This window comes from Spermophilus citellus, assembly GCF_964194105.1.
Source record: "Spermophilus citellus genome assembly, chromosome: 14".
NCBI lineage: Eukaryota > Metazoa > Chordata > Mammalia > Rodentia > Sciuridae > Spermophilus > Spermophilus citellus.
This window is the reverse complement of record NC_138194.1, coordinates 71181392-71325570: the sequence shown is the minus strand read 5'-3', so window position 1 is coordinate 71325570 and position 144179 is coordinate 71181392. Positions and strand designations below refer to the sequence as shown.

General features: G+C 41.3%; 1 protein-coding gene across 1 annotated transcript; it reads right to left on the bottom strand.

Moving 5' to 3' along the window:
- Positions 1-45516: 45516 nt before the first annotated feature.
- On the bottom strand, positions 45517-113709 carry BAALC (BAALC binder of MAP3K1 and KLF4). The gene is made up of 3 exons (XM_081266661.1): positions 113395-113709; positions 58467-58633; positions 45517-47774 (listed from the first exon to the last, which is right to left on the bottom strand). Exons 1-3 carry the CDS (start codon positions 113552-113554, stop codon positions 47664-47666), a joined length of 438 nt encoding a protein of 145 aa, XP_081122787.1. The 5' UTR covers positions 113555-113709; the 3' UTR covers positions 45517-47663.
- Between the last annotated feature and the right edge of the window lie 30470 nt (positions 113710-144179).

Genomic DNA, 144179 nt, shown 5'->3' with positions numbered 1-144179 from the left:
GTGCCTGACTTGTAGTGGGCACTCAGTTAATGTTATTATTATTATTGTTATTATTAAGAGGTAGATACTACCCACTGTCTCCTGGAATCCCAAATTATTCTCTATGTCTTGGTGATACTTTAGAGTGAGTAATATTTAGCATAGACAAGATTGCATAGTGTAGGAGTTTTAATAAATGGCCTTTGTATGTCAACATATCTAGTATTGAATCCTGGCTCAGCCATTTACTACCTCTGTGAATTAAGCTCTGTGATTTAAGCCTCTGATTATAAATCTGCAAAATGAGAAGAATTCATAGATTTAGCACAAGGGTTCTATGAAGTAATGCACATAAAATCCTTAGCATGTTTCCTTTATTGCCCACTTAGCACCAAATGGAAGCTGTGAATTTTATCCAAAGCACTTTCATTATGTGTAGTATGGTTTCATGGGAAGAATCAGAAGAAAACTGGGGTCAAGTCACTCTAGCTCTTGGAGTTTTTTTTTTTTTTTTAACACAGTGTTCAAGGAAGGGGACAGACTCTATAGTTTCTATGTGTCTCAGTCAAGTTTGCATCACTGTGACCAAAATACCTGACAAGAACAACTTAGGGGGAGCTGGGGTTGTGGCTCAGCTGTAGAGCATTTACCTAGCATGTGTGAGTCCTGGGTTCAATCCTCAGTACCACATATAAATAAATAAATAAAGGTATTGTGTCAACTACAACTAAAAAATATTTTTAAAAAGGAACAACTTAGGGGAGGGAAAATTTATTTTGTTTTATGGTTTCAGAGTTTCAATCCATGGTAGTCCAACTCCATTGCTCTGGGCCCAAGTGAGGCAGAACATCATGGTGGAAGGGCATGGGAGAAGAGTGCTGCTCCATTGTTCATGGCAGCCAGAAAGGAGAGAAAGGGGAGAGGCCTCTGGGAAGATGATCCCTTCCAGGGCACATTGCCAGTGACCTACCTCCTCTCATCACACCACACCTGCCTATAGTTACTACTCAGTCAGTTCATTTAAACTAGGATGGATTGATTAGGTTACAGCTCTCACAATCCAATCATTTTAACTCTGAACATTCTTGCATCAACACAGGAGCTTTGGGGGGATACTTGATATCCAAACATCAGGGTACCTTTCGGCTCTAATAGCCCATGGTTCACTTCACCATGTTGCTTCCTTATTCCTTTTGTCAGAAAAATAATTATATGAGTGTGTTGAGGTGACTTTAAAAAGTGCACAAAAATAGAAATTCAAAACTCTTCCAGATTAGGTAATCCCATAATTGAGACTGTCTCAATTGTCCTTCATGATCTAGCATAACTATCTGGAAAGTCAAAGCTGGAGAAGAATTGCCCTTCTTTGTTTATGCATTATGCCAGAGCTTTACGTGGCATTAAACAGAACATGAGACTTCATAGTAATAAGTGAAAGGACATGCAACTTGGTGGTCTGTTTTAAAAAGCATGAACTAATGACCAGGGGCTAATTTCCCTTCACTGGTTTAAATCTTGTTGAGGTAGAAAAGAAAATTGTAGCTTTACTTCCATGTTCTAATGCCTTATAATGCTTAGAAAACAATAATCCAAGTCTTAGCAAATGATTCTTCTCAAAATAACTCCCACATACATGACAAGTAGATGTAATATAGAAAGGAAAGGGCTGCATAATTATAGGCCTTGTGGGTATTTTTAATTTTTGTTTTTTTACTTAATGCAAAGAGCTCCCACTAGCGTTAATGTCATACCCACAGAAAAATGACAGAGAAATACATGACCTTGCCTGTCTTTGGTGAAAGGCCTAATTTGCCTCTGGACATGTCAGCACATATTACTAAAGCAGTCCACTATAGCTGCATGCAAGCTATTATTGGGTTAGCTTCCATTTAAGACTCAACTCATAAAAGCTCCCTCATAAGTTATCTGAGAAATGTACCATGTCTTACAATGAGGTTGAGTAATGAAAATATTTTTTTCCCCCTACCCTCATGGGAGAATCACTTCAACCCTCAGGTGTGTCTCATTAACACTGTTTCTGACTTGGACCAAGATAAGATGCTCTTTCAAAAACAATTGCAAGGATGGTTCTGTCTTGTGAAATTTCTAACATTTCAATGGGAATGTTGTTCTCTAAGCAGCTGATGACATCTAGGCCATATCAACATTGTTTGCATAAGAGATAAGCCTCCAGAACCTACTCTGTTCTCTGAAACCATTGAAAGAGCAGAAGAAATTGTGAGAGACATGGCTAGGTTTGGCACAAAATATTGCATGTTATAATAACTTAAGCCCCTATAATGTATTAGAACTACTAGTAAAAAATTGCAAGCATTTATATATCTCTTATCTTTAAGAACATGATAAAGTCAGACATAAACATGTAGTGCAATGTGTTATGGTTAAAGACTCTTAGAATGTCATAGTGGTGTTCAAAAAATCACCCCTGGGAATAAAGCAAAAGACAGCAAGAAAACTTACGTCATCGTGTCAGGTTCAACAAGCATTATTTTAACATTGTTGTGAACTTCCATAGCACATGATAATTAGGTCAGCCTTCTATAATAGTATGGCTACAATAGCATGATAGTTAAGCCAAGTGAAAAATACAGTTCATACTATAAGAAAAATGAAGAGATGCTGAAATCACTTTCGAGATAAGAAACAATAATGTAGAAAAGAGAAGGCAAGAAAATATGTAGCAAATACTTTCACAGGGTTATAACTAAAAGGGCATTGGGAGACAAATTGGATTACCATTTCTCTGTATATTTTCTGCATTTTACCCCATCTCTCATGATCAAAGTTTTAGAAATGTTTATTTTGATGATAATTATTTTTTTTTAAGAGAGAGTGAGAGAGGAAAGAGAGAGAGAGATTTTTTAATATTTATTTATTTTTTTTAGTTCTCAGCGGACACAACATCTTTGTTGGTATGTGGTGCTGAGGATCGAACCCGGGCCGCACGCATTCCAGGCGAGCGCGCTACCGCCTGAGCCACATCCCCAGCTCTTTGATGATAATTATAATGAACATTTATTGGGCACTGATGGTGAGTCAGGCATTTGCTGAATGGTTACATAATTTTTTTCATTCTGCCAATAACTCTATAATCCTAGGAGGTAAATTTTATGGTCATTGACATTTTACAGATGACTTTCATAAGCTGAGTAACTTGCCCAAGATTACATGGCTAGTGCACGACACAGCTAGGGTAGGAGGCAGATCTGTATGAGCATTGAGCCTCCTCAAGTCATTTGCCTGCTTGCTCTGTGCTCCAATCTAGTCCTTTCATGCTCTGTTCTGCATTGTTGGTGCTAAATCTGTGCTGTCCAATATGGAAACCTCTAGCCCCATGTGGCTCTTCAAATTAAACTAATTTAAAATTAAATAAATTTCAGTTGCAATTCCTCAGTCATGCTGGCCACATTTTAAGCACTCAGTCATCCCTATGTGGCCAGGATGATTGTAACACATAGCACAGGTTTTCTCCTGGTCACTTAGGCACACTCCATGTCATGCAGTGTGGGTTTGACAGGCCTATATTCTGGGCCAAACTGGGGTTTGCCAGGGCTCACCCAGCTGCCAGCCCTCTGTCCTCCCCACAACGCCAAGAGATGCCACTTCTTTCCCACAAGGATATTGTGCAGCACCTTTCAGTTGAGTTGGCAGTGTCTTTGATCTCTAAAGTCTCCATACCCAGACATGCCTCAGGCATCCTAAAAATGCGGCTTCCTTGAATTCCCTATGGCTTCACTGTGTTTGCAGAGGGGCCATTCTGGCTGTGCCTCCAGCAGGGGCAGCGGCTGTGGCACTGGGGATTTCTTCCTTATTTTATTATATCCTCCTGAGTCCCCAATCTGCTTTAAATGTCTAGTATTAAATTCCAGTAAAGCCCCCGCCCCCTTTTTTCACCCACTTTGCAGAGAAGCTGCCTATCTGCTCTCTAGGTTTTACACCATGGAGCCACCAGTAAGTGACCTTCTCTGTTCTGCCATTTTGAACCCCCGCCCAGCACAGGTTGTAGATCAGGAAGTTCTATTGGACAGAATTAAATTGTACTGGATAGAATTAAATTCTAGACCCTGAACACAACACTTCCTTTTAATAAACTTCCCAGTGCCAATGAAATGCAGTCAAGGGAGTTGGGAGATGCCATTGTTCTTCCTCAAACCTCTGAAGGCTATAAACTCCAGGGTCCTCTGGCAGTTTTAGCAGCAGCGGCAGTTTTAAGCCCTGGAATGTCTCAGTGGTTGCAGGAGCACGGAGGAGTTTCGGTAGTAATCGTGATGAATGTTTGATGCACCTGTTTTTTTTTTTGTTTTTGATACCAGGGATTGAACGCAGGGGCACTCAACCACTGAGCCACATCCCCAGCCCTATTTTGTATTTCACTTAGAGACAGGGCTCACTGAGTTACTTAATGCCTCGCTTTTGCTGAGGCTGGCTTTAAACTTTTGATCCTCTTGCCTCAGTTTCCTGAGCCACTGAGATTATAGGCATGCACCACCATGCCTGGCTTGATGCATTTGTTAACGTCACTTTCTTCCTTTCTACTCTTGCAGCGTGGTAGCAGATTCCCCAGTTATTAATCTCTAAATTATCTTAGTCACCGGTCCTTCAGCCCTTCCAGCACTTTTATAACTATGGCTTCTATTAAATTCCCTATTTGAAATACCTAGAACCATTAAGCTGTGGTGAAAGGAAATAAAGAGTCAGGATTTAATCAAAATAGAGTGACTGGGGCTGGGGTTGTAGCTCAGCGGTAGAGTGCTCGCCTAGCACGTTCGAGGTCCTGGGTTCGATCCACAGCACCACATAAAAAAACAAGAAAATAAAATAAAGGTGTTGTGTCTAACTACACTTAAGAAATAAATATTAAAACAAAAATAGTGTTATCTAGACCAAAACTAGAGTGATTATTAACTAGAATGACTGCCTAAACAATTAAAATACTCTGGCAAGGAAAGATATAGCCTTTTTTTTCCTATGACAAACACTTACTACTTACATAATTCAAAGACATTTTTTTAGCAGGGTGTGGTGGTACATGCCTACAATCCCAGTGGCTCTGGAGGCTGAGACAGGAGGATCACAAGTTGGAGATCAGCCTTAGCAATTAACAAGGCTCCAAGCAACTTAGTGAAACCCTGTCTCAAAAATATATAAATAAATAAGGATTGGGGATGTGCTCATTGGTTAAGTGCCCTGGGTTCAATTCCTGGTACCAAAACAAACAAAAACTTCCCCCAAATAAAGAAAAACAAAAGATTTTTTTCAATGTCTGAAGTCATAAATCTGCTGTTGAATTTTATCTTTATGGTGAATTTTTGTATGTCAACCTAAAATAGATTTCTTAGGTATGCTAAAATAATTAATTAGCCTAATTCCATGATTATCAGCTGATGTTAGCTCCAATAAAAATTACAACCTATACCTGCTGTTCTTTACATATTCAACATTAATGCCACCTATTAATGGTTAAAGCGGTTGAGCATTCAGAGGATGGGACGATCCTAGAATCTTTCCATAAAGGGAAGACATTTTATCATTGTCTTCCTACCTACTCATGATCCTCCTACCACCCACTGATCAAGGAAAGAAAAACAGAGATGAGGCAGGACTTCCAAAATGATGGAGCAAGGAGTTCATTCAATTGATTCTCTCACCAGCAAAACAGCTATATAACAGTAAAAACACTTTAAAAATCAAAGTCTCTAGAAATTGCCTGAAGAGCTTATAATAATGGAGAAACATTATTTCAAGAAAATCTACTAAATTTTGTTAAGAACAGTGCCAATTTGTGGCATTTGAGCTACAACCAGCTGCATTGAGCTTTTGTAACCAACTCTGTGTTCCCAAAGGCTCTACCCCAGGTGCCTGCAATGAGCTTGGAACTACCTTAATCCATAGTGTTCTTGAGAGAAATAGAATTAATTTACTGTAGAAGAGTCTACCACCTGCAAAAAGAGTGCTAAAATAGGGAGTCCAAAATATGTTGTTATAGAAAACAATACAGCATGAAGGAATGCCTGTGGGACTGAGTCAGAGCAAGCATGATGGAGAGTCTGTTGTGTCCAAGCCATGAGCTCAGCAGATTGTGAGGCTTAGTTCTCTAGAACTATAAAAACACATCTCTATAAAAACTGCTTCAATACGAACAATGAAAGATTCAACTAATCAAAGTTAGGACTGATTTTTTTTAAAAAAAAACAAATGCCTATATTAGAATACTAGATGGATTATCTTCTCCAAGTCATCTCCTTGACAAGCTCCATCCTCACTCTAGATTTGTTGCCTGTGGTAGATGCTATTGATTACCCACTCACAGCAACTCATACTCATTTATTGTTCTTTTGCATACTGATGGCATCTTACTGCGAGCACCTGAGACTCTCAGGGCTTTCTCTTGACCCAGCATCAAGAGGCTAGCAGTGCTGGGAAGTTTATAGTCTGGAAGCAGCCCCCGGCCAATGACAAGTGGGACATGTAAGATAAAGCTGCCTTTATCTTTATCATCCTTGCTCCTTGGATGGAGTCAACTCTGGCTGCTTCTGCAGTCCCTATGGTTTTGAATCCTAGTTGCTCAGGCAATAATCTGATCACCAATGCATTTCATATTGGTTAATTTTATATGGAGAATACTCAAGATATAATGCTAAAAGAAAAAAATCTGATACAAAAATTATTTATACAAAATATTTTCAATCATATGCACACATATCAAAAGAGAGATGTCAAATGTTTCCAGTGGATATTTCAGGGTATTGAGATTTACAGTGATTTATATTTTCTGCTTTATGATTGTCTCCATTCTTCAATGTACCCCTGCATTACTTTTTTAAATCAAACCATTTTAAGTTATTTTAAAGTGCTTATAAAAACTGATAAATATTTTGTCTTTGTTTTCTTTAAGTTTATGGTGTCATAGTGTAAAGCACTGGTTCACAGGTGTGGTTCCTGGACCACCATCAGCAGCATCACCTGGGAACTTGAGAAAAATGCATATTCTCAGACCCTGTTTAGGACCTTTTAAATGACAAAGTGAGACCCAGCAATCTGTATTATAGGAAGCACTCCAGGTGATTCTGATGCACGCTAAAGTTTAGAACCACTGATCTAAAGATAACTTCATTCCACGTACCTGGAAATCCCCAGTAACCTGCCATAGATGGGGTCCAAAATTTTCAGTCACATAAAATGCAGAGGTGCATTATTGTGGGTTAAGAGAACTGATTGGGGTGAGCCTGCTGAGAAGGAGAAAAGTTCATCACAGTTATATGTCTGAATTAATTGGGGACAAACTCTGTTGAGTTTATGATAAATATGTTGGTCTGCAGGGCTTACGCACTCTATTGAAATCCAAGGTGCATTTATAGACCCAAGACTGAACTAATTTAAATCTTATCAAGAGCACTTAACATCATGATGTTTGACAGGATTGAAGAAATTGTGGATTATTTTCATTCCTGCCTCTAGTTGCTTGTAGGCTTTACTTCCTCAAGTTGGATTTTTCTTCAGTAATTTTCTCCTTTCTCCCTCTTTTGCAAAGATGGTAGATTTCAGTATTTTGTGGAGAAGACCACCACCCACTGAACTTGGGAGCCCATCCTAAGTTTCCCCCAAGGAATTTTCACCTATTCTAATTTATTGCACTTAGTTCTTCATGGGTATTTTCATTAAATGGAGGACCCAAATGCCTTGTAAGCAAATCAGTAACTCATACCTCTTTACCTGCCTGGTTCTTAGCACAGGGCTTGGCAGATAGCAAGAGCCCAAGACACATTGCTGAATGAAGAATTAAGTGCTATATTTCATAAAACACATTCATTTTCTTCAGCTTCAAAATGTTTGACATAGCCAATTTGAATACCAAAAAATGCATGCCAGGAACTTTACCTACATTTATTTTAATATGCAAAGAATCCATATACCTAAAATAGCAATGTGCTGTGCTGTTTATCATTCTATTCATCTTACCTCATCAATTTTTCAGAAACTTCCAGCAGATGGCACCAATAAATACTGTCATGGGACTGAATTAGAAATTGGTTGGTATTTTTTAACATGAAATTCGAAGTCAAAATAAATAAATCTTCTTTGGTCAACTAATAATAACAACTGGCACTTATTTGGCATTTTCCCATTTGCAAAGTGCTTTTAAGCTTTTGTCTCAATTATGCCTCAAATTCTGTTAATGTTTGAGAAAGTTTCATAATGCAGTTAAGACTTCTGTTGACATGTTATTTAGTCATAGTAGCAGTGTATGCTAGTTAATGAGAATGCTGTCATTTTATATTACTTCTATGCCAATTTTCAAAGGCCAAAATTCTGTATGAACAATTTAGGCATGATCCTACGTGTGAGGACATGAAACAGAAACTCAGACCACTAATCATTTTCTGAACTATTTCTCTGGTTCATCAAGTAATAAGGATTCCTCTCACTTGTTTGGTGTAGATACAAAGCCTTTACTCAGACATGTCATACTTTGATCCTTGCAGCAATACTGTGATGTGGGCCAAACAAGTATTGGGTTCTGGACAAACACACATTCCTCACCCCATCATTGCCCTCCTCAGCTCAGGTGACTAAGGCTCACTAGCTCATAAACTTAACAACATTCAAATGATGTCAGAATGGTAATTAATATTCATTTCACTTAGCAAATTACAAGGAAATACTTAGAAAATTTATATCTTGTTTCTAAAGGCACAAAATTATCTGATAATAGGGTCTCAGATAGAAATGTTCCTTTTCCCCTCTCCTCCCAGCTAAACAGTCATGTACCAGGAAAAGTTGATGTCCTCGTCATTGCCTATTTTCTGGAGACTTAAAATCCACTCACAGAGGAGTTAGAAACTTTGTGTGGCAATTACTCTTAAAGCAATTGATGTATGTTTTTATAAATGACCCAGGGTCATGACAATATCTCAAAAAAAATGTAAATTGGTCATGGAGCAGCTTCAGGCATCTTGAAGGATATGTGATACATTTCTAGATCATTCACAAGTGAAAATAGCTGAAGGATTAAGACACAAATTATTAACTCCCAACCTAATATGATTTATTAATTGCAACTTAATTCTTATACCTTAAGATGCAACCCTTCAAAGTGTATGGTTCAGTTGATTTTAGTATGTTTGAAATGCTGTGCCAGTATCACCACATGTCAGAACATTTTTATCAACCCCCCAAAAGAATACCCATTAGCAGTCACTATTTTCCTCTCCTCACAGCTGTTAGAAGGCACTAGTGTACTTTCTGTGTCTATGGATTTGCCTATTCTGGACAACTTATATAAATGAAATCATACAGTGTGACTTTTTGTGACTAACTCAATTCACTCAGCGTAGAGTTTTCAAGGTTCATTCGTGTCTTGGGTCTAGCCTTATTGTGGTGTTGAATAGTATTTTGTGGGGAGGCCGTAGGTTTGGACTGGGCACCTGCCCTGGGCCCAACAGACAAATTCAATGTAGAGTTTAATTACAGTAACTGAGCTTTGATTAGTCACAGAAGGCCCTGTAGTCAATTAACTAACAAAGCTGGGAACAATTGACTAGTTAATGAGTCTGAGGCCAATTAAGTTGTTTTCCATTTCGTGCCTTCGTTTTTCTATAAATGCTCTCTGACCACGTTGGCTGGTGTTCTCAGAACTCTCTCTCGTTCTAGTAGCTGCTCATCTCGCAAATCGTCGTTTGTTCTGTTCAAATGTTACAAAGTTTATCTGATCGAAGGAATTTACCTCAACATATTAGAAGTAGTCACAGGAGAGGAAGCAGAGCTCCAGTGTCTCCCCAGAGCAACAAGTAACCAGAGGTAAGTACTCCGGAGCCCATTGGCTCAGTGTTTTCTTGAGACAACTGGGGATGATAAATTCTCTTTATTCTGGAGCTCCATGGATTTGTGCTTTAAGTGGAATTTGAACAAACTTCTTGGTCCAGGTTGGGCTTGGAAAATGTGATAGAGACAGGACTGAGTCCTGAAGGGAGGTGTCAGGTGCCTGACGGAATCAATCAGAAATGGAACTAAAATGGTTTTAGTAGAAACAGGATTGGGTCCTGTAGGGAGGCCTTAAGGTCTGACTGGGTCAGCCAAAACAAACGAATTGAGCTGGGTTGAGTGCTTGGATAAAGTTGCTGGAAGACTGGGAATTATGGGTTCTACTGGATGCTGGGAGTCTAGAGCCACACTTTCTGGATCTCTAGCCACTTTGTGAGAGGGCATAACCTTGGGATGATACCAAAGGTTAGTCTGTGCTATGGGAGGGCATATAACCTGTTGGGGTTGTGGTGACTGTTTAGATAAGAACTGGACTAGGTCTAGGGTGGTGCACTCTGAACTAAGTAATTTGGTTAAAAGAACACAGGCCTGGTTGCCTGTTTCTGTTGTTTTGAGATCTATGTCTAGTGAAGGAAACTCACATCGTGAAGGTAATCTCCATTTGTAAGGATGGTACCCTCTCTGCACATGGAGAAAGACGATTAAATCCAGGCAACTTTATAGTGAAGAAGGTAGAGTCTCTGGGTAATGAGCCTTCCTTTGATTTCTTAAGTAGGCTTACTACTTGTGCTTTTCTTGGCAGGTAATGGTGTTTAGAACAATAATTTGGCAGGCCCTTCAAGAAAAGGGTGAGGGCCCCTTGACTAACCCCTGGCTGAAATGGGTAAACTCATCAGGAGACCAAGAACATACATCTCTCAAATGGTTGGGGGGTGGGGAGAGATGGGTGACCCTTCAGGGGAACTGATGGTTGGAACTGAGGTCTGTCTGGGTGAGGTGAAAACTTCTGTGAGAGTTGATCTTTGGAGGATCTGTTTCTAAGTTAGTGGAGGGGCCCAGAAAGCCTTGCATTCTGCTGTTTTGAAAGGTGCCTTCTACATATGTTTTGAGGTGTTGCTTAACTCCTTAAATGACTAGCTTTATTAATTGAATTTAAGTATAATAAAGTCAATTAGGGGGTTGGGATATGACTCAGTGGTAGAGTGCTTTTCTAGCCTATATGAGGCCCTCTGTTGGATTCCTAGCACCACCACCCCCTACACATAATTATCAAAGATTCTGTTTCAAGAATCTTTTTCAGTAATTGAGGTTTTGAATTATGTTGGATTAAGTGGGTAGATAATTTAAAAAATGACTCAAACATCTTATAAATATTTTAAAATACTGAAGCTTGTTATAGGATTGACTAGCAGGAGATTTTTCCACTTACCTTTATTGATTGGAGTAGACTTGTAGAAATTATTCTGAAAAGAAAATGGCTGTTTATGGCTTTTTTCGAACGTGAACTGTTTTGACTGATTGGAAAACAATGGGTAATGTAATGCGTCCATTTCACATATTTGACCATCTATGTGTGACAGATTGTACTAGGATCACAGATAAAATGACAAGGTAGATGTAGTTTTCCTCCTATAAAATATCATAGGAGAAATAGGTGTATGCACACCATGTAGGAGTTATGATTTGGATATGAAGTATCCCCCAAAGCTCCTATTAACACAGGATTTTCAGAAATGATTAGATTATAGCTCTCATTCTAATCAGTCCATCCTAGTTTGAATGGACTGAATGATAACTGGTCGGGTGGGGTATAACTGGAGGAAGTGGGTCACTGGGGGTGTGCCCTGGAAGATTTAATCTTCCTTGAGACCACATTGACCTCCCAATACCCTCTCTCCCTACCTCACCTGCCAGGCACTCTGACAAGCTTTCCTCCACTGGGCCCTTCCCCCATGATGTGGTGACTTAAATGGAGTTGGCTCTCTATGAACTGGGACCTCTGAAACCATGAGCCCCAAATAAACTCTTCCTCTAAATTCTTGTTGGGTATTTTGGTCCCAGCAATTAAAAAAAAAAAAACTAAAATAATAGCTTTTCTAAAAAATAGAGAAAGTTAGTGTTAAACACAATGAAGAAAAGAATCATCCACTCTTGTTAGCTCTGTTCGTTTCTGCAAATAGATAGTTAAATTGAACTTCTTAGGTCAGATATATGTTGCCACCTATTCAATAGCAAAAATAGTACTGACCTCAGTTTGTTTTGATACAACTGAATTCTGCTAGTGGAACATCTTTTCAAAGTGTAGAGAAGATAGGTGGTGGTGTTAGACCAGGACGCAAGAAAAGACCACTAACTCCAATTAAATTAAAGCAAGCTTATTATTTCGACCTGCCGGGCTGCCTCTCCCACCCAAAACCGCGGAAACAAGACAGCAGCCGAATCTTTCCTGCAGCCCATCTTTATAGCCCAGAAAGTTACACAAAGGGGGGTTACAGATAACAGAACTCTAGAGAGCATAACACTAATGGTAGTTTATATTTTTGCTGACCCGACATCAGAATTTATGAAGGTCATTAGAGCCTCAGAGAGGGTCGTTATCTGGCCAGGGAAGGCCAAGATTTGTGAGGCGTCACTAAAGTTTCAGAGAGGGCTGCTATCTGGTCAGAGAGCCAGGCAAGGGTGAGTTCAAGGCATGGGCAGGCATTCCAAGCAGGTTCAGAATTTGCAGTAATTAATAGTAAAGCCGAAATTATCTTTTCATGGCTTTGTGGTGAGATGGCTCCCAATTTTAAGAGAAAAATCAGGTTGGGTCTATCATTGTCTACAAAATGCCAACATAAAACAATTCAAAATGGTTTCCTAGGTTATCGATAGAAATTAAGGTTGTAAGGTGTTAAGAATCCTAATATATGGTATTTTTAACAAAAAATAATTACTCCTTATGCACTTCGAGTTGGTGAAGCTATAGGGTAAGAAAGATGCGGGTTTTGGGGGATGGGGTGGGGAGAATAAGTTTTATAGTCTTAAAGTATGACTGCTCTAAAAGGAAAAAATATAGGACAAATCACTGAATGGATAAAGATTGTGGAAGGTGGTTGACCCTTGTGAAAAGAATCTTATGTGATCAAACAGGCTAAAATTTGAAGGAAATTAAGGTTTTTTCCCCCCAAGAATGAAGCATTAATATCAAAAGTATAACTAAGAAAAAATTAGAATTTGGTTCCTTAAGTTGTAGAATTTTGTTCCTTAAGTTAAACAGTGTTTTCTTGGAGAATTGATCTACTCTTAATTTCCTATTAAGAGTATGTCTTTACTTGCCTTCCTGAAGGAAGGACTAAAGAGAATTGAGTCCTCTATGGAAAATCTGGAATTTTTCCTATGATTCTGTGGCTTTTTATGTTTATACTTTTAAAGTCTTGCCACTTCGGTTAGATAAGTGACTATTTTTATGGTGACCTGTGATTTTATTTTGATCAAAAGGTTTTTTTAATCTTTATTTTTTTATAAACTTCAAGTCAAGTTCTGGGATGGTCTTTTGACTTCAAACTAGCTTGGAGCAGGTGAAAGAGACAAGTAGACAACATCTTAGATGGGAACAGCTTCTCCAAAGATGGTGAAACAGGACTCCCTGTCATGATACTTGGAACACTCTTAATTTTTGCTTGTCTAAATCTTATTAACTTGATAGAACTACACTAGCAACAACTGAAATTGTAGAAACTTGTCCGAGTCTTGCACAGAACCTGCTGTTTTAAGGACTGGAGAGGTACTAGAATAGAAATGAGTCATCACATTTTCAACCACCCTTTTACTGTTGTCCCTGTAACTCAAAGCCTTGTGTATTGAATGCCTTCCAATAAGTGGATGAAATTATGAAAGTTCATACAAAGTGCTACAGGAGAGAGAAGTTGAAGTGAAAATGTAAGAACTGTAACATGTAATTTTCACCCATACACCTATAATATAAGGTACAAAAGTTTCAAGTTTTGAGAAGAAAGCTTGTGCTGACTCTGTGGCCTTAGAAGAGTGGGATCTTACAGAATAGTAATCAAGTTTACACTCCAAGCATCAGCTGCAATTTTGCAAGTCAGCTGATCCTTTTTAAAAAAATTTAAATTGACAAATAAGTGTAATTAGAGAATTTTAAAATTGGATGGTGTAAGTTACCTACAGTGGCATAAGAGAATGAGGTTAATGCATTGAGGTACTTCCCTGAGTGTGTGGGTGCACTTCTCTTGGATGGGGCTGAATACTAGTGGAAGCACAGTTGAACATTAACCTTAGTATTTAAAACTGGTTCCTCCTGCATGCATAATCCAGTTTCAAGAATTTAATTGGCTTTTTTGAGTTAAAATCAAGGGTTGTCTACATTGAGATTCCATGCCTCACTTTTTTCCCCTTCCATGCTTGATCTAGCAAATTGGTGACCTTTTAGTGGAGAATGTCTGCCATCTTTTTCCTTTCTACATGGTAAGTGGATTCTCAAGGCTTAAGTAAAAATTCAAAAAGGAATGACTTTGAAATTGATATCTTTGGAGATATAGGAGAATTTGGGGATTCCTAGACTGTACTTAACTAACCCTCTTAGTATGCCAGGATCTGCACCTCTGGTCTTCACTTGGCTCAGGGTTTTTAATTGTGGCTGGTTCACACTTGTTATTCTCTAGGGTAAGATATTTGTACTGGGGAAGATTCCTTAGAACACCATTCTGGGATCCCCATCCATTTCAAGCCTGTTCATTTCTGTGTGTTAGAGAAGCATGTTTTCTCTTTTGTTTGGAGTTAGGCAGGCTTATTGTTGAAGGGGGATGAGGTCATCTCTCCCTGACTATAGTAATTGTTGAGGAGTGAATTGATATGATTTTTTACAGCTGGGTTTGTTTTCCCTGTAAATGGTGAGGTGGGCAGGGGCATCTTTGTTTAGACATGCCTTACACTCACAGGAAACCTGAGTTTCCTCCACTAGTACTGAAATGTGTCCTAACTTCTTTCTCTTTCCTTTACCATTTCTCAGACCCTGTGGTACATTGTCCCATGATGCGTCAGTCAGGATTTAGTTACAGGTAACAGAACACTTTTTGATAGTTCTAGCAGAAAGGGATTTAATGGTTTAGAAAACTTAGATGCTCACAGAACTTCTGGAAGGGTTGGAGAGGAAGGTTCTAGGCTTAGTCTCCCAGAGATGAGCAGTTCCACCAACCTGTCTTGTCTAGGGAACTACTGAGAGGAGGAAGAAAAAATGACCAAAGCTTTTTCTATGACTATATATAAATATATATATTCACATAAATATGTTGCTATGATTATATATATTTCACTGATTAAATATCATGATCAATATAATTGCTTTTATGTTAATGTTTGGAAAAGACACATTAGTCTTTGGCTAGTTCAGGGGGCTATAGTACTATATCTCTGGGGAACTTGTTACAAATGCAAAAGTCTCAATGCCCCCACCTTTATTGAATTAGACAGTCTAGGGGTGGAGTCCATAAATCTTTTTTTTTTTTTAATCCTCCAGGTGGTTCTACTGTAGTCGGGGTGACTATTAATCAACTTTTCCTTACTATGACTAAATACTTGAGTTGCATTGCTTTGTAAAGAGGTTTGTTTGGGCTAATGGGGCTGAGGGTTTCATCTGGTGATGACTCTTTTAATGGTAGAGTCCCAAGGTGGTCCAGAGCATAACATGGCAAGAGACAGAATACATGGTGTGTGCCTCTTCAGGTCTTTCTTATAAAGCCACTAGGATTCAGTCATGGGTGTTCCACCCTATTGACCTTGACCTTATCTAATCACTCTCCAAAAGTCCCACTTCTAAACACCATGTTCAGATTAAGTTTCCATCCTTTTAATACCTCAAGGGGGATTACATTTTAATACAGGAGGTCTTGGAACACTCGAACCATATCCAAACCATAGCAGTGACCATACATACTGGTTTTTCCAGGACTGTTGAAAAGGATTCTGGGATACTGACCTTTTTATTGCTGAAAACAGAGAAGTCCTGAGCAAGCTAGGACAAAGTAGTCACTTTAGATATAACTTGTTTGGGAAATATTCTTAGACCATCTGTGTAGGTACCCACTAGCAGGGCTGGAGAGATTATTTGTGAGTCATAGATATGAGGTACAATATTATCGAAGCAATGTGACAAGGGCTATTCACTCAAAATAACTTCAGTTGAAACAGCAAAATGCTCATTTGTCACTGCTGCTCATATACCATTGAGGAAAGTTCTGAGCTGAATGACTTTCCAAAAGTGAGATCTGACAATTGAGAAAGTAAGGGTTGCAGATGAGTTTTTGCAAGTCATACCCAATTTCACACAAAAAATTTTCTATTATAATTCTTCACTCTCCCCCAAATTCTGCCTGGTGATATTCAATCCTGAGCATTTTAAAGCCGAGACATATTAAAATTTTCTCAAATCAAGATTTTATTTTTCAAGTGAAATAGGGTTTTCACCTCTACCATTTCCTGGATTGGGCAATTCTGGGGATCTTTCACAAAGCCAGTGTTGAGAGGGGGAGATATCTGTTCCCGCTGGCATCTACAATGATGCACATCATCCCGGCAGGAAACTTCTGGGACATATGGTTTCTCCATCTGGTCTCCAGTAGTTGGTCCAAGAAGGTCACCCTGAATCTCCTTCGCAACTGGCAGACCTCTTGGCCTCTCTCAGCCACTTTTGAGTCCGTCCTAGTGGAGAGTGAAGAGTTAGGACACTTCTGATTCTCTTCCACACTATTGTGGGGTCACAGGAAATCTCACGACTTGTCCTGGGCTCTGCCTAGCCAGACCTGCTGTATACCATCTCCATTTTGGACATTTCCCCAGATAGGTCTGGAGAAATGACACAAGGCTTGTTACTTCCTGGGTCTTCACCAGGGAGCAAGGCATATGAGTTCTCTGCTTTTGTATTTTCACAGTCCATTGAGGTTTCTGGTAACCCTCTGGAGGATCTGTTGGTAAATCTTGGGTCTAATTCCTGTACCTGGGTACCTAAAACATCACCTTCTTTCCACTTCCTTTCTTTTCCTCCCCTTATCCCTCAGTCCAAAGAACTTTTATCTGCAGTAAGGACTGCTCCTCTATAAGCAAGGATTATTCTCAATTTGTACTTAGGGTATCGACTTTACACCTTGGGTTCTTTAGGGGTGCAGTTGAGAACTATATTCAATTCTACATACATCCTCCCTTTCTACTTCACTAACGGAATGCTGATTTTTAAATCTAGATCAGCTGTATGTACTACTAAAAGATTATATTTTCCAGGTTCCTTTGATGCTAGACATGGCCATGTGACTACATTCTGGCAAATGAAATATTAAGCATTAAGTGCTGTGTGGGACTTCTGAGATGGCTGATTAAGCAAGAAGGGATGGGTAGTCCTTGTTTTATTTCTTATTACCTCAGATATGGATGTAATAGTTAGTGCTCTAGCAACCATCTTATACCAAGAGGTCATCTTGTGGGTGCAAGTCAGCCTAGGATGAAACTGAAATAAAGATGGAGTCTGAATCTCTGACCCCATCAGCTCTATCCTACCAGACCTTTTGCAAGACAGAAATCTTGTATTCAAGCTTTACATTTTCAGTTTTATGTAACCTCCTAACTCTAACCATGGATTTGGCTTTAATTTTCTCTCAATGTATTTGCTGTCCTGAGTTGCAAAGGTCTGCACAGAAACTCAAAAGCTCCTTTTATTTCTTTGCATTGGTATCATAACAATCCTTTCCTGAGAGCCACAGGAAGGACAGCTTCTTGGTCCCTGAAAGAATAGAAAGAAGCAAATTGCTAATAGTTCAAAATGTTCTATCCTCATATACGAAATGGATCCAAGAAGTCACTGTGCCTGGGATTAAAGTCAAATTTAGGGCTATAAAGATGAAAGCTTTTCATTTCTGTGTGGCCTCTATCAGTAAATTTGATATCTGAAAGCTCTATAGGAGTTTAAAATGGCAGCCGCAAATAACATTCTGAACTGCTTTTCCCAGCTCCTACTCAATACCTGAGCACCCTACTTCAACAGATGCAGCAGCAATTCATTTTTTCAAGGAGGAAATGAAAGTTCATCTATCTCCTCCGGATTTCATGGTATATTACATGCCCCCCACCACCAGCCCTGCCCCTGACTGGGGATTGAACCCTGAGCTTTGTGCATGGTAGGCAAGCACTGAGCCATGTCCCCAGTACTTCACAGTATGCTCTTAGTTATATTTGCTTATTGCTCTAGGGTTCATTGGCCTGACCCTTCAGTGAAAGGTTCAAGTCACCAATTTATGCATATCTCATCATTTCTCTGTGTTGACAATTATACAAAACTCTGTTCTTAATCATGGTGATAATTAGCACTTAACTGAATTGTTCTGAAGTAGGCACATATCACAGGGCATGTCTTCTTTTATTCATTTATTATTTTTGGTAAGGATGTGATTAATTTATTGAATTTGATAGTATACATATTGACTTAGCTTTGTAATCTATAGAAGTGGAATTGATTCCAGTAGAAGTTCAGCAAAGGCATTGATGTTCCATCTATAAGAATATATCTCTGGCTTGGGAGGCTGAGGCTGGAAGATCTCAAGTTCAAAGCCAGCTTCAGCAACTTAATGAGTTCTCTAAATAAAATATAAAACGGGGATTGGGGATATGGCTTAGTGGTTAAGTGCCCCTGGGTTCAATCCCCAGTACTAAAAATATATCTCCCTATTTAGATCTATTCTTTTATTAGATATTCTGAAGCTGTAATTCTAAAGTTTTATAGTATCAATTTTTTGTAGTATCAATTTTAAAAAGTCAATTCTTTGATTAGATACCATAGGCTCATACCATATTGGCAGAGGCCATATGACTATCTTTCAGGTCAGTTTTGATTTGTTTAATTTGTTTCTACTCTATTCCACAAATATAACATCATTTATAATAACATAAAGGATAACTTCAAATAAAACTCAAATACAGCCAGTCTTGGTGGTGCATGCCTATAGCCCTAGGGGCTCAGAAAGAAAGCTGAAGCAGGAGGATTGCAAGTTTAAAGCCACTGAATGAGACCTTGTCTCAACATGAAAAGGGCTGGAGATGTAGTTTAGGGGTAAAGCACCCCTGGGTTTAATCCCCAGTATCATCAAGAACAACAATAACAACAAAATACACCCAAACTCCCTCAAATACAGAATTGAAACAAGGAAAATTAGGGCCAGAGTTTAAAAAAAAAATGCATAAATCCCAGGAACCTGTATGGCACTTATTCCCCATTTGACTTTGAACTTCAGAAAGCCTAAACAGAATAGGAGGCACACCAAGTCACAAAATTCTCATTAGTAAACAGCTTCCTTAGAAGGTGTATATTTGTCCTGGCACCAAATTCTCATCACTTGAGACTTTATAGGGGTCCCCAAGTGGACCAAATTATGACTTGCTTTTATTTTAAACCAAAGCTGAGGAAATAATACTTGAAATTCAGTGAGTAATCTTTCAAATTGGTGTTCTAGGGAACAATGTTCTGAAAAAGATTAATAGGAATGTCTTCTTTTTTTTTTTTTGTATTCCATGTCCAAAGAAGTTGGGGAACACTGAGCCAGTTAAAATCAAACAGGTTTCTTTGGAGGATTTTTCAGAAACTTTATTTGATATGCACTATGGTTCTCTACAAAAAGGAAATACAGGGCTGGGGATGTAGCTCAGTAGTGGAGCACTTGCCTTGCATGTACAAGGCCCTAAATTCAATCCCCAGTACGGGTGCAGAAAATAAAACAACACAACTTGATGTTTCTGGAATTGATTTTTTTTTTAATCTTTAATTAAAAAAAAATTTTTTTAAAGAGAGGAGAGAGAGAATTTTTTTTTCTTAATGTTTTTTAGTTCTCGGCGGACACAACATCTTTGTTGGTATGTGGTGCTGAGGATCGAACCCGGGCCGCACGCATGCCAGGCGAGCGCGCTACCGCTTGAGCCACATCCCCAGCCCCAAATTTTTTAAAAAAATTTTTAACTGTGGAGGCCTTTCTTGTGAGGTTCAGCTATTAATTACCTCTGAGTTCTGCAAAAGGTATGGAAAGGATGAGACCAAGGTAAACTGATGCAAATATTATGAGAAAACAATCCAGCTAGCTGCGTTTTCAGTTGAACAGAGTTGATGTTGGGCAGATTTGGGTATAAATTCTACCTTTAGCTGGTAGAATACCATTACTGGTCACATAATGGTGGAAAAGTTACTCAAGTTCTGAACTTTCATTTCCTTGATAAAATGAAATGCATTAACTACAAAGCGTTTTTTGTCTCCAGAAACAACAACAAATCTACCAATCACCTTGAGGTTGAGCTGTCCCTAGCCAATGCATCTGTTCAGGGATATTGTCTGGGCCCAGGCTCCCCATTTCTGCTTTGACATGCTCAGCATGGAGGCCTCTGTCTTCAGGCTTGTTGCCTCCTGGTTGCAATGTGACTGCTGTACCCTTCTCTGCATCTCAATCACTAAATAGAAAGGGAGAGACGTAACTTTATTTTGAGTAGCCAATCTACAGCATTAGCCCTAGGGGAATGATAGTTATTTTGAGGGTGAAGTGAAATAATGAAAGTAGAGTTTCACTTATTGCCTAGCACTAGCCAGTGCTCAATAAATGGTTATAATGCATAGATAATCTTGAATTCAGTGATACAAATCTAGCATTTTGAGTACCTAAAAGTGGCTAAGAACTGTACATTCTTCAGTCCATGATCAATAAATATCTTCACAGTGAGGCTTTTGAAAGGAGTAGAAGATCAGATTGTTTGCTACCTTCTCTTGCAATGCAGGTAGATAGAGCTGCTATTTAAAAGCAGCTGTTATGGAAACCAGATAAGCAGGAGGAAGGCTGGCATCCTGGCATCCTATTGTACCAATGGTCAACCTTCCAGGACTCTTCCCCCAGGAAAAGGCCCATCCCATCTAGACATGGAGGCATGCTACAGGGTTCCTAGGCCAGAATTTGGTTATAAAGCAGTTTTGATGGCAAGGTTCAATCAATCCCAGTAAGTTTCTATGTCATAGAATCTAGAATACACACGATATTTGAGAAGTCTTAATTCGAAAGGTTCTGTTATATTGTCAGACTATGAATATAAGGAAATATCTTGACTTTTGGTTTACAAAATACAGTAGCTGTATGGTATTGAGATAATATTTTGAAATATCCATTAGTACATACGTATTAATCATTTCAATATTGTCTTGTGGTCACACGGACCAGATGAGTATTTTTATTAAGTAACTTTAGGAAATATTGGGATAAACATCACTCATCTTAGGAGGCATTTTGGCAATTAAAAGGGAAAGAAAGTTATCACAAGATAACTTGTACTTAACCTCATCATAGTTGAAATCCAGGCCAGTTTGCTGTTGAGGAGGAGCTAAGACTCAATCAGCACTTACTGTGAGCCAGACACCATCCTAAGTGCTTTCACACCAAGCCATCAATTCTAAATACGCGCCTCTCTCCATATTTTAAACATCAATAGCTCACTTGTGATTTGTGTCCAGCACCAACACTTCATCCTCACATCAAATCTAGGGCATAAGCACTACTCTTATCAAGCCTCAGCTTCCTCATCCATAAGGTAAGAGCTCTAGCTATGTAGGTAGGCATTAAGAGCTGGCATTTGAATAGACATCTGTCCTGCTCCTGAATCCAAGCTCTTAGACCATACTGGGTAACATAAACACTTATAACTTGTATAAGAAAACTTTAACCCATTTTCTTTTAAAATATGAGTTGAGGATTTAGAAATTGAGCATTGCTCTGCTGACTGAATGACCAAGGTTTGCTTCTCACTGCATGATTTTTTTTTTTCTGTTTATTATAGTATCTATATCCTTAAAAGGGGGAGAACACAGCACGAGGGTGAGTCATTCCCTGTGGGAAGCTAGTTCCTTATTCCTCAGTACTAAGAGGAAAAAAGACCTGACCCAGAATCGCCAAACTGTTACACTCTCAGCTCAACTGATCTCCAACACAGTTCCTGTAAGATTATTACAAAGCAATCGACTGTGACATGTTCCATGTGACCTGGTTTATCTTAAGCCTTGGATCACTTTCTTTCCTTCATGCCCTTCAAACTTGCTCTTCTCACTCCTCTGCCCTTTTGAATTCTTTGTTCCCACTGTCCTCAGCCTGCCCTGGGGTTTTTTTCTGGCTTTGAATTTATTACCAGAGCAGGTCACATTGAGCCCTTTAAGAAATAACATGGAGCATGAATCACATTCTCACGCACAGGGTTTTGTTTCTAAATGGCACCATTTTCCTTCACAGCTTTCATTGCAAGACACTTCGCACAATCCCAGGGCTATTTCTAGACAGGTGGACAATACCTATCTAGTTTCTTTCTAGAACTTAGAAAGAATAAGTGAAGTATCTTGGATAAATTATCTTTTCTAAAATAAAAGAATTCATGTTGTCTTGTTCACCTGGATATCTTCAAATGCATCATAAATTACCTGCTGATAGCCACCATTGACAAGCATATCAAGTGCATGGAGCATTGCATCCAAATAATTTATAATATCTAGAAATACCTCAACTTTCTAGATGTTTGGTTTAATATGTAGATTCTATAGTTTGGTGCCACAGGTTTAATTAAACCATGGCACAGTGTCCTGGGAGTTATTTATAACCCTTACAATTACCCATCACAGGAAATTGCAATTTGACCTCATCTCCTTTCCTATCTACTCTGATCAATTCTAAATCTTTACCTCAATTCTGAAGAGGCCTATATAGAATTTGTGCCCCCTGCCCTTTCTTGTAGAGGATTCCATTGAACCTTAAAATTAAAACAAATATATATGAAAAGGGAGGACAGGCCTGAATATAGCATACCTATTCTGTGCCTGGCAATTTTATGTTTTGTATATGCTGATTGCCTCATTTATTCTGTAATATGAGTCCCTTCCTTGTGACAGAGGGGGATTCAGGCTTAAGACCATTACATAATTCACCCCCAAATCACACACAGAATTTGTTGGAACCAAGGTTTGAGCCAGTCTGCCCAAATCCAGTGCCTGCTGTTTCCTCACATCCTGGTTTCATATTGGGATCCCCCAGAGCTTTCCCTCTAATTTTATGTGCTGCTGCTAGATAATGTAGCCAACATTGCTCTCTTCAACTTGAATCCAAAGTAGGAAATTGAGCAGAGACTTGAACTGTTTTCTCCAAGTTGCCTCAATAGTAAATGGAGAACTTGGTAGGTGAATAAGAGAATTTTAAGCTGGGCTACAACTTAAATAATGGTGTTCACTTCCCAACTTCATGTCAAAACTTAACCTGCAATACAACAGGGTGAAGAGGTGTAGCCTTTGGGAAGCAGGATCTTCTAATCTATGCCTTCTAACCTAAGGTAATAACACAAAAATGTCCCCAAGGGAAGGGACAATTGCACACTGGTGGAGATGTCTGGAGCAGATGGGGCCTTTTACTGCCCTCGAATGGTATAAATGGCATCACATATTCTGCTTTGTTGTACAGCCAGGTCTGTTATATCTGTCGTGATGCTGCTGTGCATTCTCATGGGAGGCAAGATGTCAGAGCCTCGGGCAAGAAAGGAATGTTGTCAAGTTTGCAAGTGAGATTATAGCACTCTTGGAGTGTAAGGAGAATGTGCCCTGCCAGCTTGTGTGCCCATATGGTAAATTGCCCCTCTCCCCAACACCTTAACATAAATGTCTTAATGACTCGAGGTCAGTACTTGATTCCCTAAAGAGAGAAATTAATATTTGTAACTCAGAAATGATAGATCATAAAGGATAAATGAATTAGTATGTGGACATTTTAAAATGTCTCTAATTTTAATTTTCTTCTGTGGAAGAAGTGGTCATTTAGAATCAACAAGCAGAAACTAACAAGTGCCATTTGAGGGCAAAACCTACCTACTTGCCTTCCCCAGAGTTTTCTGCTACCCTTTGACCTCGCCTCCCTTTTGATCACATGGTATCTTCCAGTCTCAAAAGGGAGAGGGATAAGAGAACTCAAAGATAAATTTGTGGAATCGGGATAAGATAGTAAGGGGTCTCCAGGTGAGCCCTTAGAAGTGAGGGAGCAGCAATGGAGAACAGGTGGTATGCTCTGTCTGGGCAGAAGGTCCCAAACAGCTCCCCAGAAGCATCTGTAGCCTAATATACAACAGAGTAATAGTGTGACCTCAGGGGCCCCCACATTGCATAGCAGCACAGAGTTGCTCTCCTGGGCCCAGTGGGTCTTAGAAACCATAAATTATTTCTGTGTACCATGAGATAAGAAGCCCACAGGATAGGAAAGGACCTTGCAGACATCTCATAGACCAAAGTCCTGAGGAAGTGATACACACCTCAGTAGATTTCAATGTGGGTAGAAAAGAACAGAGGTCCAAATGCTGTGTCACAGCCCACCCCACCCAACCTTTGGGCACTTCCTGAGAAGAACATATGGGAACCCTGAGTAGATTGTTTCTTTCACTTGGAAGAAGGAAGACTAGACTAGAACTTACATCACCAAACTCCAAACAATTTGGTTATGTACACCTGTCTATAGTCTACTGTTGGTACCAATTGCAAAAATAAGCCCTGTCCTCGCCACTTTTCCATTTGAACTCAGAACAAGCCCCATCCAGTCGCAGCTCTGCCATCTCTACAATAGAAAACATACCTTTACTAGAATGTAAAGTGTTTGGGTAAAGATAGAACACTACATCACTCTTCTAGAAGTTAAAAAAAAAATTGAAGACATTCTTACATCATGTAATTTGTTTCTACTTTATGGCAAAAACATTTTGTTGGATTTTTATTTCTAGAAAGCTATCTTCATAATCTCTCCACCAAGTCAGTGTTTAGCTTCCTTTTTTTTCTAGATTCTTGGAAGTCATAGCATGGCATGTGGTCTTCGCAGAACTCACAACACCATCATCTTAAGTTTAGTCTCTCTGAATTCCATGGCTCTCATAAGATGGTTGAATGGCCCAGTGGCTCAGGAGGCTGAGGCAGTACAATCTTGAGTTCAAAGCTAGCCTCAGCAACAGCAAGGTGCTAAGTGAGACCCTGTCTCTAAATAAAATACAAAATAGGACTGAGGATGGGGCTCAATAGTTGAGTGCCTCTGAATTCAATCCCCAGTACAAAAAAAAAGTTTGAAATGGAAGCTTAATTCGTAATTTCTAGATAAAATTTAGGCTTCTTCTGCAGGTCCCTGGGTGGAACTTTAGAAGCAGTGGCATTTTCAAAGGCAGGACTTCAGGCAGGGAACTTCATGTTAAGGCTTCAAAATGGACAATTTTTTCCTGAGTTGTCACCTCGAATATGCTACTACATTTGCTGGTTGTAGGATCTTCTACCTCTTATCCTCTCCAGGCCATATATCACTGGTTGAGAGACAAATCCCTGTGGCTCCAGACTATAACCTGGTTTCCTACACTAGGCCCAAGCTATCCATATCCTCAGGTTGCTGTCCCATTCTCCAGGAAGCTGATAGCAGTGTCCTGGGTTTAGTAACTGCTCATAACTTCTAAATGCATGACATTATGCAGATTATATGAATGAAGTCAGTATATATATATTGCTTGGCACATAGTAGGCATAATATAGGTAATATTTCCTTGTTCCCTGTTCTTAAGCTAATATGACTGGGTTCATGTATCTAGGCAGGAGAATTTTCCGAGAGACTAAAATGGACTCTCTGGAGGCATTTCACTATAGCCAGTAATAATAAAGTATTTGTACTCATGCTTATCAACTGATTTCCTATTATTTCTTTATCACTTTGTATTTCTGCTGTCTGTTATGAGACCTTTCAGGGTTGGAACTCTAAAATTCTCTATATAATCTTCAGCACCCTCCCCCCAAAAAATTCAGTAAATGTCTGATAAATGAACAAATGAGTTAATAAATTCCGAATTAAGAATTTAGGTCATGGACTTTGCTGGTGTCAAATGTCCCATGAGTATTTTCAATTTAATAAGCATATTTGAGCTATATAATAACATTGTGGAGTTAAGGTCCTTATGATTAAGTGAAGCATATTTATCCCTTACTAAGATGAACACAAGAACTTCCATCACATGTATACATTAGCACCATAAGCTATATATAGAGAGGGGTGGCACATTCAGTGGAGGAAGAGGTCATATTTGGTTAAGAGAATTAAAAGCTTCATGAGGATTGAGGTAAAACTAGAACTGATTCTCGGAAGAATAAGGTTCCAGCAGTGATGGAGAGAGGGCTGCATTCCTGTGGACATGTGCCAAAGATATTCAGAGGGCTCTGAGTAGCACTGAAGCAGGCTATTTGCATCATAAAATAAGTGCAGGCTGGTGAGAGCTATGGAGACCGGGTGGGTTTTGAAAACCAACCACACTGACCAATGAGAACTACTGAAATTTAGAGCATAGAAATTTCACATTTAATGTTTATTGAGTGCCTCTCCTTTACAGATTAGGCAAAGGAGATTCAGGTTAGATGACGTGTTGAAGGTCTGGAAGGTCTCGCACAGATTGAGAGTGGCAGAGATGAAGTTCCACTGATATCTCTTGGCTCCAAGATCCATACTCCAGCCACACCCACACATTCTTTGGCCAACTTCCTGTAGCAGGGTAGATGGGGCTGCAGGGACAGGGGCTGTGCTTGGACCCCACAGAGAGAAAGGAAATGAGGGCTGTCTCTTTTAGTCACCCACTGACACACTGCCACCAATAAAGCAAACCCAAACATAAGGTGAGTTCCCATTTTCCAATGAGAAGATCTGCTCTGAATATAGGACTGACTGAAGTTGACAGAAGGAGCCAGATTTTGATGTAGGCATTTAGGAAGCCAGTCTTATTCGAGTCCAAATCGAACAGCCAGTGCTTGAACAGATTTGCATTTTAAGAAAATTTGTCAGCAATGTGGTACCTGGATTACAGACAGGTGAGACTTCTGCAGAAATTCAGGAGATTTTTGACCACCTGAGTTGAGGGGGAAAAGACAGATGTGAGCATTTTGGAAGTGTATGAGACAGGACTCTATAATAGAAGGGAGAGTCATGGGTGACCCTAGAGTTTTGAGCAGTTTGGGCAGTGGGCCACTGCCCAATCAGGTGCATTGATAGAGTTAGGGAATTAGAACAGTTTCAGGAAGTGGGGAGGGGAAGAGAGGTAAGAAGATGGGAGAAAGATATAATGGTAATATACACTGAAGAGTGTGGAGTGTGGCTGAGTTGGGGTGATGCTGAGCTCAATTTGGGACACCTTATTCTCTCCTGCCCGTTTCCTACCAATTTGGATTTGAACTTTGTCTTGAGAGTTAATCGTGTATCACTTTCAGAAAGATTTTCTTTCTTGCTCTAATTATTCCAAACAAGCAAGAAAACATGGTGACTAGTGCTCTGTGATTTCCTCTTGAAAAGCTCAATCTTCAAAGTGAACATATTTCATGGACATAGAAAAAAGAACAGAATTAAAACTCTTTGAAGACAAGAATAAACAGTCACTCATTATAATCACTTTCATCTCAGCTGCTGTCACCAAAGGAGAACATGGGTAGGTGATTGCTGGTATAGGTATAGGGTAAACAAATTGCCCGTGGCTGGGACTCTCATGATCTTAGCAATAGAAGTTCCCCATCTAGAATTCCTCATGTATCTAAATGTTAGCTTTAGGTTTTAATCCAAATTCTATTATTTGCTATGTAAATTTGGGACATGGCATGTCTAAGCGGTTTTCTCATCCATAGACAAAATCCCACAGAGCCTTCCTAGGCACATACCCACCCTGCTGAGTTGTTTGTCTGCAAATAACAGGAGAAATCTGCAGCGCCAGGTGTCCCTGACTCAGTTAGGCTAGGTGAGGACCTATAGCAACCCCTTAGCAACCACTAATCAGTATGAGACGGGAAAAATACCTGGAATGCCAGATGACCCCCCCAGTAGTTTATGGTGGTTGATAACATGTTGGGAAACCATGTAGTTTAGTTTAGCACATACACCCCTCGTGGCTTAAACCAATCAGTTGAAAGGAATCCCCCTCTTGTACTAACCAATCACCCCTACCCAACTTGTTCCCGCCAGTGACTGTTAATCAATGTTAAGAGTTATAGTTTGATTTCCCCCCCCCCCGCGGTGTGAAATGATTTTCTGTGTGATATGACGCAGAGAGTATTCCCCCAAACCTATAAAACTTCACTGAACAAAGTACTGGGACTCGCTCCCTGGGACTGCTGCGTCGGAAACGGTTGTGAGTCCAGGTTCGAGCTTGCAATAAAGACTCTTGTGTGATTGCATTGGATTCGGCTCCTGGAGGTCTATTGGGGTCCCACGAATCGGGCATTATACCATCTATTACTCAGTGAGACTTTTTAAAAATAAAAGCCTACAGCAAACACACACACACACACACACACACACACACAAATACACAAATCCTACCTCTTTGCCATGTCCCATGAGACCCTTCTGACTGTCTCTATCTTGCTCTCCTATCACTCTTGTCTCTCCCTCTGTCCCAGCAATGCTCAGTCTTTGCACTTGTCCTTCATTCTGCCTTGACTTTATTGTGCTTAGGTCTTTGTGCAGCTGGCTCGTTCTGGTCACTTGGGTCTCAAATGTCCCGTCTGCATAGGTCTGCTCTGACTTCCAACCCCACATTGGGGCAGATATTACCCAGGGGTACAAGAGCTGGCCTGGGGCCATTTGTACTCCTACCCTGAGGACAGATTAGGAGGGTCATGAGCTGCAACAGTGAATCTGTATGGAGTGGACCACTAAAACCCACAGGCAAAGAGGGTAATGGTGGCTATGTCATCTCCATCACAGGAATTAGTCAGAGGTATTGTAGGGGAGCTTATGAGGATCCTGAAGAAAACCCAGGTCAAACAATTCTAAAGGGGAAAAAAATGTTAAACACTAGAGGACGCTGAGATCTGGCGGTAAGCTTCTAACTGTCAAGGAGGAACTCTGGATTCCCTTTCCTGCCATCCTTTGGCAAAATTCGAAAGGGAGGAAGGGGAGGAAGTGAGCAAAGCAGGTGTAGGAGCTGATCAGTCTTCCCTAGGGCAGGATGGCCAACTGCAGGCCTGGAGAAGGGGGAGGAAAGATCTTAATCTTTGAGCAAAAGTTGACAGCTAATGAATTTCTAGGACTTGCTATTCTAATTGCAGAGTTGAGACCATGTTCGCTACTTACAGTGACTGTAAGGTTTTCTGTTATCTAAGAACGTCCAGAAAAGTCCTAGGCCTGCTGGAGATGGAATAAATAACCTTCCCTTTGTAGAATATATCTTAAAGGGACAGTTAGAGTCAAATCTATATTGTGATCATGTCCCGTGAGCAAAGTATACAAGTAGCCTAGCTTAGAGCTGAGCCTGGATCTATCCAAATCCTGGGCCTATGGCCTGAGGCTGGCAAGTGTGATCTAGGCAGCTATAGGTGCTGAGGGCCATTGCCAAGTAGGAATGAGGCATCGAAATTTCCTTGCCAGCGTACCCCATGTTGCTTAGAGGACATTCGCTGTGACATTGCATGTATGCTTTAGTAAGGTGACCTTGCTCAAGGACCAGGGTGGATCCGGGTTTAGAGCTGATCAGGTTTTAGGGAGTATCCCGTCCTTGGGTTTAGGGAAGTTCCAGGTTTAAGGTGTACCCTGCGGGGGGAATAGGGCATATCCTGCTGCCTCAGGCATGCCCGATCCTTGAGTTCCCGTTGAGTTCTCGTGAGATTCAGAAAGTATTGGGAAAAAAAGCCTCGTGGAGTAGGTGAATTGGGCGGCAGCAGAACTTGGATTTCCCCAGAACGTGTGTGTGGAGGCTGGTGTGAGTTCGGGAATAAAGAATTGCTGTTTGAATCTACAAGGTGTGTGGTGGCTCGTGATTCTGTGCCCAGCCAAGACTGCTGCATATAGGAGGGGTGAGGTCACCAGAGTCTAATTCATCTTGTTTTTGTCCAGAGGATTTCTCGTATCTCAAAAAGGAACCTCAGCTTTGCTTAAGTGAATCATCCTATTGCTCTTTAGGGATCTTGAAGCTATTTGAGACAGGTAACTTTCTTAAAGGATTTAATTTTCTATGCCTGTTCAAGTGTTGTATTTGAATATACATATTCACTTGGGTCTTTTCTGGACCTGCAGGAGGTACTGCCAGCCCTGTCACATGACTGGGACTGGGTATTCTGGTTTCCTAGAGAACAGCATTACTTCTTTGAAGTCAAGTTCTGGACAACTCATTGGTTCAAAGAGAAAAATGTGAAAAGCCCAAATTCAAGTCTCTACAATTCCTTACATGAAATTTCTTTATATCCAAACTCTTTTCTCACTTGCTAGTTACCAATTTGGAGAACACTATCCTGCAGTTTTTCTGAATAAAATATCAAGTTAAAATGGACAACATTAAGAGTCTCCAAGTTTGAGGTTGTAGCTTACTGGTAGAGTGCTTGCCCAGCATGTGTGAGGCACTGGCTCAATCCTCAGCACCACATATGAATAAATAAAATAAAAATTTCCAGAATCCAAAACCAACTAGAGAGTTCTCACTGTTATCCTGAGCTAGTGTTTCCTAAGAAACGTTAGGAAGGTTTCTTAAAGATGTCTATTGTCCCCATTCCAAGGAACACTTTCTATTGAAAAAGAAGTGCTTATCTTGAAAAACAGCACATTTTGTGGAACAGGAGAACAAAGTACCTAAAAATCCAGCCCTCTGTATGTTCACCCTTAAGAGCTGATTATCATTATCATTATTTTACTTTTTGTGGCCTTGATGATTGAACTCATGGCTTTGTGCATGTGAGACAAGCACTCTACCAACTGAGCTATATTCCCAGCCCTTGAGAGCTGAATTTTAAATGTTTGGTTCTGGAACTTTCATTGTGGGATCACAGTTTAATAATTAGCAGCCTTCTGTCTACCTTCATATGCAAGGGACTGGGCTAAGCACTTTCCCTACACCCTTACTAAGCCCTCCTGATGCCGTGAGTACTAAGAGTCCCCATTATATACATAGGCAAAAAGCTTAGTGAGATCAAATGATAGGTACAGGTCACAAAGCCAGTAAGTGATGCTCCTGCACATCCAGGGAGTCTGATTGACATTCTCAGAGAATTTTTGAGATGCCACTTGTGTCAGTGATTTGCTAAGCCATTGGTTCTCAACCTTGGCTGTATGTTAGAACCTTCTGGGGAGTTTCTAAACACCTTGATGTCCAGGTCTCACACCAGACCAATTAAATCAGAATCTAGTTTATGGAGACACAGGCATCCATAGTTTTTTAAATCTCCCCAGGTGATTCAAATGTGCAATCCTTTCTAACTGACCAGTCTGTGATTGTAATTCTTTCTATGGGTGATTTTTTTTCTTTAAAGAAAACAATCCTGTTTCATACAGTCCACAGTGAATGATTGAGAGGCTACCATGCAGAAGACACAGTGCTATCCACCAGCTCTGACATTTCATTCATTTTTCTTTTTTTTTGAAATGGAGTCTCACTGTGTCACCTATGTTGGTCTTGATACCTTGGGCTCAAGCAAGCCTCCTGTCTCAGCCTCTGCAATAGCTGAGCCTGCAGGCTGGCATTTCATTCTCCTTGGGATCCAGCCAGTTCAGAGCTTCATTTATTTGGGAACAAAGAGGAAGAAGCAGTTATTCCTTAATGTTTAGATTTTAAGAGATCCTGAATGTTTAGATTTACTATGCATCTTAAAGACCCTCAAAATTTATTAGTAATTTTAATACTGTGGTACAAGACTGCTTCTGCTTTATTGCAGTTGAGAAAAAAGTTAAAGGTGCAATTTTGCAATTTTGCAGCTAGGGTGCTATAATTTATCCTCAATTGGCACTGACAACTTGAAGTGCTGAGATACTGGTGCTATAAAAAAAAAAAAAAGGTGTGAGGCTACTTTATTCCCTCATGACAAGAAGGAAATGAACATTTACTGAGGATTTATTCATGGCACAAGGGACAAAGCATAAGTATTTATACATAGGCAAACAAGTTCAAACCCCAGCTTTGCCACTTCCTAGCTGTCTGGCCTTGAACTTTTGTTTCCTCATCTGTAAAGTGAAGTGGCAGAGCTATTTGATGAATCAGAGATGGTGGACCTAAGTGCCTAGAATGGTACTTGACATAAAGTAATGATTATCATGTGTAGACTCCATGCTATCTACATGTTATCTTAGTTAATCCTCACTGATAAGCTCTCAAAAAGATGTGATTTCCACTGAAGGAAGTGAGTCTCCAGAGACTCCACAATGTGCCCCAGGGCACAGTTGGAAGATGTCAAGTTAGGATTTGTCTCCTGCACCTGAAGCCTGTGCTATCTGTTTTTCTAAGCCCTCTGGCTCTCACCCCTTGCTTTTCAGGTCATACATGGCTATTTTGTACTATTAGAACACAAGCTGGATAATGCAATAAAATTTAAAAGGCAAACAAAATGTCAAGGGTAATCTTTACTTTTTCCTTTAAAAGAAGAATTTTACCTGAACGCCTAAGAAATGAAAACTGCAAAACTCAATCTAGCAATAGATAACTAGACTTTGCTGAGTTAAATCTGGACAGTCCATTGTCTGAACATGTCACATCCTTTAATAGTTCCATATTCCCAAGAGAATTAAGCTTAAATTCTTCTGATGCTGGCCTTTATTATCTCCCATGGGAGATGGCTTGTGGGAACAATTTGAAATAATTTCAAGTTAACTATTGCTGAAGTGATTTAAGGCCTCACCTCAAAGGGGACTGAGTAAGATAGCCCAGCTTGGTGCCCAAGAATAAAGATGTTTAGAGGACAGATAATAAAACCCTGCTACATAGGCCATCCAAGTGAAGGTGTACAGTGATCACTTGATGTATGGTGCAGGATCTTGGGACAGAGAATGGACCTGGGATGTAAATCATTGAGGCCACAGGTTCAATCAGATGAAGTTGTCAAGGGGTTTAAAAATAATGGTAGAACCTATTAAGGTTGAAAAGGAGACCTTAAGAAATATTAACACTTAAGGAGCAGGTGGAACAAAAATTGGGAGATTGACAAGTCTAGAATCATAAAGGTAACATCACAAAGACTGATAGAACTTTCTTTTTTTGACACCAGGGATTGAACCCAGGGACCCTCTACTGCTGCGTTACATCCCCAACCCATTATTATTTATTACTAATTTTGAGACAAAGTCTCACTAAGTTGCTGAGGCTGGCATCAAACTTGTGATCCTCCTGCCTCAGCCTCGAAAGTTACTGGGATTGCAGACATGTACCAACCACCTGGTTTGATAGAAATTTTATGAGGGATATTAACAAACTGACACAGAAAGGTCAAACAGGATGAGGATTGAATTTGGCGGTTAAAGTATGGGTGGCCCTAGAAAATAGCTTCAGTGGAATAGAATTGGTGAGATGGTAGAGGCCTGAGAAGGAAAAGTGAAACGAAGAACTTGAACTGGAGAACATAGCCCGCTCCCTGACAACTGAAGACTTTTCTGGCATTCCAAGCAACTACTAATTGTAGATTCTTAATTAGTAAACATGCTGGACATAATATTTCCTGGATGCTGTCTTAGATTCTGAGTTGGGTTAACTAATGCAAATACCTTTTTCATCAGGGAAAATGAAGCAGGACACTTGACCAACACAAGGTATGGTGCAATTACTTTCCCTGGAATCCTCTCCTTACCCTTGTTTGCTATGGGCTCTTCAGAGAAGCGATGGATTCAGGGATGGGCACAAGCACTCAAGTAGAAGTGTATCATGGGCAGAAGTAGTCAAACAGCAAAAGCATTTTGGTAAAACCAATTGTAAGCAGGTATCAAATACTATCAGTTGGGGATTTGGAAAAAGAATTCCTTGAATAAAAATAACTCTGAGCCCATCACATGGATTGTAAAATCTTGTGAAATTATGGTAGCGATTTTTTTTCTTTTTCTTTTTTTTAATGCAAGTACTCTTAAGTGTGGAATGCATTTCCTTCTCATCTCAGGTTCCACTACCCCCCAGTGGTCATCTACAATGTTCATTTCTATTGCTTGCCTGCCCCTGAAACTACGTAGTGTGACTTCTGCTAAGGTGCCTTTTGGGGGCTCCTTTCCAAGTTACTTTTTACACCTAGGATATGTCAGAGGTTACTTCTGAAGCAAAACAGACCATTTATCTATTTTTATTTTAAAGCCTATTATTGTACAACATATATAAAAAGAACATTTATAGATCCATGGAAGCAGGATATAGATCCCCTGCTAGGAAGGAGGATTATCTACTGGCAGAAATCAGGTCTTAGTATCATGGTCTAATATTTTTTTCTAACAAAGAGGAGAGGATGCTGTTCACATCAATGCCTGCGACCACAGCAATGCATCTACCCTGGAGATTAATGAGAGAAATATTCAATAAAGGAGAATGTTCTTCAGCCAGCTACCTGCTGGGTAACTGGAGCTTAGTACAGCTGGGAACGCCCTAGGAGCTAGTTTAAAACACAGATTAGCATCACCCCACCCAAGGTCAAGGGAGCTCCCATCAGTCACTGACTGGGGCATGCTGGGATAGGGAAGGAAGCACCATAACACCAGTGCCCTGGCAGCTCCTTCGCAGATGTGATAGAAGCCCACAGGCCAAGGAGAGTAGGTGGCTTCGCTGGAAGTCCCCAGGGGTGTGCTAAAGGAGTTGAGGGGAAGGGAATTGTGGGGGGGAGGTTTGCTGCAGAACTGTGTTCTTCTATCCTGTTGTTCCATTCCTTGGAAACCAAGTTACAAAAGACCGAGGACTGGTCCACACATACCCGATTATAAAAACATGTGGGTATTTTTCTGGGGGCATTGTATTCATTCTCTAGGGCTGCCATAACAAAGCACCACAGACTGGCCTAGCCAACAGACTTGACTTTACCACAATCTGGAGTCTTGAAATCTGAGATCAAGGTCAGTTTTTTTGTTTGTGTCCCCCCCCCCCCCCAGGCTTCTCTCCTTGGCTTGTAAATGACCATCTTCCTCTGATGTCTCCCAGCGTCTTCTCTCTCTGTCTGTCCTAATTTCTCCTTTGTAGAAGGTTACCAATTAGATTAGGGCCTACTCAAATGACTTCATTTTATCTTAATTACCTCTTTACAGACCCTGTCCCCAAGTAGTCATACTGGGGGTATGAATGGGAGGGGGGTGTTGGGATATGATTCAGTCCATAAGAGATGCCCTGCTTGAAAATGGAAATTTTTTGGTCAAAGAATATGTACATTTTAAATTTGAATAAATTGGTCAAACTGCCATTCAAAGAGTGGCAGAACCATAAAATGCCACTTTGGCTCTAAGTATGATTTTGAGCTAAAGGCACTTATTAAAAAACAACAATGCAACAGCAGGTCCAAAAAGAACGTTCAAGTCTTCCCTTTTCTTTCTGTAAGCAAGGGATAATTCTCACTTATAAAAGATGTCCTCCGTACTAGGATGAATAGAACATGCTTATCAGCAGAGACAGGGACTTGAGGCTGAGAGAGTTCTGTACAAAAAAAATTTGCTAAAATTACTCTTCCTTTGGTCTTCCCATATATTTTGGCTACTTTCCACCATTGCATTTCTTTGGTTGGCCTCCTATAAAAGCACTTTTTTCACCACCCTGTGGCTCATTTCTTCATGAGGGCTCCTGTGTCATATAAAACTTGTATCAAATATATCTGCATGCTTTTCTCTTATTTATCTGTCTGATGTCAATTTAATTCTCAGGCCCTGTTGGGGACCCTAGGAGGTCACCTATGACATCCTAGGTGGTATCACAGATTTCTTTGAACGAGAGATGTTTGAGATTCTTTCTCATACCCTTTGCAATGTGCATATTATCAATTTTAAAAAATTTTGCTAATCAGGTGAAAAGGTAGCAGCATCTTTTTCAATTTGCTTAATTGCTGATGAGACTGAAGATCTTCTGGTGTATAATTGGACACTTAAGTTTCTTTCTTTTCTTTTTTATTATTAGTTATTCAAAACATTACAAAGCTCTTGACATATTTCATACATTTGATTCAAGCAGATTATGAACTCCCATTTGTACCCCGTATACATATTGCAGATTCACATCGGTTCCGCATCCACTTTTTTACATACTGCCATACTAGTGTCAAGTGTAGTATCTGTTCTTATCAGTTTAAGTTTCTTTCTGCCTGTTTATCTTTTTTACTTTTGGTTCTTCTTCTTCTCATTTTAAAAAATGTGTATCCAATATATAACTTTGGCAAAAATGTACATAGATCAAGTTTAAAGACAGAGAAGTTTTTTTAAAAAATATTTTAATGTAGTTACCTATCTATTCTCTTCTCACCTTCTCAAAGATAATTAACTCCGTGGACAATGACCTGGCCCTTTCAGCATCAACCTTACCCTCTATAGAATCATTGCAACAGATGAGAAATGGACTCTAGTCTGTCCCCACATGAAAAACAAAACAAAACAAACTCTCCTTGACCCTTCATCTTTTTCTAACTACTGTCCTCTTTTGAGAAATTTTGCTATGAAGTAAAGCAAAACGGTTATTTACTTCCTCTCCTCCTGTGTATACTCATTTCATTATTATCTTAAATCATCTGAAGTTGTTGGGATCATTCTTTGTTTTTATTGTCTGTTTCTTCTATTTAAACATCAGCTCTATGATGACAGGGACCAAGTCTGTTTTATCTCAACTTCTGGCACATTGAAGCTTCTCAATAGAATAATGAAAGAGTGAATAAATGCTTAAATTTAAAAATTAGGTCATACTTGTAATTAGCCTACTCAGAAAATTTTCCTGAGATTGACTACTTCTCAGACTGGCAGGACAGGGTAAGATCTTCTGTATTTCAGTAATTCCTGAAAAGAACAAGAAAACCAGACATCTGGAAATATAATTTGGAGCAGAGTTTGCAAAATCAAATGTCTCTGGCAAGTGACAAGAAATAGAGGTTATCATGTGCAAGCCACAGTGAGTGGTCAGTATCATCACAATCCAGAGACCCCAGCTCTGGCCCATGAAGAGTTAGCAGCTCCAGCCAACTGTGGCCAAGTGGCATTGACAGTACAAGAGGGAAAGATCTTCCCAAGTTTTCAAAAGGGCTGGGGTTGTGGCTCGGTGGTAGAGCACTTGTTTAGCATGTGTGAGGACCTGGGTTCGATTATCGGCACCACCACATATAAATAAATAAAATCAAGGTCCATCATCAACAACAAAAATATTTAAAAAGAATAAAATCAAGGCATTTGCAGGTAAATGGATGGAGTTAGAGAAGATAACACTAAATGAAGTTAGCCAATCCTCAAAAAACAAATGTCAGATGTTTCCTCTGTTATAAGGAGGTTGATTCATAGTGGGGTAGGAAGGGGGGAGCATGGGAGGAATAGACGAACTGTAGATAGGGCAGAGGGGTGGGAGGGTAAGGGAAGAGGGCAGGGGGTTAACAAGAATGGTGGAATGTGATAGACATTATTATCCAAAGTACCTGTATGGAGAGACAAATTGGTCAACATACTTTATATACAACCAGATATGAAAAATTGTGCTGTATATGTGTAATAAGAATTGTAATGCATTCTGCTGTCATTGATCTCTTATTTTTTATTTTTAAAAAGTTTGTGTACCAACTAGAATTGGGTTTGGCTGTGAATAGTGACTTGAAGCAGCAGCTTAGGTGAAGTAAAAATGTCTTTTTCTAACACACACACAGGCTTAAGGGTATCCAGGGCTCATGGGACTTGTTGCTTGGTGTGGCATGGCTTTCATTCTTTAAGTCATTTGCAGGCATAATGGGCAGATGTGACTCCAGCCATTACTGCCTCATTCTAGGCAGCAGGAAGCAAAAGAGAAAGGAAAGCCCTGGTATTCTTTTATAAGAATTCCTGAGAGCTTCCATTCCTCACTTTCATCATTTCATTTGGAAACTGGCAAATATAATCTTCTTCAAAATGAACTAGCTGTGCCTATCTAAGGAAGAAGGGGAGAATGCGGATCAGAATTCTAAATCGGGAGTCTCTGCCAGAGCTGGCTATTTATGTGAAATTCTTACGTTTTTACTGAGAAGCAGAACATGTCAAATATAGCATGTCCATCATCTGCTCTCAGCAGAGGAGTTGCCAGCAGTGGGAGCTGGGAACCCTGCTTAGAGGAACAAATGCGAATGGTGTGCATTTCTGTGACATGTGGTACAACCAGCAAGTGTGGACTGATGAGGGTCAAACAGACGAAGGTTAGCAAGGTTTAGATGGGGAATGCAAACAGGAATGTGTGTGGTCAGCTTGGAGGGTGGGGAGCACTGTAAAGATGGGCAGTGCGGAAAGGGTGAGGAGGTACAGCCTCCCCCACCCCCCAGGGGATTGGCAGTGGCCTGGGAGGACCCTGCTTCCCTCCCCTTAAGTCTAGGCAATTATTCTAAGGGGTACAATTTCCACCTCCTTTGAATTCTAAAGTCACTTTGCCAAAGGTATCTTCTTATACCAGGTCATGGTCACCCTTTCTGGAGGGATGACCAGAGCCAAACTCTCCAGTCAAGAGCTCACCAGTCCTCTCCAATAGCCTAAGTCACCCTGTTATACTTGGGCTTGGCCCAGTCTCGGGCTCAGTGAGAATTCCCTCTAAGTGCTGAGTCTCCCAGCCAGGCTGACCTTATTTCTCTGAGAGGCATCAGGTTATGGTGGAAAGCACTGATTTTTACAGGTACACTTCCTTCTCTTTTTGTCTTAGCATGATTGTCTACTGGCTGAGCAGACTATAAATACTTTCTTAGTGTAAATTGTAGCTAAGAGCATTCTTAAATAACAAGGGTGTTTTTTAAGATTCATAGGGGTCACTTATGTAAAAGATTTGGGGTTTCATTTGTTTTGGTCCTAGGGGTTGAACTCTGGGGCATTCTATCACTGAACTACATCCCCATCCCTTTTTACATTTTATTGAGTCAGGGTCTCTAAATTGCTGAGGCAGGCCTTGAACTCAGGGTCCTCCCGCCTCAGACTCCTGAGTTGCCAGGATTACAGGAGTGTACTAACTCAACTCTGCCTGTAAAAAGGCCTTTGTTGAAACTTAAATTTAGTGAAGAGTTATTAAAAAAAAATTTTAAGGAGAGGCCGCTGTGAGGAGCTCCGCGCTCTAGCCGCCGCCCTCCGTTGCCCTCGCTCCCGGCGCAGATCACTAGGCAATGCTGAACTGACGTGGATCTGGGACAAACAGTCTGGGCCTCTCAGAACACATACTGAGCCCGAATCAGCTGAATTCAAGCTCCCGTTCGCCTGCTTCCTGCAGACAAACAGCTGTGACTCAGCACTAATCCATCCGGCTGAAACAACTGGTCGGCCCTTCTGTTCCTACGGAGGTAAATGCCAACCGAGCCTTCATAGGTAGTGGCCACAGGTTTGAAACGGGGCTTGGGAGAGACAGTAAGGACCCACCTGTTGCATTGGTCACCCGGCAAAGGGAAACGAACTGTCGCCATTTGCAAGAGACACCACCATGGCAGAGAACTGACGTCACCAGACTGCGGCGGAGGAGATAACTTCATTGAAACCAGCGGCTACAGGTGTGTAATTCCCTAACCTTCCCTCTCCACACAGCGGGGAAACCTTAAGGGCCCCTCCCAGCTCTCTCATAAGGGCCCCCCCCAGCTCTCCCGTGAGCGTGATAGCCAGACAGAGGGAATCAGAAGTGGCTCGGGACCCGCAGCGCGGAACTCCCGGCTACCGCTCCCACCAGTGCTGACAACTGAGGTCTCTTGCACCAGCTACCGGGGGCGTGGCTACCGGAGGGCAAGTAAAATTTGCTGAGGATTCTCAGCCCCAAGCTCTACAAACTTAGGGTCTGAGGGAATGGCAAACTGGAAGAGTGTGCCCAGTCATTCATGAAAACAGGGCTCCTGGGAGCAGCAGACCTGGCGTGTAGCCAGTATTGTGGTGAGTGGCACCCATGAGAGGGGCCTGGCTAGAGGAAAAGTGGGGAAGTGACTAGACAAGAGGAGGCCCTAGGCACTCAGGATTGGAGACTCGCCCAGTCTGGGAGGAGGAGCTGCTGCACAGTGATTGGTTCCCGCGTATTGACAGGAGAAACTTGGCCTGGTGGGCACAGTGCCACCTACTGGAAGAGAAGTTAATCAAACTCTAAGACTGCATTTATTAGTGTTTTTTTTTCTCTCTTGTTTGATTTGGGTTTTTTCTTTCATTTTCATTTTTCTTGTTTTTTAAATTTTTTTTCTTATTTTAATATTTAAAAATTTTTTTTCTTTTTTTCTTTCCTATTTTTTTTTGTCTTTTCATTTCTTTTCATTTTTCTTATCCCCCCTTCCTTGAATTCTACCTGTTTACTCTCATTCTCTTTAGTGACTTCTTCCCTTCCCTTCTAATACCTTTCCTCCCAAGCATCAAATAAATTTATAGGAGTAAACAGTAACTCAGCAAACAGAACAAGAAGTAACATGAGCAACTTGAAAAAGCAAGGAAGAAAAGGAGTACAAACAATGCAGGACAGCCTAAATATTGAGGAGGACCTAGAGTCATCAGAAAAATGGTCATATAAAGAAATCAAGGAATACCTTAGATGGAATGGAACCTTAAAGAGGATACGAGACAGCAAATTCAAGCAGCGAAAGAACACATTGAGAATGAATTACACAAACGGATAAAAGTTAAGCATCTTTATCAGGAGATAGAGATTGTAAAAAATAATCAAACAATAATTCTAGAAATGAAGGAAATGATAAACCAAATTAAAAACTCAATTGAGAGTATCACTAACAGAGTGGAGCAAGTAGAAGACAGAACGTCAGATAATGAAGACGAAATATATCATCTTGAAAACAGTCTAGCCAACTCAGAAAGGCTGGTAAAAAATCACGAGAAAAACATCCAAGAGTTATGGGATAACATAAAAAAACCAAACTTACGATTCATCGGGATAGAAGAAGGTACAGAGATTCAAACCAAGGGAATGAGTAACCTGCTGAATGAAATAATTACAGAAAACTTTCCAGAAATAAAAAAGGAAACAGATATACAAATTGAAGATGCATACAGGACACAGAGCACACAAAATCACAGTAGACCAATGCCAAGACATTGTTATGAAGATATCCAATATACAGAACAAAGAGAAACTATTAAAAGCTACAAGAGAAAGGAGACAGATTACATTCAGGGGTAAACCAATAAGGTTAACAACGGATTTTTCATCACAGACGCTGAAAGCAAAAAGGTCATGGAACAATGTATTTCAAACACTGAAAGACAATGGATGCCAACCAAGAATTCTGTATCCAGCAAAATTAAGCTTCAGGTATGACAACGAAATAAAGATCTTTCATGATAAACAAAAGTTACAAGAATTTGCATCCAGAAAACCAGCATTGCATAGCATTTTGAGCAAAACACTACACGAGGAAGAAATGAAAAACAATAACCAAAACCATCAGTGGGAAGTGCCTCGGTAAAGACAGAGGGCAAGGGGAAAGATAATCATGGAGAAACGAACTCAATTTTTTTAAAAGATAAATAATCTAACATGGATGGAAGTACAAACCATATATCAATAGTAACTCTGAATGTTAATGGCTTAAACTCTCCAATAAAGCGACATAGGCTGGTATCATGGTTTAAAAAAACAAATCCAACAATATGCTGCCTCCAGGAGACACATCTGATTGGAAAAGACATACACAGGCTGAAGATGAAAGGATGGGAAAAAAATACCACGCGCACGGTCCTCGTAAGCAAGCAGGGGTGGCCATCCTCATATCAAATAAAATCAACTTCAAGACTAAGTTAATCAAAAGGGATAAGGAAGGACATTATATACTGTTAAAAGGAACCATTCACCAACAAGACATAACAATTATCAATATTTATGCACCAAATAATGGTGCTGCGACATTCATAAAACAAACTCTCAAGTTCAAGAATCAAATAGACCACAACACAATAATTATGGGTGACTTCAACACACACCTCTCTCGCCATTGGACATATCCTCCAAACAAAAGTTGAATAAAGAAACTATAGAACTCAATATCACAATCAATAACCTAGACTTAACTGACATATATAGAATATATCAACCATCATCAAATGGATATACTTTTTTCTCAGCAGCACATGGATCCTTCTCAAAAATAGACCATATATTATGCCATAGGGCAACCCTCAGTAAATATAAAGGGGTGGAGATAATACCATGCATTTTATCTGATCATAATGGAATGAAACTGGAAATCAATGATAAAAGAAGGAAGGAAAAATCCTACATCACATGGAAAATGAACAATATGTTACTGAATGATCAATGGGTTACAGAAGACATAAAGGAGGAAATCAAAAAATTCTTAGAGATAAATGAAAATACAGACACAACATATTGGAATCTATGGGACACAATGAAAGCAGTTTTAAGAGGGAAATTCATTGCCTGGTGGTCATTCCTCAAAAAAAGAAAAAACCAACAAATAAATGAGCTCACACTTCATCTCAAAGCCCTAGAAAAGGAAGAGCAAAACAACAGCAAATGTAGCAGAAGGCAAGAAATAATTAAAATCGGAGTGGAAATCAACGAAATGGAAACAAAATAAACTATTGAAAAAATTAAAACTAAAAGTTGGTTCTTCGAAAAAATAAATAAGATCGACAGACCTTTAGCCATGCTAACGAAGAGAAGAAGAGAGAGAACTCAAATTACTAAATACGGGATGAAAAAGGCAATATCACAACAGATGCTACAGAAATACAGAAGACAATTAGAAATTATTTTGAAAACCTATATTCCAATAAAATAGAAGAAAGTGAAGACATCGATAAATTCCTTAAGTCATATGACTTGCCCAGACTGAGTCAGGAGGATACACACAATTTGAACAGACCAATATCAATGGATGAAATTGAAGAAGCCATCAAAAGACTACCAACCAAGAAAAGCCCAGGACCGGATGGGTATACAGTGGAGTTTTACAAAACCTTTAAAGAAGAATTAATACCAATACTTTTCAAGTTATTTCAGGAAATAGAAAAAGAGGGAGCTCTTCCAAATTCATTCTATGAGGCCAACATCACCCTGATTCCGAAACCAGACAAAGACACCTCAAAGAAAGAAAACTATAGACCAATATCTCTAATGAACCTAGATGCAAAAATCCTCAATAAAATTCTGGCGAATCGGATACAAAGGCACATCAAAATTGTGCACCATGATCAAGTAGGATTCATCCCTGGGATGCAAGGATGGTTCAATATACGGAAATCAATAAATGTTATTCACCACATCAATAGACTTAAAGATAAGAACCATATGATCATCTCGATAGATGCAGAAAAAGCATTCGACCAAGTATAGCATCCCTTTATGTTCAAAACATTAGAAAAACTAGGGATAACAGGAACTTACCTCAACATTGTAAAAGCTATCTATGCCAAGCCTCAGGCTAGCATCATTCTGAATGGAGAAAAGTTGAAGGCATTCCCTCTAAAGTCTGGAACAAGACAGGGATGCCCTCTCTCACCACTTCTATTTAATTTAGTCCTTGAAATACTAGCCAGAGCAATTAGACAAAAGAAATTAAAGGCATAAAAATAGTGATAACTTAAGTTCTTCTTTTCCTATTTGTGGACGACATGATTCTATACCTAGAAGACCCAAAAGGATCTACAAAGAAACTACTAGAACTAATAAATGAATTCAGCAAAGTGGCAGGATATAAAATCAACATGCATAAATCAAAGGCATTTCTGTATATCAGTGACAAAACTTCTGAAATGGAAATGAGGAAAAACACTCCATTCACAATATCCTCAAAAAAAATAAAATATTGGGAATCAACCTAACAAAAGAGGTGAAAGACCTATACAATGAAAACTACAGAACCCTAAAAAGAGACATAGAAGAAGACCTCAGAAGATGGAAAAATATACCCCGTTCATGGATAGGCAGAACTAACATTATCAAAATGGCGATATTACCAAAAGTTCTCTATAGGTTTAATGCAATGCCAATCAAAATCCCAACGGCATTTCTTGTAGAAATAGAGAAAGCAATCATGAAATTCATATGGAAAAATAAAAGACCCAGAATAGCAAAAGCAATTCTAAGCAGGAAGTGTGAATCAGGCGGTATAGCGATACCAGATTTCAAACAGAGCAATAGTGACAAAAACAGCATGGTACTGGTACCAAAACAGGCGGGTGGACCAATGGTATAGAATAGAGGACACAGAGACTAATCCACAAAGTTACAACTATCTTATATTTGATAAAGGGGCTAAAAGCATGCAATGGAGGAAGGATAGCATCTTCAACAAATGGTGCTGGGAAAACTGGAAATCCATATGCAACAAAATGAAACTGAATCCCTTTCTCTCGCCATGCACAAAAGTTAACTCAAAATGGATCAAGGAGCTTGATATCAAATAAGAGACTCTGCGTCTGATAGAAGACAAAGTTGGCTCTGATCTACATATTGTGGGGTCGGGCTCCAAATTTCTCAATAGGACACCCATAGCACAAGAGTTAACAACTAGAATCAACAAATGGGACTTACTTAAACTAAAAAGTTTTTTCTCAGCAAGAGAAACAATAAGAGAGGTAAATAGGGAGCCTACATCCTGGGAACAAATTTCTACTCCTCACACTTCGGATAGAGCCCTAGTATCCAGAGTATACAAAGAACTCAAAAAATTAGACAATAAGATAACAAATAACCCAATCAACAAATGGGCCAAGGACCTGAACAGACACTTCTCAGAGGAGGATATACAATCGATCAACAAGTACATGAAAAAATGCTCACCATCTCTAGCAGTCAGAGAAATGCAAATCAAAACCACCCTAAGATACCATCTCACTCCAGTAAGATTGGCAGCCACTATGAAGTCAAACAACAAGTGCTGGCGAGGATGTGGAGAAAAGGGTACACTTGTACATTGCTGGTGGGACTGCAAATTGGTGCGGCCAATTTGGAAAGCAGTTTGGAGATTCCTGGGAAAGCTGGGAATGGAACCACCATTTGACCCTGCTATTGCCCTTCTCGGACTATTCCCTGAAGACCTTAAAAGAGCATGCTACAGGGATACTGCCACATCGATGTTCATAGCAGCACAATTCACAATAGCTAGACCGTGGAACCAACCCAGATGCCCTTCAATAGATGAATGGATAAAAAAAAATGTGGTATTTATACACCATGGAATATTACGCAGCACTAAAAAATGACAAAATCATGGAATTTGCAGGGAAATGGATGGCACTAGAGCAGATTATGCTTAGTGAAGCTAGCCAATCCCTAAAAAACAAATACCAAATGTCTTCTTTGATATAATGAGAGCAACTATGAACAGAGCAGGGAGGAAGAGCAGGAAGAAAAGATTAACATTAAACAGAGACATGAGATGGGAGGGAAAGGGAGAGAAAAGGGAAATTGCATGGAAATGAAGGGAGACCCTCATTGCTATACAAGATTACCTATAAGAGGTTGTGAGGGGAATGGGAAAATAAACAAGGAGAGAAATGAATTACAGTAGATGGGGTAGAGAGAGATGTGAGGGAAGGGGAGGGGGGATAGTAGGGGATAGGAAAGGTAGCAGAATACAACAGTTACTAATAGGGCATTATGTAAAATTGTGGATGTGTAACCGACGTGATTCTGCAATCTGCATTTGGGGTAAAACTGGGAGTTCATAACCCACTTCAATCTAATGTATGAAATATGATATGTCAAGAGCTTTGTAATGTTGTGAACAACCAATAAAAAAAAGAAAGAAAAAAAAATTTTAAGGCTCCAGTAAAAATTCTTTATAACCATCTATATATTTGAAATTAAGGACTTTATTGGCACAAACTCTGCAATGGAAAGTATTAACCCAGTAGGATGGATAGTAAGAATCAGCTCCTGTCTTAAACACACATGAAAAAAGATGAATTTTCAGTGCCATGGTTTAGCTTCTGGCCACCACCCCAGTGGAATCCAGATTGTTCTGCGGAGGGCCAGATCACATGCTCTCTATGCCGTTCTCCCCCAGAAGTGAGAAAGCGTTTCTATACACAGACACCTATACACACAGAAGACCCAATGAACTGAGAGGAATAAGGTTATAAAGAGAAGCTGGGCTTAGCCATAGCCCATAGTACAGTGACTGGACAGCACACATACCCTGGAGGGACAAGCCCTTGAATTTATGAGACCATTGCCAACCTCACAGTTGGGGGTGCCTGTTGAGTGATGCCACTGCACACATAGAAGTCACACATTTTACTTGTTTGTAAAAATTTCAGAACATAAATTTCCCCAAAAGCCCTTTAACAAGGAATCAAAATGACAAAGGTTTAGAAAGTGTGATTTTTGTATATGGTAAAGGCTTATACAGTGATCGGGTAGTTTGACATAAATCTACCCTTGGCATAAAAGCGAGATTCCACTGCAGAGCCACTCACAGCATACAATATACCTTAGGGTCTAAGTCGATCTTCTAATTAAGTTTGCTATTGGATTCAGCATGTGCCGTTGTAATTGGCTGAACAGCAAATCCCTCAACATCTGCATACTAGCTGGCACAGGTTTGGCATTTAATGTTCAATTACTAAATGTGTCTTCTATAAATGAAATGAACAAATAAAGCTACTTGTGTTTGAGGACTAATAGCAGATGAGTGGTTGAGTATCTGAATTTTAGCCTGCTTATGTTAGTTTTCTGGACTATGTTACATAAACACACCATCGGGCTGCCTATTTCTGCTAAATGTGGTTTATTGGTAGTTTTGTACAACTTTAACCCTACCTTTTCCAATCTTAGTCATGTCAATAATCCTTTAAAAATCATGCTACATTATTTCAAAGGAAAATGTCAAGCTGAACATATTTTTAAAAAGTGCTAGAAAATTATTCCTATCAAAACCTCATTTCACTGTGTTAGTTTCCTATTCTAACACAGTGCTTATCCGTCTAATGTCAATGTGAATACACATCAACCAGGTACTGGTTTTCTAAAGTAATTACTTTGCAGATACCAAGATGATCAAGTCCTGGGGCTGTGCACAGAGAGGCCAAAGGGAAGCCATGTGTGCTGCCGCATGTTCCTGGGTGACCTCCCTCCTGTGAGCAGTATCCAGTCTTTGATTAAAATTGCAAATGACCCAAATGGAGAGGGGGGGAAAAAAATCTTCGAGAAGGAAAGGGAACCAGAAAGCTAAGAAAAAAATGCAATGTTGGGCTGAGTCCTTGTGGGGGAGGTGTCCCAAGTTGGATGCATAGGTCACAAAGATCATGTCATTTACAGTTCAGAGGCCAACATATGGACACCAGCTTAGGACCTTTCAGGCCAATGAAAACACGTCTGACCATGTCAGAGACCTTCCAAAGATACTCCAGTGGAGTTAGTGTCTATGAAACTGGATCTAATCTGAGCTAAGGAAACAAGAATAACAGAGTTTTCCTGTTTCTCAGGTTCTGATATATTTGGGTTGGGAGCTGGGTGAAAGCCAGCTTTTAAGTGAAAACAGTATGTTTTATTATGACACTATTTAAAAAAAAAAACAAAAAACAAACTTGCCTAAAACTGTTCACTGCCAAAGCCAAGAGAGCTTGGCACTGGTGTGTAAATTTCTCACGCAGGAATTCCATTCCTCCTACTGAACTTTTGGATAAACCAACCTGTGGCTTTCTTTCCACTTCTACACCAGAGCCTATTACAGGGAGTGCAAAGAGCCAAACCTAACCATACATTTGGCAACTTATTAAAAGATTCAAGGGCTGTTCAATACAATCACTTTATGTGACAAACAGGAGGCTGAGAAAGTCCCAACAGCTCAGGTAGTTTTTTTTGTTTTGTTTTGTTTTTTTTGTTTTGTTTTTTGCGGCCGGGTAAAACCATCTCTTTCAGCAGTGTCCACATACAGTAAATGGGGCTCCCTTCTTCAAGGTTGCTTGATGAGATCCAGTACCATGAAGGGCACTTCAGAAGTCCCTCGGCTCTTCTACTCAGAGGACATTCTGCTAATTGACACAGTTCTTTGTGATTCTTTTACTTCTGTCCATCTGTCGGATGCTGTCTGTAACGTTAATGGTGACTTCTTTTGCAGACATCCTCTTGGTATCTCTTTTAGCCTGTTTAAAAAAAAGTTTGAAACAGTGAATTGAGTTACTAAGAGATCAAAAAATCCTCACATTGACATTAATTTCTGATAATTGTTACAAACACACAGGTCAGAAGAATGACCTACAGGAACACATGTAAGTTCCTACTCAGTGGTATTTTAAGTTAAATTTATTTAGTACATGAAAATATAACAATTGTACATATTAAATGGGGTATCATGTTTCTATATATGCATACACTTATTTTCAGAGGTTTCTCTGAGTTTCCAATGCCAGGTTCTCGCCTAGTGAGAACCTGGCAACAGACATATTCATTATTGAGCAAATGAATTTGCTAACGTCCATCAAAAGATAAAAGTTCTCAGTTGGCTTTAATAGGGTGCTTAAGTTTTTGAGCTCTGGAGTCAGACTTTGGTTCAAATACAGTCTATATCATTCACAATGGGCAGTTATTTTTTAAAATGTTGCTAATCTTATATTTCCTCACCTGTAAAATGGGGAATAATATTATCTACCTCACAAGGTTGTTATGGTACATTCATTGTTTTATTTAATCCTTATATTACCATACTGCCTGTTTCTAAATAAAAATGGTGGGGGAAAAACTCTTGCAGAGTAGAATTATTCCATGTCTAAGTAAAGACGGATCAGTGATAAAGCCTAGGATTAACTTTAAGTATTAAAGCATTAAGTAAATTATAAGCTCTTCAATATGTGCCCACCCACCACTTCTCCCAAGGTGAAAATGACTAACTAGAAGTGGGGGTTATTTCCTGCCCAATCCACTCAACTGTAAGCATGGAGTGACTTGAGATGAGCCTTTCAAGACGTCTCCCCAGGGATGCGTGAGGTTATGTGCTGCCCATCCCCCCTCCAGGGAGGACCTGCTGCCCGGCTCCAGGGAATACTGTCAGCAGACAGCTTATAGTTGTCCCTTCAGGAGTGACTTCAGCTTCAGAGAGCCACCTCACTCAAGGTTGAACTTTTGTAGGTGGTCCAGTGTGGTGATGAAAGGAAGGAAATAAAGACTTGACCCTTTTGGCCTAAGGTAGGCCAGGTCTGGTGTGCCATTCAGCTGCAGAGCTCCCATGGGAGCTGACAGAGGCTGCTGTCTGTCTGTACGGTGGCTCATCTTCCCTTTCCACAGGTGGTGACCCTAGGGGCACTTCTTACTGAATATCCTGTGTAATGATACATCAGTCTGCTTCCTGGAAAACAGTCTCAGATCCTGTGGAGCAGCTCTTATGGAGCAAGGATCTGTCCATGCTGGGTGTGAGTCTGGAGTTGCTAGATGTCTGTTTTTCATTCAGCATGGCCCCTAAGCACAAGCCAACCATGTCATCCATAGGGCATCCAAAGAAATGGTGGACTGTTCCACCACTGGACAAAAAATAAGCAGCTCTGAGTTTATTAATAAATTATAGGTAGGTTTCTGTCATGTCAAATAAAACCTGTATATTTGTAGTGGCCGCTGGTGATGCCCCCTCCACGTTCCATTTATTCAGCTGATGCCTCTGGCTCCCAGCTACTAAGCCTTGGCTCTTAACTACTCACAGTAGCACTTTTCCAGAAACTGTCATATGATTGGAGCCACCTACCCCAGAAATGCCAAAGAGGTTACACACAAATTCCTGGCCCTATCCAGTGTCTGATTATTGGGAATAAAAAAAAATCTGGTTTTGGGGGGGGGGGAGACTGTGAAGAATGAAATTTTGCCAGGCATGGTGGTACATGCCTATAATCCCAGCAGCTCAGGAGGCTGAGGCAGGAGGATAATGAGTTCAAAGCCAGCCTCAGTAAAAGGTGCTAAGCAATTCAATGAGACCTTGTCTCTAAATAAAATACAACATGGGTCTGGGGATGTGGTTCAGAGGTTAAGTGCCCCTAAATTCAATCCCAGGTATCCCCCCCCCCCCGCAAAGTGCTACCTCTTCTGCTTCATAGCTACAAATCTGTAGCCACTCATGTTCCAGAGCTGCTTATAGTAGAAAGATAAGTCCAAACTACAACTGCTCAGCTCAGCTCTCATGCTTGCTGAACTTGATCCTCTGTCCTGACCTTCTGCCCCCACTAACATGCAAGTTTCAATCAATCCCTTGCATCTTAGGCCAGGTTTCCAAGAAGCAGAGCCTAAGATAATTGAGTGATCTGAGGGGCATCAAGGAAAATTTCAACTATCGCTTTAGACTTATTCATTAACTTTAAGAATAGGATTTCACTATTTTCCTCTTAATGTTCCTGGCACCTCTCATCAATCCTGAGACATAGGAGGCCCTCAATTTAACTTTGAGTAGATGGATGGATGGAGGGATGGATGGATGAATGAACAAATAAGCACCCTGCCCTTATCCATGTTCTTTTGCTTTAAAAACCATTAGTCGGTACTGTCTAGATTTCTGTCTTACACTGAGGTCTTTGAAGCTGGAACTTGAATCAGGACTAGCATTTACTTCCTACCTGTTAATCACACAGGTGCTGTGCAGGAAAAGAAGGCACCAATGCTGTGTCCTAAAGAAAGATGTGGTGATGGTGAGGCCAGTTCCATTGGACTTCCATTTGGGGCATTATTACTTGAATGCTTTGAAAACAGGAGCAGGGAATAGACAGAGGCCATGATTGAAATGAGCTAAATTGCTGGCAGAGTCCCCCTAAGTTGGTGGGGGATAAGAGTTTTCCAGAATAGAAATACAAACTTTACAAACTACAAAAGTACTTTTCTTTAGAACAATATTGGCAAGATTTTACAAATGGTTATTTAAGATTATACACAGAAAATGTTCTGTTGTATTTTGGTCAATTTTTAAGTTTAAAAAAATCTGAGCAAAAATTCAGTAGTTGGATGATTCTGCATTTCTAAGCCTGTGTAAAGAGTCGAAGGGTACAAAATCCTTAGAGCAGCCACTGAATCACAACTATAGTGGGACAGTTTCTTAAATCTGTGGATCATAAGTCTGTACCATGGAATGTTCAGGGCATAAGCCTTGGAGTCAGACCTGGACCTAGTGCAAAACTTGCTTTAACCTAAGTCTTATTCTCTTACCTGAAAAACGGGGAAATAATGCCTGCTTCTTAGATATTTGGAGAGAATTAAGTGTGTCACTTAGCATTGAAAAAGTGATCAATTCTGGTTTGCCTAAGACTGTCCCATTTTAAAATAAAAGTCCCACATTGCAGAATCTTCTCCAGGCCCTAACAAATCAAGACACTTAGCCACCCCTGTTATAGCTATTGTCATTAAATTCATTTGAAAAGTTGTGTCAGGAAACATACCAAATTGATGTCATCATTTTAATATAAGGTTTTTTATAACTACTACTTCTAAATGGCAACGACAATAATAATTCTAAAAGATACCCTTTTGGATAAAGGAAAACTAGAGTTCTGTAGTTCAGTTATAAGCCCAGAAGTTTCAAGCCACAAAGAAATCCACTTGCAAATAATTACTGTATTAAGTTTAACAAAGTAAACAATTAAAACAACAATGTGTTTTCTTGGAAACATTTTTTAAAAGAAAAGCTTTAGAATCTGAAAGCTTTGGAGTTAATTGAAAGGTACCCACTCCATTTACAGCTGTGAGATATCAAGGTGGTTGGTAGTCACTATAACCTAGTTACAACTTGGAAAGTTTACAATCCAAGCCCAGAGAAGAGCAAGAAAGACTACAATTCTAGGTACGTGCTCTAAGGAGGCAGGGATGTAGTTCAGTGATAGAGCACTTGCACAGCATGCATGAGGCCCAGGGTTCAATACCCAGGGCAACAACAACAAAAAAAGGTGGGGATCTTCATGCCTTCCAATGAAAAAATAGAGCTACATAGGTACAAGGAAAAATTATGACATTTTGTCCCCCAGGTCACTTTATATAACAGATTTGTTCCCCCTTTTACATGGTATTTAACAAATACCACATAAATGTATTTATTCCCACACCCCCCTTTTAATGATAGGAAAAGAAAATATGTCCCTATTGTAATCAGTGGCTTTTAAAAATCCTATGGTTCTCAATTTGATGAGAAAATCCTATTTGGCACCTTTTTCTTTTACAGCTGTCTGCTAATTCAATCCTTTCTACACTTCTAATATTCTTGTTTTGTGAGCTCTGTCACCATTGACACCTCTTGTTTCTCACCTAGTCTGACAGCTTTTCTATTCTCTTGCCTCATTTTAATTTCTGCAAGCTTAATATCCTGTGAATCATGAATTTTAGTCTTTCTGGTACTGCCTCTTTAATTAAAAGTCATTTATTGGCTGCCATTTCTCAAGGGTAACCAGATTGACTGTGATCACTTCTTGGCAGTCTCCAACCCAGATGGAACAGTTTCTCTTGGGGTTCAGAAGTCAGGGAGTGATCCAGCTCATTCCCCATGGAGGTAGAGACAGCCTGGCTGCTCTATGGAGAACCGGACTCGGGACAGCTATTAAATTTGCTCAGTCTTTTCTCAGTTTCCCTCCAAATGGAAGTAGATATTTTCTCAGCTTTGTTTGGATTCCATAAATGTCTGCACCTAATATGGAATAATAGTACAAACCTTTTCACAGATCTTTGCAGATAACTAAAGCAGGACTTACTGAGATTTGATTTATCAGACACTGTTTTTTTTCTACATTACTAATATATAAACTTTTTATTGGTACTAGGATTTAAACTCAAGGGTACTCTACAAATGAGCTATATCCCCAGCTCTTTTTTATTTTGAGACAGAATTTCACTAAATTGCCTAAGCTGGCCTCAAACTTACAATCTCCTGCCTCAGCCTCCCAAGTAGCTGGGATGACAGGCATTGTCTAATACACCTGGCTATATTACTGTTTTTAAAGTATAAGAACAATACATAATTATGGTAAAAAAAATTAAAGAGTAGAGAAGGGCACAGTGAAAAATAACTCTTGATTCCAGGCTTTGGCCCCTTGAGCTGTCCCCACAGATAATCCTGGCTACTAACTTTCTGTGGAGTGTTGCAGGGATTTTCTAAACATATACCATCAGAGTGCTATTATTCTCTCCCCCAGCACTCTACTTTCATCCTGGCCTCTAACCACAGCTTGAACTGTATATTTATTTGCTTACTCATTTTTTGTTTTACTATCTCATCAGATTACAAACTTTAAGAAGGTCAGGACCCATTTATTTTGCTCACTACAGTATCCCTAGCATCTAACTTAATGTTTGTCACATAATAGAAACCTAATAAATAATTGGAGAAACACATGTGAGAAGTTAAATCTTCAGAAAGAAAAGGCAAGAGAAATCTCAAGAGAACTTGTTTGCATTGCTCCACCTAAATGCCCAACAGCTTTCCTCCTGGATTTCAATTATGTCCATAAGATTGTTCCTTGCAACATCCCTGAGAGACAGATGAGAATCTTACTGTATTTGACTTCAGCTATCTCACTGCAAAATCATACAGGCTAATGCAATTTGCCCAAGGCCAACATCATTGGTGGTGAGTTGAACTAGAGACGGCGGCCCCAGGTCCCACATCCAGTCTCCCACAGTTTTGCCAAAGCTCACTAACTTTTCCATTACTATACCTCAGATAATGAGAAGCAAGGACATGTGGTTTGGAGGTAGACAGATGGGAGTTGGAATTCTAGCATAGCCAAATTGTTACTCCCTGGGCCATGTTGGCCAATATTCAGCTTCTGAGCCTCTTTTCTCAGATGGGGAAGGACAATGTTTACCTTTCACTGCTGTAAGGGCGAAAGATAACGCCATATATAGTGCCTGGCACATAGTAGGAACTCCATTTTTCCTCTTTGCTTCTGCCTCAGAATATTGAAGACCAGTGCCTTGCAAGTGGCAACTCAAGATGTTTGACTTCTTTTGAGTCAGGTCTCCATTAAAGCAATACTGACAATAAGAAACCTCTAGTTGTTCCCAAATTCCATATATTGGTTTGCTGTTTCATGATTTTCATAGCACTAAGGTGAAGCCAATCCAGGAATATTCCATCTTAGCAACTCTACTAGGGGCCAGCTGTTCATCTTGGAAGACAGGGATCAGACTTTAAGGCAAAACTTTAAAGAATTCCCTAAGCTTGAGAAAGAATACTGAGCTCACCACCACCCCCTGCCCAGTTCACACTTAGAAGGGCACTTCTCCTCTTTGGTTTTTCCCCTGTGGGTTCTTTTGTTCTCTCCTTCCTTTTGATGTCTAGTGTTTGTTTTGATGTCTTGTGTTATGAGGAGAGACTCATCATGACTTTCCAATCTCTTCCCTTGGCTCTGATGACTGTTGTCCAGGAGAAATTCTAGGCTAATCCTATTCTTCCTCCTCTCTTGACCTCCTCTCTAAGCTCTGTGGGGCTTCAGCCATCCTTCTGACTGTTGGCCAGACACTGGGAGCGGGACAGAAGTAGGAAGCCCTTTAGCTAAGAGCTCTGTCCAGACAAGGGCTAATTCCTTTAGCATAGTCTGGGCATTTTGCCAAAAATAATAAAACAACTGGAAAATATGCAGCTTTTGAAGACACGAAGGCTCACTGGGATGCTGGCCACATACTTGGAGCTGTGTCTGCTTAGAGCTACGGCCACATATATATTTCTACCTTCTCTGAATTTTGTGTTTATGGAGTGTCAGGGCTTGGGATGGGAGTTCTAAGCCCAAGGAAATGGCACATGAGGGCTAGAGAATAAGCAGAGGCAGCCCTGAGTTCCTGAACAACTAATTAGCAGAAGATGAGCAATACTACAGAGCCTCCTTGCCTGCTGTTTGAGCACAGCTGGGGGACTAGGTGAAGGAGACTGAGCTAATAAGTCATCAGTCACTACAGAGTCAATAAAGTCCCAAAAGATTGAGGTAATCAAGATGCAACAGGAGAGCTCCTGACCTAGATGGTTGAGTCCAATTTGTGAAAGATCACTTTTTGCTAGTTGTTTTGCCAGGTAGCATCTATTAATACCAGGCAGAAGGCAGGGCCCAGAGGGAGTTGAGAAAGGAGGGTGTGGTCTGTTAGATGGTGCATAAAGTGGAGGAGGACTCGGAGCAGCAGGTGCTTTTTGTTCATTGTTGTGAGCTGCACCCCATCACCCTTTAGAAAGCTATTTGAAGTGTTGGATGCATCTGTGCTATACAGAGCTGCCACCCGCTATTAGTGACCTTCCAGTTCTTTCAGAGCATCAATCTGTTTGTAACTGCTTTATTTACGTTATCTGTTCCAATCCTTAGCCCAATTAAAACTGGCAGCTGCTCCAGAACAAATGCCACACCTGCTTTGCTCCCCTCCTGGATCCTTGGTTCTAGAACAGCGCTCAATGGACATGTGATGAATGGCTCTCAAGAGCACTATAGGAACCGATGAGGAAAATTTCCAAACCTAATTGGGTTGTCTTTAACACACACACTTGTCTGAATGACTAGGCCACCTTGAGCATGTGGGTAGGGCTGCAAGCTTCTCCAGAGGGGTCTTCTAGAGAAGGAAAGCTTTAAAAAGAAAATGCCAAAGAACCATCTGCCAGACAGCCTGATGGGGCACAAGGGGAACACTGTCAAGTGCTAGCACAGTTGCTCCTCTGCTTACCATGGAATTACATTTCAAGAGACCCATTGCAAGTTGAAAATATAATAAATCAAAAATGTATTTAGTACACATAATCTTCTGAACTTCATAGCTTAGCAACATGGTCCCCTTGTGATTGTTGGGCTGAGTGGGAGCTGGGGCTCCTGGCCTGCCCAGTGTGGAAGAGGACTATATCTCCTATTGATAGTTCAGGAAAAGATCCAAATGTAAAATTCAAGATATGGTTTCTACGGAATGCCCATTGTTATTGTGCTATTGTAAAGTCAAAAAATCATTGTCAAGCCATCATCACCCAGGGACCATGGGTAGGTCATCTTGGGGGCATGGAGGGAGTGCAAAGGAAGACCAGCAGATACTGAAGATACATGAAGTTTCAGCCCAGGGTAAAAGATGAATTAGAAAGAAACCATAAATCCAAGTCCTAGGAAGAAATAGGAAGAACGCTCTTTCCTTTAATCAGATTCTAGATAACCTGAAAACCTTCCAGAGTGTCGGTGTAAGAAAGCTCTACAGCAGAAGCCTCAGTTAGAGGTAAACTTACCTTATAAACTGACACCTTAGATAGAAAACCTTTGTCTTGTCCTTTGAGGGACTCTAGATGTCTGTTGTCTGATTTATCTTCAGATGCAAGGACCACTGATAAGCTTCAGTAATTGTCTGAAATCTTAAAACCAAAGCTATCTGCTCCCTGATCTTATTTTGAAATAGTTACAACATAGCCATCCTTAGTTAATTCATGAAAACAAGAGCACAGAGTTAGCCACTGTGTGCATTTCCCCGGGGCCACACTGGTCAGGTGTGTAGCTAGTGCTCTCCTGTGACTGTGTCCACCGCTGCTAGAATCTCGCAGCTGGTTCTGCCTGGCCCAACTTTAACTGTTACATAGGCCTCCAGAATATGGGGATATGTTGGTGGGGAAGAGCTTTCCTTGGCTATCTCTTGTTATTGTCATCTGCAGTTTATAGCTGAGAACTATCAGCATTTTAGATACTGATCCAAATGTTGTGAGAATTAAGTGAGGTGATATATTGGTGCTTAGGCCCTTATGCTATACCTAGAACACACAATTAAATGTTGTCATGGGTTTAAGAAAGTCAGACTAAGTACAAATCACTGACACTGGAACTCATCCACGGAGGGCAAGAGTATAAAATGGTACAATCACTTTGGAAAACTGTTTGCCCAGATCTATTAAAGTCAAATATAGACCTATCCTACAATGCAGCAATTGCACTCCAAGGTATATAACCTAAAGAAAAGAAAGTCCACCAAAGAGCATGTGCAAGAATATTAATAGCTGTGATGTTCACAATAGCCCCAAACTGGAAATGACTAAAATGTACATCAAGTAGAATAGTTAAACTGTGATGTAGTCACATAAAATACACACACACACACACACACAATTAAAATGAAGAAACTGCTGCAACCTCACAATGATGTGGGTAATTTTCACAAGGATAATGTTGAGCAAAAGAAGCCAGACACAAAGGGTACAACAGTATTATCCCATTTATGAAAATCTCAAAAATGAACTGATCTATAATGCTGGAAGTCAAGAGTGGTTATGTTGTGGGGGATAGATGGTGACTAGGAATGGGCACAAGGAGGACTTCTGTGGCATTAACATTCTGTCTTCATCTGGATGTGTCACCTTACAACAATTCACTGAATTTATGACTGGTGCATTTTGTGTGTGTGGTATACACCGATAGACTGCATTATTGCTCCTAATCTTTCATTCTCCTCACATCTCTCTCTGCTACATTAATGTTGGGCTGGTCCATTTGACTTGCTTTGACTAGTGTTGTTTGTGGATATGATATGAACAGAGATATGAGATGGGTTCAGGTCTTTGGCTTTGCCCCCTTGAGTTTTCATCAGAGTTATGAGAAAAATATGCCTTAGAGATTGTGCCCTGGTATAATTTCCAGAATAATGTACATGGAACAGACTGAGCCAGACCTGGAAGCTAAAGTCAGACTTAGTCCATTTAAGTTGCAGCTGACCATGAGGGAGAGAGGAAAGGTGGTTGTTTAAGCCACTGAATGTTGACAGGCTTTGTTACACAGCATGACATACTGTTAGTAGTTAACTGATACATTATTGTTCTTCTTTAAAAAATACTTTAAGATCTTATGTTATACCTTACTAATAGTCAACTTTCTCACTGTAAAGTTATGTCACCCATCTCTAGCACTTCTACAGCTATGTCCGGGTCCTGAATTCATATCACACATTCAAATGAACCTGTGGCTGAAACCCTGCAGGGGCTGGCTCTGCCTGACCCTACTTTAACTGCCACACAGGCTCCCAGAATCCCTAGCCCACAAAATGAGAATGCTGCTTGCTTCACCATGCTCTTGGGAAGATTTAATGAGCCATTTAACATAAAAGTACTTTCTAATATACAAAATACAACTTTGAAATGATGGATGAGGGCAGAAAGTAATGTGAAGAAATATAATATATGGATCATGACATCCACCAGGCGATTCTGCCTCCTCCCTGCTGAGGGCCATCCTGGCTTAAAGAATGGGGTCATGTGTGTGGGGAAGAGGCTAGGGGACAAATGTCTGGGCCTGCACTAGAATTGTCACCAAATTTCTGAGCATGGTTCTCAGACCCAGAATGCCTTGAGAGATGGCAAAGTGATCAGGCCTACAGAAGGCCAGCTTTGCAGAGGCAAAGCGGACAATAAAGGACCCTAGGAAGCCACTGTTGTGCTCAGATTTAACTCCCATTGCCTTCACAGTGTCTGAAGGGCTCCAGTGTCCCTTTAATGGGTTGTGGTGTCACATATTGAACTATCCTTTGTTAAACTGCACTGCCCTTGTTATGTACATCTTTGTTGATAACCGCAGGCCCATCTCTTGACTCATTTTGGTAATTTTATTTAGACTATGTGGATAAGGAACACGGGCTGCCTGGACACGGGCTACCCTAGAGAAGAAGTCACTTGAACAAAGCTGTGCTTAAACACAACACTTCTTTTAGAGCACAAATATCAAGGACCCATTTCTGCTGTTTCAACAAAAATGGCAACCCTCCAGGCAGAGGTTGGAGTGAGGTATACAGTAATTTTATAGGGAAAGGGTGGAGAATATCTATTGCTGAGGTGCTCTTTCCCTGGACAGTCTGGGTGGTCCAGTCACGAGCCGATTCTGTGGTTGCAGCCCTACCTCTGTGGTCCAAAGGCCATTCTGTTTCTGGGTCAAAGGGCCTGAGCTGAGGCTCTGGGAATTCTGGCACTGGGTCCCACAGTTCATCTTCTTCTCTTGGTTGGATATTCCACCTGGGGCTGTAGGTCGGGGAACACCATTAGAGGACAGTCCATCTTCCAGCACACCTGAGGAGGTAAGCAGAGGGTGGCACCAGAGGCTTTTACATGGCAGTTATTGTAAACAATTCCAAATTTAGGAGAAAAAGAGTTTAAAAAAAAAGGGAAAAAAAAGTCACCAGAAATTCCACCATGCAGAATTGTCCTTTTCTATAATAATGTGTTCTTTTTTTAATAAAAATAATTTTGTGACCTGAAATTTTCACTTGAGACATTGATTTCCCATATCATGAACTATTCAGCCATATTATTTTCACACTTATGTTGTAAGGATGTATCACCATTATTTAACTAGTCTCTTCTGATTGAGTATTTTCCCCCTTTTTAATAAATATTACTGGGATGAAACTCGTTGTGGTTAAAGTCATTTTAAAAAATATTTTTAAAGATTCTCTGCTGCTTTTTAAAAATTCTTTATTTCTTGAGACAAGTTCTTGCTAAATTGTTTAGGGCTTCACCAAGTTGCTGAGGTTGGTCCTGAGCTTGTGATCCTCTGGCTTCCGCCTTCTGAGTCACTGGGATTACAGGCATGAGCCACAACACCTGGTTAAAGCTTTATTCTTAATTCCTTGGTATAATTAGCTAGAAGAGAGATTACTGACTTGAAAGTGATATAGAGATTATTTCAATAATTCCATCGCAGTGTTGAACTACACACATGTGCCTCTCATAACAAATGACAAGAAATTAAAGAAATTTAAACAAATATCCTCACTGAAAAGCAAGCAGAAGATGACATTGAGGAATTCATGAAAGATGAAAAGTATCTGGGAAGACAAAAGGGCCTAGAAAGCAGGAGGGAGGTGCTAAGTGGACAGAGGTCCTGCAGTAGCCACTGGGAAGTAGGAGCAGCCAGGTGGGGAGCACAGGCTACTCCACCAGCAAGACGACAGTGAGGTGCTTGATTTAGAAGGGTTGTGCACTCAGTGGCATTGAATTTCACTTAACAAAACTTGAATTCAAAGACAAAATTACTAAGAACTTTAAGATGCTCTTGCAGAACATCAAATCTAAGTAAGGGCCTCTGCTAAGCCCTGTGGGGGTCGGTGTCCCTGTTCAGCTGCGTTATACATTCATGAAGTCAGCCAGAAGCAAATGGCTAGTACTTCCCTGTCAGCAGCCCCTCCATTCCTAGGGGCTTCTATAAACACACTAAACATTTCTCATTTGGTCTGGCATTTTCACTTTTCATTGACGGCTGACCCAAAATTATAATTTATTTTTTTAACCCTCCAAATCCAAGAATTTATATCCTACTTTTATTTATTTTTGATTGAACCCATGGGTGTTTTACTCTGAACCACATCTCCAGCCCTTCTTATTTTTTATTTTGAGTCGGGGCCTCACCAAATTGCTGAGGCTAGCTTTGAAATTGTAATCCTCTAGCCTCAGCTTCCTGAACTGCTGGGATTACAGATGTGTGCCACCATGCCTGGCTGTGCTACTTTTAGAGGGCATAGTTTTTTTATTGTTTGTTTTGTTTTTTAGTTTAAGGAGTATATTTAAAAATTAAAAAAAAATTAATTTCCTTCAGCTTTAAATAGTCTTTATGGCAAAGCAGCATATTTTTGGAATGGTATATTCTGGGCTCCTACACAGAGCATATCTCTGGATGATGAGGGAAAAATTATTTTTCTCTTGTATTCTGTATTTTGCAAGTTTTCTAAGATTGAGTCTTAAAACAAAACAAAAACCTAGGAAATACAATTTAAATGTGTGCAGCAAATACCTGGTTGGTTGCAGGCAGAAATAATGGTTAATGACCCCATATTCCTGACCCCATGGGGTGACCTCTTACAACACTGAGTAGATAACCCCTGCTCATTGGATGGCAGTGCTGGTCCCTGAGTGGGCCCTATTTTTCTATTTGTCAGAGTTTTCTGCTTACTTATTAGGCTCACTATGCCAGCAGCTTAGCACTTGGCTGATTGCTGATTCCTAAATCAAGAATGTAACTAATGTGGCTATTGAGAGGGGCATGAGGAGATGAGGCAGATGGTACTGTGCCAGAAATAGGTGTGCATTGTGCATGGTGCCAGACAACTGTTAGAACCTTTCTGCATGTTGTGTAGTTTCATCTTTATAGGGGCCTCGTGAAATGAGAATCATTATTCAATCTCTTCATTGTCCCACATTCTGGGCTCCATCTGCAAGCCTACCGCATACTACCTCTCTCAAGCCAGGGAGGTGGGAGAATCACCTATATTTTACAGGCAAAGCTGTTCCCCCATAATTTCTGATTCAGAAGGGACTCGGGAATATTAATTTTTAAAAGTCCTCTGCCCATCCAGAGATTCTGATACGGGAGATTCTAAAGACTGCAAAGTCTTGTTTACATTATGGATATAGATAGATCTGTATATATCTATGTGTGACAGTTGATACTTACGCTAATTTTGAAGATTGCATATACAGTCTCATCCATATTTTTTCCACAGTGAATCTTATAGCAGTAAATTAAGAGACATTTGTGTGCCCCTGGAATGTCTTTTTTGACACCCTCCACAAAATTTTTATCCCATCTAGGAGAGAAGCCAAATCCCTGACTTTGCCAAAAGATGGGAAACAGCTGTGTCCAAAGCTTACTGATAAATTGCAACCAGTGACTTCTTGCCAAAGCTGCCTGCTATTTTTGAAGTGGAACTGGGCAGAAGGGCAGAGTATAGAAATTAAAAATGATATTTGGGAGCCCCATGGGGAGCAGGTTTTCTCCTTGACCCTACCACCTGGCTGTCCTTTGAGAAATGATCACAGTCTGTCCAGAATCGTCAAAAACTACCTGCAAGGCATTCCATTCAATGACAGAAAACCAAAGTATAAAACATTAGGAGATTCTTCTCAACTAGATTGCTAAAGTCATATCAGATGAGATTCTGGTTCATCAAACTGTTTGGGCTCAGGTCCAAAACACATGGCTGATGATAATTTTGTCTGAATTAATGTATAAATTGAGACTAGTTAACTACTTAGAATTTGTCTCCTCTTTCAAAATGAACTAGAATAAAAAGGTCTGTCATTTCTTCAATCTGAATAATCGTCAGCAGCATACTATAATATGACATGAACACTTTTGCATAGCTATTATGAAAATATTCTTAGAAAATATTAAGTGATCTTTACATTTATGGTCAATTGTCTTTGGATTTGGACAAAATAATGGGGAAAGAACTTTTTTAACAGATGTGTTAGAATAACTGGGTATCTTCATGCCAAAGAATGGACCCTCCTACCTCACACCATACACAAAAATTAAAATGAATCAAATATCTAAATGTAAGTGCTTAAGGTATTAAATGCTTTTAAAAAACATAGGTACAAATCTTCAAGATTTTGGATTAGGAAATGGTTTCTTAGAAATGATCCCCAAATCATAAGCTACAATGACAAAAAATAGAGATACTGGACCATCGTCAAACTTGGAAAATTTTGTACTTCAAAGGGCACCATGAAGAAAGTGAAAAGATAATTTATGGAATGAAAGAGCATTTTTGAAAATTGTTTACCTGATAAGGAACTCTTACTTTCCAAGAACTCTTGCCACTCATTGAAAAAGTTAACCCCATTAAAGCATGAGCAAAGGATCTTAATAAACATTTCTCCAAAGAATATATGCAACTTACTAATAAACCTAGGAAAAGATGAACAGCCTCATCAGGTATCAGAAAAATGCATATCCAAAGCCAAGAGGAGATAGCACATAATTTACACCCACTATAATGGCTATAATAAAAAATATGTTGATGAAGAGATGGAGAATTTCAAACCCTCCTACACTGCTGGTGGGAATGTAAAGTGGTGCAGCTGAGTCTAGCAGGTACTCATAATGGTTAGAGAGAGTTACCATGATGCACAGTGGCACTCCTAGGTTTATACCCAAGAGGAATGAAAACTTCTGTCCATACAAAGACTTGTCCATGAATGTTCACATAGAAGCATTATTTAAATAGCCAAAAAGTAGAAACAAAATATTTATCATAGATGGGCAAATATTATCAGGCAATACAAAAAGTGAAGTAACAACACATACTATAATACTGATGAAACTTAAACATTATGCCAAATGAAAATTCAGTTATAGAAAATTCAGTTTATATGTATTATGCTTATACCTTATAAGTTGTTCACAAATGGGTAAATCTATAGATAGAAAAGTGAGTTGGTGATTGACCAGGGATGGGGGTTTTGGAGGAAACAAGTGACTCTTAATAGGTATGGGATTTCTTTCCAAGGTGCTGAAAATGTTTTAAAAATCAATTGGGGGGAGGTTGCATAGCTCTAACCATTTTTAAAAAATCATTTAATTGTATGCTTTAAATAGGTCAATTGTATAGTATGTGAATTATAGCTCAACAAAGCTAGTATTTTTTAAATGGTGAGCAACACGTTTTGGAATGTTTTATTGACCGAAGAAAACAAAGAAACATGTTTGGGCTTGAACAGAAGTGATTGGAGAAGAGACCAACTTGTGAACTTGTACAGCCCTTAAGGGCCCTTGCAGTACTAGCAACGGCCCCCTAAGGCTATGGGTCCTGATCCAGGAGGGCATTGGAAACCTCTGTTCCCTGAGATGAATCACCAGCTGGTTACATCTGCCCTTGGTCACAAGAGTTGATTGTGAAATGGCTTCCCTCTAGTGCCTCAGTGGCAGATGAGGACACCTGCCGAGAGTAACAGCTGGAACTGAGGACAGTGGGCAGAAGCAAGGAGAGGCCTGTCTCTGTGAAATCCAGCCTGAATTCGTCTAAGAGCTGCCCAGGAGATAAGCTAACCAACTGGGAGATGCCAAGAGGGAAAGTCAGAACCTCACTTTCCTTCTCTCTGCTGCTGTCCTCGGAACCAGTCAGTCTTCTCCAAAGCTGCACTTACTTCCCTCCCTCCCTTTGATCTCTCAGTGACAACTCCCTTTGCAAGCATCCCTTCTGCCTCAAGATCCCCACAGAGCAGGTTCTTGGGGGCAGGTACTCAACCATATCTCTACTAACTGCTGCTGTTCTAATAAAAGTTCAAAGTGCTGTCACATCAAATGCTTTGTGTCTGTTTCTGAAGTGCACAATATTGTTGTGACCATAACAGTATCCTATTTTCCAAAGCCTTCCTCTCAAATTGCTTAAAACATTTCTTTGGCATTCTTCCCTTTACTCTTTTCCTTCCCTTAAATTATCCTCTTAACTGTTTAAAACGTGTACCTTAGTTTGCTAGGACTGTCATAACGGAGTATGACAGGAGAGGTGGCTTAAACAAGGGAAATTTTTCAGTTCTGGGAAGTTAGAAAGCCAAGATCAAGGTGTTCAAACTTGGTTTCTCTCAAGGCCTCTCTCCTTGGCTTATAGATGGTTGGTTGTCTTCTCCCTCTGTCTTAATGTGGGCCTTCCTCTGGGTGTGCCTGTGTCCTCATTTCCCCTTTGTATAAGTATACCTGTCGTACGGGACTAGTGCCTACCCAGATGACCTCATTTTATTTTAATTACCTTTTTAAAGGTCTTATCACCAAATGCAATAATATTTTGTGGTACTTGACTTGAATAGACTTCAACAAATGAATCTTATGGGCTGAATTGTGTCCCCCTAACTCCTTGTTTTTCCTTTTATAAATAAGAGCTAGATGTTTCATGTAGAAAACTAAGGGGAAAAGGGGAAAAAGAAAAACAGAAAATGAAAATTACAGTCTACCAATCAGGGATAATTGGCATTTTGCCTATGGTGTTCCAAACTGTTTTCAATTCAGATGCCATGTGTAATTTTTAAGAAGTGACATTAGATGATAATATTGATCTAATATTTTCTACCTTTATCTACCAACATTTCTGCTCAGCTTTATTCCTCCTTCATCTACTTCTTCCTCACCATAAATGACTTATTCCTTTTATCACTTGTCTTTTTTTTTTAAGAGTGAGAGAGTGAGAGAGTGAGAATTTTAATATTTATTTTTTAGTTTTTTCAGCGGACACAACATCTTTGTTTTGTATGTGGTGCTAAGGATTGAACCCGGGGCGCATGCATGCCAGGCGAGTGCACTACGGCTTGAGCCACATCCCTAGCCCTATCACTTGTCTTTTAATCAGCCAATCATTAAAAAAAATTTTGGTGCCTACTAAGTACCAGGCACTATGCCAGGTGCAGGGGTTACACCTGAGACTTAAGATTTACTAAGATTGTAGTCTTTCAGCTTAAACCTATCCCCATCCACCTTCCCTTTCTTCCTGTCTCTCCATAGTCCAGCTCCATACCTGAAATGATGTAGAGAGGTGGATGGCAAATATTGAATTCTCATTGGAGAAGGAGATTATTTGGTCCAGTGTTGACACAATTATATTTGCGAGAGGGAGGAGGAGGCAAGTTGGAGAATACTCAGAAGGTAATAAATCTTATCTGTTCATATGTCTAACTCCTCTTTCTGCTTCCATGTGTCCCAGTTTGGATCCTACCTTCTCAGGCTCAAATGGTCTCTCTAGAAAATTGTCCATCTGTACAATCCTAGGCATCCCACCAAACTGTCACTCTTAACCATGGAATGTTCTCCCAGGATGATCAATAGATGCCTGGGCAAATGTTACAAGAGTTAATTAGACGTGAGGAGTGGCCCTCAGGCTCACACTGTCCCTCTGGTGGCTGATTTACTTCCCATACCCAAGGCCCTGCCCATCATAGCCCCATTTCTGTTTGGATATGGAGGGTTACTTTGATCTCTTATCCTGTTTCTTTACAGTACTGGGGATAGACCTAGGGGTACTCCACCACTGAGCTACATCCCCAGCCCTTTCTATTTTTTTAATTTTAAGACAGTCTTGCTAAGCTGCCTAGGCTGGCCTAGAACTTGTGATCTTCATGCCCCAGCTTCTGAGTTGCTGGAATTATAGGCATATCCCATGGCACCTGTTTAAACTGTTCTCTTAATTGGTGAAATTTTCTGTAAGGGAATCCATCTTCAAATGCAATTTTCCACTCAGCTATGGTCTAAATGTTGGTGTCTCCCCAAAATGTATATGTTGAAACCTAAAACCCAGTGCATTGGTATTAAGAGGTGGGTCTTAAAGAAGTGACTAAGTCATGAGGCATCTGCCCTTAAGATGAGTCTGTTAAAGGGGTGCGTGCCTATAATCCCAGAGACCTAGGTAAGGGGATGGCAAGTTCCAGGGCAGCCTCAGTAACTTATCAAGACTCTGTCTCAAAAAAAAAAAAAATGGGGCGGAGCTGGGGATATGGCTCAAATAGTAGTGCACTTGCCTGGCATGCGTGAGGCACTGGGTTCAATCCTCAGCACCACATAAAAATGAAAAATAAAGATAGTGTCCAACTAAAGCTAAAAAATATTTAAAAAGACGGGGGAGGGCTTGGAATAGCAGTAGAGCACCCTTGGGTTCAATCCCTAGTACTGCAAAATAAAAAAGAGGAAAAAAATGGGGGAAATAATGCCGTTATAAAGGATTGAAAGGAGCTGCCTTACCTCTTTGCTGTGTGAGGAAGTAACGAGGCGCCATCTTTAAAGCAGAGAGCAAACCCTCACCAGACACTGAATTTGCTGGTGTCTCGATCTTGGTCTTCCTACCCTCTAGAACGCTGAGCAATAAATTTGTATTTATAAATTACCCAGTGGGAGTTATTTTGTAATAGCAACCTGATTCGATCACTTTTGGAGTAGCTAGCCCCTTAAGCAAGTGGCAATGATTTCCTGGTTGGTTGGTTTTTTTTCTTGACATTTTCTGAGTTTAGTACAAAAACCAGCTTCTTTTTAGGCTCATTCCACATTGGAAATAGCTAGCACTAAATTGTTCTCTGAAGTGGACATTAGAAATTAGATGATAGATCTAATCAAGATAAAAGAAAAAATATTTGGGTCTGTAAAAATTAAAAGAATTTATTCAAGTGAATTGTTTTTTTGAAATTTTAAAATCTCCCAAAGAAATCAATCCTTTAGCATCCCTTGGAAACCTGCCCTATATTGTGCATTGGAATATTATTAGGGGATATAAAACACCTGCCTGATTCCTTTTTTTTTTTTTTGTAATTCAATTTGGTAACTTATGGCTTTCTTAAGAATTACTGAAATAGGGATGGGGATATAGCTCAGTGATTGCTTTGTATGCATGAGAGGCTAGGTTCAATCCCCAGCACCAAAAAAAAAAAAAAAATACTGAAATAGTCACCCCAAATTAAATAATAACTTAGTTTCTTACTCATCAGGATGGCAAAAGCTAGGAAGTCTGACTATTAAATATTGAAAGGATGAGGTTAATGAATTCCCTCATAAACTGCTGGTGGGAGTGCAAATAATGACTTTATAAGGAAATTAACAATATATTCAAGTTTGAAATGGGCATACCATTATGACTCAGCAATTTCAGTTCATAGCATTTACTTTAGAAAACCTCTTACCACTGCAAAAAGAGGCCTATTGAGGATATTATTCATGCTGCTGCAATAGGAAAGAATGTCATCAGCATAGCTACCATTCATCATCTGGATTACTACTAAATAAATTGCGGTTTACCTATTCTATGGACTTCTATGCAACCATTTAGAAGTAAGAAGTAGATTAATTAATAAATAGTCCAACATATGAGTGGAAAAGCAAGTAGAGCATAAATTATGTACATAAGATAGCTTTTATGTTGGAAAATAGTTACCTACTATGTTATTAGGTTTTTTTGGGGGGTGGGGATATTCGTGTGAGTGCATGTTCAGAGAAAATGGACCAGAAGGGTATCCAACAGACTGGTAACAATGTCTATTTTAGGAAAAAGATAAAGGACCAGGATCATGGGATGGTATAAAGGGCTTTAATTTATAACATTTCTGCATATTTTCATTTGTTACTTACGAAATAACAATTTTTTAAAAAATGGAGCTATATCATATTCTGCCTCTTCTCATTAGCAACAATTTTGAACCTACCACATTAAATCATCAAATATACTATAAAAAATAACCATCTACGATGACACAAGGACAAGAAAAACAACACACAAGGATTAATACATTGCTATAGCTTTTCTCTGAATTTCTCTGTTCTATAGAGAAGTTCTATCCTTCCAAACTCAAGAGATGAGAAGTCCAGCTCTCTGGCTCAGTCAGTGTTTACTGAGGCATTCCAACAATGTGTGTAGTTGTTTATAGAACCTGTGGGTTACTATGTGACTGAAATCGGGCATGAGCTGGGATTATTTTTAAAATTTTTAAAATTCTTTTTATATATACATGACAGTATATTTCGACATATCATACATACATGGAGTATAACTTACCATTTGTGTGGTTGTAAATGATGTGGAGTTACACTTGTATTCATATATCAACATGAGAAAGTTATGTCCGAATCATTCTACTGTCTTTCCTACCATCATCCCCGCTCCCTTTCCTTCTCTCTCCTTTGTCTAATCCAATGAATATTTATTCTTCTCTCCCCTGCCTTATTGTGTGTTAGCATCTGCAAATCAGAGAATATTAGGCCTTTGGTTTTTGGGGGATTGGCTTTTTTCACTTAGCATGATAGTCTCCAGTTCCATGCATTTACCAGCAAATGCTATAATTTCATTCTTCTTTATGGCTAATATTCCATTGTGTATATATAAACTGCATTTTCTTGATCCATTCATCTGTTGAAGGGCATCTATGTTGGTTCCATAGCTTAGCTATTGTGAATTGAGCTACTATAAACATTGACATGGCTGTACCAGTAAGCTGATTTTAAGCCCTTTGGGTGTAAACTGAGGAGTGGGATAACTGGGTCAAATGGTGGTTCCATTCCAAGTTGTCTAAGGAATCTCCTTGCTGTTTTCCATAGTGGTTGCGCCAATTTGCAGTCCTACCAGCAATGTATGAGTGTGCCTTTCCCCCGATATTCTTGCCAACATTTATTGTTGCTTATACTCTTTTTTTTTTTTAAGAGAGAGTGAGAAAGGAGAGAGAGAGAGAGAGAGAGAGAATTTTTAATATTTATTTTTTAGTTCTCGGCGGACACAGCATCTTTGTTTGTATGTGGTGCTGAGGATCGAACCCGGGCCGCACGCATGCCAGGCGAGCGCGCTACCGCTTAAGCCACATCCCCAGCCCCGTTGTTGCTTATATTCTTGATTATTGCCATTCTGACTAGAGTGAGATAAAATCTCAGTGTAGTTTTCATTTGCATTTCTCTAATTGCTAGAGATGTTGAATATTTTTTCTTATTTTGTTGACCATTTCTAAATAAATTTCACATCTATTTTTATCTCAAAATTTTGAGACAAGGTGTTCTTAAGTTGCCTGGGCTGGCCTTAAATTTGTGATTTCTCCTGCCTCAGCTGGGATTATAGTTACATGCCACAGAACAGGGATTCTTGAGTAGTGTTTAAGAGGAAAGACTGGGCACAATTGGCATGAAGATTAATAAAAGAAAGGAGATTCACATCTGTGAGCGCATGCAGGCCCCATATTGAAAGCTAAGGATGCAAAGACAAACTTCTGAAATGATTCATAGCTTAAAAGCATGGTGTTGGAGTTGGATTCCAAACTCTTCTTCATTGTGTCACATCAACTTGGCAGGTAGATGTTAGTATTCCCCCCCCTCTCTTGTTTTTCCAGAAGAGGATACCTAGGGTCAGACAGGTTAACTTGTTTGGGGTCCTGAAGTTGTTGTCAGTGCCAGGATTCCATTTCCTGGTCTGGCAGGGTTGGAAACCTTTGCTTTAGCTTGCATTTATGTTTACTCACATCATTAAAAACAAAAAACGAAACTACAATGAATCATATTCTCTTTTTTCCAGAGTTGGGCAATAATGAGTGGATGTATGGTGTCATCAAAATAAATGAAAGGCTTGTTGTTTGTTTTAAAGATAATCTGTAGCTCAACTGTTTTATTCTCAAGGGTGGAACAGGTCTTTAGAATTCAAGTAGTTACTTTCCAGAATTGAGCAGGTCACACTGCAGGGACTAGTGAGAAGATGAATGTGGAGTGCTCTTGCCAGGCACTTGGCCCTCTGGGTCACCAACTGAAGACTAGACGTGTATCCCATAACACTAAGGAGACACTGCCAGGCTTATTACTGCACTCAACCCTCTCATGTCAAGAGTGCAGCCAGGTGGCCTTAGTCTGTCTCCACTCCATACAGAATGTGGCTACATGCTTTGAGATAGAAAATAATTCCAGAGAAGCTCACCAAACCAGGGTGCTGCAGACTTCTGGCAACTTGACCAAGGGGACAGAGGCTGCAAAACTAAAACAACAAATGGCAGTCTGTGGATTCCATTCTCCACTGGGCAGTTAGAGCAATCTTTTAGAATCTGACATGGGCCCACCTCTTCCCCAACTTCTCAATGTGTGAGGATACAGACCCAAGTACTTCATGCTTTGAAGGCTCTCTCACTGCTTCTGGCCTTGGGTTTATGCTCTCCCCTGCCCTCTGTACTCCACCCCTGGGGCACCCAGAGCCTTTACAGCACTTTCTCTTCTGCTCCCACGGCCTGGCTAATTCTCTATCTCAACGGCAACACGGCTTCTGAGAGGGGCTTCCCACATCTTCCCCCACATCAGGCCAGGCTCCCCTGTTCTCTCCACAGTGCTATCCTTCTTCTTTGGAGCATTTATCACTGCCCAGTAGCCAGGAGCTCCCTGAAGACAAAAGACCATGCCTGTCACCTTTATTTTCATGTCTGGTGTACTTTGGGCACTTAGGAAATGTCTATGGAGTCTTGAACGGTGGAGCAGGCTGCCAGAGTGTAATCTGTGCAGGAAGAAGCTGCCACATGGACCTCTAGGTGTTAAAGTGGGTTTTTTTTCCCCCTCTTGATGTACCAAACGGCTAAGATTCCCAGGGAAACGGTTATATCATGAACCATGATTGCAGTGGAGGGCTGGGAGTGAGAAGAGCAGCTTGGTACCCAGTGTGGTCGCACTAGTGAAGTCCTGTCACAGGCCTCCAGACACTCACCCCACCTTCCTCTTCAGCTTGCCCTGATTCCCCACAGGCTCCCCATCAAGGCTGGAATCTGTGTAAGATTCCCTCAAAGCTGAGTGCAAACTGGAGGACTGTACCGGCAATCTTCTCCAGGTTCTTCCTAAAGTTCCGAGGGGCCAAGTTTACCCATAGGTTTGTGCCACAGAAAGGCAGAACAGCTTCTCATGAAGGTCGGAGCAGTTAAAGCAGTTCTCCAATGACCTCAGCTTAGTAAAGAGGACCCTGAATCCAGCAGGCAGGAGGGCTGGTGACAGACCTGGGGATACTGCCTGGGGTAGAAGCGACAAGAGTTGTGTCCTTCTTGCCACAGGTGGCCGAATGGTTACTGGAAAGGGTCAGTGGTAGGGTTAGGTTAGGGTAGCTTTGATATGGAGCTCCAGCCGGGCGCTGACCCCTGAACCTTTGATCCTGGGGCTGGAAGGCCTATGGGGCCGACTTCATGCCAAACAGAAAGGGGCCCCACCCTCAAAACTGCTCCCTCCTTTTCCCTGATGGTTGAAATTCCTTCCCCAGGTGCTATGGTTTGAATGTTTGTGTTCCTCCAACATTCATGTTGAAACTTAATCCCCATGATGGTAGTAAGAGCTGAGGCCTTTGGGGAAGTAACTAAATCATGAGGGAGCCACTCTCATGAATGAATTGGTGCCTCAAAAAGGAGCCAGCTCTGGCCTGCTCTGCTCTGCTACTCTTCCATCAAGTAAGAATACAACATTCCTTCCCTTTTTGCCCTTCTGTCACCTCCACCATAGGAGGATACAGAAGGCTCTTTCCATAAGGAATGGGTTTCCACCAATGCCTTGATCTTGGCCTCAGCCTCTAGAACTGTGAGAATTTCTGTCTTTTATAAATTACCCAGTCTGGAGTATTTTGTTATAATAAGGAAGGCTGACACCAGGGAACAGACTCTCCTACTGTGATTAGCACTAAGGTTAAAATTTTGTTAGCTCCAGGAGGGGGGATATGGTAAATTAAATTTGCCCTACTCCATCTTCTAGTCTTTTAGGGCAGAGGGGTTTTGTTTGTTAAAATGACCTCACAGCTTACATTTGGGTTGAGAGGGAACACTCTAACATAGTCACATTCTTCCATGCCAGAAACTAAATAATATTATATTGTATGTCCTGCCACTCTACCTCCCCCAATCTTTTAAAGGCCTGGGATTTTTGTTAGAATGATCCTGTTGCTTACCTCTGGGTTGAAAAAAACCAAGGTAATTAGCCAGTGGAAAGGAAGCTAAAGAAAAGACAGGCATTAAATGGGTGTATTCAAAAGTATTTGGGTGGATAAGGGCTGGCGCAGAAGAGTGGTTATTAGGGAGAAAGGGAGGAGAGATTTGTGGAAAGTATCTGCTTGGTTGGTTTAAAACAAAAATTTCAAAGAAGTTTTGTTGCATACCAAAAGGAAAGCTCCTTCCTGTGTGATATTTTTCTTGTTAGATACAGCAGCATTCGAGTTGTGAACCCCCTACCCCCATCATTGCCATGTAACTGAATTTGACCCCATTTTGATGATGAGCCTCTTGGGATCATCCTTAGGTTCCTGTGAGTTTATGACTTAAATTCATGTTCATTTAACGGGTGCCTTGGCGGTGGGTTGATGGTGCTAGGAAGGGTGTGCTTCAGTAGGATGGGAGTCAAACCCCAGCTCTGCCTTTTGCAAGCTGTGTGACCTTTCCAAAGAAAGAATATCTACCAGGTGTCTGTCTACCAAGTGTGCAATGCTCTGCTGCGTGCAGTATCTATGCAAATGGGTACTATTACTCCCCTCTTACAAACTGAAATACAGTGGCTCAGAGAGGCTAAATAACTTCCTTGGACAATCAGCCAGTGGTGGAGCCAGAACTCAAAACCAAGATTTATACTACTCTGAAGACATCTTGTTCCCATCCACTGCCCTACTACTTAACATCACTAAGTCTCAATTTTCTTGAATATAAAATGAGAATCATGATATCCACATCAAAGAAAAGAGTGGGTGAGCTGGCACACAGTCGGAGTTAGTTTCACACCTTCTCACCCCCAGGCACAATGACATGCCAACATTTGATTTCAGATTCTTTTCTGAGAGCAAAGGGAGAGCATGGAGAAAAGAGTTGGGCCAAGAGAATATCATCAAAAGTTAACTTTGCTAAGGCTATAATTTTGTTTCCTACCTATTCAGTAGATAGCAACACTGAAAGGGATTTAGGCCTGGAGACTAAGGGACCCCAGGGAAACAACTGGGAAGTGCAAGGCTAATCTGAAGTGAGAGACGCTGATTGACAGGACAGATTGCTATTATATCAGGGTCTGCTTATTGCATGTGATCAGAGGGCTAAGATGTGATTTATGACAGGGATAAAAAATGGTGCATCATGTTCATAAGGTTTTTGGGTGTCCTACCTTCTTTAGAAAGGATAGTTTGGGCTTAGCTACCTACTGGGTCTTTGTCACAGGGGAGAAAAATGAACAGAGCAAAAGGAAAGCCTATGATGGGGTACGTCTTGTAGTTCTGCACCAGGTATATACTGTGCCTCTCTGAGATGCCAGAGGTGAGAGAAAGGCTCAGTCCTTGCCCTCTGGAGGTGGTATTTGGGATTTGAAGAAGTCTAGGAGATATTGCTATTGGTGAAGCACAAGACAGACCAAAGAAAGACAGAGGCCAAATTATGGGTGGCTATAGTTTCTTGTTAAGTTTGAACACTGTTTTGGAATACTGTGGAGAATCCATTTGAAGAGTTCAAGCATGGAGCCAGGGAGTCCAGCCAGGGGAGCCTGGCCTTGGGGTTCATCACCTTCTGGAGTTTCCTTTACCCCTTTGAAGGCTTTTTTTTTTAAGATATTATCTTCCCAGTTGGATTTTCAAATTGGAAACCACTCTCAGAAGACAAAGTGAAACATTTGGGAGGGTGGCTTTTGCCAAAAATCTCACCTGATGAGTGCAAATAAATATTTAGGGAAAAAGGGGGAGACTTCAGAACAATAGTAAATTAATTAGGCTAATCATCTGTAACCACACTGTAAAAAGGTTTGCAATAACAATTTCAAAAGGACTTGGTCTGAGTGAATGGATGATGTTTAACAACCTACTCCTGTATAGCTGTCTAGTAATGCATAAGTGGATGGTGATATCCAAAATCTCTTCTGCAGAAGTCACATAAGATAGTGGTGCTTTGGGCTTTTTATTGGCCACATAAAATAAAAACTCCACTTGGACTGACTTGATTTTGCATTTCTGTTATGCAGTAATTGACTCTTGATTTCCCAGTTCCTCTGCTTTGGCTTTCCTGGGATAGAGTTAAAGGTGGTTTAGGCTTACTTTTCTAAGAAATTGAGTTCAAGCTCTTTCCCTTTTGACAAATTCCTGTAAAGGTCTGGGATTCAATAAATTATCATTATATTATATTATCAATCTTGATATTCATAGAAGTGGTTATCTTTTCCAATGGCAGTATTTAGACATCATGATCATTCACACAGTCAACAACTGTGATCTGACCCCACCTTAACTGCACAGACTCCATTATGAAACAGAATTTCTGCTGGCTCTGGCATAACAGAACCGGGGGATTCATGGACTGAGAGAAATCAAAATCTCTCCTAGGGTTTTTCCTCTAAGGCAGTTTTTCTTCAGTATCAACAACAGCAAAACTGATATTTCTTCAAGGCTACCATTCAGAATATGTGGATCAGACCTCAGGGGTGCGCAAGAAGGCAGGCAGCCCTCTGGAAAACCTCAAGGTCATGCAGGAGCTTAAGTGCAATATTAGGACTGCTCTATCCAGACTCCACACCACAGACCCAAAAACTTTATAATTTGTCCACCCAAAATCACACAGGGCTCACTGGGGCTGTGGCTCAGCAGTAGCACACTTGCCTGGCATGTGTGAGGCACTGGGTTCAATTCTCAGCCACATATAAATAAAATAAATGTCTATCAACAACTAAAAATATGTTTTTTTTAAAAAATCACAAAGGCCTAATGCATCACTAAGAGAAAAACAGTCACCTTTTGAATTTTTTTCTCCACTTTTTATTCTAATATGTTCTCTCAGAAACCATTATCCATCTTCAGTATTTTTTCTCAAATCTGATACCTAACTCTCTGCTCCTATTAGTTCATCCCAACCAGTATTTGCTGAAACTCTGCACACTCCAGATGTTTCATGGAGACATAGTTAGCATCTTCACCCTCCAGTTATTCCCATCTAGTGAGAGAGCTGAAAATACAAATTGGTGCAATCCTTACAAATCAAGTGGTGGTCCAGTCTCAGAGTGGCATTAGATTAAAGGAAAGACGGTTCCATGCTCTCAAGGATACACATTACTCTTTAATAACCATTTGCTTTTAATCCAGTGCAATACTTTATTACTTTGGCATTTATATAGGGATAATATAACCAGGAAAACAAAACTATGGGCATAATGAAACATGAGAGAAAAGACTGAAGACAGACAGGAAGGAGGAGGGATTAAAAGGGATAAGACAGGAGAAAGGTAAATTAGCTAGGGCTATCTCAAGAGTAGAGGCAAGAGATGATGAGGCCATCCATTCTAACAAGGGGAGGGGTGGAGTTGAACAGGCTGGATTCAAGAGAGATTTAGGGGCGAGATTCAGGAAGTGATGTGGATAGCCCGGCAGAACTAGCCAGAGGCCTCTCAGGTAACTCCAGACTCCACATGTCCAAACCAGTCACATTTCTCCTCTTCAGGCCAGTTCCCCTTCCTGACTGCCATCTCCGCCAACCGTGTCACCTATTTCATAGTCTCTGGATAACAAACTGAGTTTTCACTCCCCCATTCTCTATAATCAAGTCTGAGCCTGACCCCTGTGTACTTTGTGCTCCCCATTGAAAGGGTCCAGGTCACCTCACCTCCAGATTGCTGTGTTATCTCTAACTGCCATCCTGACTCCAATCTCTCTCCACTGCCCAGTACATCCTGATCAGGGTCAAGGTTGACTCTTCCAAAAAGCTGGCTTTTTTCCTCACACCATATTGCCTCTTTGCCTCACATTTAAGCACCACCTCCTGGCTTGCAAGTGCTCCCTCTTACGGTGATTATACAGGCTTGGTTCTAATTAAAGGCCTTACCTGCCACTCAGACTGGTGTCCTTAAGTACCTCATTAGGGCCAGCCCACCTCCAGGTTATTGCCCTACCCACAAAATTCGTCTTGTCTCCTTCACCTTTCCAGCCTGACCAGGATAGCCAAGGATCAGTGTCTTGCTCAGCACATCTGCCACTTGAAGTCAATATCACACAACTGAGCTCTAAACAATTATTTTTGTTTGTTCCCAATGCCCCGATTCCCTCAGAAAAAGCATATCACTTTGTCTAGCCACCTCTCCTAACCTGGCAAGAAAGGTCTTGGGGGAGCTCTGGCATTTCAGGTTTTGATCCCATTTATATTATTTCTCTCAAAGCATAGAAAATGCAATGATGTTTACAAATTCTCATAATTTGTTTCCTAATGCATTTTCCATTATTTTAGTTGCTAACAGATATTTTAAGATCAAAATGCTTTTTTTAAGATGAAACTAGTCAGGCAGAGTGAAGCTCACCCGGAATCCCAGTGACCCAGGAGGCTCAGACAGGAGGGTCACAACTTTGAGGCCAACCTGGGTAACTTAGTGAGATCCTTCTCAAAATAAAAAATAAAAAAAGGACTGGGGAGGTGACTCAGTGGTAAAGTGTCCTTGGGTTCAATCTCCAGCACTAAAACAAACCAACCAACCTACAAAAAAACAAACAAAAAAACCCCCAAACCCCTGTGTCTTAGGTTTATATCTTATAACCTTTTGGCAAGCATGAAAATCACCCTGTCTAAAAAATGGAGTGAATATTCTATTTGAGAAATTTTAAATGTTCCAAAACAGAAGAAGAAAGGAAATTTACTTATAGGGAGTCCTACATGTCAGGCACTGAATTAATTGCTTTATTTAATCCTTGCTACTGAACTGAGAGACCAATATAAGGGCAAATTTTTTCTTAAAAATAGGTTTTCATTTAAAAATTATGTTTGAAAATAGTATGGTGGTTGGGGATGTAGCTCACTGGCAGCTCTTGCCTAAGCATGTACAAGGTGCTGGGTTCAGTCCCAGCACTGCGCAAAAAAAAAAAAAAAAAAAAAATAGGTTGAAAAATGTACTTCGAAGTCTAGTGGAGAAAAAAAAATTACTTAAAAAGTACTTCTGACATTTCAAAAAAAATTGTGGGGCATTGTTTTAGGAAGTTGCTTGTTTTACAAAGATGTGATTGATTCCACAGGCAATTTTAATTAAAATCTAAAACATCAATAAATCAATATATAAAAAATATATATGTTGGATACATCTTGACATAGTATCAAGCAAAAATCTAAGTATTTGAACCTTTAGATGTTGAAAGGTCGAGAAGAAGGTGTGCCTAATTGTGGGGCTATAAAAACTAAGTTGAGGAACATGTAGACATATTTCTTTCAGAAATTTCTTTAGAAATCTCTACATTTCTCAGCCTCCTGTTCCCCACAACATACATTCTGATTTTCTTAAACACAAAATTATCCCTGCTGTCTCCTTTTTTTTAAAAAGAGACATCATTCATTAGATATCCCATTCCTGACCTACCCAATATCATCCCATAGCCCATTAAACAGAACCTAAGATCTAAACCATATGCAGTGGGCTTGTCCTTCAGCATTACCTTTTCCTCGGTAACCCCACTCACCCATTTCAGACCATGTGGGCTGGGTCGGAGCATGTGACTAAGGGCAAAACTAATGACCACTTGGCATTCTTCTGGACTGTGATTGATTCAAAGGCATCACATGACCTGAGTCAGTAAATTTCATGACTGTTGCTGTAGCTATTCGGAAAGAGGCTTACTGTCCCAATGAACTTGAATCTGGGATTTGTGAAGTGGGATTGTGGCAATAGTCTCTGCATGGTTAGGCCTCTTAAGAGGTTAGGCCTCTTAAGAAGGAAGCCAGCATTTTTCAGAAGGGGCTTGAGGAATGGAAGAGGGAGACATGGAGCATGACATCACTTGAGCCTTAAATCTAGCCTCTTTTTTTTTTATATTTATTTTTTAAGTGTAGATGAACACAACACAATGCCTTTATTTTTATGTGGTGCTGAGGATCAAACCCAGGTCCTGCCCATACTAGGTGAGCGCTCTACCACTAAGCCACAATCCCAGCCCAAAATCTAGCCTCTCTTGAGGGCATCTCTACTCTTGGTCTTCCTGTTACCTGAGCCAAGACAGTCCCCAACCCATTCTCTTTTTCAGAAGGGTTTTAGTTTGGGGATTTGATGTATTTATTACTTGCCACCAAAAGTCCTAACACAGTATAAACCGTGAACCCACCTTTCAAGTACTTACGTAATTTCTGTACCACTTGGACATCAATCTCTATTATTTGTACATAATCTGGGATCTGATGTGGAGTTCAGACATGTCAGGACAAACTCGTGGGTGTCAGCAGGGTGTTTGCATTAGGGACGAAAGAACCTCCTGAAAATAAAACACTAGGGGAAAGAAAAGGAGCTGAGCCCAGCAAGCCACCCCCAGGAAGGGAGAGGGGCAGCCTCAGCGGCTGGAGGGAGGGGAGGAGCATTTTAAAGAGAATCAGCATTTGTCCTTCAGATCTGTCTTCCATTCACAATTTCACCCCATGGAGAGAAGTGGGGTGCATAGTAAGACCTCAAAACCTGTGTGCTAAAACATTGTCCGAGATGTGGGGCTCCTCTAGGATTACAGCAAAACCCAAAAAGGGGGAGAGAAAGTTGTTTCCTTCTTTACAATATAACCCCAACTCTAGAGCAGGGTTTCTTAAGCACAGAACTATTTAAAATTTTTTTATTTGTTCTTTTTAGTTATAAGTGACAGTAGAATGTATTTTGACATACCATATATACATGGAGTATAACTTCCCAATCTTGTGGTTGTACATGATGTGGAGTTACACTGGTTGTGTATTCATATATGAACTTAAGAAAGTTATGTCTGATTATTCTACTGTCTTTCATATTCCCATTCTCCCTCCCTTTATTCCCCTTTGTTTAATCCAAAGTACTTCTATTCTCCCACCTCTTATTTTGTGTTAGCATCCATATTATCAGAACATTTGGCCTTAAGATGATAGTCTCCAGTTCCATCCATTTACCAGCAAATGTTATAATTTCATTCTTCTTTATGGCTAAGTAATATTCCACTGAAGTATAGAACTATTGACATTTGGGAACATAATTCTTTGTTGTGGGAGCTGTCCTAAACATGGGGCCTCTTCAATAGCACCCTTGGTCTCTACGTACTGGATGCCAATAGTATCATTATCCCCCACTCCATTCATAACAACCCTGAATGTCTCTCTAGCCATCAACAAATGTCCTGGAGTGGGGGTTGCTGGTAGGGAAGCTGTCCAGTTGAGAACCACTTTCTACAACATTATAGACTATGGTATTAATGAAGAGGTGTCTTAAATGTCCCCTGCAAGTGATCCCAGTGCAAAAATAAATGATTGGAAAATGTGTTCCAGGCAAGAAAGGGACAATGAGAGGCGAGTATCTAAAACAGAAACCAAAACCAGGACCCTGTAGTGACAGAGTAGCACCTGGCCAGAATAATTTGTGAGACACACTCCGGGGACTCCCTAAAATTTGAGAGACTTTGCAGAATGGCTAGGTCCTAGAGAACAAGGGGAGCGAGAAGTGAATTTTGCTCACTGCTTTTCATGTGAGCCTGTATATATCCAGAGATCAGTGAAACTCAAGTTTACTCACTTGGAGTAAACTTGGAAAATCACATCCTCTCAAATCATAGCAAATATTTTGGCTCAAGATTACCCACCTGACGTTCTGTCAGTCAGAAGTGCATTTACTTGTAGCCATAGGATAATAAACTCCAGAAACCAATTTCCGCTGTGTGTCTCTTTTCTGGGGCTGGGACACTGTGAAATGGGTATTAGGAGACACAAGCTGAGAGAGCGGAAGGTGTTTTCTTGGGTAAATTAAATGAAGAGTCTCCAGGGAAGGCAGAAAGATAAGCTTCTGAAGAAGGCCTTGAGACAGAAAATAATCCCTGTGGGCAACAGGAGTGGAGCTTGGTGACGAGAAGCAGGGATTTTGGAATCTTTGGAAAGAACCAGGTTCATTCATGCCTCACATCTTTACTGGCATCTTCTGTTGAATGCAGTGCAATGAGCATTGGCTTGGCCATCAAGCAACTGGGCCAGTACCTTTACCACTACCACCTTGTGATGTGATCTTAGGTTAGTTATGACTCAGCCTCGGTTTCCTCATCTGATAAAACAGACTGCAGCACCCACCTCATGGGGAGAGAGCGAGGACAGCACAGAGGCTGGTGCAGGCCTGACTCTTGGCAGGAGCCTTAGACATGTCAGGGAACGTCTCCTGCAGGGAAGCAGGAAGTGGCCCCCAGACATCCCCTCAGCGGACATGAGCTCACCAGATGCTAGGACTCCACGGACCCCTAGGTTCAGAAGGTGTCTTCTTACTGTGCTTTTGTCCCTCACTCCCACATACACTATATTTTAAAGTCTCACAGCCTATTTAGGAGGGGGTAAAGGGTAACATGGGGCAACATGGACTAGAGGACACATGGACTGAGTTCTGTGGTCACCAAACCTCTCACTGTATATTAGGGATTGAATGTTGGGGCATTAAACAAGATAACCCGTAAAGTACCCAACACTGTCTGACATGTAATAGGTGGTGAATAAATGTCAGCTCTCTTCCCTGCAGCTCTTCATGTATTGAGCACAATTCTGGTGACATGGTATGGTAGGCAGAATAACAGTCCCTTAAAAATGTCCACTCCTAGCCCAGCACAGTGGCACATGCCTGTAATCCCAGCAGCTCGGGAGGCTGAGACAGGAGATCACAAGTTCAAAGCCACTTAGCAACTTAGAAGGCCCTTAGCAACCCAGCAAGACCCTTTGTCTAAATAAAAATATTAAAAAGGGTTGGGGATGTGGCTCAGTGGTTAAGTGCCTCTGGGTTCAATACCCAGTACCACAAAAAAAAGTTTACTCCTAATCATTGGAACCTATGAATATGTTAAATTATGTGGCAAAAGGGAATTAAGGTTGTAAATGGAATTAAGGTTGATGATCAACTGGATTTAAGATAATTAACCTGAAATACCCAAGCTCCAAGTAAGCTTTGGTGTCCTTAAAGATGGAAGAGAAGCTCAGCTTGGTGGTGCATACCTGAAATCCTAGCCACCTCTAACCTCTGTGAAGCTAGGAAAGCACAGGGCAGAAGTTTCCAAATGTTGGGTCACAGAGATTTCCCCAGGGTACGGTACAATGAGAAACATGAGAAAATGTATTGCGTATGTGTGTGCACCAGGGTATCCCCTTCCTTAGAGACATTGGTGTGCTTCCCGCCACCTTTGGCCAGGGCTTCCTGCCCTACCCACTCCTGTCCCCTCTCCCTGGCCTTATTTTTTTTTCCCTATAGCACTACTTTCTTTTTTTTTGGGGGGGGGTGTGGGTGGTACCGGGGATTGAACTCAGGGGCACTCAACCACTGAGCCACAGCCCATTTTGTATTTTATTTAGAGACAGGGTCTCACTGAGTTGCTTAGGGTCTTGCTAAGTTGCTGAGGCTGGCTTTGAACTTGTGATCCCCCTGCCTCAGCGCCCCAAGCTGCTGGGATTTCAGGTGTGTACCACCATGCCCCACAATTTTCTTAATCTATTACCCTATACTTAGAATTCAAGCATGAGGGCAAGGATTTTTGTTAATTATGTCACTGTTATATTCTGGCCTAGAATAGTACTGACCACATAATAGGCAGTCAATGTGTGTGTGTGTGTGTGTGTGTGAGAGAGAGAGAGAGAGAGAGAGAGAGAGAGAGAGAGAGAGAGAGAAAAGAGATCCTTTCCAATGAAACAGTAATAATAATAAATGAGCCCTTTTTCATACTTTGACAAAAAGTTAGCAACTCTATTAGCATGAACACACACTTTTTTTTTTCCTTTTTAATTTACACAATTTTTTTCCTTTTCAAATTTTACTAACTGATGGATCCCAAAAGTATTGGCCTTTTGGTCTCTTTGACAGTGATTGATTCAGGAGAAATTAATAATTTTGGCCATAGAAACCCTTGGGAAGTCAGCTGGGGCGGCAGGGGAGGGCTTTGGAGAGGTGGATCTTCATCTACACAGCCCTTCCACAAAGGGCAGTCTCTCTCCTTCCTTCCTGCAGCTGTATGTGGCCATGGCCCCTGGAATGGCCGTGTAATCTTGCTGTCAGGCTGAGGGTGATGGGTGGAATGAACTCAACCTCGACTCATTCGACATCAGCACTGTCACAATGTCAGACTACAAATTTCCCTACTAGTTAATCTAGTTTAAATTGGGTTTTCTATGTATCATTGAAGGTCTCCTACTATTTCCATGTGCTTTCCCTTCTCTCTCCGTTTCTCTCCCCCCATTCGTCTTTGTTTACTGTAGTCTTTTCCTCATGCTCTTCCTTCCTGTTCTGTTCTTAGTTGTTCTCTTTATATCAAAGCAGACATTTGGCATTTGTTTTTTAGGGCTTGGCTAGCTTCGCTTAGCATAATCTGCTCTAATGCCATCCATTTCCCTGCAAATTCTATGATTTTGTCATTTCTTAGTGCTGCATAATACTCCATTGTGTATAGATGCCACATTTTTTTTTTATCCATTCATCTATTGAGGGGCATCTAGGTTGGTTCCACAGTCTAGCTATTGTGAATTGTGTCGCTATAATTATTGATGTGGCCGTATCCCTATAGTGCGCTTTTTTAAGGTCCTCAGGGAATAGTCCGAGAAGTGCGATAGCTGGGTCAAATGGTGGATCCATTCCCAGCTTTCCCAGGAATCTCCATACTGCTTTCCAAATTGGCCTCACCATTTTGCAGCCCCACCAGCAGTGTACAAGTGTACCCTTTTCCCCACATCCCCGCCAACACTTATTGTTGTTGGACTTCATAATGGCTGCCAATCTTACTGGAGTGAGATGGTATCTTAGGGTGGTTTTGATTTGCATTTCTCTGATTGCTAGAGATGTAAGAGGTTATGAGGGGCAAGGGGGAGGGAAAAAAAGGGAGAGAATTGAACAACAGCAGGGAGGTAGAGAGGGAAGATGGGAGGGGAGGGGAGGGGAGGGGGGATAGTAGGGGATAGGAAAGGTAGCAGAATACAACAGTCACTAATATGGCATTATGTAAAAATGTGAATATGTAACAGATGTGATTCTGCAATCTGTATTTGGGGTGAAAATGGGAGTTCAAAACACAATTTGAGTCAAATGTATGAAAGATGATATATCATGAGCTATGTGATGCTTTAAATAATCAATAAAAAAAAAGAATATTACAATGGATTGAGTATATGGAGCAATTGCTATGAGACATTTTTAGTATATATGTAAATATATCATTTTGATGATATTTTTATGTTTATTTTTGTACGTTCTCAAAATATTTTATATCACTCATTTGAGTTTTATTGAATTAAATACCTTATATTTCTGCCAAAAAAAAAAAATTGGGTTTTCTATTACTTACAAGTGGAGTGTGACCTGACACAAACCCTTCCAAGCCCAACCTGGCCCTGTCATTTAGCACCATCTATTAAGCCACAAAATTGGGAAAATCCTTGCAAGGACCCCTAATGTGTTATCCTTAATAAGTGATGTGGTTTTTTCCTCTTCTTAGGGTCATTTTCTCCCTGGATTGCCAGAGGCCATTGACCCATTTTTCATTTTTCCATGTAAAATTTAGAAAAGATATCTAAATTTTCTACTTTAAAGTCTTGGTTTGGAGACAATGTCAGTTTTCTCTGTGTTGAGGATACACTTTCTAACCTATTTATATAATTCCTTGTCCACCTGGGTCCCCCAGAGACATTGTCTTTGGCAATTTCTTTCTTTTTTTCTTGGTACCATGGATTGAACCCAGGGACACTTTACCATTAAGCCTTTCCAGTCCTTTTAAATATTTTGTTTAGAGGGTCTCAATGAGTTGCTTAGGGCCTTGCTAAGTTGCTGAGACTGGTTTGAACTCCTGATCCTCCGCCTTGAGCTGCTGAGATTACAGGCATGCACCACTGTGCCCCATGTCTTTGGCAATTTCTAATGGAATTAATCCATGGGGTTTGGAATGGAGTGTGGGGGAAGGCTCAAAAAGTGGTCAAAATCTCTGCCCTCAGAGCCCATGGAATAGTGTTTAAAGGAACAAGTTACTGAGTAGGTAATCCAGAAATCCTTGGCAAAGATCCATACATAGGTCAGATCCCTACCTGGAAAAGCAACACAGCACTGGAGTTTAGGATCATGAATTCCCTTTATGTGGCCACTTTCAGCAGACAGTTGAAAGCAATGTAGGTAATATCTAAGCATAGGCTAAGCACTGGATTTAACAGGCAATAACAAACCATGTGAGACCCTCTAATTTCTGTTTCTACGCATCCTGATATTCTTTGGAGAGAGTCTTTTCTATCTCCAAACAATCTCCAATCCCTCCAAGGCAATATAGGAAGAGATCACAAAAACATTCAAGAAGCACATCTCTGTGACCTAGTAGGAAATGACAGCATGCTTTGAGTATGACATCCATCGACAGAAAATAATACAGATAGATTAGAGGTAAGCAGCAGCAAGAAATGACAGGATTCTTCTCTGAGAGAACCAAAGGAAGGCACATGGCATGGCCCAGATTGCAGGCCATCCTGCGAACTCCAGTATCCTAAGGACGGTTCCAGACTTGTAAATTTCCTCATTGATGCCGTTTGTGGGTCATTCATTCAGAATTCACCCCAAGTGTTTCCCAGAGAAGATTCCACAAAGCTTTGGGTTTACAGAATAGATAACTAGTGTCCTCTAAAAAGGTTACAATACATTTGTAAGTTTGGTCAACTTTGCATCAAACAAAAGGGTATTTGTTCCCTGAGGCTGCTGTAACAAGTGACCACAGACTTGGTGACTTAAAATAATAGAATTTCATTCTGTCATAGTTTTGAAGGCCAGAGTTTGAATCAAAGTGTTGCCAGGGCAGAGCCATCTCCTGCTGGTGTTCCTTACCTCATGTGGCTTCTGGTGGCTGTCAGCATTCCTTGGCTGGTGGCCACATCATCCCATCTCTGCCTCCCTCTTGACATCACCTTCTCTTCTGTGTGTGGTATATCATTGAACTGTCCTCTATCTCCCTCATAAAGCTACATGTGATTGCATACGGACTCCTTCCTGATGTTAGGGTTCTGGATATGCTACCCCAAAATATGCCTCCTTGACACACTGAAGAGCAGCAGAAGCAGGAAGTTCTCTCTACCTGTCCTTCTGCCCTGAAGCAGGTCCTGAAAATCTAGGAAAGACTTTCTGACTTCCCTCTGAAGCACATCCCAAGACTGTGTGAGAGGTGCCCTCCCTATACCCAAAGAAAAGGAAATAAGGAATATTCTTTTCTTTTAAAAAAAAAAACTGGAAAAAGTAATTTATTTTTTAAATATGTATTTTTTAGTTGTAGGTGGACACATATTTTATTTTTATGTGGTGCTGAGGATTGAACCCAGTGCCTCATGTGCCAGGTAAGCGCTCTACCAATGAGCCACAGCCCCACCCTGGGAGGATCCTTTTCTGAAGACACAGGAACATAGGATAATCTGAGGAAAAGACCTTGCTAATTTTCCCTGGTTTAATACCATTAGAACATGCCCTTTGTCCATTCATATTTCTCTATACTTGTTTCAGCAAACCTAGCATCAAAATACACAGGTATAACCATTTCTTTGGATCTTCATTTCTGTTTAAGTGTTCCCATGTCATATGTAACTTAAATCAATTTAAAGGCTTTTTCTTGTTAACCTATCATTTACTATGGGGGCCTACACCACAAAAGGATATGCAGAGAAATAATATTTCCCTCCCCTACTCTGATAATCCAGGAAAAACTACTACTTTTAAGGTCTTTGTTATGGTTTAGATATGGTGTCCCCCAAAAGCTCACATGTGAGGCAATGCAAGAAGGTTTGGAGGAGAAATGACTGGGTTATAGCTTTAACCCAATCAGTGAATTAATCCCTGATGGGATTAACTGACTGGTAACTGAAAACGGGTGGGCTGTGGCTGGAGGAAATGGTTCATTAGGGGCAGGACTATGGGGTATATATTTTGTAACTGGCAAGGGGCCTCTGCTTTCTGATCATCATGTGAACTGCTCTCTGCAATACTCTTCCTTCATATCCTGCCTCACCTCGAGCCCTGAGGAATGGAGCCGGCCTTCTGTGGACTAAGACCTCTGAAACCTTGAGCCCCTAAATAAACCTTTCCTCCTCTACAGTTGTTCTGGTTGGGTCCTTTTAGTCACAGCAGTGAAAAAGCTGACTCGAAGAGTCTTTAACCCCATCTAACTCACTCCTGTGCCATGTAAAGTAATATATACAGGTTCTGGGGATTAGGTCTGTTGCCCTAGCTTTGGGGCCACCATTCATCTCTGCTATACATGGTAACAGGTCGATTTGCTCCAAGTTTCTCATTGCCTTTAATGTACTGTGTACATTATGACTCTCACAGGAGTTCATGGTGTGGAGCACTGCCCAAATTTATTGAGTCCAGGTGCCTTGCTGGAGTGAAACTAGAGAAGTAGCTGTCTGTATCCTCAGGTCTCTTCTAGGTCCAAAAATTTATGAATCACCCCTTGTATTTTATATATTTGTATATTTCCAAGTTCACTCACCCACAGTTTCCTCTGCCCTCGTCTGCATCATGCATTTCAAAGGTGAGCCTACAAAATCAACTGGCTGGCATATCTGTAGCAGATACCCAAGGTCTCCACAAGAAGAGTCTGCTTCATGGCAGACCATGGGCAGGAAGCCATTCCTAGGACTTGGCATGTGTTTTGCCTTACAGTTGGACCCCTGGCTGTGCCTGGAGTGAGAAGGTCCCATGTCATTTCAATTTTTCTGAGCAAACACAAATGACTTTCTCCTGTATTCCCAAACCACGTGGGAGGGTGGGGGAGAAGGGGAGGAAAGGAGAAGAGATGCTAGAGGGTTTTCCCTGACAACCAAATTGGAATTTTCATATTTGTACTTTTCCCATGAGAAGTCCATCTTGATGGAGGAGGTGGGATGAATGGATTCAGGATCCCTCCCCACTTTCAGAGTCTAATTAGTATTCAGCTTTTGGAATTTGAATCTTTCAAAAGGGACTCTGAATACATTATTATTATTATTATTATTATTATTACCAAGAATTGAACTGAGGGGTGCTTGATCACTGAGCCACATCCCCAACCCTTTGTTTTTCATTTTGAGACAGGGTCTTGCTAAATTGCTTAGGGCTTCACTAAGTTGCTGAGGCTGACTTTGAACTTGTGATTCTCCTGCCTCAGCCTCCAACCATTGGGATTTCAGGCATGCACCACCATGCCCAACTGTAATTTTTATTCTCTAGGTTTTGCATGGATCAAAGTCAACCTGTGTTCTCTACGAGGCCAGACTTGCCCATCGTGAGAATGACTGTCCTGACCATAGCTTCTTCCTTCTTTCTGTGGCAGGTCTTAAAAGGAATTTCTTGAGGGCCTTCTGGTTCTTATAGAGACTGCAGGGCTGTGAGAAGAGCCACGTTAACTTTGTATTCTGTGATCACTTTACTCATCTCTGGCACAACAGTTATTAGTTACTTAGATCCCCGTTCAACTTTGGCACAATTCAAGTGGAGTAACGTTTCCCCCCCATCTCTTTGAATTTTTGGAACATAGAATCACTGAAATCTAGTATTTTGAAATATGAAATCATTGATAACTAATTGAAATTTAAATTCAGATGGGCATGGTGGTACATATCTATAATCCCAGTGACTTGGGAGACTGAGGCAGGAGGATCACAGGTTCAACCCCGTCTCAATAACTTAATGAGGCCCTGTCTCAAAATAGAAAATAAAGGATGGGAATATAGCTCAGTGGCAAAGTGTTCCTGGGTTCAATCCCTAGTACAAAAAAAAAAAAAGTGATAAAAGTTTAAATGTTGGAAGTTTCTGTCCTTAAGGTATAGTTTTGGAATAATTTTTATAAAAACATTTACCAAATGCCTATTACATGCAGTCTGTCCTTTTCTCTACTTGTTGGTCAATGTGCCTAAAAACACAGCAGTTAGTAAACCTCTGAGGGGCTTAGGATATATCCTTATGTTTCCATTTGGTGATAAATGTGAAAACATTACAAGCCAATTTGGGATCATCCAAATGATCTCAACTTAGAATTCCATGATTTTGTGCTCACATTTGTCTTCTTTTTTTTTTTTTTTTAAAGAGAGAGTGAGAGAGAGAGAGAGAGAGAGAGAGAGAGAATTTTTAATATTTATTTTTTAGTTCTCGGCGGACACAACATCTTTGTTGGTATGTGGTGCTGAGGATCGAACCTGGGCCGCACGCATGCCAGGCGAGCACGCTACCGCTTGAGCCACATCCCCAGCCCCCTACATTTGTCTTCTAAAGGCTAAATTGGTAACAACTCCTCTAGTAGTCTTGAGGTATGAGAAAGGACACATAAATAAATCTCTGAACTATGTGAAGGCAAAATGGCCCCATGGGTGAAGATTTCAGAGTCATTTAAGGAGAGAAAGGGTGGTAGAATGGAATACTCACCCATCACTGGGTAAGGCAGGGGCTCTGTGCTGGAAATGATGAAATTTATATCTATGTGGTACACACAGTTCCCATCTTGAAAGTTTCCAATGCAATAGTGGATGGTTAATGTTGGTGTTACTCTTACAAAAAAAACTATCATGCTCAAAAATCAGAATCCAGTGGGCAAAAGTGAGATTAAAAAAAAAAAAAAAGCAAAAGTATTTTCCTACAACTAAAACCAATTATTTGCATTTAAATTTTTACAAAACAAAATTATTTGATGTATTAAATCAACATTTCTGGATTTCCAGTTTGTGTGTGGGTCTCTCCTTTGTAAACTGTGCTTTATTGACAGCTTATGAGCTGTAAGGAATAGCTTAACTAAACTTAATTACACATTTCAAAGTAAATTGTAGTTTTTTTGAAAGCCATTTAAGTTATTCTTGGAATCATTTGATCCTTACACCTGTAAAGGTGGCATTATTGTTCCCATTTTACAGGGAAACTAGAGATTTGGAAATTTGCCTCATAGAGTAAGAAGCATGCCAGCATAGAATTCAGGCTACCTAATCCTAATGACCTTATACTGCTTTCCTAGAGCAAAGGAGGTTTCCTTGGATAAGATGTCTGAATTCTGCAACATTTTATCAAATTCTTATTCACCAAAAACCATTTTCATTGAAAGATCCATTTGTCAAAGCTAGTCAAATGCTCTTTGTACTGAAGGTGGGGAAAAGCCAAAGATCAATATCCCAAGCTGGGCATAATGGCACAATGCCTATAATCCCAGCAGCTCCAAGGCTGAGGCAGGAGGATCCCAAGTTCAAAGCCAGCCTCAGCAATTTAGCAAGGCTCTAAGCAACTTAGTAAGACCCTGTCTCAAAATAAAATATACAAAGGCTGGGGATGTGGTTCAGTGGCTAATAGCCTCTGGGTTCAATCTCTAGATCCAGCCTCCAAGAAAACAGAAAAATATCAATATGCCAAAACTAGCAGAAAATTATTTAAAATTCAATCTAGAAAAGTTGTCTTGAACTATATACTGTCCCATGTAGAAGCAGAAGCAGACAAGAGCAGAGTTCTAAGGAGAGGTCTAAGATGGCAGAAGTGGATGCAAAGGAAAGCCTAGTCATTTATACTGAAAAGAACCTGGACTTTAATAGGATGGAAATGCTAATTACCCTTAGTGACTGTACCCCATAAATAGGCACAAATTTTATGTCAATTAAAATTTTTAAACAAAGTAAAAACAAAGTTTTTTAAGAAAAACTGGAATATAAGCAGTTTGGGATGGTTTGCTATATAACAGCAATTTATGAATATATATTTTATAATTTAAAAAAAATCCTGGACTAACAATTCCCAGGAAAAGGCTGCAGCACAGCTGATACAGAACCCAAACTTGAGAATAGTGCTCAGGTAATTCAGGCAGACTCACTGACAAATTTACTTTTCTGACAAATTTTACTTTTCTGTGCTTTTCTTGTGTGAAGTCTAGGTTGGGATACTTAAAGGAAGCTTGTCTTGCCTGGGTCTCCTGAGTTCTCCAGGTGCCACCCTAATAGGAGGGCTGAATAGAGGTGGGCAAGATAGGAAGTGTGCTGCCTCTTTTCTAGTTTTTCATCTTGCCAGCAATCCTCGGTTTGTAGATGTATCATTCAAACCTCTGCCTCCATTTTCACAAGACTGTCTCCCCTCTGTGTCCAAATTTCATTTTTCTTATAAGAACATGAGTCATCTGTTTAAGGCTCACCTAATTCAGTATGACCTCATTTTAACTTGATTACATCTGCAAAGACCCTGTTTCCAAATAAGGTCATACTCACAGGTACTGGGAGTTAGGGCTTGAATTGAATTTTGTAGAAAAATACGTTCAAGCAGGGGCTGGGGTTGTGGTTCAGTGGTAGAGAACGCTTGCCTAGCACATGTGAGGCCCTGAATTCGACCCTCAGCACCACATATGAATAGATAAAAAAAAGTATTGTGTCCAACTACAACTAAAATAAATAACTATATGTATAAAAAAAGAAAACCACCAAGAACCAGCAAATCCATTTTTTAAACAATTAAAAATGAGGTTTTTTATTTTTTAAATGGACTCATTGAATTCCAGTTCTGAAATGACAAATTTTATAATTGCAAATGCAACTAGTTTTGTTTCTCAAATCCCACTAAAACAAAATATAGAAAAACTTTCAAAGGCATAAATCCACAAGGACAAAGAGAAGAGAGGCTACACAGTTTTGGAAGCCAGAAAGGAGATGAGATAGTGCTTTGAAAGCTGAATCCAAGCAGAAAAGGGGAGAGAAGTGACATAGTTTATATCCCTATGTCCCCAAGGAACTCGGGAATCGGAGGCACTAGATATTTTTGGAAGAAGAGAGAGAAAGGATTTGTGCAAAATCTGCTTAGATAGCAGTTAGAACTTCATATTCTCTTCCCAACTCAGAGGATCTGAATGACTGCCCTTCCTCCATCCTTAAAGAACTTAGTTTTGGTTTTTTGGTCACAGTTTCTGAAATGAGAATCACTTAGAGCAATTGAGCAATTGAGTTCAGGACCACTGTATGGAATATTTAGATACTAGTTTTCTAATGTTCAGATACTAGTCACACACCCTCCGGGTAGGAAACTGGAAGAGTCTTCTCCGTGGAATCTAATCGCCCCATCTCCAAAGGCCTAAAACAACAGACATCAAGTTTCCTGAAAGGAATGAACCAGCAGATACCCTGCAGTGAAGAAAACAGATTTCCAGTCCCAACCTCATACCAGACCTTCTGACCAACATCTTGGTGTTCTCTCCTTAAATATGATAAAACAGTCAAGGCCACCAGATGTTTGAGGAAAGCCTCCAAATAAAAGAAAAACAGAAAAACAAAAGGGGGGAAATAAAGTTGAAGAAACAAACACCATAAGGAAAATCTAATTGATATGATCATCAGAAACACAATGCTTCTTGAAAAATGAGAATGGGATACTATAAAAAGGAATTCCAAAAGAGTTGTAAATTACTGAAGATAGTACTGAAGATTTGTATGTTAACCTAAAACTGTCCAAATGTACTATCTATTCAATTCATATGTTAACCTAAAACTGTCCAAATAAATTGTATTATTTTAAAAAAAAAGAATTGTAAATTAAAGGAGAAATGAAAAATTTAACAAAGTTTAAGAGATAATGTTGAGGAAGCCTCCCCCCAAATAGGAGAGCAAATATAAGTTATTTTTTTCTCCTAGACTAGTACTCTAATTTTCTTAAGACAAATGTTTCCATAATTGAAGGCTATTAGATTTCTTTTAATGCTCATGGAGACAGAGCAGGGGATGGGAACATGGAAGGATAAACTTCATACAAAGAATTAAGAATCCGAATGAGACTTGTTAATGATAACATTGGAATGCAGAAGAAATGAAACCATACCTTTAGAACTCTAAGGAAACATAAGTTTCATTCTAGACTTTTATACCCAGCCAAAATACCAGTGAAATGTACAAGGCATGAAGAAAATTTTGAAATGCAAAGTCTCAAAATATGTCACCTCCTACCCAGGAAGCTACTCGAGGATATTTTTGGTTTGTGCGAGTATAAATTTATAACATTTTTTAAAAGATGTAATAAAACTGGATCAAGGCACTTTCTTGCCTAAAACCTTTCTAAAGCTTTTCATTACTATTAGGATAAGTCCATGTTATCATGACACAAGCATCCTGTGTGATTCAGCTTCACCTTGGCCTTAGTCCTTGCTCCTTTCCTCACTGCTGTCATGAGGTGCCAATCACAATGGCTGTCCTTCAATACCTGGAAAGTGGAACTCTTCCTTTGTATGGCATTTATAGCAATTACAAGTAATGAATTGTGTGAATCAGTTTGTTGTCTGTCTCTTCTTCTACTTGTGTTGATATGATTGTCACTAGCCACAATTGGGCTATGTAAATTTAAACTAACAATAAGTAATATGAAAAACTCATTTCCTCAGCAGCACAAGTTCTGTTTAAGTGATCCATAGACCCCAGATATTGTACTGGATAGTGGGAAAAAAAAACAGAATATTCCAGCATCACAGAAAGTTCTGTTGGACAGCACTGCTCTAGACTGTAAGCTGGCCTAGAGCTCAATCCCTGTTGCCTAGGTTAGCATTTTGAAATTGCTCCCCAAAATTCACTCCATTCAGGGTAAACAGTGAGAATACTGCCCTGAAAGTCCCATTTATATTTGGGCTTTCTTAGTCTCTTAAGCCCTTCAACAATATCTATTTCTTTATCATGGAAAAGCAAAACCTGCAGCAAACAAAATTAAAAGTTACCTCTAACAAAGTAAACACAGAACCAGTGGGGCATAATGGTGGACTTAAGTAATCCACGAAGGCAAAAGACTACATTTCACCTGTTATTAGAATTAGTTTCCTCATTTGTCTTATGAGTCAATCATGAGAATTAAACAGGAAGGTGTGTATTTTGAGAATCCATTTAGATTTAAAGTATGCTAATGTGTCCTTTGTACCACATTAAGTCACTTTGGGCACTGTGGATTAGAAATCCAGTTTAGATGCTGTATTCAGCATTACACACAAAGAAATTAAATAGGTACAATTTCCTTTTAAGAGGATTATTACCAGGCTTTCAAAGAGGCACAAGCACCTAATTAATGATTAATGTGTTCATTGGATTTGAACAAATTCAACAACCCAGAGATGCATTCAAATATATTTATTTAAATCATTTTTAAAAAATAGAAAATCTTTCAGGACAACAGTAAAATCACTATTTCCCTCTCCCTAACATACTGGCCCTGGGAGACTATCCTTACTAGTGACCCTGTCCATTCCAAAACAGGGTATCTGCCTTCAGGTCCCCTTTCCACCCACACATCTTCATTTTAATCCTGAATCAAGAAGGTCTCTGGAATCAAAATAAGGAATCAGGGCTCTCTGATGCTTTGTCAAGTGTGCATATTTAGCTCTCTCCTTTTTATCCATCACCTGTCCCTCTTGTTCTCCACTCGCTGTAACAAAACAACCAAGGGCAGGCCTGCAGCATTTCAAGATCGGAGCCTGGCAGAAACAAAGGTTCCAGAACAAAGCAAGTGCACTCTAAGAAGCAAGCAAGAAGTGGGGTGGTAGAAGCTTAAACTCTGAGTCATTAAAAGATAGTGGACAAAGACGACCTTTCCTCAGGACATGTCCTCATCCTGCACTGACAGTGTGTGGTCATTTAATTCAAAGGCAAACAATGGAGAACTTGCTCTGGTGATCAATGGAGGACAACTGAAAGGAGATGAATCCCCATGCTAGATGCAAGGGAGAATTTTGGCAGGGGGGAGGGGGCACCAGGAGGACATGTCATGTAGTCATGATAGCTGGCACTGATGAAGCACTTACTGAGTCCTTGACGTACGTTACATCATTCATCTGCACCTCAGTGTTGAGGAGGGCAGGTATTATTTTAAAAACACTATGGGACAAAGAGGGCTTTTGCCTTACCAGCTGTGCAGCATCATCTGCAAGGTGTGGGTGACTGACCTCGTAGGTTATCACAAGTATCCAAGTGGGTTTTGTTATACAGGTAGAAGAGTGGCAGGCCCGCAGTAAGTAGAATACACAAGTATTGGTTTTACAAAAGACAAATTTCCAGTCAGTGTACAGATCAGAAATGTGTTCTGGTTTTGGTTCTGTTGTTGATAAACTGAGAATTCAGGCAGGGCCTTGAAACTCTTGTCTTGATGACCTCCTAAAAATTTCAGAGTTTGATCTCCATGATTCCTCAGAAGCTATGAAGTGCTTCTGAGGAACGTGACTTAATTGTAGCTTTTCTTTCACCTTCTCCTCTGTGCTCACAGTTTTATTCCCCTTGTGCTCATTACCAACTTAACAGAGGAGGATTTTGGAAAATGACAGGGACATTCTTGGTTTTCTTTGTGACAAGGGAACCATACTGCCCTTGAGCAAGCGTAGGGATACATAATGTTAGCAGTGTGTGCTGTAGTCACACCAACGCCAGTGGCTCCCCTTTGGAAAATACAATCCACTTCAGAATGTTTGGAGGAAGTGATGATATAACTCATAGGAAAGCAAAGGGAAGGCTTTCCAAGTTCTCAAATACCTAGTCATGGAGCCATGCAGACTGTGGTCAGAGAGCAAGACTTTCACACATTCATAAACTAATGGCCACACATCTGTACAGCCATCCAACTACCCAGCAAACTGTCCATGAAGACATGTTTGAAATCCCATAGTTTTGTAGCCCCACAACAGATCATTATTAAAATGTAAGATGGATCACAAAGTAGTTATTTAACTGACTTGCCAATCTCAGAAAACATGAATGAAATTCCTATTTTTTGTAAGCTCTCATGGGGGAAAGACAATTAGCAAGACACAATTTCTGCAGACCTGTGTACACATACTAACCCTATAGCAGTGGAAATATTTTTTTTTTCTTTTTGGTTACCAAGGATTGAACTCGGGGGTACTTGACCACTGAGCCACATCTGCAGCCATTTAGAGACAGGGACTCACTTGAGTTGCTTAAGGCCTCACTTTTTGCTGAGGCAGGCTTTGAATTCATGATCCTCCTGCAGCCACCCGAGCTGCTGGGATTACAGGCGTGCACCACTGTACCTGCTGAGTGGAGATAATATTTAAAAGGGAAAGATTCTGTGTGGGGAAAGCCTAGGAAGGCTTTGCCGAGGGATTGACTTTAGGGTTAGACTTGCACAAAAAGTGGGAGGAAATTGCAGGACTAAAGAGAGAAAGGAAGGAAGGAAACAGGGTGCATGGTGGTACACATCTTTAATACCAGCTACTGGAAGGCTAAAGCAGGAGGATTGAGAGTTCAAGGTTAGCTTTGGCAACTTAGAACTTTTCTCGGAATAAAAAGGGCTGGGGGTGTAACTCAGTGGTAGAGTGCTTGCCTAGAATGTGTGAGGCCCTGAGTTCAATCCCCAGTTCTGCACCCCCCCCCAAAAAAAGTGGAACTGGTAGGGACAAAGATTGCTAGGCAGAGAGGAACATATTTGGAAGGTGTGAAAGAAATCCAATTCATAAAAATGTATACAATTAGGAGATCCACAATATTTCATATTTTAACCATGAAAGTAGCTGAAATAGCAGTATTATCCTACTACTAAACTCTAAGGAAAGTATATTGAGGTAGGCATGCTCCTATGCTAGTGATATACTTTGTTCTGGGAAGAAAGCTACAATATGTTTCAGCTATCTTATAGACTATATATGCCATTAATCCAGTGCAGGTGTGTGGAAGTGGGAAGGGTGGGTGTGGGGAAGAAGAGGCTAACTTGGTTGGGATAAGTTGAATTTGAGGCTCCTGGCTGATAATAATCGGTATCTTACAAGTAGTTGGAAATGAGGGTCTAGAGTCTGGAGGAGGAACAGTGGGAGACATCTACTAGGGAGAGCCAGAGTGGATGAGCTCACCAAGAGAGAGCTGATGAATAAGGAAAGGGGGCTGGGAAAAGGATGTGAATAGTCATAGACCTATGGGAGGGGCATGGGGGAACCAGGAAAGAGGAGCCAGGAAAGGAGGATGAGACAGACGAAACACAATCAGAGGTGGGAAAGAAACAGTGTTATGGGAGAGGGTAGATTTCAAAGTGGGGAGGAAGTGGTGGGCAGAGGATATTGGCCAGACACGTGGTGCTGTAAACTGCAGAAGGGTCAAGGGAAATGTGCACTGACTCTTCAAAGGGTCACCAGTACCTTTATGTGGAGAGTTTCAGTGATTGTTGAAACAGAAATCTGTAACATTTAGGCAGGAATCCACCTGCTTTACCCCTGTGAGACGTGAGGGAAATATACTAATACTCAGGAAGTTTGTTGTGCTATAGTCCTTTGTTTCTGACCCAGGAGTTTCATGTCTCATCTGGCATCCATGAGACAATGACAGGTTAATTGTAGAGTAAAATCTCAGATCACTCACAGTTCTTAAAACGGCCATGCCTTTGTAGAACCTTGCCATGCCTCCGTCAATTGGAATCTAAATCCCCTCTGCATGTGAGCAGGCTTGTGACTCGCTTGTAACCAAGAGAACATAGGCAAAGTGATGCTACATGACCCCTAAGTCTGGGTCATAAAAGGCAAGGCAGCTCCTCTCTTGCTAGCTGAGGCCTGCACTGGAGCTCTGAGTGGTTATGTAAACAGTCTAACTGCCCTGGGGCCACCACACTGTGAGGAGCCTGAACTAGCCCATGCAGAAAGACCATATGGAGAAGCCCTGGAACTGTGCTGACAGAAAGATGCCCAGCCAGCCCAGCTGCTCCATTTGACAGCAAAGCCCCAGCAATTTTATTCACTGAATGACCTTAGGGGCTTTTTACTTTTCAAAACATCTCGGTTATCCTCAAAGGATGAAGATCTGCAAACAGTGAATATGATCAAAAGAACAAGCCTAGAGATGTGAACAGATTGTATGGGGGGCGGGGAAGCAATTTACCCATAATCACATGAAATGCCAACAGCCTCACTCACAGACATGGACACTAAAACTAACAATTTCTCACCTATGAAAGTGACAAACATCCCTAAGTTTGACAATCTATGTATGCTGTTGGCTAGGCTGTAGGGAAACAGGCATGTACTCGTACAATGCTGATGGGAATTTGGCAAGATCTAGCAAAATTACATTTGCATTTGGCCATTGGCCCTGTCATAACCTTTTTAGGAATCTACCTAAATATACACTGGTAAAGATGAAAGGACACATAAACAGGAGTAAAAGGCTGGAAAAATTCCAATGGTCATCAGTAAGCAACTAAATTAGTAAACTAGGATCTATCTCACAATTGGGAACTATGGAGTTACAAAAAGAGTGAGGAACTTATCTATATAGTGCTTTGTGGTGATCTCTGGGATAGATTGTTAAATGAAAAAGTCAAAGTACAGAACAATGAGACAGTATGCTACCTTTTAACTTAAGGGAGGACATATGAATATATATGTACATATAACTGTAATATATGTATATACTATGTATATTATATGTGTGTGTGTATTTTGTGTGTATGCATGTATCTACTTCTTTTTAAAAATATATTTCTGTAAGAGGATAGAAGAACAGAGGAGGAGGCAGAGATGAAGGCTAGACTTTGTAAATGCAGTTTATTTCATAGATTTGTCATGGGAACCATGGAAGTGTTTGACTAACATAAAATTAAACTGAATGAAAGAAACAACAATTTTTTCTAAAAAAAAAAAAAAAAAAAGCAAAAAGAATCAGTGAATCTACATGTGGCAAATTAATGGCTTAACCACACAGCAAGAAATTATTTTAAATGATTTTTAAAATATAGTAACCTACATGGATGTGGTGGTGTATGCCTGTACTCCCAGAGCCTCAGGACATTGAGGCAGGAGAATCATGAGTTCAAGGCCAGCCTCACCTACTTAGCAAGACTGTCTCAAAATAAAATAAAAAATAAAAAAGACTGGGAATGTAGCTCAGAGGAAAAAGCATCCTTAGGTTCAATCCTCAATACCATAAGGAAAAAAAATAGTAATGTAACTGTATATTCCTATTAGGATTTACCCTAAGGATAGAAATTTTTAAAAATCTTTAGATATTTTCAATAATTGTTATCTATATAACATAAAGCAAATAAGTACTTATAATGGTTGGTAGGAATCAAGGATTTTAGTAATACACATTTTTTAAAGATGAAAAATTTGAATCTCCACTATCAATACATTAACACAAACATGTTTCTTCTTAAAAAAGAAGAAATTGTTCCTAGCTCTGTTCACTGAAAAGGTATATAAATGACAACCAAACCAGTAGCAACAGACATCCCGGAGCCCAGGTTGTGGCATCTAAATATCATAGTTCAATTAAAGGAATGAGGCTCCTTAAAGAAATGGCTAACTTCAACCGGGTATGGTGGCACACACCTGTAATCCCAGTGGCTGGGGAGGCTGAGGCAGGAGATCATAAGTTCAAAGCCAGCCTCAGTAAAATATGGTGCTAAGCAACTCAGTGAGACCCTGTCTCTAAATAAAATACAATATAGGGCTGGAGATGTAGCTCAGTGGTTGAGTGCCCCTGAGTTCAATCCCTGGTACCACCCCTCTCCCCAACCTCCAAAAAAGTAATGGTTAACTTCAGGTCTAACCCAGGAAAAATAAAAGCCTAGAGGAATACAACATACCACAGGGGAAAGACTACTGGAGTTCTGCAACAGGAGTAAAGAGTCAAACTGAGGAGCTTCCACTAGCAAAAGACAGGACAATTTGAGTGCAAAATTAATAATAATAATAATAATAATAATAATAATAAGTGCAGTGAATTAAAACATACTAAATCCATGAATTCATAATACCTTACTTGTCATTGGAGTACTAGGGAAGAAACTGAGAATTGATAATTATAGGAAGTATCAATTAGACATTTACTCAGCCTTTTCAGTGCAATGAGGAAAGTTGCTCTTTATAAAAGAATTGCAACTGCTTCTTGGCCTTCTGACTAAGATCAAGCATAGTATAAAGGAATCTACATAATTGTTGAAGATATGTTAGAATATCACAATTTTGTGATCATTAATGAAATAATGATTATCAATAACTGCTAAAACCATTAGGTAGAAAGCTGATATGAAACTTTGCAATAGATGAATCAGATGGTATATCTGGCCATCTTAACCAAAAAAATAAAATGAGATAACCAGGTACCTTGTGGTTCCTGGTGTGTCACAAAGGAAAGAGTTCATCCCACCCATGAGGTCTTCCTACACACACAAAACAGAAAAAAAAAACAAAAAAAAACTGAACCTCATCAAGCCTATAGTTCTAATCACTAGTTTACGGGGAATGTGGAACATTTTGTTCAATTAAATTTTTAATTGACATATTAAAAAAATGGTATCTACTTATGATATACAGCATGATGTTTTGACATATGTCTACATTGTGGAATGGCTAAATCAAGCTAATTAATGTTTATTACTTCATACTTTTTTGTGATGAGATTCTTTAAAATCTACTCTTAGCAATTTTCAAGTGTACAACACATTGTAATTAACCATAATCACCATTTCCTACAATAGACTTCCTGAAATTTTTCCTTCTGTCTAACTGAATACTGGGACATTTTTAAAAACCCCATAGAAATGGCAGTCAACAAAATTTAAAAAAAAAATAAAAAAGGGAGGGGGTGCAGAATTCTACAAAAGCAACAACAGTTTATTCAAGTAAATTGAAAGAGGAAGGGAGGAAATGGAAAACCCATAAATTAAAAGCAACCTGAGAAAAATATCAAATACAATGAATGGGCATTGTTTGTATCCTGAAGCAAACAAATAAATTGTAGAAAAAACACTTATGAAATCATTAGAGAAATGTGGACACTGACTGAATTTGTATATCAAAGAATGAAGGCATTTCCGTTAATTTTGAGATGTGAAATGGTATTACATTTGTATATTAGGTTGAAGCATATGAGGTTGCTTATATTACACTGTATGAATCTATAAAAATAATAATTTCATATGGTCTAATCTAACTTCTCTTAGCTATTCATACTGAAGTATTTATGATAAATTATATGAATGCTAGAATTTGACTAAAACTTATCCAATTGGTGAAATAGAGGCAGAGATAAAATAAGATTTGCCATGTGTCAATAGCTTTAGCTAGGTGATGGTACACAGGTTCATTATACACTTCTCAGACTTTACATATGTATAGTGTATATGCTTGAAATACATGGTATAGTTTTATTAAAGTTGTATATGCTAGTTTGAAATGCTATCACAATAAATGCCTGAGGCTATCTATGAATGAGGGGTTCAAGAGCTGCACTGAGCAACTGCAACCAGATGGTGTCTGCTTCTCAAATGAAGCTATCATTTCAAATCATCTTCTCCTGTAACTTTTTCTTACATTTTCCACTTTTTTGCATATGAATATGATTTAGAGGGGTCCCAAAAATAGTCAGTGTTTGGATCTTTGATTCATGTGCAAAAGAAAAAAGTGGGGGCTAAAGAGTATGGACACACTCTCTGGGTCCCTTTGTTAACATTTTTAGAAGATTCCATTTAAACGATGCATTTTCTAGGAAGTTCACTGGGTATTTTCTTAAGACTTATGTAATGGCTGGCAGCCCCCCCCCCCACCTCTGCAAAGGAACACCTGATTCAGAAAAGCAAACATCATAACAGAACCCCATTCATTGCCTGCCCAGACTCGGAACCAACCAGACGTGCAGCGACTTTCTGAAAACCCTCGACCCTGGCATTCCAGCCTGTGGCAAGAACTGAGAGTTAAGGAAAAGTGAGGAGAGCACAGACACAGGGAAATAATCATCTCCTCATGCCTCCCAGGGGCAGCTAGAAGGAGGACTGTCTGAATCAAGGTCAGCTGGGAAAACAACTCAGGCCACAGCAGCTTCTCTCAAAACTGATCAACAGTGACCTGGGCTGAAGGGACAGGAAAGTCCCAATTTTTCTGCAGGGAAAGCTCCTTTGAGAACCAGGAAGGAGATGAAATTAATCCTCAGGCGCCCTCTGCCTTCCTCTAAGTGATAGCATGATATTCTTCCCAAATCAAGAGCATAATTTGCATAATGAAATCTCTAATGACCTAATATCAGAGAGGATTTAATGACTTTTAAAGACTACCTTCAAAATGAGAATAAGTTTATCCCATTTCTTCATTCCTGGTTCCTTTTACAGACATGGAGTACTAGGCATGTGCTGAGCTATTTGCAGGTACATTTGAGAGCTGGGACTAGTACCTGCAAACTCTGTAGCTGAAGGCAGCGTGAAAGAAAAGAACAAAGACAGTGACTCTTAATCTAGCTGTGCCTCACAGTCACCTAGCACAGGAACGGGCAAGAACACAAACATGCTCATTCATGCATCCATCATATATGTCTGCTTTGACACTAAAAATAGCAACATTGAGAATATATGTGGCCCACAAAGCCTATTGCCATGTGGCCTTTACTGAAAAAGTTCGCCAATCTTGATCTAGGACCTCAGATCCCTGTGAGTGGTCCATGAACCAACAGCAGCAGCAGCATTGCAAGCTTGTTTAAAAACTCAGAATTTCATGGCATCCTCGGCCTGTGAAGCTTGTCTCTTCACTGGCCTAGAGAACTTGTTAAACATGCAGGTTTTTTGTCCTGCCTCACCTTTTAGATTCCCCTGATGAATGGCAATATGGAGCTATTGGGGAAGCAGAAAGGTGAATATGGTGATGGTGTTTCCTGCCTGTAGAGTCCTCTGTAGCACCCAACTGGGTCTCCCTGCCACCTCCAACACCAGATCCTTCACTTTGGGGGTGCCAGGAGGCAGGCAGATTTGACCTCAACTTGCCTACAGCTGAGTGTCTCTCTAGGAATAGCTCTGTGGGGAAGGAAGTGGATTCACTCAGGGTCTTATCCTTTTGCTGGGGGCCGCCTGCATCCAGTGTCTGGTTGATGTAGGGTAGAATGGCCTGGCTCCTCATGGCAATTGCTGAAGGGTCATGCCAGCTCCAGAGCTCCCCCCCAGGGATCAGCTGAGGACCCCACTGCAACAGCCATTCAACTTCCTCCGCCCCAGCCACGCCCCTCACCCCTCCCAGCTGGTGTTCCCTGGTGCTCTCCCTAGTAGGTGTCCATCAGATTCTGTTAACCAACTCTAAAAGCATATCTGTTGACAGCAAAGATAAGTCACAGCTGTAAATGAGAAAATTCAAAACAGAATGAGTACCCTAACAGGCGTGCTAGAAGGAAACACTGAACTGGAAGGGCAGGACTGGGAGGTGTTTGGGGCACAGGAAGTGGGATGGATAGAGTGCTTCAAAGAATAGCCCCAGTCAGGCTGAGTGGAGAGGATTTGCAGAAAGCTGGTGGAAGAGGAGGCTGGAAAGAAGGCCTAAAATGGCAGGCACATTCACATTTTGTAGAAGGTGGGAAATCATGACACTTTGAGCAGAGCAGCATGACAATGGTCCCAGCTTTGGTCCAGGAATGTTCACCAGGCAACAGTGTGAAAGAGATTGGAGTGGGCGTGAATGGGGGTGGGAACAGTCCAAAAGCTATTGCAAATGTCTAAGTAAAAGACAATGAGAAGCAGAGTTAGCAGTCAGCCAAGGCCACCTGGCTCAGAATGAGACAGACCTGGGTTTAAACCCCATCAACCACTTGTCTGCACTTCAGCAAGTCAACTTACCTCCTGGACACCCCTCTTTGTAAGGTGGAGCTAACGGAGGTAATAAATATTCAGTGCCTGCACCAAGCATCTGATTCATGGAAGCCATCCTCAGAAGGCAGAGGTTGCACTCATACATCACTGATAGCCCAGCAAGCAGGTCTGAGTCTGGCAGCTATAAACACTGGCCAGAATGTCCTTGGGAAGGTAATAACTTAATGAGGACTTGGTTTCAAACACATTTATTGTTTATTAAAGTGCTTAAATCTGAATCCTTCCTCTTTTGAAAGGTACACAGGCAATTTCAGGTTCATTGTAACCAATGCCATGCCCTGTTTTATGGTGACTGGTTTTCCAAACAGCCCTGCTGTTTTCTACAAACCCTTTGGTTTCCTCTTATGCTGAAGTCTACAAACCCTGGAGGCAGCAGCAGGATGATTTTTTTTTTTTAACTTCCACAAGAAACACTGTCAACTCTTTTAAATTTGCCAATGGGCTGTCCGCAACTTTTCCCACAGAAGCTCCCAGGCTGAGCAGCAGTATGACAAGCTGCACAGGGACCCTCCACAAATGTTCTAATTGGAACATTGGTGCCATAGAATATGAGCTTCATACCAGTCTCTGGCTGACATTAGCCTTAGAGGAAAACAGAAATCAAAGGGATGCTTACCACTCACTTCATGCAAGAGAGCAGAGTCCAAGGCCAAAAGACCATTCTATATGATTTAAGTCTTTTGGGTATTATTGCATTATTTTAAGAAATATTTCAGTATTAGCCATGTAACATGTGAATGTATAGCTTATGTTTGCTTTCAGTACTCATTTCACACATTATTATTAAACATATTATTACTAAAGCAAAATCTTAATACCAGCAATCATGTTAGCAGACTTCTCCCTCCCCACCTTTCTACTTCTAGATCCTGCTAATCTTACCTCCTCTCAGATCACAGCCTTAGGATGAATGATGCAGCTACCCTCCTGGCAATCTCTACCCAGTATCTGTTCTCTCCCTTTCTCCTTTGCCAAGAGGACCCTGATGCTTTTAGGATGGCACATGCTCAGCTACAAGTCTTGATTCTCTAGACTACTTTGCAGCCAGCAGGATGTCCCACAATTTTGGCCAATGAGAACCAAGCCAAGGTTACTGGGTTCTTTCTATCTCAAATAAGATGATGCAACATCTTACAGCCACGAGGGTGAAATCCACCCACTAAGGACTGTAGAGCCACAGAGGGGCCTGGTCCAGGAGAGCATCGTTGATCAGGAGCAGCAGCCTACCTCCAAACTTGTGGTGGAAATTATGAACTTGCTAAACTTGCCTTCTGTTCGTGCAGCCAAATAAAATATGGTACATGAGAAAGGTTCCCTCCATGCAACAAATATCTACTCTTTGCTCAGTACTGTGCTGTACACTTGAGCTCCAACAGTGGGTGAGTGCACTGGGCCCTTGCCCCCATGGAATGAGGGAGTTCAGAAATAACAATAAAAGAGCAAGATAATGACTGTGGTGTTAGGAAGAAAATAACCAGACAATTACTGGGCAAGATAGTGTCACTGAGAGGGTGACATCTGAACCCAGAGCCAAAGGGAGAGATGGGGTTAATTATGTAAAGGGGCCTGACCTGTGGAGAGGAAGCGTATTCCAGCAGTTGCCAACTCCTGGCAACTGGAAAGGACGTGCTGTGTTCAAAGAATAGAGAGGACTCGGTGTGGCTAGAACACTCTCAGTGAAAGAGGACAGAATAAACAATGCTGAAGAGGCAGCAGGGAATGAGTCAGGCAGGCCTCTGGAGAACAAGGAGAGGTATTGGGGTTCATTCCACCTATAGTAGAAAGAGAAGCTATTAGAGGGTGTTAAACAAGACAGTGACAGGACGTGATAAATGTGCTTAAAAGATGGTCCTTCCTGTGCTATAAGAATGCATTTTCAAGGACACAAATGGGAGCAGGCTGTTGCAGTGGTCCAAAGAAGGGGGTGGGCTCAGGGAGGGCCAGTGGAGATGTAGAGGAGACTGGCACCCAAATGGAGCTGCCTATGAGGTCCTCGTTATGGTTACAAGGGACAGCGTCATCTGTGCACTTAGAATCCTTTCCCTCCACTTAGGTTGCAGGGAAGTATGGTTAAAGATGTTTTTAAAACTCTGAAGAGGCAAGAAGTATACATAGTAGGTGATTAGAAAGAAAGAATTTGTAGCATGTCTTTGATTTATTTTGGTATTCAGGGGAAGGAATAAGTTAGCCTTGGATAACATAGGGATTGTCACAGTGTATTAATAAGGAATTAGTAGAATTGCCAAAGGTGGCAAGACCCCTAAGTTTCTAGGACATGGATTGCTATGATATGTAGTCACATGTGACCCTTTCCAGCAGTTCCAGACAGCTCAGAAACAGGGATGTATGGAGCAGAGGGGGAGGGTGACCCAAGGCTTAAGACTGGCATGATGAGCACAGTCACACCCATGGAGGCAAAGGGTCCTGGCTACTAGGAGGGGCAGCACTGAAACTCTGGGCCCTTTATATTTGTGAATGCACTAATTCTTCTATGATTCCCATCTTACTAAGTGAGAAGTGAAACCAGAAAAACTAAGAAACCTCAAGTTTACACAGCTGATAACTGTCCATTGTTTAAGTCAGATTCCTTAACTGAAGAACTATCCTGCCTCCAAGGAAAGTAGCTTGGATAGTGTTGGATTAAGAGAGCAGAGAGACACCCGAGGACTTGAGGCTGAAATGAACAAGGAGAAACTGTCTCATTAGTGAGGAAGTGTGGGAAGTTTAATTAGAAAGACCAGATCCGGCATGGTCCTGGGGTTGTGGCTGCATCAAAGCATAGTGTAATGGCTTGGAGAAGGTCAAAAGATTCTGGGTGGGACTTCCCAGCCAAAGGACATCAGGCCAGCTGCCACTGACTCATCTTTGCCTAACTACCCACCAAAATGCCCAAGAAGACATAGAGGAAAAAACCAAAACTCACAATATTGCCACCAATGAAGGTTAATAGGGAACCTAATCCTAGAATCTTGGAAAAATTTGTACCATTTGGAAAGCAGATGGAGCCAGATTAAGAACAACCTACTCAGGCTTCTGGTTTTACTTCCTTACACAAAAGCCACATGACAAGATGTAGGCAGACACTCCATACTTAGTCAATTGGACACACAGACACAGTGCATATGGAGTGAGGCCAGCTGGAATACTAGAAAGCCAACCTGCTTGACTTCATGGGCATTTGAAACTAAGATAGGGAACTGGTCCCTACACCCAAACCCCCTACATGCATGCATGCAAAGGCTGTGCCTCAACATCTGTAAAGGGATTGTACATTCCAGAAAACTGCTGGATAGAATATAAGACTGCATGCTCAGCACAAACCCAAACCCATTTTCAGGGGGTTGAGGTGGCATAAGAGGAACCACATTCACACAGTATGTATTTATCATAATAAATATTGACTCTGTACCTGGCCAATGGTGCCTAGAGCCTTTCCACATAAGGCTCACAGCCTCTGGCTGCTGTCAGCAGAGAGTAGCTGAATACAACTACATTTGCTCAGTATGGAAAAAATAAAGGGAGAAAAGTCCCTTCACTTATCCAGGGCCTTTTTTTTCCTTGATCTTCCTCCATTCAAACAAGAATTTGGCTCCTGCTCTCTCCAAATATTTTCCTAAACCCAGGAGAAAACAGTATTTTTTCTTGACCCTTGAGCTCCCAAATACTTTGGGAGATTTCCCCACACCTCCTGAACTTTAAATATCACCCACATCAAATGCACCATGTAAGTCTACAACCAGGTGCAGGATCTGAAGGATGAAGCCTAGAAGCTGACGGAGGTGGTGTTTTCTCCTGCATGTTTTTCTAGACTTCTTGAAAATTTATAAGGAACATGTATTGCATTTGAAACCAGACTATGTTACTCTGCCCATCTTTACCAGGCACCCCATGTGATTGGGATCTAGCTGATTCTCAGAGCATCCCTGCTCTGCAGAGACTAGCACAGCGAGGAGGTGGCCTAAGTGCCATTGAGCTGCAAATTCATGTTCTCAGCCCTGGAAGTACTGGCAGAAGGCTCCCACACCAGACAGATGGGTGGAGGAAGGTACTAAATGCATGTTTAGCAGTTTCAGTACAATGGACATGGCCTGGGTTTGAAATGAGGGACGAATTCCCATCTAGGCTTTTTCACTTCTTAGCTGGGTGATCTTGCTCAGTTCCTGAAGCTCACTGAAACTAAGGTTTCCTCATCCAGGTAATGGTTATAACAATGGTTTATGAGGTTACTTTGGAGAATAATGTGAACTGGTATCCAAAAGGAAAATTCTCACATATAGTAGATAATCAATAAAAGCTATTTCACTCTAAATGTCAAGGAAATATGCCCAATCTCAGGACACCAGTTGTATTGGAGTAGAACCTTAATGACTTCATTTTAATTTGATTGCTGCTATAAAGACTATCCCCAAATTAGGTTATATTGTTATGTTAGGGGTCAGGACTTCAATGTATGAATTTTGGGTGGAGCTGGGGTGGACACAACTCAGTCCATAGCAACATTCTAAAAGAATTTCATCTGCACTGGATGGAGATGGTTAGGTGTGGGGCAGAGGGGGAGGAGAACATGGGAAGAAGTAAGGGGTCCTGGTAGCTAAACTAGAAGGGCTAGATCACAATTTGGACTAAGGCACAGGGTATACCCATCAAATCTGCACTTTAGATGGGAGCCAGGTGGTGCTCAGAATGGCCAGAGAAGCTCTGTGGGAGTCCTGGCGGGGACAGAATTTTGCAACAGAATCCAACTGGACTGCTGGAAATAGGTAGAGGCTGCGGGCAATGCCTACCAAGACCAACAGGTTCAGACACCCAAGTTCTCTAATAAGCCAAATGGTCTTATCTGCAGGAAGGTGCTATGGGTCATAGGGCACAGACCCTAGAGTGAAAGCAGGGCCTGAGGGGTCCAGTCTGAGGCATTGCTGAGCACAGGGCAGGCCAGGAAAAGACCCCTAGATGTCTGAGAGGAGTCTTTCATTCCTACCAGGTCCTCAACCATCAGAGGGTTTCTGAAATGCACTTAGGAAGCTCTTATACCCAGCCATGGAGTCACCTTAAACTCATCTCAGATTATAATCTGAGTCAGAATTGCCTTTCTTGTAAACAACAAAGGCAAGGTTTAATGGACCAAATGTCTAAGGCAAAAACATCCAAGATGAGAGGAGAGAGGTTATAAGAGACAGACCAAGCTTCATTTGCATAGCTCTCTCATTAATCCATTTACTCATTTTCATAGCCATTCAACAAATGTGTGGTAGATGGTAGGCATGCAGACATTGGTAAGGTGATCCCCAACCTGGAAGAGCTCACAGCCTACCTGGACAGGCAAAGCACGAGCAAGCTTGGGCAATATGATCTGGTGAGTGCCGTGCCTGGGCTCCCAGGGCAGGCTGTGATGCTCTGCCTGGGAGACAGGGCCATGAGGAAGTGAGACTTTCTAAAACTTCATAAACTGCACGGTTGCCACCTGTTTCTTTTAGTGATTTTTGCAAAACAACCCTTATAACAGAAAGGCTGGTGTTTGGAAAGGGGCATGAGGCAGATGGAACACGTTTCTGACTATGTAACCAATCATGTGGACAAGAACCCAAAAAAAGATGAGCAGATGGAACTGATGAGAAAAGACTTCATCAGCTCTGAGGTCTACAGGAAAAAAATAGACACACAAAAAAATTTAGGAGATTTTTCAAAAGAGCTCACTTAAGATGATACCATAGCCAGACACAGGGATACAATGGTGAATGAAAAGGCCCCTTACCTAACCTGACAGCCATCCTTAAGGGTAGCAGATATTGGTCATTAAGTTTTGTAAAATATAACCACAAGCGGTAAGTATTATATAGAAGGGGTGGGGGTTGTCCCTCAGGAAGCCAAGGCATTCTCATGACCTGAGCTGCCTTCCTCAACCTCTTCCAGTAGGAAAGGGCTCAAACACCTACTTCCTGAGCTGGGCTCCTGCATATGTCTGTACATGCACTACCTCCTTCCCAGGCAGAATAAATTGCTTGGTCCTCTGACACCTCCAACACTTCCCCTTCATGCTGTTCCAGTTCCATGCTGACCTGAAGTGTGTCCACTTTTGTGTCTGTGTCTCCTGCATTATTAACCTCTTAGGTAAGATATGTTTCTTGACTTTATCTTTGTGCCAAATGTCTATTGAAGGAACAGAAGAGCAAATGTATTTCATCTTTAGTCTGTCAACACAGGGGAAAAAATAAACATGGAATATTCTCTTTATAGCACTATAACATGAATCAACATCAGCAATTTTAAACACTGAAGGGAAACTAACAAGTTGAATTTTAACAGGAAAAAATTCAAAAATCCCAACTGGTGGTTACTGAAACCAATAGTTCTGATGTAAGATTCACAGGGGGAAAAAAAAACTAATTCAATATTTATTGAGTGCCACTTATATTCCAGTCACTGTCCCAGGTGCTGGGAATATAGCAGGGAAAATACAATGTCCCTAATGTCACAGAACTCCAATTGAATTAGAAAAAAAAAATCTAAGGGTTTTAAAAAAAAACCCAAGCTTAGTGTGAGTCATCAAGGTAATATGGCAACAACAAGAACAGAAAAACAATCCTAACCTGATTTTACCTGCAGGAGGAGAGAGTTTACTTCTGTGGCCACTTTAGAATGTTCCAAGTGCCCTCTGCTGTTGAGCTGACAGCCAGAGTTTGGAGTTACCCTAGGTCCCTTGTATCTGGAAAGACTTTGACAAACCTAGTGGTATGTGTATAGGAATAGGGTCAGGCCCACAAGAGACATGAGAAATGATTAAGGAACTGCATGTGTCTGGCCTAGAGGAGGTTAGAGGAGGTGGGAAGCATCTTCAAGGATTGAAAGGAGCTAATTATTCAAGACTTAATCATATAAATTCAGATTTCACCAGGTGGAAATCGCAGGGAAGATGCTCTGCAATGGCATGGGGAGACCCCCTGTCCTAGGGAAGAGATATAGATGGGATATCTCGGGGACAATGCAGAGAAAATTGTGTGGTCAGAGAGAGACTGGACCATCTAGAGGATGTACTAAACTTTTGAGTACCATTAACTGCCAACAGAGAATTTTATAACAAATCTCTATGAACAAGAAAGGCAGTAGTTAGGAGTGTGGGCTTTGGAATCAGAGTTGGATCCCAGTCCTGAGCTGGAAAAGTTACTCAACTCTAAACCTCAATCCCTTTTGTAAAAAGGAAGGTGGTAACAGTTCCTATCTTATCCTGGGTGTAAACATTAAATGATATGATTGACATAAACTGCCAAGTACACTGCCTGGCCCCTGATCAGTTGTCAATAAATGTTAGCTAATAGTAATTATTAAATGCTTGTCATATTATTTAACTTTTATTTAGGTAAATCATTTTGCTGTCTCTAATTCTTCAAACTTCCTTAAACTAAGGGAATTTTCATACGATTATAATTTGAAATGTTGTATTCTCTGGAGATATTAGAGAAAAGCCTAAGGGGAATATGTGAAAATTTTAAAAAGGGACTTGCAATTAAAGTGAGACAAAGCTAGGAAGTTACTAATGTATGGAATGGCTGAGCAAGGCTGGGTCACAGCAACCTCAGACTCCCCTTCTCCTTGGAGATTCCCATCTGACAACAGAAGTAAAACTCAGTCCAGCAAACTGATTTTATGAGGATTAAGTCATGTCAGACCCATTTAATTTCCTTCTTTGACGGAGAGCCTGATCTTGGTAATAGAGACATAATGGATATCAGACACTGGCTTCAGCTAAGTTTTAAATTCTAGCCTACATAATAGTCAAATCTAAAAATTTAATTCAGTTATGCTAGCTAGTGGAGACGATCTCCAAGAACAGGGACCAGGGGCTTAGGATCACTTTTTGAGTGAGGAGGAGAGACAAGACACTCCTTCCTTCATAGAAGTGAAAACATGCTCCCCTCCCCACAGTGAAGTACAGAATTAATTCAACAAGTTTTTACTGAACACTGTCATATGACACACCCTCAATCTGGATAAAGTATGAAAAATTAAAGTGGAATTTCAAAGCAGATATGCCTACTGGAGTTTTTCAGTAGACATGGCTATGGAGTTGGGGTGTGGAGACCTATGGAGTTTTGGGGCTGGGCCAGATGTTTCAGCAGAGTGTGATAAAGTTGGGCAGAGGCTTTTCTGTTTTAACAGGAGCTATGGGATCAGAAAGGTACTTGGAGGGACTGAGGTTAAACAGATTTAAGTGGGGAAGTTGAACAGCAAGCATTATAGTGAAGAGGGGGCATCTAGGAAGAGCTCATGGGAATTAAGGGCAGGTTTGGACAGAGCACCTGCTCATTCAGAAAATCTTCATGAGACACCAACCTGTGTCACACATTTGCTAAGCATAGAAGACACAAAGAAGAGTTAGGTCCATTCCCTACCTTCTATGATCCTGAGGTTAAGGTAGCCAGAAGAAAGGTGATTTCAATTTGACAATAAAGGAGAGAGTGACTGGGGCCCAGAAAGAAAGGGTTCTTGAGGACTAAGGGTACCAGAAGTTAAGTAAGAGCTTTGAAGTGGTTGAGGTAGTGTGCAGACTGGGACAGTTCACCAAGAGTCCATTTGCTTGGGTAGATTACTTCCAGAGACCTTCCCTAGCTCTAAAATCCACTGCAAAACCATTGTACTGGACTGGGTTGATTTTTTTTTTTTAACAATATGGACTCTCCTGAATCCAGTACTTCCATTTGTCCCCCCTCCAACAGAAATGGACTTCTAGGAATAGGAAAAACTGATCTTCTAGCTTCCTATGACCACCTAGTCACCAAGGTCCATTAGGTGTCCCCTAATGGGATTAAATTCATGGTTAAAGCACTGGTGGGACTAGGTGAAGCAGAAAGGGGGTGGGGAAGAATCCAAGCTAATTTCCCAGGGTGGCAGAAACCCAGGAGATTTGTAGTTCTCTCAGATGTCCCACTGACTGAAGATGACCAGTTTCCAGGCTGAAAAGCCACAGGAATCAAGCCACTCTTCCAGAGAACCCCAAGAATACCAGTGCACTCCAAGGGAAGCCTCGGCTCAACCTCTGTCTTCAGAAATGTTCCTCTGCTCCAAGGCTGATGGGAATTTCTAGGGAATTGAAATGTTGCTGCCCATCTAAGAGTCTGGCCAATTTTAGAGTACTGTCCTGGAGCGGCAGCTGAATCCATCCTAGGTATGATGCAGATCTTCGGGACCGTCTGCCTGGCAAGACTGTCCCATGTTTGGCAAAGTTCCATGAACAGCGTGCCTGTCCCAGTCCCCACCTGTTGCAAAGATCAGATCTCCTGATGGATGGGATCTGAGTTAGGATGGCAGAGAAATAAGTGAATAAATGTTAGGAAAGACTTGAGGAGCATATATGTACATATTTATCCAGTCCATAACAACTCTCCCATCCATTCTCTCCCTCCCTCCCTCCCTCTCGGCCCCCCTCTCTTTCTCACACCATACAAGGCCAGTCACCAAGGCAACCGTTCTCTGAAGCTGTACTTTGTTTTTTCATGCCAGATCTTTTCAGTCTTATTTCCTTGCTGTGCAGCCCTGGCCTTGAACTCTGCAGAGAAGTACCACTACTTCCTTGGGAAATACTTTTACATCCAAAGTGTACAAGTCCCTTTAGAGGCTCATGTCTTATCTTCATCTTGACACTGAATGTGACCGACACACCACCTGGGAACTTGATGAAAGCATTGGGCACACAAAATAATCATTATGATTGCTTCTCTGAGTCAGGAAATTTAGAGAGAAATCCAGTGTTCTGACAGCTTTCACAGACTGTTCTCAGTTAAAAAAAAAAAAAAAAAAAGTGGGGGTGGGGTGAGGTGTGAATTTTCTTATGTGGAAAAAGGAGCCAGGCCAGGCACATGCCCTTAGTCCCAACTACTAAATAAGCTGAGGCAAGAGATTCATTTCAGCCCAGGATCCAAGGCCAGCCTGGGCAACACAGCCAACCCCATATTGTTTAAACAAACAACCAGCATTGGTCCTAAAAGATGGAGAGTCCTATCCTCACAGCTAACATGGCAGCTCTTAATTTAAGAGGCATTGATTTAGCGATATTAGTCTCAAAAGTAGTTTACATTTTTTTCTTCCTCCCTAAAATACACATGCTTCAAATTAACCCTATTTTTAAATTTTAAATTTCATCATTCAAAAATGCCTATATAAAGCAGTCAGAAAACAAAACTTTTTAAATCCAAATATCAATCTGGCTTTTGACATCATCCATGTAATAAGCAGTGATTTTTTTTCTTTTTAGTGTCACCAACACATTTATGATCAAAGTTTAATACATAGCAACAGTTTTCATCTCTGTAGTTATTAGAGTTTGCTTGAAAAAAAAATCCTTTGTTGTGACTGGACTAGAAAGTTCTTTGCAAATCTTTCTATCAGATTTCTGGTGGCTGGAGAATGACCTAGGTAAGAGTATTCAATTTGTAGTCAAAAAAAATTATGCCCTGTCTTATATTCAGACGACAGGGGGTAGGGAAGGAAGTTCTGCACTGTTAAATAACTGCCTGAAAAGTAAGTTAAAGTAATAGGGTAGGCATGCATTTATTTGGCCCTGATTTTGGAAGCCCAACAGGAAGGATTAGGGAAGCAACAAGAAGACTCCACCCAGGCGATCCTACTCCCGTGTCTTGTCTATAAATCAAAGGAGAGGGGCCAGGTGGCCAGTGGATGAAACCACTGGGTACGCAGGTGGCCAGAGAGGAAGCTGGACCAGAGCTAGGCAAAGGCAAACCGGGTCGGGTGGGAGACGTGGTGTGGGCTGTGAGGTAGGTGTATGGACCAGATGGGTAAATCCTCCCACCCATCCCTCCCCGGTCGGTCGGCGCATGCACTGGCCAAGGCAAAGAAGCGTTGGGTCCGTGGGAAGCTCGGGGGATTAGCTCAGCCCTATGTAAGCGGCTCCTGTTGACCCGATCCCACACCCCAGCTTGAGTGGGGAGGTCCTGTCACTGTCCCCCTCTCCATCCCCCATCGGTTCATAAGGGTCCTTTGCTTCCCCTGCTGCCTGCACTCCTCCGGCTTCTCTCTGGATGGCCAGGGCCGCGGCCAGGCGTGGGTCTGCAGGCTCACTCACCCGCGTGCAGGCCGCCGGCCTCGGGGCCAGTGTCAGGGCCAGCGGCACTGGGCTGCGCGTCCGAGTCGGTGTAAGTGAGCCAGGTGGACTCTGTCTCCCGGGTCCAGCTCTCGTAGTAACGGGGCTCGATGGCATCAGCCCGGCTCCCGCCGCAGCCCATCCTCCCGCTGTGATCTTGTCGGGCGGCCACTCGGCTAGCTGCTGGCGCTGTGGCTCAGCCCGGGCGGCGCAGCCCCGGCCCGAGGGAAGGTGGCGGCAGCGACATCGCTTCGGAGCTCCTCAGCGCCTGCTGCGCCTCCTCTCTGGTTTGAGGCCCTCCCCCTCCCCACCTCCCCTTACCTCTTCCCTCCCAGTTCTCCCCCCACCCGGTCCCAAATCCCTTCTCTCTACCCCCTTCCTTAGTGCTCGGGAGCAGGCCTGGGTGTTCGAGCCAGCAGCGAGAGGAGGGTCCCGGGAGGGACACAACCCCGCCTGCCTGGATTATGGTTCCCAGGAGACTATCCATCCGTTCACGCATAATCCACCCACCCACGTACTTGTCCTTCCTTCCTTCCTCCCTTGCTCCCTCCCTTCTTTTCTAGAAAGGGGCTCACAAGCTTTCTGGCCACTTGTTCTAAAAGCAGTGGAGCTGGACACAAGGAAACTGGGGAGACAGTGTTGCCACCAAGAATTCAGGAGAAGAGTGAGTGCCCTATCTTGGCTGGTTTGGGGAATGGGACCTATGATTTCAGAGAATTGGGCCACACCCTGTCCATAATACCCCTTCCAGTTCTGCAACTTCATGATTCTCTGAAGTTTGTTCTCAAGAGGAAAAAAAAAAAGATCACCAGGACCATCCAGGACCCCTCCCTGGGTGATGTGGGAGTCATGGCAGGGTTCCCTCCCAGCCCAGGAGTGGCCTTGACTAGTTCCACAATTCCACCACCCAATATTCAGCCTTTCTTTCTCTGGTACACTCTAAAGTCCATATGGGTTCAGACCTAGAGCTCAGACTTGGATAAGCTTCTGAATTTATCTGTACAAAGAAACTAGAACAGGAGGTAAAAGAAGGAAACCATCCTAGAGGGATGGGAAAGGTGAAGAGTTTAGAAGAATAAATCCTCAATGACCAGTCTGTCCTAGAATAGAATACGGTGTTAAATATCATATTCACTTATTCAATGTATGTTTGCTAAATTCTTATGGTGAAACGTTGTAGTACATATAATTAGCCATATAATTATATATATTACTTATTGTATGTAGATTATAGCATATTCTATTTAACACAGCAAAGTATACATAACACAACATAAAGGTTTAGTATTCATTATATCCTACATAATGTGTAGAATGTACACCAAAGGACAATGTATGTAAAATTTAGCACGTAGAATCCAGTAGGTAGGCCAAGTCCAGAGCTTAACCAGGCACATAATAAATAGGCCCCCAATAGTCACTGGAGGAATAATGAAGTATCCTTTTGTAGTAATGAAATTCACTTTAATTATTGCAATTCAATCCTAAAAGCTTGGATTGGAGCTGTAAGAGGCCCTTGAGATGGGAACTAACAAGAATCTGGGGAGCACAGACTTATCGGATCAAGACCAGGGGTGGTGGTTCCTCATGCTGAGATCAGAGTCCATATGAGAGAAACCAGTCAGAATAAAGAGTGCCTCAGTTGGAAGATGCTCAGAGTTCCAGAAAATGAAAGAAAGCCCTGGAGCAAGGGCCTGGTGAGAAAAAGAATCCAAGTGAATGTGATGTGAGATTGAATAGGCCGGAGCCTGATACAGGGGTGGAAAGGACCTTAGAAAAAGATTTGAACTTTTTTCTTTAAAACAAACAAACAAAACCCCAGGAAATGTTGGAAGGCTTTAAGCCACACACTGCCAACATCAGATCTGCTTTAGGAAACCATCACTCTGGAGGCAAATGGAAAATGGGTGCACACAGAGCCCAGAGGGTATTCTGGAGGCTCCTAGAAAGAAAAAATGATGTTGGAGGATTCAAGCTTTTGAGTTAGTAGGATTGCCAATTACAGAGGAAGGAAATATCAGAGGTAAACATACTGACTTGGAGAGATCTGGAAATGGTAGGTGGACAGGAATATTGGTTTTGCTTTCTCTGTTCATTTACCCACAGTCTACTGAATTCCAAAATTTTTATATAGAAAATTCCAGAAACAACTCATAAAATTCAAACTGTGCACCATTCTGAGTAGCATGATGAAATTTCGTGCCATCCCACTCTGTCCTGCCTGGGACCTGAATCACCCCTTTATCCAGTGTATTCATGCTGAATATACTACCTACCTGCTATAGTTTGGTTCAAAATGATCCCCAAAGCCCCATGTGTTAAAGGCTTAGGACCATATTGACACTATTAGGAAGCAGCAGAAACCTTAAGAGATGGAATATAGTGGGAGATCTTCTGGTCATTGGAGGCATGCCCTTGAAGAAGGTACTGGGACACCAGTCTCTTCTTATTTTACTTCCCTGCCATAAGATGAATGGCTTGCTCTACCAAATACTCCTACCATGATGTGCCACCTTGCCACAGGATCAATGAATCATGGACTAAAACCTCTAAAACTGAGCAACCATAAAAGTTTTTTCCTTATAAATTATCTTAGTTATCTGTTACAGTAACAAGAACCTGGCTAATACACTGCCCATTTGTCACTTAGCACACATCTTGGTTATCAGATGGACTGTCTTATTATCAATATATGGTTATAATTGTTTTATTATTTTTGTTAATCTATGTACCTAATTTAAACGTGAAGCTTTATCATACACTAGGTTTTGTGTTTTTTTTCCTGGAGAAGAGGATTCATGGAAAGCCACATACCACCCGTCTACATTTCAGAAGTTATAAAGCAAATTAGCAAACTTAAGTAAAACACATTCTGTCTTTTTACCTTGACAGGTTTTCTTCAAAATGACCTGTATGGCCAGGTTTCAATTAAAATTCTCTGTTAAAATTTCGTCGTTGGAGTTCTGTACTGAATATGGCAGAGCAGGCAGAACTGACCCACCCACTATTCTTTCTACCACCAGTTTAGGCCTGCTCTCCAGGTCCTTCTGGACCCACAAGTGCCAGGTCCATCCATGCATCCCTTCCACAAATAGCTGCCCTTGCCTTGTTTTGAATGGAATCACTAACATTTCAGAACAGAGGAGATGGCTGTCAAATAGCTTAGGTTGAGATAAGTCACTCATTCCACACATACTTCCGAGTATCTGCCGTGTATATTTTAAGCTTCTTGAGGAAAAGGACATTGTCTCATTCATCTTGGGATCTTCAGGTGGAATTAATTCAATGTCTTCCTATAATCCGCATCCATCTAACATTTGCGCAATTGATGAATAACAAGAAGTAATACAGGGATGTGATTGAGTATAAGTTCTAGAATCCCTTAGACTTTAAGGTTTGACTCTGCCACTTAACAATTGGATGGCCTTGGGCAGATTATTTAACCTCTCTGTGCCTCAGTTTCTACATCTGTAAGTGGAAATAATTGTGTGCGTATGTGAAAAGGTCTTGGAATTTGTTTGACATGTTGCAAAAATTTGATAAATGGTAGTCATTTTTCTTTTTCTTCCTTTTTCCTTCATGATGTTACTGCTGACAACCTTCCTGCAAATAAAAGTTCTTATTACCAATCCTACATAATCATTGACAATATAACATTCTGTTTTTTTCCATAGAATTTCTTCTTGCAAGAATATAACACAATAGATTCAGAGATTTTTTAAAAAAAAATTATTTTACTTTTATTCTTTTGGTGCCAGGAATTGAACCCAGGAGTGCTTTACCACTGAGGTTCATCCCTAGCCTTTTTTGGTTTTTATTTGGAGACAGGGTCTCACTGTGTTGCTGAGGGTCTTACTAAATTGCTGAGACTGGCCTTGGATTTGAGATCCTTCTGCCTTGGCCTCCCCAGTTGTTGGCATTGTAGGTGTGCATCACTGTACCCAGGTATCTAGAGAATTTTTGAACTTGGCAGATGGTTGGTTGTTATTTGTTTACCAGCTAGGAAATTATAGCTCAGAGAATTTTCTGAAATTTCCCAAAGTCAGAGTATAGTGACCTCTGCAGAGCTGAAGTCACAGCTGTGCTTTTTAAAATTATAGTTCCCTAGTTGAGATTGAATTTTCTCCCAAATCCTAAGGAGTCACTTAATAAATGTTAATATATAAAAATGTAATAGATGTGAAAAAATATCTTAATTCATCTGTTCAGAGTCTTTAACTTGACTGACTTGAATTGGTCATCCTTTTCCATTAAGTGTAAAAGCAAAAACATAATCAAAAGGGGATTGAAAAGCCTTTGTCAAAACCCTCCAAAACAAGTAAATTATGTCTATAAAAACTATTGTTGAGTGGTGTTTGTTATGTGATGGGATTCTCCAAAGTGTATGTGGCTTTAAGACCCCCTATAGTGGGTGCCACCTCTGGCTTGTTTCTATGGAAACTAGAATGAAGCCTTAGGGCACAAAACCCTTCTACCTCCAAGGTCTCACTTCTGTGGCCTTGTATCAGTGGGCTCAGCCCAACCATTGTGAGAAAGGAGAACTTTGGTAAGGTAGACAGAAGTCTCAGCAGGAACCTAACCTGCCTTCAGAACAGTCATTTAAAAGGAATAATGATTGATTTGCTGCCTTACAGGCTTCAATATTTCCCAGAAAAGAAATAGTACAAACAAGGTACAATAGAAGCAATAATTCTGGGCCAGTGCCAAGTAGACTCCTGTATGTCCTTTCAGTCCTGAATGCCCAACCTCAGCTAGTGCCACCCCACTGCTCCAGTTTCAGGGAGCATGCCAGAATCGGAGCCCCAGCCCTCCCCCTAGAGGAGTGAAAGCAATTCCACTGAGCAGCATCCCAAGTTCCCTGATCTTGTCTGGTTGATACCTCTACATCAATCTATAAATTGTAATTTAGTTGTAAAGGAAGAGAAGCCAAAGTCAGCACCCCAAGCACAACAGTGATTCCACTCCCCATTTCTGGAGGAAAAAAGTCAGAAAGTGTCACTTGACAGGAGCCATTCATGCATCTCTTCCCTTTAAAGAATAACTGCATCTCCCAGGAAATGAATGGTACACCCAGAATTCAGGGGATGCAGAGAGATGAGGTAAATGTTTTGACCAACATGGTGGAACTGAGAAAGGAAAACTGAAATATTAAAATGGCAAGAGGATAAATCAATTTTTTAAAAAATTTGGTTTAGGAGGCTAGAAAAAAAATAGGGAATTTTGCAGAAAGAAATTGGATATGTTACCACAGAACATTTATATAGGAAATGAAATTTCAATGGGAAACTAAATACTGTATAGTTAATTCTTCCTCCACTTAGCAATTTTTAAACCAAATAATTCTCATAAGAAGAGTAGCCAGCTCCTTAAAATTAATGCTAGAGAGATTAGCAAGTTCTTTGCATGATTATGAAACTTTTCAGAATCTTTCAGTGGCTAACTTAATGTTCTGTAGCATTATCATACCCCAAATTAAAACTTTATCATGCTTTATCATACCTCAAATTAAAACATTGGACAAAACAGTTCCTGATGTTTTCACATTTCTGACTTTATTTTACTTTCTGGTATAGTGCTAGCTAATTGATATAATGTAATGAATAACCCATTTGTTCTCTCAAGACCTTTAGAGCCATCACTTTCTGTTTCATCTATGGGTCGAGTTCATAATAAATGCTTTCTCTTCTACTGGGACAAAGAAATTTTGAGTAACTTACTAAAGGGTACTATAAATGTAGGGAACAGAAAAATTAGAGTCTAGATTTCTTAGTTCATAAAAAGGGAGTCTCACTTCTCTTAGAGAAAGAGCAGACTATAAATTTCTCTCCATGCTTGGAGAAAGAGCATTTTTTATGGCTCCATGTATTTGGACAGCATTTTTGAAGAGCAGTGGTTTCAATACTACATATCAGCTCTCTGTGTACATGTCCATTAAGATTTTGACAGCATGTGTGTTTATCCATTCTTGCTGCTATAACAAAATATACTAGGCTGGCTAATTTGCAAACAAATTGATTTTTCATGGCTCTGAAGGTTGAGAAGTCTAAGAGCAAGGTGTCCACAGATTCAGTGTCTGGTGAGGGTTGCTTTCTGCTTCCAAGATGGCACCTTCTTGCCATGTCTTCATATGGTAGAAGAGACTGGAAGGGCTAGCTGACCATCTTTAATCTCTTTTATATAGGCTCTAATCCCATTCATGAGGATTGGACTTAATCCCTTGTGTTTTAATCACTTTCCCAAAGACTCCACCTCTCAATAGTATCACACTGGAGATTAAGTTTCAACATGAATTTAGGGGGGTGGGGAGGGAATCCACACTTTCAGAATATAACAATTCAGTTAGTAAATCTAAAGCTCAGTATGAGAATCAATAGGGCACTTGTAGGAATATAATCTGATGAAAAGAGAGTAACTGAAATAGAATACAAAAGATTTTGGATGTATATCTTAATGATAGAGCATTTGTTTGGCATATATGAGGCTCTGGGTTCAGTCCCTCGTACTACAAAAAATAATACAATTTTGGCTGATGCTTTTGCCGGAAGATTGCTATCTCACAATGCTAAAAGTACAGGAATACAGGCTTGGGTTTCTCAGGCAAAACTCGAGGTGTAGAACAGAATGTTCTTCTCACCTCTGACCGTGCCTGCATCTTGAAGGCAAACTGTTTCCTGGAGCTCTTGAAGGCTCTTAGAAATGTTCATGTAGCACAAAGTAGTCAAATAATTGAGCTTCTTGCTCTGAGCAAAAAACAAAAACAAAAACAAAAACAAAAACAAACCTTGCAGAACACTCATTCTGTCGCTTCTTGGGATAAGCCAGGCTGTTAGTTGTAGTTGTGCATGCAGTCAGACCACACCACGGCTGGGCTCAGGGAAGCAGTGATGATTTTTTTTCCCCAGTAAGGTTTTATAGAAGATTTATTACTACTTGACAAAATAGGAAATAATGTGTATAAATAATAATGCTATATGAGAATATAAAGACTTATTTGTGATGTGTGCATGTCTATGAGTATGTATAGCAGTGTGATCCCATGTAGATCAGCATCAAAGCTGGCAAAATGATTCTTGGTGTTAATAGATGAGTATGTAGTAAAATTGTAAACATATGTGTGAGAATGATGAACACCGTCTCAGTTCATTTGGGCTGCTATAACAAAAATACCATTGGCTGGGAAATTTCTCAAAGTTCTGGAGGCTGGAAAGTCCAAGATCAAGGTGCAGGCAGATCCAGTTTGGTGAGGACCCTCTCCTTGGTTTTCAGATGACCATCTTCTTGTTGTATGCTCATAGAGTGGGGAGGGAGCGCTGGTCTTTTCATCCCCTTAACAAGCACTAATCCTATTCATGAGGGGTCCACCCTCATGCTCTAGTTACCTCCCAAAGCCCTCATCTCCAAATACCCTCTTTTTAGGGATTTTGACAGCAACATATGAGATTGAGAGGAACACGGACAATCAGTCCATAGGAAGCACTGGATTCATCATGGGACGGAGATGCCATTTCCGTTGTGGCTATTGTGATGGATGCTTAGGACAGATAAGATACAGAGTAGGAGAGGAGTGAGAGGCTGGGAAGTTGGGCCACCTCTCCATCCTGTCCTCATAACATAAATGTAGAAATGAGGTTCAGTGTGCTTTTTTGCTGGTCTTCAGTCACCAGAAGAGTAATTTGCCTTATCCTAAGTGACAAACATGACTTCCTGATTAAAGTAAGTAGGGACATGGGGAAAATGAGCAGGGCAGACAACCAGGTCTTTTAATTACCCAAGTGAAAACAGGGCCTCCAGGGAGAGCCCAGTGCAGCAGCTGATGGGAAAGAAGCAGAGGTAGCTCGTGGGGGATCTTGAGATGAGTGGTGTCCACGGGCATGAAGCTCCTGGGACACTGCCTGGCAGGGTGGGTTGAGCTGACTGCCTGAATTGGGGGATAATTGAATCAAGCATCAGAATTGTTTTTGTTCCCACCTCTGCAAACAAATCTGTGTTCAGAAATCCATGGTACCTGCTTCAGTGACTAATAGCTAATAGTTATGCAGTCCTAATGAGTCCCATGACTTGTCCAATGTCGACTCCAAACACCAAAGCCAGGATTGAAACCCAGGTCTACAGGACACCAAAGTCCATCCTCTCAATTATAACACCAGTCTCCCTGGGGCCAGTGACCTCACACATCTAATGAGCAGCTACACCACAGGGCCCAGTGGAAAGTCTGTGAGGACCTCTTGAATGACAGCCCCATTGTGGGAAATCTACGTGTGCTCTCCTATAAGTCATGGGGGTTGAGGGTAGAACAAAGATTATTAAGGATGCTGGGAGGAATTTTCCAGTTCTGAGCAGTGTCTATGCTGTGAGTAATCTTGTCCAAAATTGAGGAAAAATGAAACATTTACTCGAAATGGGTGAAAAATAGTCCTTCCATGGTTTCAAACTCCCTTACAAATAGTCATATGGCCAAATCCAGGAGCAAGCCATGAATATGAACGGTGGTTTGATTTCATCTATCATTTGTGCTGCATGGGGTGCTATGCTGGCAGGGAGAAATGAGCTGGTAAAAATTACACATGGGTTGTGGAATGTCTGAACTGTCCTCATTGTTGATTTTACCTCCTGACAGATTCCTTAGAAGGGTGAGCTAACTGACGTGCATTTTGTCTTCTCAATTATCAGCAAGAAACTCAATGAATTTTTGAAGATCTACTGGTATCACACAAGTCAAAACTCAGGGCACTTCACTATCAAAGCATCTCCAATAAGAATAGAACTTCAGGATTGTTTAAAAAAAAATAATGACAAGAACAGCTTTCTAAATAAATAAGCCCCATGTTAGAAAGAACAATGTACCTTTGTACATTTGGGGGTCCCACAGGAAGACAGGCAGATGTTCTAGGGAGAAAAGAAGGTGGTGACAAGAGGTGGTGGTAGTGGTTGTTGTTGATGATTTAGGTGGCGGGACGATGTAAAGCTGAATTGTTCAAATGTCTGTAAACATAGCTAGACAGAGGCCCAGATGGACTCTATTTGCTTGTGAGAGAGAAGCATCCTGGGAGGAAGATTTTGGGAAAGCAGTCTCCTCACAAAGCCAGGCCTTCACTGTCAGAAACCAGGAAGGTTCTTGTGCAACCTGGTGCTGGTTCCTCAGACTGGCCTCCTGCCCCAACCCAAACGCCCTTCCTCTATGAACTTCTCCCCAGATGCCATAGAAAGGAGGAGGTTGTAGCAAAAGTTAGAAAATAGTTTCACTCAAAGGCATTTGATATCGGGGTGTAGATTTCACCCCCTCAGAAACCTCTTAGCCAGATGAAATGTTAGAAAACAGGAGAGAAATGCACTTTGGTACCACTAGGGCTCCTGGTCCTAACAGGAGACTAAGGCGCCCAGGGAAGTAACAGAAATGCCCAATAGAAAAGCCAAGGTACCTGGTACAGAGCAGGGTAACAACTTTCATTTTTTTAAATAATAATAAATTGCAGTGTCAAAGAGAATAATCTGTTTCTTGTTGGTGATTTTTGGTGGTTTTTTTTTTTTTAATCAGTTGTGTGGAAAATTGATTTTAGAGTCAAGAATTGAATTACTATAAAAGGATATTTCATTATTCATCCAGTGAATGTTTATTGGGGGCCTAGTATGTGCTAGGTGAGGCTCTGGACTTGGTCTACCTACTGGAATCTATATGCTAATTAGACATTGCTATTTTTTATAGTAGAGAAAACAATTCAGAGAGGTTGAGTTGCTTGCTCAGCATATATGATACAGCAATCAATTGTGGAGCAGCTTTCAAACCCAGGACTGATTGACTTCATAGTTCTTAATGTATATTTTTCTTTTCTTTTTTTGGTACTGGGGATTGAACTCAAGGGCAGGAGCACTCAACCACTGAGCCACATCCCCAGTCCGATTTTATATTTTATTTAGAGACGGGGTCTCACTGAGTTGCTTAGCACCTTGCTTTTGCTGAGGTTGGCTTTGAACTCTCGATCTTCCTGCCTCAGCTTCCTGAGCTGCTAAGATATATTTTTCTAATTTGATGGTTTAAATAGTGATTTAAATATTTGAAAAAATATTATAGATTGTTTGGAAATTCTTTCTCCTACCACAGCCCCCAGACCCCCATCTCCCAAGCTTCCTTCCTCACAGACAGCTAGGGTCAATAGATTCTATATAATATTTCAGAACTATTTTATGATTTTCATTTTGCTACACAAATGATACAGATTATACATACCATCGCAAAACTTATACTTTTCAATTAGGAAAATGTCTTGTGGATCACTCCGTCTCAGTACATAAAGAGCTTCCTTGCTCTGTTTCTGACTGCAGGTTTCCCCTGTTGTCTACCAGGCCCCAGGCCATAGACACCAACAGTTTAATTCTTGGAGCTCCTACTATGAGCTATCTCCATTCTCTCCTTGGGATCTTGAGATTTTCCTATGACAGGCTCCTTTAAGCTAAGAGACACAGCCACACCCTTCAGTTACCTCAACAAGAGGGAGTTTATGGAAAGGGTGCAAGAAGACAGAGGTCTGCACAGAGAGGGGAAGGGTGTCCAGCACACGGCCCATAGCTGGGCTGTTTCTCTGAGAGCCTGGCCTAACCCTAGTCCCCATCAGGTGCACCCTCAGCAGGGACATGAGGTGCTCAGAGCAAAAAGACCCCTGGATAGTAAGTGCTTCCTGCCTAGGAGTCCCAGCATGGGGAGGAATTTGAGTGGACTGAATTCCCACTAAGAAAGTGAGGCCAGAGTCAGCCTCTTAAAGTGACCCAGGCTGATTCAGAACAAGGGAAAGGATCATATGGACCCTCTCATACTGCTTCCCAGTATGAAAAACAATTTCACATACCTCAGTTCACTGAAGCCTCAGGAAGCGGGTATTATGTGCAACATTCACATTTCACAGATGAAAAAAGTGAGTCTTGGGAAGTGACATGGATTGCGTCACACAGCCAGTAATTGGGGTCAAAACACAAACCCGTGTCTTGTGACTTAGTTTGTACCTCCCTCTAATTCCTCAGCACTGGAAGCCCCACAACTATGTCTGTCTTGCTGGCTCTCCTTCCCCTAACCAGCTGCTGAATGTTATCCCCATGGTATGATTAATAAAAATAGGCTTGTTTGTTTGAAGTTTCAACAAACTGAACCAATAATACATGTACACGCTCATTGTACATGGCAGTGATCCAGCTGTCTACATGTATTCCAATGAACAAATTAATGCCAAAAGCCATTCATATGCAAAGCAGAGACAGGCTGAACCATTGACAAGTTTGCAGTCATCTACCAAGGCCGTGTTTGCCCCTATAGATTATGTTTATATTGTCTTCGGTGCTGTGTAATTTGTTTTGACAACAGTGTAGCCAATTAGACCTAGGATGGCAAGACTTAAGAGTTACTGAATCATTTATTACTCCACACCTCAATGAAAAGTACACTTCATAAACTTTACAAAACTGTTCCACACAGAGCTCAGAATTTGTGCTCTACAGACAAAGCATGCTATTGTTGGTTGCACATTAACATATTAAAGGCTGAGAGAAAACCAGCAGAAACTAGAGCAATTTTCTTCTCAGGAGACTGGTTTTTCTCTCTGGACATCTATTCACATCTGAAGGAGTTTTTCCTCAACAGAAGTTTGGGGGAAGCACTGGAATAAGGTGCAGAGGCCCCGGAAGGCTTTTTGAATCTCACCTGCTCTGATGTTAGGAGGCAGGCAGAGACCTGCCACTCTGCCTGGAATAACTCTGGTTAATTCCTGCTGGCCTTTCAAGATTTAGCCCAGGGGCCATGGAACACTCACATGTGTGCACACGCAAACACACACACATGCATGCGCACAGAGGCACCTGTGTTTGAGATGTGCAATTGTATGTGGCTCCCTAACTGTCCCCTCCTAATAAATACCTCCTTGTGTTTTCTGTTGGTTGATAGAAAATTCAGCCCGGGCTGGCTGAATTCCTCTCTAGAAAAGAATTCATAGCTTAGTCATAGGAGCCATAGGCTGTGGCTGCCCCCACCTCACCCATTCCAGGTTCCTGTTCAGCCAGAAAGCAGGGTTCTCTCGTGCCCAGCCCTGAGACAATCACTATGGCTGAGGACACGAGTGCAGGTTGTTAAAGCCTAGACAAGGGCGCCACTTCTGAAATTGGGAGGAGGGAGTCTCCAAAAGAAAGAGTAGGGAAAGGGGTTCAAAATGGTCCCAAACCACAATAGTCCATCAGAGTTCAAGGCCAGAGCAATCATAGCCCAAATCATCTGTTTATAGCCAGGCATCACTTGACGAAAGGAATATACCCTGAGAAAAGCATCATTGGGTGATTTCATCCTTGTGCAAATATCATAGAATGTACTTATGCAAACCTAGATGATTACATAGGTCAATCACTTGATGTGGCTTCTTTTATGTCTTTATTTGTTGTTTTTTTTTTTTTTTTTGCAGTATCCAGAACTAGCACATGCTAAGTAAGGCTCTAACCACTGAGCTACATCCCTAGCCCTTAATATGATCAAGAGATGAACTAAATGTGAGATGTATGAGGCTACTCCAGAGTGACACGGCAGACTGCTTTGCTATAAGCTTGCTTGTTATATGTTAGAGTACAATCTAAAATAATAACAAAAGTTAGTAAGTACAGAAACTGTAAATACAGTAGTGGAGTCCTTCATTCTCCTTACCAAGCAGCATGTACTATGTAACTGTATGTATGTGCTGTGCTTTTGCATGACTGGCCATACAGGAGTTGTGCTAGGACAGTAGTGGCTAGGACATCACTAGACAATAGGATTTTCATCTCTGTCACAAAATAGGGGAGCATGGCTATATATTGGTGTGTCATAGGTGAGGTGTCCCTTTGTGGCATGTGACTGTATTTCCCCTTCTCTACCTGCCCAGGCAGACTGTGGAGTCACTGGAGGTAAGCCAGCATCTCACCTCCATGTCCAGCCCTTGTACCTTATTTTGAGCAAATGATAAATGGGAACTCAAATTTTTCACAGTAAGTCTCTTACCTTGAAGGAGTTAATAATCTAGTTCAAGAGTTAGCATTTATTTAATAAAAATCCATCACCAATACTAGGTAACATCGTAGAATTGTCAAAAGAATGGATACCTTTTGGTGGCCTTGCATCACCCACAGGACAACATCCAAACTGTAATGACTGGCAGGGACCATCTTACCTCCAGGCCAGGCTCATCTCTCAGAGGTCCCGACTTGCCCTCTACCTCAGCTCTTCAGAACAGCTCCAGGCTGTGGGACACCATGCCCCACCCTTGCTCATGCTGTCCTTTGCCTGCCTTCCATTGCCTGTGGCCTGGCTAACTCTTGTCGGTGCATCTGCTGCCTCTTCCAAGAAGCCTGTGGCCTCTCTGTCTGTGGAGAAGTGGGCTCCTGTAGGACATTGTATTCTACTCTATTCACAGAAGCTAACAGAATGAAAGTCCTGGAGTAGTGTAGACGTCCAGTACAATTTTTGAATGACAATGAGTGTTTGCTTCTAGCCCCTCAGCCTCCCCTGAATCCTTTCCCTTCTAGGTGTCTTTCCCTGCTTCTGCTGTTTTTTTCTTCCTTTCCTTTCTCCCTCCCTCCTTTTTCTTTCCCTTTCCTGCCTCCAGCTGCCATTAAAATCTCCCAACAGGAAAGCTTCCTATAAACTCATCCTCGCTAAGTATAGTGACTAATGTGAGATAACAGGTATCCACCCACCACTGCCACCAACGGTGGAGACTTTTAAAAAGCAACTTACAGTCTTAAAGCTAAAGGAATAAAACTATATAATATGGGGGTTCAGCATTGACTGGATGCAAGAGAACTGTCTCCTCCCCTGCTCACTCATGATGCTTCTCTGCTGCGGGGGACAGGGCAATAAAAGTGTGAGTCAGAGGACATGCTATTACCCAGCAGAGAAGCAGAGATGGGCATACTGCAGGCCTAGGGTTTAGTGGTTGGGTGTTTGGGCTCTAGAGTCAGCCTGTCCAGATTGAAATCCCAGATTCACTGCAGTTTGACCTCGTCTAGATCCTTTGCCTCACTGTGAATAAAAATGCTTTTCTCAGGGAAAATCAGGATTAAATGAGGAAATCCCTTCAAAGCACTTAGCATCCACTTAGGTATTATGTTAGTCATTGCTAATACAACAAATCAACCCAAAACTTAGTGACTTAACACAATAACAATAATATATTATTGCCTTGTGGATGTGAGGGGTTCTCTCTTATGCAGTAGCAGTTGTGTGGTTACTGGGGCTAGAATCATCTGAAGGTTCGTTTATGTGTCTGGTACTTCAGCTGGGTAACCTCTGATGGCCGGAATAGCAGGACTTCTGGAGTGTATATCTGTCATTTTGCTCTCAGGACTTTCTATCATGGTGGGCTTTGGGTAGCTAGATTTTTTTTTTTTTTTTTACATGAAGACTCAGGGCTCCAAAAAAAAAGCAGGGTGGAAGGAAAGCTGACAGAAGTACTGTCACCTTTCATGACCTAGCATTAGAAGGTCAGAGCATCATGTCCCCATGCTCCACCAGGCAAGGCAATCACAAAAGCCCATCCAGGTGCAAGGGGAGGGAATGTAGACTCCACCTCTTGATCGGGGAATGGCATGGTTCTAAAAGAATGTGTGAGGAGGAAAAGATTGTTATGGCCATTTTTAGGAAATACAATCCAGCACAATATTCTGTAGTTACCATTTACTGAGCCATCCGCCCGTGACACGCACATGTTATCTTGCACTTTCTTAAAGCATTGGGTTGGTTGACTAAATTGTATGGTTAGGAGAGTATTTCTAAGCTTGAAAATATATGTGTTATGGGAGATCTGAGTCACAGCACATAAAGTCCTTTTCCACAGAAAGGGGAAGAAGGGCTAGTTGTTAATTATCAACTGTATACAAAATCTGGAACATAAATTACATTTGTTTACTTGAAGCAAAGTTTAACGACTACCTGAGAAAATTCAACGAGTTTCTCTGTACCAGCTAAAAATGAATGGCTGTATTTCTCCTAGCATCTGTACAGCTCTGGAAGCCACCCTTTGTCACACGGTGCCATGTTGGAACATGTTAGTCTGACTTTGCTCTGACTCATGAGCTTCTTCCACCTTCCCACTGACTTAGGAAAGAAAGTGTCAGAGGAGGAAGGAATATCTAAGCCCTGTGTGGACAGAACAGATGGCAGTGCCAACATGCATGGAAAGGTATTGGTTAACCACTCTGTCCAAGACTTTCTAAGAAGCATATTGATCTAAGCCAAGGAGGTAGGTTATCTGGGAGGTGAACACTTGACCTAGTTAGCATACCAGGGGATTAATTTATCTTCCCAAAGTCTATGACCACTCATTGCTACCTATCAGAAGGGGGTCCCTGAGGACCTGGTAGTAGAATGAAGGCGTACAGGCTGGCAGGGGCTGTGGAGCCTGGGATCTCCTATGATTGTGGTGGGTCAGAAGCCTGAAAGGAGGCATCTTGGATCCAAGAACAGACTTTATCTTTCACGATCTTTTCCCACAGCCAGCTTTATACATGACGATTTGTCTTAAAAGGGATGTATATCTGTTGAGGGCTAGTCAGAAAAACAGAAACAAAACATTGAAAGCAAGTATGTGAACGCTGAAAATTTTAAAGGAAAAACAAGTTAACACAGATAGTATGTGCAGGAAGCAGCTGTCACCCTGAGGTTGAGGGAATAAAGGGAAGAGTTTGGGGTTAGCAGAAAATAATTGGGAAAAAAAAAGGCATCATAAAAGTGGCACAGCAGGGCTGGGGATGTGGCTCAAGCGGTAGCACGCTCACCTGGCATGCGTGCGGCCTGGGTTCGATCCTCAGCACCACATACAAAGATGTTGTGTCCGCTGAAAACTAAAAAATAAAATATTAAAATTCTCTTTCTCTCTCTTTTTTAAGTGGCACAGCACACCTCCAAGAAGGAGACGGCACATGGCCCTGTAGGTGTGGTACCTCTGAACTAGAGGGACCAGAATTAGCTGGAATTGCCAGAAAAAGGACTAGAGGAAAGGCTAAGAGGAATAGCAAGCCTGCAGAAAGAAAATCCCTGGCTGTCTTCCTGCCTTCCACTCTCCTGTTGCTCTGAGTGGAAAAGCCTAAAAAGGAACCAGTTGACAAAAATGAAACAGTTTTCAGAATACCCACTCCAGCAGGGCAGAGCAGAGTATAGTAGGGTGTCAGAGTGGGGGGACAGCAGCTCAATCACTAGCACAAAGTGTCTTTCCAGATATGTAGGGATTGGCTATTGGAGCCTCTTATAACATAATGTAACAACCCTTTAAGGAAGCAACACAGTCCATCTGATTTCCCTTTGTGCTTTGGTGACAGTAAACTTATGACTGACCTTTGCAAAGTAGAGGTAGAAATTAGAGATAAGATAATTATCTTTTTAAACTGACTTCTTTCTCCTTTCATCTTCATTTTGCTGTTAATCCCATTGATGATTTTATTTTAGATTTTGCATTATTTGTTTCATGGTATTTATTCTTATTTCATTCATTCATTCATCTATCCATCCATTCATTCATTCATTCATTCTGGGGATGGAACCCAGGAACTTATGCATGCTAGGTGAGTACTCTATCACTGAAGCTTCTTATTTGGTTCTTTTCATTGTTTCTATTTTTCTGCTGAGATTTTGTGCCTTTAAGTTATTACATATTTTCCTTTATGTCACTGAGTATTGTTATCATAATTGCTTTGTAAGCCTATCTGCTCATTCCAACATCTAGGTCTTCTCTGGGACCACCTCCATTCGTGTTCATTTTTCTTGAGAGTGAATTTTTATGTTTCTTAGTGTGTGGATGATTTGGGATATCTGCCCTGCATGTGCATGATTTAATAGTGAGAGATTTGGACAAATTTTATGTACAGAATTTGGGCTCTTTCCATTCCCAAATTCTACACATACCTCTTTCAATTTTCCCCTATGCTTTCCTTGAGGGTTATCATCTGATTCTTCAGGCCAGAAAAACCAGAGTTTTGTTTTTTTAATTAGCATTTTAGCCACCTTGCATTTGGGCATAATAGAAGGACTAATAGAAGGACATGGAGCAGCACTGACCTCAGCCAATACAAGCCCCATTTTCTTTTGATGATCATCTTCCTATAACCCCTCCTACTTGGTATTTTCTGGGTTTTGTCCTCAACCAATTCTTTATATTCTGTTTGTATTGTTAGAAGATGCCTTAAATCCTCTTCAGGATTTATTTACATATAATATATTAATAATTTATAAATAAATAAAGGCCTGATCTCATATAAAATCCACAAAACCCCCAAACTGACCCCATATTATTCCCATCTTCCAAGTATTGATCATCCAGAGTTTATAGGTAAAATTTGTAAGAGGATTGTCTAATAAGAACTTATTTAGACATAACTACTCATAGTTCTACTTCTGGTTATCTTTAGCTTACTTTGTTTTTTTTTCTTTCTTTTTTTTTTTTTTTTTTGATGATCATTTTCCTAGTACCCCCTCCTACTTGGTATTTGCTAGGTTTTGCCCTCATCCAATTCTTTATATTCTGTTTGTATTGTTAGAAGATGCCTTAAATCCTCTTCAGGATTTATTTATACATAGTATATTAATAATTTATAAATAAACAGATGAGAGGTCTAAGAAATAAACTCTTATTATCTTAGGGAGAAAACTACACGTATTCAAAATAATTTCTCTCCAGACCATTAGTTCCGTGATAGGAAGGCTGACTCTGAGTAGAGCAGGTACAGTGGCACAGAGTGAAGAAATGCCATTTTAATTCCAGGTAAGAAAGCGCCAACTTTGTACATAAAGAAGAAAATGGGGCTTGTATTGGCTGAGGTCAATGCTGCTCCATGTCCTTCTATTAGTTCCTCCGGGTGGGGAGGGTACTCCCTGTCCATTCTATGAGGTCCCAATGAGACTGTCAACCATTGTGCAGCAGCCTCCCACTATAGAGATGGCCACCTGTCACCAGCTGCCAATCTCAACTTCCCATGACTATGATAGAATCTGGTCCTTGAGAGGTAGAATGTGACCTGAGTTGTTTCTGGGGGTTCACTGCTAAATGGACTCTGCTGGAATGAGCTGAGCTGTGAAGGAGGGAGTGTGGGAGGCAGACAGGACCAGTAGACCTGTTGCACACCAAATGAGGAAAGTTTGTTGAATGAATTAAAGCTTAACTAGCAGAGCCAAGACATACAGGGAGAGGTAAGTCTGCAACCAGCCACGTCTAAAACCAAACATGGCCCCAAACTGTCCAGTTACATGAACTAGTTTAAGTTGGGTTGTAATTACTCTTAAACAAGGTTTCATGTAAATGCCAAGAACAATGTACAATCACCCTTGGCATCCCAGGGGGATTAGTTCCTGAATCACTATGGATACCAAACCCACAGGTGCACAAATCCCTATGTAAAATGGTGTGGCATTTACATACAACCTACGAGCATACTCCTGTATATTTGAAATCTTCTCTAGATTGCTTATAATGTCTAATACAATGAAAACTATGTAAAGAATTGTATTGTTTAGGGAATAATGACAAAGGAAAAGTGCCTGTACTGTTCGGTACAGAAGCAATTTTTTCTCCAAATATTCTCACTCTGATTGGTTCAATCTGTAGATGCAGAAACCATGGATGTGGAGAGCTAACTGAATGTGAGATTCAAACACCAGAATCTGTGGTACTCAATATGTACCATATTCTTTCTAAACTCTACAGCAATTCTAAAAATAGTTTATAACTTAATACATTCCTATTCATTTCAGAGTACCCACAAACATACATGATAACACTGATATCTTAGTTGCAATCTCTTCCAGCCATCTCAATTCACAAACATTATGGCAAAGACCAATTTAAGGAATAGACTCACTTATTTCTTTGAAGGAAAAAAAGCATTTCTTAAATAGAAATCTGCATTTTTATTGCTAAATTAAATCTGAATAAAATTAATGAAAGAGAAGAATGGTTCCTCACACCCATGTTTGATAACTGTCTAACATAGGTCTCTTATGTGAATATTTATTTGGCTACAATGGGAAGAGTGGGCTCGCCAATCCTTTCATTCCCAGAAAAGGTATTTCCATGGTTAGCACTCATCGAACTATAACTTTGTTGAGAGACTAAGATTTGGTATATTGGCATATCTTGTGGAACGGGGGATTTGTTTTTTTGTTTGGGTTCTAGTACTGGGAATTAAACCCATGGGCAATTTACCACTGAGCCACATCCCCAGTCCTTTTTCTTTTTGAAACAGGGCCTCACTAATTTGCTGAGGCTGGCCTCAAACACGATTCTCCTGTCTCAACCTTCCAAGTTGCTGAATTATAGGAACTCGGTGAACCACTGGACCCAGTCTTTTTCAGATATTGGAAAATCCAGTCCTTTTGACTGTCAAAGCTAACTCACAGCCGATTTAAAACTCAAGTCTGCAAATTATATTGTTATATCATGTGTATATATGAATATGTAACAATAAATTATCACTGTGTACAACTATAATGCACCAATAAAAATGTGGGGGGAAAATACCCCTTTTTTAAAAAAGTAAGAAAACCAACACCACCACCATCACCACTACCAAACAAAAAAACACCTCAAGCCTGAATCAGGCTCAGAAAATCAATACTGAGGAGGGGGAATGGTAGACTTCTCCCCATTGCCTCAGCTTGCCCAAGTACTCTTCCAGCACCTCTAGACCCGGATTGGGGAAGAATGGCAGGTGCAATTAAAAGGAAGGAAGTCCTAGTACAGTAAGGTATCAGATTTGAGTTTTCTGGAATTGGTGTCCGGGGTGTGGCATGCCACATGCTGACTTTCTCTCAGGTAGAGCTTTTGAGTCCCTTGGAGATCCCTCTGTGAGGGGACCTGACTGCAGTTCCCTGGCCCAGAGGATACTCCTCAAGTTGCCCACTGATGACTGTCCCCAGGCCTTGGCTTCTGACATTCAGACCCAGGCTCACTCTGCTGAGTCACTTGCCTTGCAGGTGGTTCTACGGGGCAGAACCCATTTCAAAATAGACCAGAGCCAGCTCTGTCCAGGGGGTGGGACGGTCATCTGGTAGCCCGGGCAGGCCCATCCTGAGTCCTGTGGTTGGGAGTGTGGCTCGTTGAGCATCCTCATTCGGCTACCACAGGCCACTCAAGCCAGACTATCTTTGTGATTTGAAATGTGGCTCAAGTGTCCGTCCCTTGGTCCCTCCAGCACCAGAGAGCACCTATAGGGTGTTTGGAGGTCTTGAAGTTTCACTAGGTTTACCGTGAGGGTGGGAATAGGAATGGGAACAGTAAAAGGGTAGAGAAGCTCTGTCCTTGTCCTTCCATCTGCTCTCATCGTAAAGACCTCTGCCTTGGGGCTGGGGATGTGGCTCAAGCGGTAGCGCGCTCGCCTGGCATGCGTGCGGCCCGGGTTCGATCCTCAGCACCACATACAAAGATGTTGTGTCCGCCAAGAACTAAAATAAATAAATAAATAAATTCTCATTCTCTCTCTCTCTCTCTCTCTCTCTCTCTCTCTCTCTCTCTCTCTCTCTCTCTCTCTCTCTCCCCCCCCCTCTCTCCCTCTCCTCTCTCTTTAAAAAAAAAAAAGACCTCTGCCTGTCCCTTGCTCTGTCCCCAGCCTCTTTTGATGGGGACCTGAGAATGCTGTTATAACTATAATAAGCCCTGCAAGGATAAGCAGCTGCCTACTCTTTTCCCTGGGAGTCTCTGCTGACTTGGGGCGACAGAAGGTGGTGTACCTAACACTCTGGGACACGTGATTCCCAATGAGCTTTCAGTTTCCCTGCTTCCACCAGCACCCCTAGAGAGAGAGGACAGTCATTATCATTCCCCGCTGTGACAGTGAGGAAAGTGGGAGTTTAGTTACCTAGCTAGAAATGGAGAGGGGCAGGTTGAAACCTGCCCTCTGACTGCATTGAAGGCTCCTTCAGGGTGCAGGTGTCAGCGAGGCTGGGAGCACCTCGAAATCCTCCCACCCACTTCCCAGGGCAGGGCAGTGACCAGCACGCACAGCGCAGCCAGAGGAGCAGGGAGCCCTTCTCTCTTCTTACTTGGCACTTCTGGCACAGGCCTGCCAATGGTTCTTCAGAAACACCAAGATCTTTCTTGTGTTAGTGCTCTGTGTGAGCTTCCTTGGGCTGCCATGACAAGGTACCGCTGATGGGCCACTTAAAACAAGTGCAGTGCACTCTCTCACAGTTCCAGAGGTGACGAGCCTGGATTCCAGGTGTTAGGGTTGGTTCTTTCTGAGAGATGATCCCTTCCCTGCTTCTCTTCTGGCTTCTGGTGATGGGCAAGAGTCCTTGGTGTTCTTGGCTTTAGATGCCTTGCTCTGGTCTGCCATCACCTCGCAGCCATCTTCTCTCTGTGTGTCCGTCTCTTCATTTTCAAGTCTTTTTTTTTTTGTTTTTGGTACTGGGAATTGAGCCCAGGGGTGCTTAATCACTGTGCCACATCCCCAGCCCTTTTATATTTATATTTTATTTAGAGACAGGATCTCACTAAGTTGCTCAGAGCCTCACTAAGTTCCTGAGGGTGGCTTTGAACTTGAGATCCTCCGGTCTCAGCTTCCCCAGCCACTAGAATGACAGACTTGTGCGATCTCGCCCGGCCCTCTCCTCCTTTTACAGACACCTGTCATCTTGGGTTAAGAGCCTACCTCATTCCAATATCACCTCATCTAAATTCATCTGTAGCAAATTTACTCCTATATAAGATCAGATCCTGAGGTCCCTGGGGTACACAAATGAATTAAAGGGCACCCTCAATCCATGATAGTTTTTTTGTACCCAGAAATCTCTCACCCAGTCCCATCTCCCTGTTGTAGACTCTTTTCATTTTTCAGGTCCCAATCTCTACATCAGCTTTCCCTTCTTGAGTCACCCCAAGGCTCAATACCAGTGCAAACAGAGCAGGATCCCCTGAATCTCGGGATAAGCACACCCAGAAGCAAGCCACGGGGCTGCCAGCTATGGTGGTGCTGCTTGGAAGAATAATCCCTCTCATAGGGATGCCTCTGGCCCCCAGGGCCACCAGGGGGAGTGGGCTGTGCCTTCCAGGTGACTTGGGCACCTTCCCCTCTCTAACTCCCAACTCCCAACTCCCTCTCCTATAGGATGTGGATGATATTGCTCCTTCCCACAGGGGTTTGAAGGCAAAGGGAAGCTGAGTGTGTGAAAACCTAGCCTGGTGCCTGGTTACCTGGTTAATGTAAGCTCTCGTTATTGTCACCAGTAGGTTTGGGACCAGGGCTGCTGTCTCTCAAGCCCCCTGCTTATTGTCACTCTTTGCTTCTGAGGCACTGCATGCTGGGATGGGGTTGCTGCATCTGCTTCCCCTACAGGCCTGGGAGCTCCTTGAGAGGAAAGCCTGGGTCTTGGCCTCCTGGGGCCAACCCAACATCTACTTCATAGCAAATGAACAGATTTTTTTTCTTTTTTATTTAATCAGCTTTTAATATTGATAATATGGAAAATTTGAGGTTGCCATTAAGTCTAGGAAAGTGGGGAGCTCTCGTCCTTATGGGGCCCTTTGCCTTCCCTCCCCATCACCTTGGCCTCCGTCTTCGGGTCTTTGGGAGGGGGTGATGCGCGTGACAGCTGAAGCACATGCAACCAATCTGCAGAGGTTCAAGGAGTGTCCCCGATGTCATAGATTCTAAGTTTCAAAAGTCCCAAGGATCCTCAGGATGACAACAGGGAGTGACCCCCTGCAAAGCCCTGTAGCTGCATTGTAAGTGCCAAGCTGGCATCTGAGTTATCCCTAGTCCAGCTGAGTCTGAAGCGACACAGACACAGAGGGCTGGTTCCAGCGGCAGGCAGCTGGGAAGGGTGTGTCCCCAGCTCTCCCTGGGGAAAGCCTGCATCAGGAGTGTCGTGCGCAGCCCACAGCTGGCAGGGTGGCGATGAGTCACGATGCTTTAACGAGAGCGCCGTGATGCACACACATCAGTGCTGATGGGAATATTAAGGGGTCTCTTCCCCAGGAGGAGAAATAGAAAATCCTGTCTCTAAATATTTCATTTCTTTTTTTTAAAAAAAAATGTCACTTCATCTCCTCTCTGCTGATTCATCTGGAAGGAATTCTTGTCAGGTTTTGTCTTTGGTTAAGCACAAAAATTCTTTCTCAAAACCAGACAGTGTCAGGTGCAGGAAAACCACCCAGTGGTAGCTAATGTGGAAAGGAAAGTTGCTTCTCTGTCACACAGCTATCCCTCCTGTCCCTGAAGGCAGTGACATTGCCATTGCGTGTCATCAGCTGGGGGACTTGGGGGAGGGGGCTGTTTTCTTTGTCTTGGATTGTAATTCAGTGTTTTAAATGGACACCATAAAATCAGCAAATATCCGAAAGGGGTCTCAGAGAGACCCTTGAATACTGATTAGGTTTCCATCCACGTTGAGTGTGGGCTTCCTCCAGGGCTTGAGGGGTGAAAGGGCACTAGCCTGGCATTTCCCAGTTCAGAAATCCTGGTTCAGATGACCTAACACCCCTACCAGCCACTCCAGGAGCGAGGGAGTTGAGGAGAGGGCAAGGGGGCTGAGGTAGAAGTGACAGAGTATGTGTCGTGGCCAACACCAATCTCACCAGCCTGAGGAGGTCACCCTAATCCAAGACAGTGTGCTGTCCATCAGTCCAAAGACTTCCTTTGGGCCCATTTGTAGTGAGTCTCTCCCACTCCCAACATAAGCAACTACCAAGCCACTTCCTGTCACGGTAGATTAGGTGGCCTGTTGTAGGATATGTACATGGACTCACATGTTGTGTAGTCTTTGTGTCTTTAGCTCAGTTTAGTTCTTGAGATTCAGTAATGCCATATATTAATTGTTTATTTTAATGGCAGAGTAGTATTCTATTATACAGATATATCAAAATTCATTTATCCATTTACCTGTTAATGGGTGTTTGGTTTGCACTCCGGTTTTGGTTATCATGAATAAAACTGCTGTGAATATTAATGCACAAATCTCTTTCTGTGGACACATGCATTCATTTTCTTGCTCCCAAACCTAGGAGTGGGGCAAACCGTATTTTTAAGAGTTTATCAAATATAATGCTACAGATCATGACCAGGGATTTGAGAGAAATGTGAATGTTGAAGGTGATTAGAAAAGAAAGTTATACTATCATGATACAGTGAAAATGGCTAATTCCTAGGGGAGAGGTGACACTACAGCAGGTACGGATGGATCATTTTCCAGTTCAGTGATTTGACAGTTCACTACTTTTCTCTTGATTCCATAAGCCCCTTCCTTCCAGTGAAAGTATAATATCTGATCTGTACTTCAACCAGCTTTAAGACCATCTCTTAAAAAATGTCCTTAAAGAGAACCGTTGCTATACAAAGAAAAAGTGAGACACAGGGAGTGCATGCTGGGACCAGTGGCGCATGCCTGTGATCCCAGGATCTGGGGAGGCTAAGGCAGGAGGACTGCAAGTTCAAGGCCAGCCTCAGCTAAGCAACTTAGTGAGACCCTGTCTCAAAATTAAAAATTAAAAGGACTGGGGATGTAGTTCAATAGTAAAACACCTCTGGGTTCAATCTGCAGTACCCCACCCCCGAAAAGAAGGAATCTGGAGTGCGGGTGGGAGGCCAGGCACAGAACACACCCTGAGGGACAGTGGGATTGCTAGGGAAATACTGTTACGAACTCTCCCATTCAGGAGTCCATCCACAAAGGCAGCAGAAAATGATGTGCTTCTAGCACTAGGTGAGCATTAAACCCAGAATGTGGCGCACATCTCTGGAGGTCACCTGAAAGACCACAGACAGAAAAGGACTCTGACTCCCTCATACAGTCAAGCAGGTGTCCTGTCCAAACACATTTTCAAGTTAAACAAAAACGAGCCTTCAAGTGGGAGGACTGGGCGGCAGCACGGGTCACACACCGCTCAGGCTGGCTTTGCAATCAGGTGGCATCTGGGTCAACTAATGTGCTTTACAGCAGAGATGCAGACTTGTAACTCTGAGGGAAAGTAGTTTTGAAACTCAGGAGGGGTGTATTGCTAGGTGACCAGCACCCTGCAGGGTAGGTTCCTGGCGGGAGGTGTGAGTCACTGAGAAATAAAAAGTCTGAAATAACTAGTAAGAAATAGAGACAGAGCCAGAAATTAGATAAAAAAGGGGAGCGCCTGATAGGTCTTCCAGTCCTGATAAGAGCTGTTGCTGAAAAAGGGGAGTACATTAAAGGCAGGGATAAGGTCTCAGCCGGAGGAGTCTTGGGTGCTTACTTCTCAGTGTGGCAGGGGTCTTGCAGTAAACAGGTTGATTGGCATTTTGGCAAGCCACACCCATCTCTGAGAGGCTGTGTGGCTCCAGCAGGTCACCCATGTCTGGTGCTGTGCTGAACTTGAGATGGAGCTAGGCAGAGCCACATGAACCAGGCATTCTCAAACCAGTGGGGTTGCTGCTAGGAGTTCCTGGTTCCAGGCTTTCCTGCCTAATGGCTTCAACATCACTTTAGTTCATGCACACGGCTCAGTTCACAAATGGGTCATTGATGGCTTCTGGCAGAGGCGCCCACTTAAGGTTGGCCCCTACCATCCCTCAGAAACTGGGGGATGGTGCTGTTAACCTTGATGTGTGTTTCTTCTTTCTTTCTTTCTGAAAAGTGTGATTTTATATATTTTTAGTTTCTATTCTTTTTAGATACATATGATGATAGTGTATTCTGACATGTTATGCATACATGGAATATAACTTATTCTAATTAGGATCCCATGCTTGCAGTTGTACATGCTGTGGAGTTTCACAGGTCGTGTGTTCACATATCAACATAGGAAACTGATGTCTGATTCATTCCTCTGTCTTTTTAAAAATATTTTTTAAGTTGTAGATAGACACAATACCTTTATTTTTTATGTGGTACTGAGGATTGAACCCAGTGCCTCATACGTGCAAGGAGCATGCTCTACCACTGAGCCAGAACCCCAACCCTCATTCTCCTGTCTTTCCTATTCCCATCCCCCCTCCTTTTCCTTCATTCCCCTTTGTCTAATCCAATGAACTTCTATTCCTCCCCACACACCCATTGTGAATTAGGATCTACATATCAGAGAGAACATTTGGCCTTTGTTTGGGGGGATTGGCTTATTTCACTTATGATAGTCTCCATTTCCATCCATTTACCAGCAAAAGTCATAAAGTCATTCTTCTTTATGCCTAATTAATTTCCCATTGTGTATATATACCCCATTTTCTATATCTGTTCAACTAATTAAGGGCACCTACATTGGTTCCATAGCTTAGCTATTGTGAACTGAGCTGCTATAAACATTGATGTGGTTGTGTTACTATAGCATGCTGATTTTAAGTCCTTTGGGTATATGCTGAGGAATGGGACAGCTGGGTAGAATGGTGGTTCCATTCCACCATTTCTGAGGAATCTCCAAAGTGCTTTCCAGAGTGGTTGTACCAATTTGCAGCCCCACCGATAATTTATGAGTATACCTTTTCCTCCACATACTCACCAGATGTTTACTTTACAAACAGGTGGCTCTCTGGGGCTTCAGAAAGACATTCCTAGGTCACAGAGTTGACAGAATGCCAATCAAGTATTCCAAAGGCTTTACATATATTTTAAAGAAGAAAGTATTTATCACTTTGAGTGTTCTAAAATAAGTGCTCAAAGAAAAAAGGGGGAAAGAAATCAAGAAGAATTAAACCTCATTTTTAATTGGTACTTGTCCCTACAGCCCAGTAAAATAATTAATTAACTTAGCAGTGCTGGAGATGGAACCCAGGATCTGTTGCACACTAAGCACGTGCTCTACCACAATGAATAGTTCATAAGACGATGCATATGAAACCCATCTGGGGCCTCAGACTTTGGGATGAGCACAGGTGAGGGATGGAATGAAAGGTTCCAACCAACTCTGGCAGCCTTTGGCTCCTACAGTGGACTGTCCGTACTGGGCACCTCTTTTCCAACATAACCCCTTCTCTCTCCAACTCACTTCTATTCACGAGCAGGCAAGCAGGCAGCTCCTAGGCAACCCCCTTCTCTTTCCTTCTCCTACTGGCTCCAGGACTCTGATTTTTGTTGGGGTCACTGCAGTCCTTTAGAAGCCCCAGTGAAGTCCTTAATTGACCCCTTAACTCTGGAGGCAACCAGTGTCAGAGAGGACACAAGCCTGCCACTGTGGTCAGACACTGTTTTGGTCACTTATTTGCTCGAAACATGGCCATGACCTGTACTCTCTTTCCTGAGCTGATTTTTGTATTGTTCTGTCTGAAAAGAGGATCTGTAAAGGGCCAACACCATTACTGCAGCTTCTTTCTCTAAAATGCTACCAATTTCTAAATGTTTTTAACTGGGTGGCTTCCCTTTCTAATTCAAGTGGCCTCTTCCCTGGTAATAGTGCCTATAATTATGCCTCAACTCCCAGAAGACTGTTTAAATTGGGGGATATACAAAGTGACCTTGTTTTTTTTTTTTAAACCACTGTTGTTTTTCTGGGCTTTGTGCAGAGGAAGAGAAAAACCTTGCCCCACAGATGCACAGGGTACTCAAGTCTCAGAGGGGGGTGTTCCCTGACATACATGTCTCCTCTGTTCACTTCAGCCTTGTGGAGAGTGGCTGAGTTAGTGGGTTCAGGACCAGTGAGTCTGTGTTTGGTGATGTGTGACACTGTAGGAGGCGGGAGATGGTGATACTGTCATTATTGAAAATCACTTCCACCCACTTAGGCTGAGTCACTGGGACGTCACTGCTTGGGATTTTGCATCAGTCTCAAAAATATCCTTCTGCGAAGCTGTCCTTGCTGGGTGGCACACTCTGCCTCTCTCGGGAGGAAGGCTGAATGCATCTTCTACCCCAGTGCTCCCCTGCTTGTCCTGACCACGTGTTGCAGCTCATGTGTGGCTCACTGGACATTTCTAACTCTAGTTCTATGGGAAGCCATGAGAGTGTCCCCACTTTCCATTCAAGAAAATGAAGATTCTAGGAGGCCAAGGACTTGACCCCAGCTAATGAGAAGATCTACCTCCCAGCCTAATCCTGAGCAGATGGGAAAGAGGGAAAAAGGATGAGAGAAGGAACGGAAGGTTCCATACTTCTCCAAAATGTACTGGCATTGGGACAAAACCCACCTTGGCTGACATGATCCAGCCACTACATTCAATGACAGATGTCTAAACAAACCAGACCCTTTTCTCCCCTCCTCCTTTTATTTCAGATCTTGAGTAATATCCTCTCCCTATTCCTCAAATCCAGGGGGAAAAAAAATCTTCCTATAAAGGTTTGACTGGTTTCCAGAATACTAGGAATGGTTCAGAAGGAAAAGTGGGGCAGTGGGGCCCAGTGGTCCCAAGAACACAGCTTTAGTCCAGTCAAACTTGCCCAAGACCCCTGTGACTGTGAGCAGGTGACTGACTCCGCCTCTAGTGTCTTACCATCATGATTGTCACAGGGCTGTTCTCAGAATTAAATGTGACAATGACTAAAGCATTTAGCACAGGGCAGGGCACTATATAAATGCAGGTGGTAGCATGTTATCTCATGCTACATTTTTGGTAGATACTGTAAACAATGGTTCTGGGCCCCCTTTGTAAGCATTTCTATAATGGCTTTTTTTGTTGTTGTTGCTAGAGATGGAACCCAGGGTCTTTGAATGCTCTACAACTGAGCTACAGCCCCATCCCTAAGCATTTTTTAAAACTCTCCAGTCAGGCTACCAAAACAATCAATAATGAAAACATTATTTTACATGGATCATATGGGTGCCTGGAGCCCCCTACTGTTGGTAAAGCCCCATCTTACCTGTTTTTGTTTTGTTTTGTTTTGTTTTTGTTGTTGTTGTTCTTTTTGGTATTTTTTTGTTTTGTTTAATTTGTTTTTAATTCAATTTCCAGATAAACTCTTGGTGTCCTTCTATGAAGAGTCCTGGTAAGGTTCAGGAGGATCAGTTGACCCATCCCACACTGCTAAGAACATGAGGAAACCTGCCCTCTCTATGATAATGGGCCTCCCCTACAAGAGTAGGAAAAGATGGGTTTTCTCATTGCTTTTTGATTATTCTAGTGTCTTCCCCCCATACCCCAATAAGAGCCTCCATTCTCGCAATGAGTTGAGAATCCTCTCACTGCCCGTCTGTACTGGAAGTATTGATACCGCCAGTTACTGGTGACGAGTCCTGCTTCCTCACATGTTGAAGTATCACATTAGAGAAGCAAGCCGAGGCAAGCATATAAAGCAGGGTTTATTTTAAAAGGGGTAGGGGCTGGGGTTGTGGCTCAGTGGTAGAGCACTCGCCTAGCATGCGTGAGGCACTGGGTAAAATTAAAAGTATTGTGTTCACCTACAACATATGTATATGTAATAAGTAAATAAAAGGGGTGACACAGACTTCTCCTGGGAGGGAGAAGGGGTCCGTAGCTGGAATCCCAAGAAGTGAGCACATTCTGCCTTTTTTATATGTCCTAGGCTTTCTTTGTTCTCCTGCTCTCTTCCCCTCTCTCTCCTTCCTGACTAGGCCCAGGAAATGCTTGATGGGATGGCCAAAAGAGGAGCAAATGGGCTAGAAGAGCCAAGTTGGAGTCATCTGGGCAGGAAAGGGGTATAATTAACAACTCCCTGTAGGGAGGGACAATCTGAGACAGATAACCTGCCCCTGCTCCAACCTGTGGTTAAGGTAATCTTGATAAGGCTTCCCAAACCCAAATTGGCCTCCTTGATCATTCTGACCTGATTTACCTATCTATACTGCCTGCCTCTTTTAATTCTGGCTTCAGTATCTTGGGGCTCTTTGCTATATGGAAAGAACCAGAACTACCCAAATGTAAGGATGGCCTTAGGCCTGAGCCTAAGCAACTCCATTTTAAAATAAACCTGCAGTCTCATCAGGCAAGCCACAGAGCCTTCCAATATGTCAACAGGCATAGCCTGATAAAACAAGTCGCTTTCCACAACCCTGATAAGAGTTGGGGTGACGTCACATGTCATTTGTCATGACCCTGATAAGAGCCAGAAGGGTAATATCAGGGTGGAAACCACCAGACCATATGTCCTCACTAAGATGTAGGATGTCACTAAGAAACCTGGTAACAGCTGATAGGTACCAAAAGGGTGAGCAGAAGCTCCTCAAATTTAGTGTAAATAATGGAACAAATGAACAGACATTCAGCCAGCCGATACTGATGCACACATGCCGGAGAGCCTGATGAGGACCTGGACTGACATCCCAACTCTTCTCATCATCTGCCTGACCCTCTGCATCGTCCTCGCCGCTCTCAAACTCTACAGCAGCCTCTTGACCCTGGTGAGAAAGGTGCCTTCTCCTCAGGCAGCCGTCAACTCCACAACAGGAAAAGCCTCCATCAGCTCCTGACCCCATGGCTGCAGTCTGAGTGAGTGAGCATCTGCTGGACTTAAGGCCTGAGACTTAAGATTTAAATCGAGCACTTAGGCTTAGCATGCAGAGGGAATATCTGTCATGAGCCTGTCATGATCAAGAGTGTTTGCAGTGCTTAGAGTAACTTAGAATTTTTTGCTTTGACTTGATTATGTCTATTGCAATGCCCAGCATTAAGGATTGTCATTTCTTGAAGGACCTATAGAGTGAAATTGTATTGATTCTGAGTGAAAAAAGCATTGAAAAGGGCGCAGCACATGGACACTCTTTATTTTTTCTCCTTGACTGCATAAGTTGCACTTTTGCCCATTGCAACAGCAAAGCAGACGTCTCATTGTCCCTGTTCTCCCCATTTTTGTACCTCCCCCAGCCAGTATCTTCTGGAATGTTCTAATTGCAGGCAGCATAGGGAATCTATTCCCACGATGCTGGGAAAGGTTG

What these genes read in the sequence shown, in the direction of transcription:
- BAALC (XM_081266661.1), bottom strand. Translation starts at nt 113,554, where the DNA reads ATGGGCTGCGGCGGGAGCCGGGCTGATGCCATCGAGCCCCGTTACTAC. An exon ending in GGCCGGCGGCCTGCACGCGG is followed by an intron (nt 58,634 to 113,394) that starts GTGAGTGAGCCT and finishes TTACCTCCTCAG; the next exon opens with GTGTGCTGGAAGATGGACTG. An exon ending in ATGGCCTTTGGACCACAGAG is followed by an intron (nt 47,775 to 58,466) that starts GTAGGGCTGCAA and finishes TTTTTTAAACAG; the next exon opens with GCTAAAAGAGATACCAAGAG.